Source organism: Apteryx mantelli, unplaced genomic scaffold, assembly GCF_036417845.1.
Source record: "Apteryx mantelli isolate bAptMan1 unplaced genomic scaffold, bAptMan1.hap1 HAP1_SCAFFOLD_20, whole genome shotgun sequence".
Classification (NCBI taxonomy): Eukaryota; Metazoa; Chordata; class Aves; order Apterygiformes; family Apterygidae; genus Apteryx; species Apteryx mantelli.
In genome coordinates this window covers 299,518-442,469 of record NW_027118553.1, presented here as the reverse complement: position 1 = coordinate 442,469, position 142,952 = coordinate 299,518, and the positions used below count along the sequence as shown (strand labels likewise).

The 142,952-nt window shown below is 51.8% G+C and overlaps 1 protein-coding gene across 1 annotated transcript; it reads right to left on the bottom strand.

Annotated features, from left to right (window-relative positions):
• Positions 1 to 22,054: 22,054 nt before the first annotated feature.
• LOC136995957 (olfactory receptor 14A16-like) lies at positions 22,055 to 22,966 on the bottom strand. Its single transcript, XM_067316954.1, has one exon. The coding sequence runs from the start codon at positions 22,964 to 22,966 to the stop codon at positions 22,055 to 22,057; it is 912 nt and encodes a 303-aa protein (XP_067173055.1).
• Between the last annotated feature and the right edge of the window lie 119,986 nt (positions 22,967 to 142,952).

Genomic DNA, 142,952 nt, shown 5'->3' with positions numbered 1-142,952 from the left:
AGGAGCTGTTGGAGCTTAGCTCCTCACCCCTGCTGCCCCCAGCTCTGCCCAGAGGCTCTTCCCTGGGTCATGTTATGTCTCCATACGCTCTCCTCTGAGACCATGTAGGGACCCACAGTGCATAGTTCTGCTTGGAGCTGGCCACCACGGCCTGCCTGTGTGTTCCCAGGAGATCTCAGTACGGCTGTGCTTGGAGGTGAGGCTGTGATTGTCCTCGGTCAAAGTAGACGGGATGGTCAGGCTGGGGGCCAAGGGGAGGAAATGACAAGAGACAACAAGGAGAAGATGCAGTAAGGGAAATTTCAAAGGAGTTTAAGGAAAAAAAAAAACAAATAAATAACCATGGTGGATGAGCAGCACTGGGGCAGGGGCCAGGAGATATTTAAAAACACACCTGGAGAAAGCACTTACCAACCTGATCTGACTGTAAAGTTAGCCCAGCTCAGAGCTGATCGTGGTCCTGCAGGTCTCCAGCAGTCCCTCACAACCCAAATCCTCTAGGAGGAAGGGACTGGAAAGTGGAGTCCTGGGCAGGGAACACTGCTGTGGGGTTGAGGCCTTGCTGGCATTTGTACTGCCTGGTCAAGCCTGTCCTCAGAGTTACACAGTGAGTTCATCCTCCAAAGGAGTCTCTGCTCCATGGGCAACAGGAGTCAAACCAGTGATTTACCCTGGGTAAATCCATGCAAACTGTTCGCAAGCACCTTCTTCTCCTTCATGTGCCCAGAAAAATGATCTGAGATTATTTGCTCCATGACTCACTCCTCAGCATAGTGAGGCTGAACTGCCTGCAGCTCCCCAGGTTGCCCTCTGGGCCTTTTTTGAAGATGCATGTAACAATTGCCTTTCTGCAGTCATTAGGACTGCACCCCATCTCCACAACCTTTCAAAGATGATAGCGAGTGACCTTGCAGTGACAGGAGTCAGCTCTCACAGCATCCTTGTATGCAGCCCATCCAACCACACTGACTTGAATAGTTTGAGTCTCACAAGTAATCCCTCATGAACCTCGTCCACTGTTGGCTGTTTCTCTCCTCTGCAGTCCTGACTCAAGGCACAGCCCAGGAGACCTTGCTTGTGAAAACTCAAGCTAACAAGGGGTTGATTTGCTCAGACCTATCTGCATCTGCTGCTACAAGATTCCCTGTCCCTGTCCTGTATCCTGTGGCCTGGTGAAGCCACATCTGGAGTACTGCATGCAGTTCTGGGCTCCCCAGTACGAGAGGGATGTGGCACTACTGGAGCAAGTCCAGCAAAGAGCTACAAAGAGGGTCAGGGGACTGGAGCATCCCTCTTATGAGGAAAGGCTGAGAGAGCTGGGCCTGTTTAGCCTGGAGAAGAGAAGGCTGAGAGGGGATCTTATCAATGTATACAAATATCTTAAGGGAGGGTGTCAAGAGGATGGAGCCAGACTCTTTTCAGTGGTGCCGAGCGACAGGACATGAGGCAACGGGCACAAACTGAAACACAAGAACTTCCATCTGAACGTGAGAAAAAACTTCTTTCCTGTGAGGGTGACAGCGCACTGGCACAGGTTGCCCAGAGAGGTTGTAGAGTCTCCTTCTCTGGAGACATTCAAAACCCGCCTGGACGCGATCCTGTGCAACGTGCTCTAGGTGACCCTGCTTGAGCAGGGGGGGTGTACTAGATGATCTCCCGAGGTCCCTTCCAACCTCAACCATTCTGTGATTCTGTGATTCTGTGATTCGGTGATTTAGACTAACTTTAGATCTTAGGGTTAGTGTAATATGATTGCCTACTATCAGTCCTTGACCTCATGCTATTACAGATGGTATTTCTCTTGTAACCATAGTTTTAAAGATGGGTTGTGACTGATCTTCAATATCCGAGTTGTCCCATGGGCAGCGTGAAAAGGCAGAACTTGTTAAGAGACACGTTTCAGGTGTTTTTTCCAATTATCAGTGTTCCCACGGTTAGCAGGTAACATCACATTTCCCTGCAAGAGAAGACACCTAGGTCTTGGACATAACCCAAGCCTCACTTATGGTTAACTTACTTACTCCCCTCAGTGTCTACAGCATCCCATACCCCTTTTCCATGATAAAAGAGCAGAGTCACCCATATTGATCCCTGAGCTGGATGTTTAACCACAACCTCATCTCAGGACTTTGATAGGGTTTTATTTCTGTTTTAACAGGAATTCATGCAGCTACTGACCCCAACCCCTTATCTATGGGACTTCCCATGGGAGTTTGTCATTTATTTAGCTGCCTTACAACTTCCCACAAATGGGATCCCCACTTCGAAGTATTCTATGAGAGAAGAGTCACTCTTGTGCAGCTGTTGATTCTGTCATCCACTCCATCTTTCTACTACCCCATTACTTGGAGGTTGATAGCATAGGTGAAAAGTCTGCTGACCTCTGTTTGAAGCACACCATGTTTGCAGTTCTTTATTCTTAAAATGTGTTCCATTATCAGACTGCATTTCTCTGGGAAAGGGGAAAGTAACAAACCAGCAGTTCAAACCAGCAAGGCTTGCTAGCCCAGTTGCAGCTCAGGTGGGGTTCACGTTCCCTCTACCAACAATTATTTCTGCTCCGGCAAGGATTTATTTCCAGCCTTCAGGTGTTTGTGTGAGTCTGGAGGGTGGCCTAAAACAAAGGCCACCTTCTGGTTCCCTTTGTGCTGAGATAAATTCCGCTTCCTTTGCAGCAGCTGGGGTCCATCACAGCCTACGTTCTTCCCTGAACCTTCCTCCATGGTAGGAATTGATTGGTCGGTCACAATACAAGATGCAAGTAGAGTTCAATTTCTCGGAAGATGTTCTAGGATACCAGACTAGAATGCACATAGGTGCCTTTGTCAAAATAAACATCTGTAGGTATGAAAAGAGGCTTCAGTAGGGTCAGGTATGAAATTCAAAGAAAACAAAACTCAAGGGCTTGAAAAAGGAGGATTGCTTTTATCCTAACGAGAAATTCTCTCCAGAGGGAGAGGGAGACAGAGTCCAGGGAAGCTTGCCCTGCTGCTGCTGACAACCCTCATTCTCCAGGCTGCCTCCGAAAAGGCTTGTCCCCCAGCTCTGACCTCCGGCCGAGGTGGGGGACAGTTGTGCCTGGAGAGGGTGAGGCCTCACAATAGCAGACCCTCTTCTCATGCCCACTTCCTGGAGTCGTTGCTGAGGCCTTCCCTCCTCTCCTCCCTCCCCACAGGAAGATGGCCCAGTGTGAGAGCTCTCCATCCTCCTCTGCAAAGACCTGACGGGGATTGTGGTGGGGAAGAACAAACGGTGCACGAAGCAGCACGTGCTGAGGAGCCTGGTCCCATTCTTCCTCCACATGAGTGACCAGATCCTAGGAGTGGCCCAGGTATGGACCAGAAATTTTGGGAAGCATTGGTGACATCCCTTGGGTGGACCTGAGCATCAGGGCAAGGGCTGCTGACAAGTGTCCCTTTGAATGTATGTCAGTGTGAGGTCCAACTTCCTGTGTCCCCAAGGACAAGGCAGGGCTGCCTCTGCCTTTCAGTGAGGGACAGACCCAAGCTGCATCTTCCCATTCCAGGCTGGGAAAGGCTCGGAGCCTTGCCAAGATGAGGGGGACACAGGGTGTCCTGCCCCAGCTGTGGTGGCATCTCCTGGTCTCTGCTGCTCTGCAGGCCTCTCAGGAAACCCACACTCTATCCTCTGCTCCCTCGGAACCTTGGTACCTCATAGCTTCTAGCTGGCAGTCATGAACAGGAAGGAAGAGGAAGCTGGTCCTGTGAGGAGGGACAGGCCTGGCCTTCTGGAGAGGCTTGGTAGCAGCCCCCTGGCCTTGTGCTGTCTCCAGCTGACTGAGAAACAGGAGCAGAGTGGAGCAGTACCTGCAACAGAGCCTGCCACACTTGGAAAACCCTAAGGCATCCTTGCAGGAGGCAGCTGTGAGGTTCTTTGGTGAGCCACAACCCCAGTCGCATCCCTGCGCACACAGATGGACTGACAAGAGGTTCCTCAGTCCCTCACACGATCTCTGGATCCTGCACCCTGGGGACCGTGCTTGGCCTCATAGGCAAGCTCAGGAAGTGCGGGATAGATGAGCAGACAGTGAAGTGGATTGAGACCTGGCGGAATGGCAGAGCTCAGAGGGTTGTGATCAGTGGCGCAGAGTCTAGTTGGAGGCCTGTAGCTAGCGGTGTCCCCCAGGGGTCAGTACTGGGTCCGGTCTTGTTCACTTTCTTCATCAATGACCTGGATGAAGGGACAGAGTGCACCCTCAGCAAGTTTGCTGATGATACAATACTGGGAGGAGTGGCCAATACACGAGAGGCCTGTGCTGCCATTCAGAGAGACCTGGACAGGCTGGAGAGGTGGGCAGAGAGGAACCTCATGAAGTTCAACAAAGGCAAGGGCAGGGTCCTGCACCTGGGGAGGAATAACCCCATGCAGCAGTACAGGTTGGGGGCTGACCTGCTGGAAAGCAGCTCTGCGGAGAAGGACCTGGGAGTGCTGGTGGACACCAAATTAAGCATGAGGCAGCAATGTGCCCTTGTGGCCAAGAAGGCCAATGGTATCCTGGGGTGCATCAGGAAGAGTGTTGCCAGCAGGTCGAGGGAGGTTATTCCTCCCCTCTACTCAGCCCTGGTGAGGCCCCATCTGGAGCACTGTGTCCAGTTCTGGGCTCCCCAGTACAAGAGAGGAATGGAGCCACACTCTTTTCAGTGGTGCCCAGTGATGGGACAAAAGACAACAGGCACAAACTGAAACATAGGAAGTTCCATCTGAACATGAGGAAATACTTCTTCACTGTGAGGGAGACAGAGCACTGGAACAGGTTGCCCAGAGAGGTTGTGGAGTCTCCTTCTCTGGAGATATTCAAAACACGCCTGGATGCGATGCTGTGCAAGGTGCTCTAGGTGACCCTGCTTGAGCAGGGGGGGTTGGACTAGATGATCTCCATTCTGCGATTCTGTGATTTCCAAAGCTACTAGTTGTGTCCAGGCACACCTCTACATCTTGCCCCTCGTATCACATTGACAACATGAATAACTCTCCAGTCTCCCTTCCCCATGACAGATGGGTACCCACTGCCTCTGCTGGGATGGCAGAGTCCTGCTTTGCCCACGGATACCTGGGTTTAGCACTATACCCTTAGTTGACTCCACCTTGGAGGACCTCTTCCTTTGTGAGGCTCCACTCACTGCCCACCCCAGGCACACACTGTCCCAGGAGATTCCCAGAGCTCTCCTGGCACCTCCAGATTCCCCTCCAGAAGGACGGGCATCTGACACTGTGCTTTAACGTGTGGAACGACCCTGGATTTGTACATCATCACTGACAAGTCATCATCTCCACTGCTACTGGACAGCGATGGGCGAGTCCTAAATCCAGCCCTTGGTCTCTAAGATCATGACATGATTATGAGCTTTTTGCTTCTAAACCCATGGACAACTCTGCCCAGCAGACCCTTTGACATGCAATTCCTTAGGCCTATTCTTGATATCAGCTTTGGAAGAAAAGCCCAGCCTTCAGGCACTGCACTGGGTAGAAGCTATTTTATTACAGAGATACTGTGTGGAGTCAGCTCTGACACAGTGTTAGACAAAATTTGATGTGGGTACCAAGTGAGACAGAGCAGTCTCAGTAAAGGTGAAATGAATCCAAGCATTTGTGCAGCAACATGATAACAAATAATAATAATAATAATAATAATAATAGTAATAATAGAAATAAAGTGAACAAACAAAGCTCAGTCTTGGTATGGGACAGAGGCGAAATCATTTCTGGAGAGCAAAGGCAATGTTACCACTGCTGGAAAATGTCCATGAAATCACTTTCCTCAGGGCATCTTTGAGCTCCTTGTTCCTCATGCTGTAGATGAGAGGGTTCACTGCTGGAGGCACCACTGCGTATGGAACAGCCACCACCAGATCCAGAGCTGGGGAGGAGAGGGAGGGGGGCTTCACGTAGGCAAACAGGACAGTGCTGACAAACAGGGAGACCATGGGCCAGGTGAGACAGGCACATGGAAAAGGCTTTGTGTTGTCCCTGCTCAGAGGGCATCCTCAGCACAGCAGTGAAGATCTGCATGTAGGACAGCACAATGAAAACAAAACACCCAATGAATAAACAGGCACTAACCACAAGAAGGCCAACTTCCCTGAGGTAGGAGTCTGAGCAGGAAAGCTTGAGGATCTGGGGGGTTTCACAGGAGAACTGCTCCACGACATTGCCTTTGCAGAGTGGAATTGAAAATGTGTTCCCTGTATGCAGCAAAGAATACAGATAAGCAGTGGCCCAGGCAGCTGCTGCCATTTTGTCACAAGCTCTGCCACCCAAGATGATCCCGTAGTGCAGGGGTCTACAGATAGCAGTAAAACGATCATAGGCCATGACTTTGAGAACAGAAAACTCTCCTGTAAACAAGAAGGCAACCAGGAAGACCTGGGCAGCACCTCCTGAGTAGGAAATGGCCCTGCTGTTGCTCAGGGAATTGATCATGGATTTGGGAACAGTTGTGGAGATGACGCCAAGGTCAAGGAGGGAGAGGTTGAGAGGAAGAAGTACATGGGGGAGTGGAGGTGGTGGTCGCAGGTTACAGCTGTGATGATGAGGCCGTTGCCCAGTAGGGCAGCCAGGTAGATGCCCAGGAAGAGTGCGAAGTGCAAGAGCTGCAGCTCCCATGTTTCTGCAAAAGCCAGGAGGAAGAACTCATTGAGGGAGCTGCTGTTGGACATTTTGCTATCTCTGGGCATGAGGGACTGTCCAAAGAAGAAAAGACATTGAGAAGTTAGGAGAGACTTTTCAAGTAAAAAATCCCCCAAATGTTCCAGTTCTCATGCAACCCCCAACTTTGCCTCTCTCTTTATGGAGAGGATCTTTGTGCAGACCCCTTGCTTGAGGTACACTTTGCACTGGCAGAGTGTTTTACGAGGAGCAGGGACTTCTGCCCTTAAGCTCCAGAGGAGTCAGTCTGGCTGTATAGTGGTGGGATACATGAGAATGGGGGTCACTAGCTCTGATATTCACAGTTCCTGTCAGGTGAAATCCACTGGGCATGTGGAAGGGCTTTTCAGCATCTGCACCACCACTTCTAAAGAACGAGGGTTGAGGAACAGAGTTTGGGGGATTTTTTAATAGCATTTATTTTCTTCGAGATGCCCCTGTCACCCCTGGGGAGTGATCCTCAAAGGCAGCAATTCTCAGCATTTCTACTGTGAGTCCTGAGAAAAATGGACTCCCTGTCACTTGGTGCAGAGTGAGGACAGCTTGTCTGTCTATTAGCCTTGTTCCCAGCTGTCCTTTGCTCACACCTCTTGGAGCTGGGGGGTGATCACTCTCATATGTTGCCCTAAAAAGAAACCAGCCCCTACTGAGAGCAGACGAGTCCAGTTTCAAAACCACAGATCTCCAACCATCTCTCCCTTTCTCAGGGCATCAGAGGGAGGTCTCCACACTCCCCTTCTGGGCAAGGACACACAGGGCTCTTTTCAGATACGCATATACAGTTCCCCAACACCATTTCCATACTCTCAGCATCTCTGCAGATTCCTCACGGGTCTCTTGGACACAACAGAGATGCTTATGAGGCAGCGGTGCCCTTCTGGAGGGCAGCTCAAAGTCTGGCAGGACATGACAGAGAAATGGTCAAAGAATGTTTGATAACTGCTGAAGATCTCCAGCAAATACTCTCCCCCCCCCCCCAAAAAAAAAAAAAAAAAAAAAACAGGAGGTGGGATTCTCCTTGCTCAAGCCAACATGTACACAACAGAGATGTCTGTGTGTGAGATCCTTGTGTAAGCCCCCATTGTAATCCCTGGGGGTGGAGGGTGGGAGTCAGTTGCTCACACACAAACACCTGGGGACAGTTGAGCAGACAGAGGTGGTCCAAGGCACGTGCCAGTGTCTGCTTGCTCTGATGGAGTGTCTAGAAGACCTACATCCTCCTTGAGCATCAGGTGGGGCCCAGCTGGGGAATTTCCTTGGCCATCTCAAATGACACCAGATGCCTAATACTGCTAGAGCACCACTCACTAGGAAGCTGTGATACAAGCAGATCCCTACAGTGCAAAATCATAATGTAATCCAGTGCACACACTGCATGTAATGACATAAAAACAGACTGGCAGGGTCATGTCAGATGTCTGGGGTGTCCAGCACAACTGCATGTTTCTAGCACATACAGTATGGCCCCTACAGGAAAGCCATGCCCTTTTGGAGTGGGTGCTGGGCAAACATGCCGGGGAATATCAGTTTTCCTATCTGTGCCCAGATAATTGAATCCCACCTCTGCCTTTCGGGGAAGTCCATTCCATCTGCATCCAAGCATGCTGCATTGATGGGAGACACATCACAGCAAGGTCTCCACTCATGTCCCTGTGCTCTTAAAACCTTCTAGTTCTCTTCTCCCTGACCCTCTTTTTGCCCCCAGATCACATAAACAGGGACTGTGCTAAGGAGGTCCACAGGGTCACTGGATCGCAGGCTGTCCAGGCCAGCGACTTCTTCAGTGGCACCTTATCCTGCCTGCACATTGCTTCACCTCTGTCACAGGCCCCAAGGTGCTGCAGAGTCAGCTCAGGCAGCAAACTCCTCTCCTGCCATTCCTGCACAGCCCAGCTCTCTTTCTGCCTGGCCTTGGGCACTGCAGGCTTTGCTCTCCTAGTGGGAACTTCCATTCACCATTACATTGCCACCTGCCTTGTATACCAGCATGGTTCTCCTCTGCTCTGAAGTGGGGCCATCGCACACACAGTGTGCTTGGCTCCTGGTAACAGGTTGCACCATGACCAATCTGACTGAAACATTGCTAGAGTGCTGAGATGTGGTGGGATCACTTGCTCGATAGGAGAGCTCTCATGGTAGGGTACAAACTCTTCAGGAGAGACCAACGGGGAAGATGAGGAAAGGGGATGTCCTTTGTGTGAAGGGACAGCTCAGACGTGTGGAGCTCTTCCATGGGAGAGGCAAAGGTATGAGTGAGAGCTTGTGGGTGACATCGTAAAGGGAGTTACAGACCATGCAATCAGGGTGAGGAGGTGGACGCAGTCTCCTTTAAGCAATGTGAGAAAGTCTGTGGATAACAGACCCTGGTTCTTATTGGGGGGACTTTAATCCCCCTGTCATGAACTGGAAGAGCAAACAGCAGAGTGCAAGCAGGCCAGGAGGTTTCTGGAGGGCATCAGGGACAGCTCCTAAGCACAAATGCACGATTTGTGAGGCTTCTTGTATCTGAAAATTTCAAACCGGGAGGAACTGGTCAGGGATGGTACAGTCAGTACCTGCCTTGCCTCCAGTGACAAAGAAAAAGTAGAGTTCCAGATCCTGAGTGGAGTGAGGAAGGATAGCAGAGGAGCACAGACCCTGGACTTCAGAGGGGCAGACTCGGGCCTGTTGAGGGGACTGGTGGGGGATCCCATGGGAGGCAGTCCTGAAGGGCCCAGCAGCTCAGGAAAGCCAGCAGGTCTTTAAGGACAGCACCCAGCAAGCACAAAAAGAGTCCATCGTGGTACTCAGTAAAACTAGTAGACATCTTGGGAGATCGGCGTGGCTACACTGGGACCTCAGGACTGAGCTCCAGGGCAATAAGGAAGCAGAAGGAAGGAGAGGCTGCAAAGATGGTATCTAGAAATATTGTCCAGTGAGAAGGGATGGTGTTAGGGAAGCCGAAGCTCCCCTAGGATTGCCCATTGCAGGGAGCATCAAGAGCAGGAAGAAGAGCTGCTACAGCTTCAGTTATAGTAAAAGAGTAAAAAGGAAAATGTTGGCTCACTGCTGGATTAGGCAAGGAATCTAGTAACAGCAGATGCAAACATGTCTGAGGAGCTCAATGCCTTCTTGGCTTCAGTCTTCACCAAGAAGGTCTCCTAGGCTGTTGTGCCTAGTCAGGAGTCCAGAGGGGGGGAAAAAGAAGCAACCAATGACGGGGGATGACTGAGCGAGGGATGACTTGCAAGAACTCAACCCATACAAGTCTCTGAGACTGGATGGGCTGCACTCGAGGACATTGAGAGGGCTGGCCGCTGTCACAGCAGGATTAGTCTCTATCATCTTTGAAAGGTTGTGGAGATCAGGGGAGGCCCCAATGACCAGGAGAAGGAGTATGTTGTGCCCACAAGGAGAAACCAGGGAGCTGCAGGCCCTTCAGCCTCACTTTGGTGAGGAATGTTTCATGGAGTGAATCATCTTGCATCACATTTCTGGGCACCTGAAGGAGAAGAAGGTGCCTGGGAACTGTCAGCATGGATTTCCTGCAGAGAAATGATTCCTGACCAACCTGATTGCCTTCTGTGATAAAAGATCTGTACTTGGTGAGGAGAGGAGAGTAGTGGGTGTCATTTATGATGATTTCAGCAAGGAGTTTGACCCTGTCTCCAAGAATATTCTTGTATACAAATAAGGCATTATGATAGGCTGGGCAGATAACCAGATGGGTTAAAAGCTGGTTGGATGATCGAGCTCAGAGGGCTTTTGTGACTGAGTGGTGCTTTACCCGGAAGCCAGTGACAAGTGGAGTACGCAGGGGTCTATACTGGGACCTGTCCTGTCTAACACGTTCATCAGTGACCTGCAGAACACAACTCTCATCACATTTGCAGATGGCACCTCATCAGGAAAACAGTCATAAACTCAAGGGCTGCCATCCAGATGGACCTCAGCAGGCAGGAGGAATGGGTGTCCAGTACCTTTGTGAAATTCAAAACTAAACAAACACCAGGTCCTGGCCCTGGGGCAGACCAACACCCTGCCTTGATACAGGCTGGGCAGTGCCTGGCTGGACAGCATCTCTGCAGAAAAGGATGCAGGATAAACACATCCAGTTAAGATTTGTGTTTCTGTATTCAGGAAAACATCATCACCAGAAGAGTAACCTGCTTCATCTTTTAAAAACCTTCCTTCAGCAGCAACTCCCAGAAGTCTAGAAAGTGGAGAACGTACTCCAGTGAAGTCTGCTGGTGGAAATCGGTGTAGTGGTCCTCCCAAATTTACCAAAACACAAGATGGAATTTAGCTTCCGAATTTGTAGAGTTCTGGCCCTTATGAAGAAAGAATTGATATTGCAGTTAAGGCACTCAAATGCTAAAACCATTCCTATTACAAACACTGTGTCACCTATCTTTGCAATGGCAGACATGCTGTTGGTCAACAGATCTTGATTGCCTTGTACATGGCAAACATTGCATACATTTGGCTCAGGATACAAATAACTGTCTTGAAATCGCCAGAATTATTCTCCCAGGAAAATTATTCATCTGTCTATTAAGCCTGTGGGGTGGGGGGGGGGAATGGGGGTAGACTGGGTCTGACTGAATCACTTGACTCAGAAAATACTCTGCACAAGTGTTTTCAGTGCTGTTTGCTGCTGCAGCAAATTCTAGAAGATTCAGATAGGGTGCCCTCCTGATGACAGCATCCATTTGCTTGGGAAAGCACAGCACTGAGGTGCTTCAGGGATACCTAACTGAACAGGAAACTGAAGAAGGAAAGCTACTGATAGGAAGAGCTCTTTGGGGAGATTTGCACGGCATCCATCTGGTGTTGCAAGCTACAAAACTGCTGCCTACGCTGGACTGTTCTGTCACAGTGTAGTAAATGTAGCTTTCAATGAGAGTCCAAGAGCCTCCCACTGTACACGGACATGTGGAATATAAATGATAGCTGGTGCTGTCCTTTGGGCTTCCCGGATGCTGGTGTCCAGTCAGTGTTGAGCACAAGCAGCATGACACAGGCAGGAAAGCTGAGGGCAGGCACTGTCAAAGGAGCCTGGCTATGAGTCATAATTTCCAAGTTCATTTTGTAAGAGGTGACAACCTTCCGCCTGTCTGAAGAGCTCCCCAGCTCACAGCCTGCTGTCTCATTTCCAGAGGCTCCTTCTGACCAGGTTCCTTGCTGGGGAAGATCAAGGGCCATTGCCTGCAGGTGGTACCTCAAGCACACAAGCAGGCAAGCCTCTACCCCATGACCAAAGCAGCAAGCATCCTTTCCCAGGATGCATTTCACTCGGCATCTGATCAGATGAGCAACACTCAGGCAGTTCTGGTCCCCAGGGGGAAAGTGCTAGCAGTAGATGCGGGCACTGACTAGATATTGCTGGTAGATGACCACAGAGGCAGCCATCACATAACCGAAAGGGAGATAATCCTCTTATGTGGCAGATGAGCATCCAACCACGTAACATGTCTGTTCATAGTTTAATGGCTCTCAGGTGCTTCTCCTAAAGGTCCAGATGCTGTAATAGAGGGATGCCAAACACCAGAACAGTTTTCTGGCCTAAAAGTAAAGAGGAACAGAACAGCACCAAGTCTGTTTATGCTTTAACTTTCTCCTTAAGAAAAAGGCACAGATGTACAAATAGAAGTGTTGAAATGCTTTTAGTGCCTGCAGTGCGGCACTACAGGCTGCAGCATTGTTTATATTTAGTAACTGTACCCAACTAAAGGAAATGTTTATATGAATCAACAAGTGCACAATAACTGTTCCTCTTAAGTACAATGAAAGAAAGGAAACACATTTCTTCCTCCCACCCCCCCCCCAAAAAAAAAAAAGCAGCGTTACCAAAAAGTAGGCTAGGAGAAGGGCATGAGCTGCAGGCAGGCTGATGCAGAACCACCTCCTGGGAGCTACAGAGTCTTAGGAGGAGACAAAAATCACTGTCTGAATGAGACCAGCAGGAGCTCTTGCCATGGAGAGAGGTTTATGAGCAGCATCTTCCAGCTCCCTGAGCTGCCAACAACCTGCTGAGTGTTGAATCGGGAATGGAAAGAATGGTCATGCACAACATCTTCATTAGATGTCATTCAATCTAAAAGAAATGTGGATTTTCAGGCAGAAATAACAGGAGACACATTAAAACCAGGCCACCTCCTTGCCCTGAGTTCCAAGCATCCTTTCCCAGGATGCATTTCTCTGTGTGTCTGATCAGATGAGCAACACTCAAGCAGTTCTGGTCTCCCTCCACTCACACACTTGATTCAATGAATCCTATGCAATTAAAGAAGTGAAAAGGTGCCGGTGTGCATCCTTCTTCTGGGGAGGTGGTGCTAGCAAACAGAGCAGACAGGCCCAGGGTAGGAGCTGCCAACTTCTCCAGAGTACCTTTGCCTGTAGCCTGGCTCTCCTGCTGTTTAGAGCCCTGGCCTGTATCGTGCTGGGTGGCAATTGGCATTTCTAGAACAATAATCAGAAAACAAGATGTTTAAAAATAAAGTTACCAAGGAAGACAAAGATATTAGCAATTTATTCTTTTCTTTCCCCCTTACCACCTCCCCTCTCTTTTTCTTTTCTTTTTATTGGTTAATACTCTCCATCCTCCAGCAAGTAGTAAGCTGTTCTGTGATCAGGACAACTACCAAAGCCTGTTTCCTGCTGAGTCATACCGTATCTCCCCTGAGCAATCCTGCCGATCCCCACCATGGCTGCTGGTCTCCACTATGCTGGCGAGGCAAGTGGTGCTTCTCACAGCACACAGGGGCATTGGCCAGCCAAATGCATGCAGGGCAAGGGGTCAGGTAGACAATATGGGGGAGAATTACAGCCTTCTCCCTCAGCACCCACCTGTCGGGATCTCTTCCTCACCCAGACACTCATTTTCATGATGCCTAGGCTTCAAAAACATGGAGATCTCTACATTTGCCATGTTCAGCTGAAATTGGTCAACAGTTAGCAAAGAGGTGGGAAGGGAGGAAGGAGCAGAACAGCATTTTTAGGCAAAAACTTAACATGGGCATTGAAACGCAGGAGCTGTATGCAACAAACTGCAAATTGGATAGGTAAAGTTACAGCATTATCACCAGTACATATATGATACTTCTTTTTGTTATTTCACTCATTCCAGTGGTTTCATCTTTCCTTGTGTGCTGTCTTCTAACCCAGACTGCAAATAAACTCTCTAGTGATCTCGCTGTCGTGTTATGAAACACAGTTGTGGGCAGCATTTCTTTTTGCCACCACAGCGCTGCAGCACCTTTGCTGGCTCAAGCTAAAGGTCCTGGAGACATAACTGAGTTCAGCAGGTCAGAAGATTTTGTGGCAAGCACAGTAAGAGCAATGGAGAAAAATAATTGGGACAACGTAACCTCACTTTTCAGCTGTGGGTTTGAATGACTTCCACACTGAAATATCAAAAGATTAACATAAGCTTAGCGGCCTAGAGAGAAACAAATGCAGACATTGGTTCAAGTTTTCTCTTATGCTGCTTTAACAAACTCTTTGTCACTTTTGTTCCCACTACATAATTCACTACTGTTTTAACAATCCTGGAAGCCTGAAAGGCAAAGAGGCTACACAAATCCATGCAGATCTTTTACCTAAAAGGATAGCCAACACATTTCCTTGGTCTTGAGTCACTTAAGGAATAGCATGGACTAAATCAGTGCACATTAATCTTTTGTGGATCTTTTTGGTGGAGGAAGAGGAGGCTGAGTCCTTCAGTTTGATCAGCAATAACAACATACTTTATTGGAACTCTAGTACTGAGTTTCACCTTCATGCTTACTTCTTCTGTGTATTGATATAACCCTCCGTCCCTGACAAACTTTCCTTTACTTTCTCTTCTCCCACCCCTCACTCTTACAACAGCCAAGGCTGTTTACAAGGACCTGTGGTGGAGTGCAACTACCCCCACCCCCATCTCGGGCCCAAAGTGTAGTGGAGCACAACTACCCCCTCCCTGACCTTATCGCAGGCCCCAGCTGACCGCAAATAACTGACAGTGCCCAGGGCTGACCAGGAGGAACTAGGCCATACTGGTTGCAACTGGTGAGGCCAGAAATGGGCATGAGATCAGCAAAAAGGGGGGATATTTTCCCCAACACAGCATGAGGTCAACAAAAAAAGGTACATCTCCACACCAAGTATTGTATGACCGTGAGTCAAACTCCGTGCCCATAAATAGCGCTGCAGCCTAGAGCCTGTTGAGCTCTCCTGCACGGCAGCAGGCTGCACAGCGGTGAATCTCCCCTTGAGTTGGGACGCCTCTCAAGATTACTCTCCGGGAGTTAAGGGAACCTCTGACAAGAAACCGTTGGAGTGGTAAGAAACCGAGACTCGGGCAATAACAAATGTGCAGTAAGATTCGCTTGCTATGACTACACTGTATCTCCATCTTCAATAAATCTCTTTGCCATAAACCTAGAGATAATAATAATAATAATAATAATAATAATAACCAATAACCACCCCCCCAGCCCCTCTGACAGAGTCACATTGCTGGGAAAGTCGCTATGAGGTCACTTGTCTCTGCAAGGCTAGCACTTGGCTAATGGCTTGGGCATTTGCTTGTGAGGTCACTTCTGCCTGAGTCCCTGGTAGGCCAGCAGCAGGCAGATGGGTGTGGAAACAGATTGTGAGGTCTCCTTGGTCGGAGTACCTGGTAGGGCAGCAGCACGTTCATGGCAAGGGACATTATTTCAAGGAAACTTGTGTCTCTGAAGCCCATCGGCCATCAGCAGGCACCTGGTGGGGGTCTGGACTGGTGAGGTCACTTCTATCTGAGCAGCTGCTAGGCCAGGAGAAGGCACATGGCTTGGACGTTGGTGGTGAGGTCACTTCTGGGGTTGGTGAGTGTGCTGGGAGGAGGGATTGAAACCTGCAGAACTCTACAGCAACATAGAGATGCAACTAACAAGTCAAGCAGAAGTAGTTAATACTATTGCACACCACCTGACACTAAACGAGATGCTCATTGCCAGCTGGGCTTTAGCGTGCTGGCAGCTCTTTGGAGGAGTGAAGGCCTTGTGGAGAGGTGGTCTTTGGAGATGGGCAGGTGTGTTCTTGGGAGATGACCATCAAGGGACTGATGCCTTTGTGTGCCGGATCCCTTTAGAGAAGCAGTCGCTTTGAGTAGGCAAGCCAAGGGAAGAGTGCCCTGCAAGGCCTGCGCAACCCTTGTCTCCCTTCCCGTTGGAGTCTCTGCAAGTTCCTGCACCATCCTGCTGTAGTGTGAGCTTTGTGTGCTGCAGCAAGGAAACGAGAGAGCACCCTCCGTGTAGGCATCAGTGTGCTAGGTGTGGTGTGGTTAGGTGCTGCCACTGGTAAGGCGCTGTTTATCGCTGAGCTTTGGGTGGGTGTGAGGAGCCCCATTTTAGCCTAGATGCATTGCTCAGAGTACCTGGAGTCAAGGGAGAGGTGGTGAGCACAGCCATCCTCTAGACGACCTCCCAGCTTTCGGGCAGGCATTGAGGACTCTGTATGCTCAAAGCATATATATCCTGGTGCTGTCACTTACTCCATAGCACCTGATAGGCCAGAGCCAGGTTCATGACTGCACTGTTGATTCTGAGATTGGTTCTTCCTGAGTAGCTTGTAGGCCAGCAGCAGGCACAGGTTCATTAAAGTGGCTGTGAGGCCACTTCCATCCAAGCAGCTGATAGGCCATCAGGAAGAACATGGTGTGAAGATGAATGCAAAGTCATTCTGTCTCTGAAGATGGTAGGCCAGGAACAAGCTCATAGTTTGTATTTTGCTTGCCAGGTGTCTTCTGCCTCAGCCCCTGGTACTCCAGCAGCAGAGACAACTCGGCTTTGTGCTTGTGAGATTGTGGAGGAATGGTTAAGGTAGTGGTTAAGTGAGAGAGGGCATGCTCTGATTGGGATGAGCAATCCCGTCTTCGGGGTAGAGGAAGGAATCTAGGCCAAGGCAAGCGAGCCTGCTGAAAGCGGTCTTATCTAGGTCAAGGCAAGCGAGCCTGCTGAAGCCTGCTGAAAGTGGCCGTATAGCGGCCTTGAGCACTACAAAAGAAGGTATTCACAAAACTGGTAAACAAGTCTGGACGGAACTAGGTTCCATAAATGTCGACGGAGCGTGGACAGCAACCTTGCACCAATCATATATCCGCTTTACGCGTGTGGACAGAAACTGTAACCAATCATGTAACTATTGCTAGCGCATGCGTATTGCTTTATTGCTTGTCGATATATATACTTTGTGTAAGCTCTAATAAAGGGAGAACGACCATACTCATATTGAGACTCCGTCGTTACTCCGGGCCCGTTCCCCCCACTCCGACATGAGATCACTTTTGCCAGAGTACCTGATGGGCCAGCAGCAGGCACATGGCTGGGATGCTGATTTTGAGGACACTGCTCCCCAAACACCTCTCAACATCATTGACACCTGCATGTGGACGGTGAAGCAGGACACTCTCAGGCCTTTCCTTTTGGGGGCGATGTTTGTCATAGCCCACTTTCACCCAGAGGCCATGATCAACAGCCTCCTGCAGAAAAGTCTGCCTATGGACAGGTATGTGCTGTCCTGCACCTACTTCCAGAGGTCCTCCCAGTGCTCCTGCAGCAGATCAGCTCCCCACTGGGGAAGCAGATGCCTTTTTCTCCAGTGAGCACCCGGGGAAGGCTGTTCCTCAAGGGGCACAGGACTGACGACAACTCTTGCAAGTAAGGAGCAGAAGGGGCAAAAGAAGGGGTTGGCTTTAGTTCACAAACCAAAGCTGTGTTTGTTCACGGCAGTGTTGGACCACTTTGGCCTCTTCCCCATGGAAGAAGATTGTAATGGTTGTTTGAACATCTGTTTTTCCATGGAGAAACACGGCATAATCGAGCTCCCTTGGCTCGTGCTGAGTGGTGCCATTTCATTCCCTTGGAGGGAGCAGCAGATCATTTCTGGGAGCAAACTTCCTCCCAGCCTGATGGCCTTGCTGGGAGCCGGGCTCTCGATCGTGGTGGAGCCTGTGCTGACAGGAGAGGAGCTCTGGGCTGGCCTGCATGGGAACTGCTGCAGATCCTGGCAGATCTTGGGGTGCTGCATTTTAATGCCCTAAAGACTTTGCTTGTTTAATTGGTGGCCTTGCAAGGTGTGACTGACTGTCCCGCTTGTGCTGTGCTGCCTCTGTGGGCAGTAGCGCTTGGTCTGCTGAGGGTACCCACAGCTACGGATTAGGCCATGGCGTGGTCCTTCCTCCCCTGAAAACCTCCACCCCCAACCTGGGGGCCCTCCCCAGGTGCCTTCCTCATAGAGCTGCGGTACGTTGCTCATGTTTTTGCTCTTAAAGCATAGGAGAAAATCAACGCTGCCTATCATCTGCAAGTTATACTTTGTAAAATGCTCTTTAGAAGAGCCTTTAGCTATTCCCTTTTTTTTTTAACGTTGAGTGCATTAGGGACTGGGATTTTCTCATGCTGTAAATTGCTTTGGAACATCAGAAAGGAAGAAAAGGCCAGTATTCTCTTAGCTTTGCACACTGCTGGTCTATAAACTTTCATTTCCAGGTACTTAGCAGTTTTCTTAAAAAAAAGATTTCTTAGGAGTGCTCAAGACACACATTCCTAAAATCTTCTCTTGCTTGAGATATATCTTTTCCTTCTTTTTCCTCTCTCCTCTTTCCTCTCTCCTCTCTCCTCCCTTCCCCTCCCCTCTCCTCTCCCCCCATTCCACTGCATTCTATTCTATTGCTTTGCATCCCTTTCCTTCCCTTCCCTTCCCTTCCCTTCCCATTAAATTCCATTCAATCCATTCCATTCCATTCTGTTTCATTCTATTCCATTCCATACCAGACCATTTTGTTCCATTCCATTCCTTCCTTTCATTTCCATTCCATTCCCTTCAGTTCCATTCCATTCTTTTCCTCTCCATTCCATCCCATTTGCTTCCTTTCTATTATATTCCATTCCATAACAATCAGTGGCCCTGTGTCTAGGAACTGGCCTCTCAGGGCCTGGGGCAGAAGTGACCTCAAAAGCGCAAGCAGCAGCCACAGTGAAGGGTCTGCTCTGCAGCACTGAATTCATTAAATGTGAGTTGGCAGCACATGGGTCCCAGGGGCCTGGTGCTTCTGGCTCTGGGGTGCAGCGCTCTCCATTGAATAATAGCTGATCACTCCTGGCCTTTGAGATCTTACAGTGAAGAAAACCTAAGGGACAGCCATGGGGAGCAGGGCTAGTAGAGAAAAGAAATCACCAAACTGAGAGATCAATCTGGGTGACTGCTGTTGTACAAAGGAAAAGGAGTATGGGATGCTGTAGGCACTAACAGGAGTAAGTTAACCAGAAATGAGGCTTGGGTTATGTCCCAGACCTAGGTGTCTTCTCTTGCAGAGAAACATGGTGTTGCCTTCTCACCATGGGAGCACAGATAACTGGAACAGACATGTAATAACATGAGGTCAAGGACTGATAGTAGGCAATAGTATTACACTAAGCCTAAGATCTAAAGTTAGTCTAAATGTAACCCTATGTAATAACACTGGATGGGAAGCGGCACATGGTTTTACAGTAGAGTGACATGGGTACTACAGACATGGAAGGCAACAAAAGCCGTTGTAAGGTGACATATGTTCTTGCCCAAATCAAGAAGCAGACCTACTAGTTAACTTCTCATATGACTGAAGAAATGATGTGTTATTTTTGCACCATTTAACACATCAGTAAAATTCGGAATAACCTTCCATCAACTAGACAACTTTCTCAAACAAAACACCAGGGTTACTCAACACCTGTTGGAAATTGGAAAATGCTTAGAAGAAGGAGAAGGAACGGTGATATATGATAATAATGAAGGGATTCAGTTGGCAAAAGTGAAAACCAGCCTTACTGAGCATCATGGGTATGACGTTGTTAAAGATTGGTCACCCTAAGCTACCAGTGTATTGCGATTGATGTTACGTCCTCTGCTCATACTGTTAATGATCCCTGTATTGATCCCACCTCTCCCCACACTGGGGATTCATTCCCAGCCAGACAGCAGAACCCTGGCCTCCCCCCAGCCCCCCAGCCCACTCCTCCCATGCCCCTTCCCCCTCTTGGGGGGCTGGAGCTGCACTGGCCCAGGGAAGCTGGCCAGCACCAGGGCTGGAATGGGCAACAGGGATATGGGGTGCACAGGAGGCAGTGGAGCAGGGTGAGCAGCCCCACTTGGGGCCCTGCAGCTGGGTTGGGGAAGGCTGAGGCTGCTGGGGCCAGCCAGGCTCCAGATGCTGCTTCGATGTCAGCTCCATGCTGGGAACATCAGGGTTTCCTCCCTTTGCAGAGGAGCAGCCTGCGGTGGTGGCCCCTCCGTCCAGCACTTGTGAGTGCATGTGGAGTGCTATGTCCAGTTGTGGCTCCCCCAGGCCAGAAAGACAGTGACAGATGGGAGTGAGAGCAGCAGAGGCCAAAACGACAGTTTGGGCCTGGAGCCTACCAGGCAAAAGGAGATGCTGACAGACCTGGCTGTGTGCAGCCTGGAGAAGGGAAGGCTCAGGGGAGACCTTATTGCTCTTTACAGTGACCAAATGGGAGGGTGTAGAGAAATCGGAGCCACACTCTAGTAAAAGATGCACAGTGGAAGGACAAGAGGCAAGGGGCACAAGCGGGAACATGGGACATCCCACTTGAAAGAAGGAAAAACATTTTCTCCTGAAGAGATCAAACAGTGGACCAGCATCCTGGAGAGGTTGTGGGGATCTCCATCCTTGGAGCTTTTTCAAAATTAGTCTGGACAAGCCCATGAGAAATCTGATCTACCTGAAGCTGTTTTGAGAAGGAGCTAGGAGCAGAGACCTACTAGAGACTAAAGCTCCCTCCCAGCCAAAATTATTCTGCAATACAATGGTTTTACATGGAACTGAGGAGAATCACAGTGTAAGGGCGTCCCACCGTGCAAAGTGTGAGGCACCCTTCTCCAGGGGTTTGTTCCCTGGCCTGTGATCTACATCTGCTTTGGCCTGAGGAGAACAGTTTTGGCTTGCCTTCCAAGCATGGTCTTACTGGGCAGGCAGGCCGTGGTCAACAGCTCCAAGAAGAGGTGTGCACTGCGGGCCCTACGTGGGCCCTTCACACCTTGGTGCCTTTCCCCAGAGGCCTGACTCTGCTCCACAAACACAGCGGTGTGTACCCTACACTGCCTAGTCTTAGCCCTGAGGTGCTCCTCTCCCGGGCCCTTTCCAGCCCAGCCCAGCCCCACCGCAGCTCTCCCCGCCTCCCCTGCCCTCTCCCCAGTCCAGCCCAGTCTCCCGGGCCCTTTCCAGCCCAGCCCAGCCCCACCCCAGCTCTCCCCACCTCCCCTGCCCTCTCCCCAGTCCAGCCCAGCAGAGCAGCCCAGGCTGGCGGTGTCCCTGCAGCAGTGCCTGCCGCAGGGTGCTGCAGAGCTCTGGGCACTCACACCACAGCCCCAGCCCTCTGAAGGGCAGAGCAGCTCCAGGGGCAGAGAGGGGTGTCAGCCTCCCCATCAGACCCTGGGCTGGGGGCCAGCAATGGCATGAGGAAACTGAGGCCAGTCGATCCCTCTCCACTGCTCTTGTGTCCAGGCAATCCTTAACTCGGACTACCTGCAGGTGCTTCATGCCAGCCCTTCTCCCCAGGACAGCACATGAATCCTTGTCCCAGGGCTCCTAAAGCAGCTCCAGCTGCTCCAGCGACAGAGCAGCCTGCCCTGAGTTGACACAGGTAGAAAGAGGTTTTCATTTATTCCTCCCCGCAACACAAATTGCTCCTTTGCTCTTTGCCCAGGACATTCCTGCTTCCCAAAGAGTCTTTCCCCAGGTAAGTGTGCCCATGCTGGCCTGGCTGGCCATTCCTGCACCCCTCCCCTGTACTCCCCTCAGGGTCCCAGGCTGGTGGTGCTGCTCTGCAGCGTGAGTGGGCTGTGGGGCCACAGGGTGACTCCACACTGGATGAGCATCTGTCACCAACCCTCTAATATATGAGACAGTCTCCAGCAGATACCTCTGGACCACTGACCCTCTCCACTGGCACTGGACACCAACAAGTGAGAGTTGAATCCAGCCTGAATCCCCTCACACATCACCCTCTGAGCTCATGTTCCTTAGCCCATGAAAAAGTCAAGCACGGCAACAGCGCCTTTAGGGTGCAATTTCCTGAGCACATTCTGGGCTCCAGCTTTGGAAGAAGACCCCATTGTTCAGGCACTGTATTGAGCAAGTCCTCTTTTATTACGGAGATGCTACTTGGGAGGCCAGCTCTCACACAGTGATAGGCAGATTTACAGAAGGCCTCCGGGTCAGACAGGCAGGGTTTGTGCTTCTGGAGAAGTGCGAGGAATTCAAATAGTTGTGTACAAACGTAATTATCACAAACAGAATGCACAAATCACAAGTTACGTGAGACAAATTGGAAATCAGTTGTGAGGAGAGATGGGCAGCTCATCACTGCTGAAATAGTACCAGCTAAATTAGTTTCTTCAGTGCATCCTTGAGCTCCTTGTTCCTCATGCTGTAGATGAGAGGGTTCACTGCTGGAGGCACAACCGAGTAAAGAATAGTCACCACCAGATTCAGAGCTGGGGAGGACAAGGAGGGGGGCTTCAGGTAGGCAAACAGGACAGTGCTGACAAGCAAGGACACCACAGCCAGGTGAGGCAGGCACATGGAAAAGGCCTTGTGCCGGCCCTGCTCAGAGGGAATCCTCAGCACAACTGTGAAGATCTGCACGTAGGACACAACAATGAAAACAAAACACCCAAAGCCTAAACAAAGACTAATGACAATAAGCCCAACTTCCCTGAGGTAGGAGTCTGAGCAGGAGAGCTTGAGGATCTGCGGAACTTCACAGAAAAACTGCTCCACCACATTGCCTTGGCAGAATGGTATTGAAAATGTGTTAGCAGTGTGCATCACAGCTTTGAGAAAACCACTGGCCCAGGCAGCTGCTGCCATTTTGACACAAGTTCTGGTGCCCATGATGGTCCCGTAGTGCAGGGGCTTGCAGATGGCCACAAAGCGGTCGTAGGCCATGACAGTGAGGAGATACAACTCTGCTGAATATAAGAAAAAGAGGAAAAAGACCTGGGCAGCACATCCTGAGTAGGAAATGGCCCTGGTGTCGCTCAGGGAATTGGCCATGGATTTGGGGACAGTGATGGAGATGGAGCCAAGGTCAAGGAGAGAGAGGTTGAAGAGGAAGAAGTACATGGGGGTGTGGAGGCGGTGGTCGCAGGCTACGGCTGTGATGATGAGGCCATTGCCCAGGAGGGCAGCCAGGTAGATGCCCAGGAAGAGCGCGAAGTGCAAGAGCTGCAGCTCCCGTGTGTCTGCAAATGCCAGGAGGAGGAACTCGTTGAGGGAGCTGCTGTTGGACATCATGCTCCCTCTGGACATGGCGGACTGTTCAAAGAAGAAAAAAAGACATTGAGCAGTAAGGAGAGACTTTTCAAGTAGCACCCCCCCACACCCCCCCAAATGTTGCAGTTCTCATACAGCCCCCCACATTGCCTCTCTCTTTACTGGTAGGATCTTTGTGCAGCTATGCACTGGCTGAGTGTGCTGAGATGCAAAGATCTCATAGCAGAGATGCTATGAGGCAGCACTGCCTTTCTGGAGGGCAGCTCAAGGCCTGGCAGGACACCACAGGGAAGCAGTCAAATGTCCTAAAGATGGACTCTCCTTAGAAGGAGAATCAGCTCCATTCCCACCGTACAGACTGCATCTCCTGGAGCCTCACAGGTTAATAAGGAGCTGGGGTAACCTCACTTCCATGCAGACCCTGCTCTTGCACAACTTGTAGCATCAGTGTCTGAACTGCAGCTGAAAAATCTGAACCCCAGGGAGCTCAAGAGAAGAACAGGAGCAGCATTGGCAGGAGGGGAAACAAGGAGTGACACCATCATTCTGCTGTCAAGGGAAGTGAGGAGAGAGAGACAGATGGGCACTTTGGAAAGTCTTCACCTTACCCAGCCTGGCAAACCATCTCGCAGACAGTGTTATCGCAGGGCAGGTGCTCTCAGCCCCAAAATGGGCCTGTGGCAGGAGACATGCCCCTCTCCTCTGCTAGAGGTCTGGCTGCAGAGGAGGTGACTCATGCCCTGGACCCCATGGCTGTCAGGGCAGAGGCTCTGCTGGGTCAGAGAAGAGACATGGGGGGCTTGCTCGGAAGAAGTTGTCTGCACTGGAGGGACTGAGCAAGACTTGCCCAAATCCATCATTCCGTGATTTTTCTGTTAGGAATTCCTTCTCATTCCCTGCCCATTTCTTCTGCCTGGAGCTGTCCCTGCTGGGAACTCTTTCTCTGTCCCAACATTTTTTCCTGCTCACTGCTCCCAGACCCCATCCCACCCTCTGTATGCTCATTTCTGCCCTACAGAAAGGAGAGACTTTTCCGGGGGGTGGGGGGGAATCCAGTCCTCTACAACCCCTCCCAATGCCTCCCTCCTTACTGAGAGGATCTTTGTACAACTCCTTTGCTTGAGCATCACTATTCACTGGCTGAGTGTGCTGTGAGGAGCAGGGGCCTCTGCCCAGGGGCTCCAGAGGAGTCAGTCCTGTTGCACAGTAGTGGGAATGTGGAATGGCAGTGACTTGATGTGACATTCACAATTTCTCTTGAATGAAATCCACTCCTCATGTACAAGGACTTTTCAGCATCTTCACTCCCAATTCTAAAGAATGAGGGTTGCAGAAGTGAGTTTCAGGCATTTTTTTAATATTGTTTATTTTCTTTGAGATGCCCCTGTCACCCCTGGGAAGTGCTCTGTAAAAGCAGAAATCCTCGTCATTTCTACTGTGAATCCTGAGAGGAAAGCATCCACTGTCACTTGGTGCAGAGTGAGGACATCTCATCTGTCTATTAGCCTTGGTTCCCGCTGTCCTGTTTTCACACGTCCTTGAGCTGCAGGATGATGACACTCATATGTTACCCTGAAAAGAAACCAGCCACAGCTGAGAGCAGAGGAGTCCAGTTTCAAAGTGCACATCTCCAAACTTCCCTCCCTTTCTCCGGGCACCTGAGGGAGCTCTCCACACTCCCCTTCCAGCCAAGTACACACAGGGCTCTTTTGAGATACCCATATACAGTTTCCCACCACCATCTCCATACTCTCAGTATCTCAGCACCTTCTTCATTGGTCTCTCAGATATCACAGAGGTGCTATGAGACAGCAGTGCCTTTCTGGAGGGCAGTTCGCAGCCCAGCAGGACACCACAGGGAAACAGTGAAAGGACATTAAGGACTGAAGATGGGCTCTCCTTAAGGGAGAGTCAGCTCATTTCCCAGCCCCACAGACTGCATTTCCTGGACCCGCACAGGTTAGAAGGGGGCTGGGAAAATCTCCTTCCCAAGCAGACCCCTCTGTTCCACAGCTTGCAGCACTGGTGTCTGAACTGCAGCTGAAAACTCTGAACCCCAGGGAGTCTGAGAGAAGAACAGGAGCAGCATGGAGAGGAGGGGAAACAAGGAGCAACCCCATGATCCTGCTGCCAAGGGAGGCAAGGAGAGAGAATAGATGGGCACTCAGGAAAGCCCGCACCTTACCTCACTGTGCATGCCGCCTTGCAGATGGCAACATCGCAGGGCAGTTGCTCTCAGCCCCTTTGTCGGGCAGAACGAAATGGGCCCGTGGCAGGAGAGAGGCCCCACTCCTCTGCCACAGGTCTGACTGCAGAGGAGGTGGCTCATGCCCTGGACCCCATGGCTGTCAGAACAGAGGCTCTGCTGGGTGGGAGAGGAGACACAGGGGGAGCTTGCTCAGAGGAGGGTGTCTTCATTGGATGGACTGACCATGACTTGCCCAAATCCATTATCGCATGATTTTTCTGTTTGCAATTCCCTCTCCTTCCCTGCCCATTTTTGCTGCCTGGAGCTGTCCCTGCTGCCTGGAGCTTTCTCTGTCCCAATATTGTTTCCCTGTCGGTGCTCACAGACCCTTTCTCACAGACCTATTGAACTCTGAGAGTGAAGGTTTGTGAGTCCCAGTCCCTTGACAAAGCAGAAAAACTCTTTCCTTTTTCCTTCCTGCCAAAATTAGGAAACTGAAAGCCCTGGAAGAAAAGCTCCTTCCCTTTCAAGTACCCTTTTTCCCCCTTCCTCTGTGGTGCAAGGACACAGCTCTGAATCACATCCCTGGGCAGACCTGCGTGCACGTCCCAGCTTCACAGCCCTGCAGCTGTCCTTGGGAGAAGGTAGCAGCATGCCCTGTCGCTGTGACAGTGTGGCAGGGAATCCCTGCTCTGAAGCATCTCCTCCTCCCCAACACTGCAGAAGCTGGGAGAGCGATCCGTAGAAAACCTATCAGTGATGGTATGGAACAGGTTGCGAAGAGCCCTCCAGGAACCTCAGTAGCATTGCCCCGCAGCCAGAGACTTACCGTGTTCACGGCTGTGAAGATTTCTTCCACAATGAACTGTCAGCCATCCTCCCACTCCACGCTGCCTTTCACTCCTCCCTGTCGTGTCTCATCTCATGTCAGCAGCAGCAGGCAGTGCCCAGAGCCCTGCTGCTCTTGGCAGAGGAGCTGCCCCTGCACACAGCCGTTTCTCAGCAGTACTGTCAGGTTGCCATGACCTCCTACCAACCCAGCAGCCTGGCCCCGCTCGGCAATAGCGGTCCAGCTGAAGTCCTGACTTTCGCTGTCCTTTGTGCTCCCTCCTCCTGGGAAATGTTCACTGAGGTAAACCAAAATAATCACCTTTGGTCCCTCTCTAAGCAATGCAGAGAGACCAGTTACAGCATTGTCACTTGTTTCATCAGAGGATGGTTATGTACGAGAGGTGGAAACATCCCACCCTGGAAAGCCATATTCCCATGTCTTAACTAGGAGGGCACCTAGAAGAGGACAAGAAGGAAGCTCATTGACACATGGTTCAGGTGTTGATTCAGATGGGTCAATTTGGGCATCTCATGCCCATTTAGAAGGCCCTGGCATGCAGGGGGATGCAGATCCCTCCCATGAACTCCACAAACACACCGGAGGTGGGATTCCCCTTGCCAAAACTGGAGCGAGCACAACACAGGTGTCTGCATGGGAGCTCCTTGTCTAAGCTCCCAGTATAATCCCTGGAGATGGAGGATGGGGAGCTGGTTGCTCACACACAACCACCTGGTGACAGTTGAAGAGACAGAGATGGTCCCAGGCATGTGCCAGTGTCTGCTTGCTCTGATGGAGTGACTGTGAGACCCACATCCTTCTGGAGCATGAGGTGGGGGCCAGGTGGGGAATTTCCTTGGCCGTCTGAAAGGACACTAGATGCCCACTACAAGTAGAGCCCCGCTCATTAGGAAGCTGAGACAGATGAAGATCCCAATGTTACAAACAGCTGTTGTAGTTCAGTGCAGACACTTGATTTAATGACATAGAAATAGAAACTGCTGCTGGCCTATCTGGGACTCAGGCAGAAGTGACCTCACAATCTACACTGAAGCCATAAACATGATTCTGGCCTATCAGCAGCAGAGACAGGGGCGACTTTACATGAACCTACAGGAACTGAGGGCCTGCTGATGACACATAATTTAAAGAGAAGGAAGTGACCTCACAATCAGCGTCAGAGCCTTGTCCCCACTTTTGGCCTATCAGGTACTGAGGCAGCAGGGACCTCACAATGAACATACCAGCCATGTGCCTGTTTCTGGCCTATCACCACCAGAGACTATGGTGGCATTACAAGAACCTACATGAGCCAAGAGCCTCCTGTTGGCCCGTCAGCTGCAGAGGAGTAAGTGACCTCACAACCAGAATCGAAGCCATGTGCCTGCTGCTGGCCTACCAGCACTCAGGCAGAAGGGATCTCAAAAGCACCTACCCACTCATATGCCTGCTGCTGGCCTATCAGGTACTCAGGCAGAAGTGAGCTGACAAGCACAAACCCCAGCCATGGCCCTGCTCCTGGTCATGTTCTCACACAGAAGTGACCCTGTCATTGGCTCCCAGGAACGTGGAGAAGGTCATTCTCTGGGACTGGCTTGCTTCTGCAGTGGCTTCCCAGGAGCTGGCAGAGGGCCTAGGAGGTAGCAGTGCCCTGGCCCCAGGCACCCGTCAGCACCTTCACCTCATGAGCCATGGGACCTGTCCCTCCTCCCCCCAGCCCTCTGAGTGACCAGCTGCTCTCCTGCAGGGTGATAAGAGCCTGAGGTCTTCCTGCCCAGCTGGAGGGCATCCTCCTGATGGACTCCCATAAGCACTGCTGCCTGCTTGTCCCCAAGCGCCTGGCCTAGGAACTGCAGGGCGTTTTCACAGCCCCAGGCAGAGCAGTGCTATGAGGATCCCACCAGGTCTCTTCTTCCAGCGCTTCCTCAAGCAGCATGCTTTGGAGGAACAGGAATGGCCAGGTCCCATCTGTGCCCATCCAGACAGCTGCAGGGAGCACCCTGGGGACTTGGTTTAGTTCAATACAACGAAAATTTGGGTGTAGTGGCAGGGCTGGCAGTCACTGGTCCCTTCCCCAGAACTCCAGGAACTGAGCCTGCTCCCCAGGGCTGAGGAGCTAAAAGGAAAGTTTCAGGTGCAGGGAGAAAAGCAGAGAAATACTGCAGGTCTCGTTGAGGCCAGATGTTATGGGATCTGCTTCTGAGGGTGTTTCAAGGGTGGCTGTGATGTGACTCAGGTCCCTTGTGAGCCACACATTGGAGGCATCTCGCAGTCTTCAGTCACTCAGGACTTTAAGGTCCCAGGCTGAAATCTTTGCCTGAGTGCCCAGCAACTCCCCTTTGGCTGGAAGGGGTCTCTCCAGTCCTGCTGCCCGTCATCCCATGAGGACTGGCAGGAAAAAACCCTCCTTCCCCCAGGTGCTGCTGGTCATGGAAGAAACGGCCTCGCCAGAGAGGGGGTAAATCCACCCGTTTTTGGAGATGTTTACCGGTGAGACTCCTGGCCTGAATTCTCCCTCTTTTCACTCATTTCTACTTTCTTCCTCCACCTCTCTGACTGTGAGGTGTGTCACGAGCCCATGGCATGAGCGATCAGAGGGGGCTGTATCCTGCCCCATGGCTCAGGGCTTGGGATGTTTGGCACCTCGGGAGGGTCACGGTCACTTGGTTTTTCCAGGCCTTTGCTGTGAGGTCTTGCACACACACTTGCTTTTTCAGTGGCCCCTCCAGGCTGCCCAGATTATCAGCGTGGCATTGCCCTGGACTCAGCTCTATCTTCACAGTCCTGATCTATTACGCAAGGGGAAAAAATACAGTCAAGTGTAGACTGCGGTGTGACCACAGGAAGTATTGCTGAAAAGCATAGAAGGCATCAGGTAGTTTATAATCACCCTCAGGACATTCAGTCCTAATCTTTTCTCTTTCAAACCAAACTCAGGCTTCATCCCGCGGCCACTGAAGGCGATGGAAAGGGGTATTTTGGCTTCTTTTCCCCCCATTGGTGTGCTTGAGCGTGAGTCCTAATGCTTTAATCTTGGGTTGTTAGATTAGCAAAGACATGTTCTAAAATCATAATCCTGGATACGCTATTAGAAGTAGAGTCAGTGAGAAGTCCCCCTGGCGCTCTGCCCCGTGAGCAAGCCTGGGCACGTCTGCCTCCAGGCACTTGGCCAATGGCGGAAATGCCTTTTTTGGGGGGGCTGTTTTAAAATGTTTCCAGGACCTGGGCGCTCCGTTGACCATACCACTCTCTCCAAGACTAGCAGTCTTCCAATTCTGCCCTTTATTTTGCTCCTCTTCAGTTGAGACTGCCAGCATATTTAGTCTGTCCCACTGCACTCTCCCTGCTGCCTGCACTCTTGCTAATGCAACCCAGGGTAAGGGTGGCTGTCTTCGCTACCAGAGCACCCTGCTGACATCCTGTCAGCTTGATGCCCACCACAGCCCCCAGGTCCTTCCCCAGACCCTCTTTCTTGTCCTTCTTGAAGATGGATGTCATGCTTGGGGGGAAAGGTGGGGAGGGCCGGGGGCCAGGCAGCGGCTGTGGGGCTGTGTCAGCTCCTGCTGCACCGCTGCTCCCTGTGGTGTGGGGAGAGGGGATGGGAGTCGGGGCAGCATGGGGGTGGCATCAGGCCAGTAGGGCAGGGGCAGGGGGCAGTGGGTGCTGCAGCAAGGGGTCGCGGCCAGTGTTTCTGCAGCGCAGGAGCCGTCGCGTTCATCTCACATGCAAGTGTCCTGCACTGACCCCAGGCAGAAACAGGCCATTTCCCTGGTGCCCTTGCCACCCTTCCGTCAGGACAAGGACTTACGAGGAGGGTGATCTGCCTGTCCCAGTACTCAGGGCAGCTCCCTGAGGCTGGCACAGCTTTGCCTGAGGGACCTCTTGGTCATCAGTCTCTGCTCTGGCATGGCTGGAGCAGGCACAAGAGCTCATGGGGCAGGGCTGGGAGAGCTCTCCTGGGAGTTTCTCTTCTGCAGTGGAGCAGTGAGGAGCATCGTGGCTCCCATCTGTGCCTCATCGCTGCGCCCACACACAGCCCCACCACCCCGCTGTGCAAGCACCACAGAAGGAGAGTGTGTTTAGGGGTGGGGAAATGTCCCCCTGGACGGTCCCCACAACAGCCCTCAGTGATCCATCTCCCCACAGCCCTCCTGCTTTGGCACCCTCCCCCAGTGCCCATCTCCTGCCCAGCCCCAGGCGTGTCCCAGGTTGGGGACAGCACACAGTGATCCTCCGGGGTCTGCTGGGGTCTGGGCTGGGAGAGAGGCCGGGCAGGGCTGGCCGTTCCCCTTGATACAGGCACTGAGCCCAGCAGGAATGAGCTGGCCACGCAGCAAAACGCACCCAGAAATCTGGGGTGCACGGCCAGGGCTGGAAATGGCCATCCCATCAGCCCCCAAGCTGGAACTGGCCCCACTGGCACAAGCACACAGAGGACACTGGCACTCTGTGTACCTTGTTCTGGTGTCCAGGAGACTCCCTACCCCCAGGCTGCCTGCAGCCCCCCATGCCAGCCCCTCTCTCCAGGACAGCACAAGAGTCCCTGCCCATGAGCTCCTCCAGCAGCTCCTGCTGCCCCAGGGACGCAGCAGCCTGCCCTTAGTTGACATACAGAGAAACAGATTTCTCTTTCTCATTTGCTCCTCCTTGCCAGCACACAGTTGCTCCTTTCCTCTTCTCCAGGTGCGTCCTTGCTCCCTCAAGGGCCTTTCCCCAGGTGGGTGTATTGGTGCTGGCCTGCCTGGCAATTCCTGGACCCTCCCCGCACTCACTGCAGAGCCCCGAGCTGGCGGTGCTGCTCTGCAGAGTGAGTGGCTGTGGGGCAACGGGGCCACGGGGTGACTCCACACTGGCCGTGGTGGTCAGGGTGGGAAGCAGACCCAGCCGGATGGGCATCATTGCACGTGACAACCACTATCAAGGGGTCTGTGGCCGTGGACAATGCTCTGAGCAATCGCAGGGCATTTCAAATGCCTCAGGCTGTGTTCAGGGGTGTCACTGAACATAGCCCATGGTTTCTGATTGAAGGTGATATGACCCACTCTCCAGGCTCCCTTCTCTGTGCCTGCAGGGTCCCCACTGCCTCCCATGGGATTGCAGAGCTCTCACTAGCCTGGACATTCATTGGTTTATCCCTTTACCTTTGGGTGACTCCACTTGATCTTGTGAAGCTCCATTCGCTGCCCACCCCTAAGCACATGGTGCCCCTGGAGATGCCCTGTGCTCTCCTGGAGGAACCCATACTCCCTTTGAGAAGGACAGGCATCAGTCTCCAGCCCTGTCATGTGGGAGATACCGCTTGACCATTCACTACCTCCAGGAGCACAAGTGAGAAGTGAATCCAGCCTTCCTTCCCTGACAAATCACCCCTTGAGTTCATCGCCTTGAGCCCAGGAGATCCCCAGAAAAGCAGCAGGCCCTTTCAGGGTGAAAGTCCTTCAGCACGCTCTCGGCTCCAGCTTTGGAAGAAGAGCCCAACCTTCAAGCACTGAACTGAGGAAATCCTCTTTTATTAAAGAGACCACGTCTGCCACAGTGATAGACAAATTCACGGAAGGCCTCTGGCTCAGACAGACTGGGTTTGTGCTCCTAGAGAAGTGTAAGGAATTCAGACCTTTGCGGACTAACATGATTATCACAGGGAGAATGCCCAAAGCACAAGAGTTGTCTGAGAGAAATTAGAAGCCCCTTGTGAAGAGGGATGGGCAGGTTATTTCTACTAAACTAGCAGCAGCTGAATCAGTTTCCTCAGTGCATCTTTGAGCTCCTTGTTCCTCATGCTGTGGATGAGGGGGTTCCCTGTTGGAGGCACCACCTCGTACAGAACAGCCACCACCAGATCCAGAGCTGGGGAGGAGAGGGAGGGGGGCTTCAGGTAGGCAAACATGACAGTGCTGACAAACAGGGAGACCACGGCCAGGTGAGGCAGGCACATGGAAAAGGCTTTGTGCCGGCCCTGCTCAGAGGGGATCCTCAGCACAGCACTGAAGATCTGCACGTAGGACAGCACAATGAAAACAAAACACCCAAAGCCTAAACAGGCACTAATCACAACTGCCCAAACCACCCTGAGGTAGGTGTCAGAGCAGGAGAGCTTGAGGATCTGTGGAATTTCACAGAAGAACTGGTCCACTGTGTTGCCTTGGCAGAGTGGTATTGAAAATGTGTTCCCAGTGTGTAGCACAGCATTAAGAAAACAACTGCCCCAGGCAGCTGCTGCCATCTTGACCCAGGCTCTGTTGCCCATGAGGGTCCAACAGTGCAGGGGTTTGCAGATGGCAACATTGTGGTCATAGGCCATGACAGTGAGAAGAGAACGCTCAGCTCCAACTGAAAAGCAAGACAGGAAGAACCTGTGGAGCACATCCCACGTAGGAAATGGCCCTGGTGTTCCAGAAGGAATTGGCCATGGATTTGGGGACAGTGGTAGAAGTGGATCCAAGGTCGAGGAGGGAGAGGTTGAGGAGGAAGAAGTGCATGGGGGTGTGGAGGCGGTGGTCACAGGCTACGGCTGTGATGATGAGGCCGTTGCCCAGGAGGGCAGCCAGGTAGCTGCCCAGGAAGAGCGCGAAGTGCAAGAGCTGCAGCTCCCGCGTGTCTGCAAATGGCAGGAGGAGGAAATCATTGAAGGAGCTGCTGTTGGACATTTGCTCTGCCTTGGTTCAGGGCACTGTCCAAGGAGGAAAAGGCGTTGACAAGTTAGAACAGGCTTCTCTGAGCAAAAAACATTCCACTCCTCAGAGGACCCACCATATGTCCTCTCCCCTTTGCCTTCATTCAGCTCCCTTTCCTGACCTCTCGTTTGTGCTGAGGGTGCCGTGCAGCACAGGGGCCTCTGCCCGTGGTCTCCACAGGAGTCAGCCCTGCTCTGCTGGGGGGGTGCAAATGGAGATGTCAGACTGCCCTGTGCATTTGGTGGGGATACCCTGGGATGGGCACCATGAGCTGAGTGAAGGGGATTATGTCCTGTGACTCAGTGGCAATATTCTCTTTTTATCCTTGTGAGAGACAAATACAGCACTCATGGCAGCTGACTCCGAAAGAGAAGATCCTTCTGAGGCACGCATATCTCCAAATCTTGCCCTCCTGAGCAGAAGTGTCTGTTTCTGCATCAATCACAGCAGCTCCCACTCTGCCAAGGGAGAGAAGCAGTGCAGTGAAGGCAGGGGCTGACCCGACCCTTCCCAGACATCTCTGTCCCAATGAGATGGACCCTGTCCTCATGTCAGTTTACCATCTTCCCTCTTTCTCCAGGCACTGTAGTGGCACTGGGAAGTGACTAGCTCTGAGGTGCACATCCTGCAGCAGATTACACCCACCTGTCTTGTGGAAAGGCTGTGAACATGTAAACACTGATTTTCTCCAGAAAAGGGGCTGCAGTGGAGGGGTCTGTTTCTGTATTTCTTTAGTTTTCAGATGCCTCCATCACACCCTGGGAGCATTCTTTGACGGGGTAGAAATCTTTGGCATTTCGGTTGCTCTCAGCATGAGCACTCGTGCACCGCAAGAGGAAAAAGGGCTCACGGTGACTCTGTACGGAGTCAGGGGATCTGGTCTGTCCATGAGTCTTGCCCCTCTCTGCCCTGTGCTCGCAACTCTCCCAGCAAAAGGACAATCACACTCACAAATTACTTTAAGAAAGAAGCGGGATGGAACTGAGAGTGCAGGGCTTCCGTTTCAAAGTGAAGCTTTCCAAATTCTTCTCTCTCAGCCCACATATGGAGAGAGTGCCATGGAGAGCTCTTCGGAGCGTGTGACGATGTTTCTGACGCACATGACCAGCACAAGGACTCTCAGCTATCACACATATGTTACGGGAGAGCTGTGGTCTTCTGGAGGGCAGCTTGCAGCCTGTTGGGACACCCTAGAGAGACAGTCAAGAGGGCTAGAGATGGGGCTTCTCCTGAAGGGAGAGTCAGATCATTCCCCTGCCAGATGAAATGTATTGCCTAGAAGGCTGGAAGGGGACTTGGACATGCCACTGCCATGAAGACAGGGTCAGTGCCGTAACTGCAGCTGAACCCCCCTCCTTCAGCCCAGAGGGCACGAGAGCAAAAACCAGACCAGCACAGAGAGGTGAAGAAGCAAGGAGCAATGCTATGATGCTCCTACCACAGGGAAAGCAAGGAGCGAGAGACAATAGGGCAGCCAGGAGAGCCTTCCCCTCACCCAGCTGTGTGCACCACCTCCCAGACCTGGACAGACAAGGACAGTTGCTCTCAGCCCCTTTGTCACACAGTGGGAGATGGGCACGCTGCAGGAGAGATGCCCCTCTCCTCTGCTGGAGCTCAGGCGAGATCATGCAGCTCATGCCCTGGACCCCCTGGCCTTGAGGGCAGAGGCTCTGCTGGGTGGCAGAGGAGACACAGGGGGCTTGCATAGAGGAAGAGGTCTGCACTGAAGGGGATGACAGGGAGGTCTCCAAATTACCCCTCCCACAGCATTTATGGTTCTAGTTTCCTCGCATTCACGGATCATATCTTCACTGCTCGGAGCTTTTCCTCCTGGGAGCTGTTTCTCTCTCCCATGTCTTTTCCCTGCCAGCACTCTGCGAACAGTAGGAAAATGAAAGCACTGACTCAGGAGAGCCCCTTATCTTTAAGCTATCCCCTGTCCCTGCCTTGACTGTCCTCTAGAAAAGACCTGTTGGAAATATCCTAGGGGTACACTGGAGCTGAGAGCAGCCCTGACCCACGCAGCACCCTCTCAGCAGGAGAATGAACCTGCCCTGCCAGGGGTGACTCCTTCCACCCAGAGCTTCTCCCTGCAGTGCTGTGGGGAGCTCCACGGGCAGGCTGAGTGCTGACCCTCTCAGGCGGCAGAGTCACTGCCCCGGGCACACAGCACCCTGGGGTGCAGGGATACTGCTCTGAATTCCAGCCCTGGAGATTCCTGCTGAAGATCTCCAGCACCGTGATCTGCTTTGAGATGGTCCAACTTTACAGTTAGATCAGGCTGGGCAGTGCTTTCTCCAGGAGCGTTTTTAAAGATCTCCTGACCCCTGCCCCACTACTGCTCCACTATCATGGTGACTATTTTTTTTTTTCTTAAACTTGTCTCTTGTGCTTTCCTCCCCTTGGCCCCCAGCCACACCATCCCATCTACGTTGACCAAGGACAATCACAGCCTCACCTCCAAGAACAGCCTTGCTGGGATCTCCTGGGACCATGCAGGTGGGCCGTGGTGGCCAGCTCTAAGCAGACATACATGCTGCAGGTCCCTACATGGTCTCAGAGGAGAGCGTATGGAGACATAGCATGACCCAGGGCAGAGCCTGTGGGCTGACACCAGGGCAGAGCTGGGGTCAGCAGGGCTGAGAAGAGAAGCTCCAGCAGCTCCTTTCCGCACCCAGGCAGGGAGTGATGCAGCCGGCAGTGCTCCTGAGAGAGGATGGTAACACAAGAGACGGGGAGTACCGTAAACTATGCTACTTAGCACTGACCTGGCAGGCGGTGCTGATGGCTGCAGCCCCCCAAGAGACCCCCAGCCCTGCTAACAGCAGTGAGTCCCCTCCACGACTGTTGGGAGCTTCTGGAGTGTCGTGGCTCCCATCTGCACCTCATCCCTGCACTGGCCCAGCCCTTGGTGCCCTGGCCACTATGGCCCTCCTGTTCAGCAGCCTCCCACCAGTCCCCAGCCCTGCCCAGCCCTCATCCTGTCCCCCCTGGGGTTAGCAGAAGGCCATGCTCTGGGGTCTGCTGGTGCCTGGACCCAGGGAGAGAGGCCAGGCAGGATGGCCATCCCCCCCATACCGGTGCTGAGCCCAGCAGGCAGACGGAGCTGGTCACATTCCAAGATCACCCCTCACCAGCAACATGGGGAATGGCCAGTGCTGGAAATGGCTGGTGTGAGGGGTTGCGTCTGGGAGGAGTTTCCTGGGGCAGGTTCTCCTCTCTGTTCATGCAACAAGCTGGGTTGGATCTTTGTTCTGACAGACCCTGTACAAGGCCCCCCATGGAAGGAGGATGGCCTACAGGCCCAGTAGACAGCCTCAGGACCTCCTCTGCATGCTCCCTGCCAGCCCTGCAGAGGACCCAGGAGAGGGCTCATCCTCCCAGGGCTCACAGCTGGATGCCCAGTCCTGCAGCTGTGCACGGAGCCTTGTCTGGGGGTGACTTTTGGGGTATGGACCAGCACACAGGGTGTCTGAAGACACACAGATTGTCTGAAGGACACATGCTGGGGACAGGGCCTGAGGGACAGCAGCAAACTGATAGGACTCCTGGGTCATGCTTCCTTCAACACAAGCTCCCACAAGGACTCCCAGCCTTCTTTTTGGTGCCACCCGTCAGGAGGGATGATGGCACAAGGAGCTGGGAGGGTGGGGAGCATTAATCCTTCTTCAGGCACTTCCCAGGCCATGTGGAGGGCCAGCAGAGCAAGGACTTCTGGCTCTGCACTGGGAGCTCACTTCAGTGTGCCCACACTCGGAACATTGTCTTGCATTAAAGGTTGGCAATTTCAAGCCCAGTTCCACTTCCTTCTCATCTCTCCCAGTCCCTCCTCTGATCTCACTGGCCATTCCCACACCCCCTCCCCTCTTCTGCCGCAGGGCCCTGAGCTAACGGTGCTGCTCTGCAGAGTGAGCGGGCTGTGGGGCCACAGGGCCACAGGGTCACTCTGCACTGGCCATGCTGGTCAGGGTGGGAAGCAGACCCAACCAAATGGGAAACTTACTTTATTACAGAGATACTGTGCGGTGTCAGCTCTGATGCAGCGTTAAACACAATTTTATGTGGGTACCAGGTGAGACAGAGCAATCTCAGAAAAGTGGAATGAATCCAAGCATGTATGTAGCAATATGATAACAAATAATAATTAAAATAATAGTCATAATACTAATAATAGGAAAAATAAAAGCAAAGTGAACAAACAAGGCTCAGGGCTGGTTGTGATAAACTACGATTCAACTGTGGAGAGCAAAGGCAGTTTTACCGCTGCTGAAAAATGTCCATGAAATCACTTTCCTCACAGCATCTTTGAGCTCCTTGTTCCTCATGCTGTAGATGAGCGGGTTCACTGTTGGAGGCACCATCGCGTACAGAACAGCCACCACCAGATCCAGAGCTGGGGAGGAGAGGGAGGGGGGCTTCAAGTAGGCAAAAAATGCTGTGCTGATAAACAGGGAGACCACAGCCAGGTGAGGCAGGCACATGGAAAAGGCTTTGTGCCGGCCCTGCTCAGAGGGGACCCTCAGCACAGCAGTGAAGATCTGCACGTAGGACAGCACAATGAAAATGAAACACCCAGAGAATAAACAGGCACCAGCCACAATAAGCCCAACTTCCCTGAGGTAGGTGTCAGAGCAGGAGAGCTTGAGGATCTGTGGAATTTCACAGAAGAACTGGTCCACGACATTGCCTTGGCAGAGCAGTATTGAAAATGTGTGAGCAGTGTGCACCAAAGAATAGAGAAAAGCACTGCCACAGGCAGCTGCTGTCATTTTGGCAGAAGCTCTGCCGCCCATGATGGTCCCATAGTGCAGGGGTTTACAGATGGCAACATAGCGGTCATAGGCCATGACTGTTAGAAGAGAAAACTCTCCTGTGAAAAAGAAGACAAGCAGGAAGACCTGGGCAGCACATCCTGAGTAGGAAATGGCCCTGGTGTTCCAGAGGGAATTGGCCATGGATTTGGGGACAGTGGTGGAGATGTAGCCAAGGTCGAGGAGGGAGAGGTTGAGAAGGAAGAAGTACATGGGGGTGTGGAGGCGGTGGTCACAGGCTATGGCTGTGATGATGAGGCCGTTGCCCAGGAGGACAGCCAGGTAGATGCCCAGGAAGAGCGAGAAGTGCAAGAGCTGCAGCTCCCATGTTTCTGCAAAAGCCAGGAGGAGGAACTCATTGAAGGAGCTGCCATTGGACATTTTGCTATCTCTGGGCATGAGGGACTGTCCAAAGAAGAAAAGATATCGAGAAATTAGGAGAGACTTTACAAGCAAAAAAAATCCCCCAAATCTTTCAGTTCTCATGCAACCCCCACTTTGCCTTTCTCTTTACTGAGAGCATCTGAGCCCAGCTCCCTTGCTTGAGCTCCACGTTGCACTGGCGGAGTGTTTTACGAGGAGCAGGGACTTCTGCCCTTAAGCTCCAGAGGAGTCAGTCTGGCTGTATAGTGGTGGGATACATGGGAATGGGGGTGAGTAGCTCTGACAGTAACAGTTCCTGTCAGGTGAAATCCACTGGGCATGTGGAGGGGCTTTTCAGCATCTGCACCACCACTTCTAAAGAATGAGGGTTGAGGAATAGAGTTTGGGGGATTTTTTAATAGCATTTATTTTCTTCGAGATGCCCCTGTCACCCCTGGGGAGTGATCCTCAAAGGCAGCAATTCTCAGCATTTCTACTGTGAGTCCTGAGAAAAATGGACTCCCTGTCACTTGGTGCAGAGTGAGGACAGCTTGTCTGTCTATTAGCCTTGTTCCCAGCTGTCCTTTGCTCACACCTCTTGGAGCTGGGGGGTGATCACTCTCATATGTTGCCCTAAAAAGAAACCAGCCCCTACTGAGAGCAGGTGAGTCCACTTTCGAAACCGCAGATCTCCATCCATCTCTCCCTTTCTCAGGACACCTGAGGGAGGTCTCTACACTCCCCTTCTGGGCAAGGACACACAGGGCTCTTTTCAGTCGCCCATATACAGCCTCCTACCACCATCTCCATACTCTCAGCATCTCAGCACCTTCTTCATTAGTCTCTCAGATATCACAGAGGTGCTATGAGACAGCAGTGCCTTTCTGGAGGGCAGTTCGCAGCCCAGCAGGACACCACAGGGAAACAGTGAAAGGACATTAAGGACTGAAGATAGGCTCTCCTTAAGGGAGAGTCAGCTCATTTCCCAACCCCACGGACAGCATTTCCTGGAGCTGCACAGGTTAGAAGGGGGCTGGGAAAATCTCCTTCCCAAGCAGACCCCTCTGTTCCACAGCTTGCAGCACTGGTGTCTGAACTGCAGCTGAAAACCCTGAACCCCGGGGAGCCCGAGAGAAGAACAGGAGCAGCATGGAGAGGAGGGGAAACAAGGAGCAACACCATGATCCTGCTGCCAAGGGAGGCAAGGAGAGAGAGGCAGATGGGCACTCGGGAAAGCCTTCTCCTTACCCAGCTGGGCATGCCAGCTCGCAGCCGGCAACACAGCAGGGCAGTTGCTCTCAGCCCCTTTGTCGGGCAGCAGTAAATGGGCCCACAGCAGGAGAGAGGCCCCTCTCCTCTGCTGGAGGTCTGGCTGCAGAGGAGTGAGTTTATGCCCTGGACCCCATGGCTGTCAGAGCAGAGGCTCTGCTGGGTGGGAGAGGAGACACAGGGGGCTTGCACAGAGGAAGGTGTCTGCATCGGAGGGCCTGACCATGACTTGCCCAAATCCATCATCCCATGATTTTTCTGTTCGCAACTCCCTCTCCTTCCCTGCCCATTTTTCCTACCTGGAGCTGTCCCTGCTGCCTGGAGCTTTCTCTGTCCCAACACCATTTCCCTGTCGGTGCTCACAGACCCTGCCCCACCCTCCATGTGCTCACTTCTGCCCTGCAGAAACCTTCCAGGACTGAGACCTGGGCAGGGGCATTTCTGTGCTTGCAGGTCCTAAGGAGCAGGTCACATAAACCCTGAGGAAGCCATGAAGGTGATGCTGGTGTTGCTGTAGGTGGAGGTGGGGTTGAAGGGGTTTGCTGGGCTTTCTCACAGACTTATTGAACTCTGAGAGTGAAGGTTTGTGAGTCCCAGTCCCTTGACAAACCAGCAAACTCTTTCCTTTTTCCTTCCTGCCAAAATTAGGAAACTGAAAGCCCTGGAAGAAAAGCTCCTTCCCTTTCAAGTACCCTTTTTCCCCCTTCCTCTGTGGTGCAAGGACACAGCTCTGAATCACAGCCCTGGGCAGACCTGCGTGCACGTCCCAGCTTCACAGCCCTGCAGCTGTCCTTGGGAGAAGGTAGCAGCATGCCCTGTCGCTGTGACAGTGTGGCAGGGAATCCCTGCTCTGAAGCATCTCCTCCTCCCCAACACTGCAGAAGCTGGGAGAGCGATCCGTAGAAAACCTATCAGTGATGGTATGGAACAGGTTGCGAAGAGCCCTCCAGGAACCTCAGTAGCATTGCCCCGCAGCCAGAGACTTACCGTGTTCACGGCTGTGAAGATTTCTTCCACAATGAACTGTCAGCCATCCTCCCACTCCACGCTGCCTTTCACTCCTCCCTGTCGTGTCTCATCTCATGTCAGCAGCAGCAGGCAGTGCCCAGAGCCCTGCTGCTCTTGGCAGAGGAGCTGCCCCTGCACACAGCCGTTTCTCAGCAGTACTGTCAGGTTGCCATGACCTCCTACCAACCCAGCAGCCTGGCCCCGCTCGGCAATAGCGGTCCAGCTGAAGTCCTGACTTTCGCTGTCCTTTGTGCTCCCTCCTCCTGGGAAATGTTCACTGAGGTAAACCAAAATAATCACCTTTGGTCCCTCTCTAAGCAATGCAGAGAGACCAGTTACAGCATTGTCACTTGTTTCATCAGAGGATGGTTATGTACGAGAGGTGGAAACATCCCACCCTGGAAAGCCATATTCCCATGTCTTAACTAGGAGGGCACCTAGAAGAGGACAAGAAGGAAGCTCATTGACACATGGTTCAGGTGTTGATTCAGATGGGTCAATTTGGGCATCTCATGCCCATTTAGAAGGCCCTGGCATGCAGGGGGATGCAGATCCCTCCCATGAACTCCACAAACACACCGGAGGTGGGATTCCCCTTGCCAAAACTGGAGCGAGCACAACACAGGTGTCTGCATGGGAGCTCCTTGTCTAAGCTCCCAGTATAATCCCTGGAGATGGAGGATGGGGAGCTGGTTGCTCACACACAACCACCTGGTGACAGTTGAAGAGACAGAGATGGTCCCAGGCATGTGCCAGTGTCTGCTTGCTCTGATGGAGTGACTGTGAGACCCACATCCTTCTGGAGCATGAGGTGGGGGCCAGGTGGGGAATTTCCTTGGCCGTCTGAAAGGACACTAGATGCCCACTACAAGTAGAGCCCCGCTCATTAGGAAGCTGAGACAGATGAAGATCCCAATGTTACAAACAGCTGTTGTAGTTCAGTGCAGACACTTGATTTAATGACATAGAAATAGAAACTGCTGCTGGCCTATCTGGGACTCAGGCAGAAGTGACCTCACAATCCACACTGAAGCCATAAACACGATTCTGGCCTATCAGCAGCAGACACAGAGGCGACTTTACATGAACCTACAGGAACTGAGGGCCTGCTGATGACACATAATTTAAAGAGAAGGAAGTGACCTCACAATCAGCGTCAGAGCCTTGTCCCCACTTTTGGCCTATCAGGTACTGAGGCAGCAGGGACCTCACAATGAACATACCAGCCATGTGCCTGTTTCTGGCCTATCACCACCAGAGACTATGGTGGCATTACAAGAACCTACATGAGCCAAGAGCCTCCTGTTGGCCCGTCAGCTGCAGAGGAGTAAGTGACCTCACAACCAGAATCGAAGCCATGTGCCTGCTGCTGGCCTACCAGCACTCAGGCAGAAGGGATCTCAAAAGCACCTACCCACTCATATGCCTGCTGCTGGCCTATCAGGCCTACACAGTTCTAGTTTCCTCGCATTCACGGATCATATCTTCACTGCTCGGAGCTTTTCCTCCTGGGAGCTGTTTCTCTCTCCCATGTCTTTTCCCTGCCAGCACTCTGCGAACAGTAGGAAAATGAAAGCACTGACTCAGGAGAGCCCCTTATCTTTAAGCTATCCCCTGTCCCTGCCTTGACTGTCCTCTAGAAAAGACCTGTTGGAAATATCCTAGGGGTACACTGGAGCTGAGAGCAGCCCTGACCCACGCAGCACCCTCTCAGCAGGAGAATGAACCTGCCCTGCCAGGGGTGACTCCTTCCACCCAGAGCTTCTCCCTGCAGTGCTGTGGGGAGCTCCACGGGCAGGCTGAGTGCTGACCCTCTCAGGCGGCAGAGTCACTGCCCCGGGCACACAGCACCCTGGGGTGCAGGGATACTGCTCTGAATTCCAGCCCTGGAGATTCCTGCTGAAGATCTCCAGCACCGTGATCTGCTTTGAGATGGTCCAACTTTACAGTTAGATCAGGCTGGGCAGTGCTTTCTCCAGGAGCGTTTTTAAAGATCTCCTGACCCCTGCCCCACTACTGCTCCACTATCATGGTGACTATTTTTTTTTTTCTTAAACTTGTCTCTTGTGCTTTCCTCCCCTTGGCCCCCAGCCACACCATCCCATCTACGTTGACCAAGGACAATCACAGCCTCACCTCCAAGAACAGCCTTGCTGGGATCTCCTGGGACCATGCAGGTGGGCCGTGGTGGCCAGCTCTAAGCAGACATACATGCTGCAGGTCCCTACATGGTCTCAGAGGAGAGCGTATGGAGACATAGCATGACCCAGGGCAGAGCCTGTGGGCTGACACCAGGGCAGAGCTGGGGTCAGCAGGGCTGAGAAGAGAAGCTCCAGCAGCTCCTTTCCGCACCCAGGCAGGGAGTGATGCAGCCGGCAGTGCTCCTGAGAGAGGATGGTAACACAAGAGACGGGGAGTACCGTAAACTATGCTACTTAGCACTGACCTGGCAGGCGGTGCTGATGGCTGCAGCCCCCCAAGAGACCCCCAGCCCTGCTAACAGCAGTGAGTCCCCTCCACGACTGTTGGGAGCTTCTGGAGTGTCGTGGCTCCCATCTGCACCTCATCCCTGCACTGGCCCAGCCCTTGGTGCCCTGGCCACTATGGCCCTCCTGTTCAGCAGCCTCCCACCAGTCCCCAGCCCTGCCCAGCCCTCATCCTGTCCCCCCTGGGGTTAGCAGAAGGCCATGCTCTGGGGTCTGCTGGTGCCTGGACCCAGGGAGAGAGGCCAGGCAGGATGGCCATCCCCCCCATACCGGTGCTGAGCCCAGCAGGCAGACGGAGCTGGTCACATTCCAAGATCACCCCTCACCAGCAACATGGGGAATGGCCAGTGCTGGAAATGGCTGGTGTGAGGGGTTGCGTCTGGGAGGAGTTTCCTGGGGCAGGTTCTCCTCTCTGTTCATGCAACAAGCTGGGTTGGATCTTTGTTCTGACAGACCCTGTACAAGGCCCCCCATGGAAGGAGGATGGCCTACAGGCCCAGTAGACAGCCTCAGGACCTCCTCTGCATGCTCCCTGCCAGCCCTGCAGAGGACCCAGGAGAGGGCTCATCCTCCCAGGGCTCACAGCTGGATGCCCAGTCCTGCAGCTGTGCACGGAGCCTTGTCTGGGGGTGACTTTTGGGGTATGGACCAGCACACAGGGTGTCTGAAGACACACAGATTGTCTGAAGGACACATGCTGGGGACAGGGCCTGAGGGACAGCAGCAAACTGATAGGACTCCTGGGTCATGCTTCCTTCAACACAAGCTCCCACAAGGACTCCCAGCCTTCTTTTTGGTGCCACCCGTCAGGAGGGATGATGGCACAAGGAGCTGGGAGGGTGGGGAGCATTAATCCTTCTTCAGGCACTTCCCAGGCCATGTGGAGGGCCAGCAGAGCAAGGACTTCTGGCTCTGCACTGGGAGCTCACTTCAGTGTGCCCACACTCGGAACATTGTCTTGCATTAAAGGTTGGCAATTTCAAGCCCAGTTCCACTTCCTTCTCATCTCTCCCAGTCCCTCCTCTGATCTCACTGGCCATTCCCACACCCCCTCCCCTCTTCTGCCGCAGGGCCCTGAGCTAACGGTGCTGCTCTGCAGAGTGAGCGGGCTGTGGGGCCACAGGGCCACAGGGTCACTCTGCACTGGCCATGCTGGTCAGGGTGGGAAGCAGACCCAACCAAATGGGAAACTTACTTTATTACAGAGATACTGTGCGGTGTCAGCTCTGATGCAGCGTTAGACACAATTTTATGTGGGTACCAGGTGAGACAGAGCAATCTCAGAAAAGTGGAATGAATCCAAGCATGTATGTAGCAATATGATAACAAATAATAATTAAAATAATAGTCATAATACTAATAATAGGAAAAATAAAAGCAAAGTGAACAAACAAGGCTCAGGGCTGGTTGTGATAAACTACGATTCAACTGTGGAGAGCAAAGGCAGTTTTACCGCTGCTGAAAAATGTCCATGAAATCACTTTCCTCACAGCATCTTTGAGCTCCTTGTTCCTCATGCTGTAGATGAGCGGGTTCACTGTTGGAGGCACCATCGCGTACAGAACAGCCACCACCAGATCCAGAGCTGGGGAGGAGAGGGAGGGGGGCTTCAAGTAGGCAAAAAATGCTGTGCTGATAAACAGGGAGACCACAGCCAGGTGAGGCAGGCACATGGAAAAGGCTTTGTGCCGGCCCTGCTCAGAGGGGACCCTCAGCACAGCAGTGAAGATCTGCACGTAGGACAGCACAATGAAAATGAAACACCCAGAGAATAAACAGGCACCAGCCACAATAAGCCCAACTTCCCTGAGGTAGGTGTCAGAGCAGGAGAGCTTGAGGATCTGTGGAATTTCACAGAAGAACTGGTCCACGACATTGCCTTGGCAGAGCAGTATTGAAAATGTGTGAGCAGTGTGCACCAAAGAATAGAGAAAAGCACTGCCACAGGCAGCTGCTGTCATTTTGGCAGAAGCTCTGCCGCCCATGGTGGTCCCATAGTGCAGGGGTTTACAGATGGCAACATAGCGGTCATAGGCCATGACTGTTAGAAGAGAAAACTCTCCTGTGAAAAAGAAGACAAGCAGGAAGACCTGGGCAGCACATCCTGAGTAGGAAATGGCCCTGGTGTTCCAGAGGGAATTGGCCATGGATTTGGGGACAGTGGTGGAGATGTAGCCAAGGTCGAGGAGGGAGAGGTTGAGAAGGAAGAAGTACATGGGGGTGTGGAGGCGGTGGTCACAGGCTATGGCTGTGATGATGAGGCCGTTGCCCAGGAGGACAGCCAGGTAGATGCCCAGGAAGAGCGAGAAGTGCAAGAGCTGCAGCTCCCATGTTTCTGCAAAAGCCAGGAGGAGGAACTCATTGAAGGAGCTGCCATTGGACATTTTGCTATCTCTGGGCATGAGGGACTGTCCAAAGAAGAAAAGATATCGAGAAATTAGGAGAGACTTTACAAGCAAAAAAAATCCCCCAAATCTTTCAGTTCTCATGCAACCCCCACTTTGCCTTTCTCTTTACTGAGAGCATCTGAGCCCAGCTCCCTTGCTTGAGCTCCACGTTGCACTGGCGGAGTGTTTTACGAGGAGCAGGGACTTCTGCCCTTAAGCTCCAGAGGAGTCAGTCTGGCTGTATAGTGGTGGGATACATGGGAATGGGGGTGAGTAGCTCTGACAGTAACAGTTCCTGTCAGGTGAAATCCACTGGGCATGTGGAGGGGCTTTTCAGCATCTGCACCACCACTTCTAAAGAATGAGGGTTGAGGAATAGAGTTTGGGGGATTTTTTAATAGCATTTATTTTCTTCGAGATGCCCCTGTCACCCCTGGGGAGTGATCCTCAAAGGCAGCAATTCTCAGCATTTCTACTGTGAGTCCTGAGAAAAATGGACTCCCTGTCACTTGGTGCAGAGTGAGGACAGCTTGTCTGTCTATTAGCCTTGTTCCCAGCTGTCCTTTGCTCACACCTCTTGGAGCTGGGGGGTGATCACTCTCATATGTTGCCCTAAAAAGAAACCAGCCCCTACTGAGAGCAGGTGAGTCCACTTTCGAAACCGCAGATCTCCATCCATCTCTCCCTTTCTCAGGACACCTGAGGGAGGTCTCTACACTCCCCTTCTGGGCAAGGACACACAGGGCTCTTTTCAGTCGCCCATATACAGCCTCCTACCACCATCTCCATACTCTCAGCATCTCAGCACCTTCTTCATTAGTCTCTCAGATATCACAGAGGTGCTATGAGACAGCAGTGCCTTTCTGGAGGGCAGTTCGCAGCCCAGCAGGACACCACAGGGAAACAGTGAAAGGACATTAAGGACTGAAGATAGGCTCTCCTTAAGGGAGAGTCAGCTCATTTCCCAACCCCACGGACAGCATTTCCTGGAGCTGCACAGGTTAGAAGGGGGCTGGGAAAATCTCCTTCCCAAGCAGACCCCTCTGTTCCACAGCTTGCAGCACTGGTGTCTGAACTGCAGCTGAAAACCCTGAACCCCGGGGAGCCCGAGAGAAGAACAGGAGCAGCATGGAGAGGAGGGGAAACAAGGAGCAACACCATGATCCTGCTGCCAAGGGAGGCAAGGAGAGAGAGGCAGATGGGCACTCGGGAAAGCCTTCTCCTTACCCAGCTGGGCATGCCAGCTCGCAGCCGGCAACACAGCAGGGCAGTTGCTCTCAGCCCCTTTGTCGGGCAGCAGTAAATGGGCCCACAGCAGGAGAGAGGCCCCTCTCCTCTGCTGGAGGTCTGGCTGCAGAGGAGTGAGTTTATGCCCTGGACCCCATGGCTGTCAGAGCAGAGGCTCTGCTGGGTGGGAGAGGAGACACAGGGGGCTTGCACAGAGGAAGGTGTCTGCATCGGAGGGCCTGACCATGACTTGCCCAAATCCATCATCCCATGATTTTTCTGTTCGCAACTCCCTCTCCTTCCCTGCCCATTTTTCCTACCTGGAGCTGTCCCTGCTGCCTGGAGCTTTCTCTGTCCCAACACCATTTCCCTGTCGGTGCTCACAGACCCTGCCCCACCCTCCATGTGCTCACTTCTGCCCTGCAGAAACCTTCCAGGACTGAGACCTGGGCAGGGGCATTTCTGTGCTTGCAGGTCCTAAGGAGCAGGTCACATAAACCCTGAGGAAGCCATGAAGGTGATGCTGGTGTTGCTGTAGGTGGAGGTGGGGTTGAAGGGGTTTGCTGGGCTTTCTCACAGACTTATTGAACTCTGAGAGTGAAGGTTTGTGAGTCCCAGTCCCTTGACAAACCAGCAAACTCTTTCCTTTTTCCTTCCTGCCAAAATTAGGAAACTGAAAGCCCTGGAAGAAAAGCTCCTTCCCTTTCAAGTACCCTTTTTCCCCCTTCCTCTGTGGTGCAAGGACACAGCTCTGAATCACAGCCCTGGGCAGACCTGCGTGCACGTCCCAGCTTCACAGCCCTGCAGCTGTCCTTGGGAGAAGGTAGCAGCATGCCCTGTCGCTGTGACAGTGTGGCAGGGAATCCCTGCTCTGAAGCATCTCCTCCTCCCCAACACTGCAGAAGCTGGGAGAGCGATCCGTAGAAAACCTATCAGTGATGGTATGGAACAGGTTGCGAAGAGCCCTCCAGGAACCTCAGTAGCATTGCCCCGCAGCCAGAGACTTACCGTGTTCACGGCTGTGAAGATTTCTTCCACAATGAACTGTCAGCCATCCTCCCACTCCACGCTGCCTTTCACTCCTCCCTGTCGTGTCTCATCTCATGTCAGCAGCAGCAGGCAGTGCCCAGAGCCCTGCTGCTCTTGGCAGAGGAGCTGCCCCTGCACACAGCCGTTTCTCAGCAGTACTGTCAGGTTGCCATGACCTCCTACCAACCCAGCAGCCTGGCCCCGCTCGGCAATAGCGGTCCAGCTGAAGTCCTGACTTTCGCTGTCCTTTGTGCTCCCTCCTCCTGGGAAATGTTCACTGAGGTAAACCAAAATAATCACCTTTGGTCCCTCTCTAAGCAATGCAGAGAGACCAGTTACAGCATTGTCACTTGTTTCATCAGAGGATGGTTATGTACGAGAGGTGGAAACATCCCACCCTGGAAAGCCATATTCCCATGTCTTAACTAGGAGGGCACCTAGAAGAGGACAAGAAGGAAGCTCATTGACACATGGTTCAGGTGTTGATTCAGATGGGTCAATTTGGGCATCTCATGCCCATTTAGAAGGCCCTGGCATGCAGGGGGATGCAGATCCCTCCCATGAACTCCACAAACACACCGGAGGTGGGATTCCCCTTGCCAAAACTGGAGCGAGCACAACACAGGTGTCTGCATGGGAGCTCCTTGTCTAAGCTCCCAGTATAATCCCTGGAGATGGAGGATGGGGAGCTGGTTGCTCACACACAAACACCTGGTGACAGTTGAAGAGACAGAGATGGTCCCAGGCATGTGCCAGTGTCTGCTTGCTCTGATGGAGTGACTGTGAGACCCACATCCTTCTGGAGCATGAGGTGGGGGCCAGGTGGGGAATTTCCTTGGCCGTCTGAAAGGACACTAGATGCCCACTACAAGTAGAGCCCCGCTCATTAGGAAGCTGAGACAGATGAAGATCCCAATGTTACAAACAGCTGTTGTAGTTCAGTGCAGACACTTGATTTAATGACATAGAAATAGAAACTGCTGCTGGCCTATCTGGGACTCAGGCAGAAGTGACCTCACAATCCACACTGAAGCCATAAACACGATTCTGGCCTATCAGCAGCAGACACAGAGGCGACTTTACATGAACCTACAGGAACTGAGGGCCTGCTGATGACACATAATTTAAAGAGAAGGAAGTGACCTCACAATCAGCGTCAGAGCCTTGTCCCCACTTTTGGCCTATCAGGTACTGAGGCAGCAGGGACCTCACAATGAACATACCAGCCATGTGCCTGTTTCTGGCCTATCACCACCAGAGACTATGGTGGCATTACAAGAACCTACATGAGCCAAGAGCCTCCTGTTGGCCCGTCAGCTGCAGAGGAGTAAGTGACCTCACAACCAGAATCGAAGCCATGTGCCTGCTGCTGGCCTACCAGCACTCAGGCAGAAGGGATCTCAAAAGCACCTACCCACTCATATGCCTGCTGCTGGCCTATCAGGCCTACACAGTTCTAGTTTCCTCGCATTCACGGATCATATCTTCACTGCTCGGAGCTTTTCCTCCTGGGAGCTGTTTCTCTCTCCCATGTCTTTTCCCTGCCAGCACTCTGCGAACAGTAGGAAAATGAAAGCACTGACTCAGGAGAGCCCCTTATCTTTAAGCTATCCCCTGTCCCTGCCTTGACTGTCCTCTAGAAAAGACCTGTTGGAAATATCCTAGGGGTACACTGGAGCTGAGAGCAGCCCTGACCCACGCAGCACCCTCTCAGCAGGAGAATGAACCTGCCCTGCCAGGGGTGACTCCTTCCACCCAGAGCTTCTCCCTGCAGTGCTGTGGGGAGCTCCATGGGCAGGCTGAGTGCTGACCCTCTCAGGCGGCAGAGTCACTGCCCCGGGCACACAGCACCCTGGGGTGCAGGGATACTGCTCTGAATTCCAGCCCTGGAGATTCCTGCTGAAGATCTCCAGCACCGTGATCTGCTTTGAGATGGTCCAACTTTACAGTTAGATCAGGCTGGGCAGTGCTTTCTCCAGGAGCGTTTTTAAAGATCTCCTGACCCCTGCCCCACTACTGCTCCACTATCATGGTGACTATTTTTTTTTTTCTTAAACTTGTCTCTTGTGCTTTCCTCCCCTTGGCCCCCAGCCACACCATCCCATCTACGTTGACCAAGGACAATCACAGCCTCACCTCCAAGAACAGCCTTGCTGGGATCTCCTGGGACCATGCAGGTGGGCCGTGGTGGCCAGCTCTAAGCAGACATACATGCTGCAGGTCCCTACATGGTCTCAGAGGAGAGCGTATGGAGACATAGCATGACCCAGGGCAGAGCCTGTGGGCTGACACCAGGGCAGAGCTGGGGTCAGCAGGGCTGAGAAGAGAAGCTCCAGCAGCTCCTTTCCGCACCCGGGCAGGGAGTGATGCAGCCGGCAGTGCTCCTGAGAGAGGATGGTAACACAAGAGACGGGGAGTACCGTAAACTATGCTACTTAGCACTGACCTGGCAGGCGGTGCTGATGGCTGCAGCCCCCCAAGAGACCCCCAGCCCTGCTAACAGCAGTGAGTCCCCTCCACGACTGTTGGGAGCTTCTGGAGTGTCGTGGCTCCCATCTGCACCTCATCCCTGCACTGGCCCAGCCCTTGGTGCCCTGGCCACTATGGCCCTCCTGTTCAGCAGCCTCCCACCAGTCCCCAGCCCTGCCCAGCCCTCATCCTGTCCCCCCTGGGGTTAGCAGAAGGCCATGCTCTGGGGTCTGCTGGTGCCTGGACCCAGGGAGAGAGGCCAGGCAGGATGGCCATCCCCCCCATACCGGTGCTGAGCCCAGCAGGCAGACGGAGCTGGTCACATTCCAAGATCACCCCTCACCAGCAACATGGGGAATGGCCAGTGCTGGAAATGGCTGGTGTGAGGGGTTGCGTCTGGGAGGAGTTTCCTGGGGCAGGTTCTCCTCTCTGTTCATGCAACAAGCTGGGTTGGATCTTTGTTCTGACAGACCCTGTACAAGGCCCCCCATGGAAGGAGGATGGCCTACAGGCCCAGTAGACAGCCTCAGGACCTCCTCTGCATGCTCCCTGCCAGCCCTGCAGAGGACCCAGGAGAGGGCTCATCCTCCCAGGGCTCACAGCTGGATGCCCAGTCCTGCAGCTGTGCACGGAGCCTTGTCTGGGGGTGACTTTTGGGGTATGGACCAGCACACAGGGTGTCTGAAGACACACAGATTGTCTGAAGGACACATGCTGGGGACAGGGCCTGAGGGACAGCAGCAAACTGATAGGACTCCTGGGTCATGCTTCCTTCAACACAAGCTCCCACAAGGACTCCCAGCCTTCTTTTTGGTGCCACCCGTCAGGAGGGATGATGGCACAAGGAGCTGGGAGGGTGGGGAGCATTAATCCTTCTTCAGGCACTTCCCAGGCCATGTGGAGGGCCAGCAGAGCAAGGACTTCTGGCTCTGCACTGGGAGCTCACTTCAGTGTGCCCACACTCGGAACATTGTCTTGCATTAAAGGTTGGCAATTTCAAGCCCAGTTCCACTTCCTTCTCATCTCTCCCAGTCCCTCCTCTGATCTCACTGGCCATTCCCACACCCCCTCCCCTCTTCTGCCGCAGGGCCCTGAGCTAACGGTGCTGCTCTGCAGAGTGAGCGGGCTGTGGGGCCACAGGGCCACAGGGTCACTCTGCACTGGCCATGCTGGTCAGGGTGGGAAGCAGACCCAACCAAATGGGAAACTTACTTTATTACAGAGATACTGTGCGGTGTCAGCTCTGATGCAGCGTTAAACACAATTTTATGTGGGTACCAGGTGAGACAGAGCAATCTCAGAAAAGTGGAATGAATCCAAGCATGTATGTAGCAATATGATAACAAATAATAATTAAAATAATAGTCATAATACTAATAATAGGAAAAATAAAAGCAAAGTGAACAAACAAGGCTCAGGGCTGGTTGTGATAAACTACGATTCAACTGTGGAGAGCAAAGGCAGTTTTACCGCTGCTGAAAAATGTCCATGAAATCACTTTCCTCACAGCATCTTTGAGCTCCTTGTTCCTCATGCTGTAGATGAGCGGGTTCACTGTTGGAGGCACCATCGCGTACAGAACAGCCACCACCAGATCCAGAGCTGGGGAGGAGAGGGAGGGGGGCTTCAAGTAGGCAAAAAATGCTGTGCTGATAAACAGGGAGACCACAGCCAGGTGAGGCAGGCACATGGAAAAGGCTTTGTGCCGGCCCTGCTCAGAGGGGACCCTCAGCACAGCAGTGAAGATCTGCACGTAGGACAGCACAATGAAAATGAAACACCCAGAGAATAAACAGGCACCAGCCACAATAAGCCCAACTTCCCTGAGGTAGGTGTCAGAGCAGGAGAGCTTGAGGATCTGTGGAATTTCACAGAAGAACTGGTCCACGACATTGCCTTGGCAGAGCAGTATTGAAAATGTGTGAGCAGTGTGCACCAAAGAATAGAGAAAAGCACTGCCACAGGCAGCTGCTGTCATTTTGGCAGAAGCTCTGCCGCCCATGATGGTCCCATAGTGCAGGGGTTTACAGATGGCAACATAGCGGTCATAGGCCATGACTGTTAGAAGAGAAAACTCTCCTGTGAAAAAGAAGACAAGCAGGAAGACCTGGGCAGCACATCCTGAGTAGGAAATGGCCCTGGTGTTCCAGAGGGAATTGGCCATGGATTTGGGGACAGTGGTGGAGATGTAGCCAAGGTCGAGGAGGGAGAGGTTGAGAAGGAAGAAGTACATGGGGGTGTGGAGGCGGTGGTCACAGGCTATGGCTGTGATGATGAGGCCGTTGCCCAGGAGGACAGCCAGGTAGATGCCCAGGAAGAGCGAGAAGTGCAAGAGCTGCAGCTCCCATGTTTCTGCAAAAGCCAGGAGGAGGAACTCATTGAAGGAGCTGCCATTGGACATTTTGCTATCTCTGGGCATGAGGGACTGTCCAAAGAAGAAAAGATATCGAGAAATTAGGAGAGACTTTACAAGCAAAAAAAATCCCCCAAATCTTTCAGTTCTCATGCAACCCCCACTTTGCCTTTCTCTTTACTGAGAGCATCTGAGCCCAGCTCCCTTGCTTGAGCTCCACGTTGCACTGGCGGAGTGTTTTACGAGGAGCAGGGACTTCTGCCCTTAAGCTCCAGAGGAGTCAGTCTGGCTGTATAGTGGTGGGATACATGGGAATGGGGGTGAGTAGCTCTGACAGTAACAGTTCCTGTCAGGTGAAATCCACTGGGCATGTGGAGGGGCTTTTCAGCATCTGCACCACCACTTCTAAAGAATGAGGGTTGAGGAATAGAGTTTGGGGGATTTTTTAATAGCATTTATTTTCTTCGAGATGCCCCTGTCACCCCTGGGGAGTGATCCTCAAAGGCAGCAATTCTCAGCATTTCTACTGTGAGTCCTGAGAAAAATGGACTCCCTGTCACTTGGTGCAGAGTGAGGACAGCTTGTCTGTCTATTAGCCTTGTTCCCAGCTGTCCTTTGCTCACACCTCTTGGAGCTGGGGGGTGATCACTCTCATATGTTGCCCTAAAAAGAAACCAGCCCCTACTGAGAGCAGGTGAGTCCACTTTCGAAACCGCAGATCTCCATCCATCTCTCCCTTTCTCAGGACACCTGAGGGAGGTCTCTACACTCCCCTTCTGGGCAAGGACACACAGGGCTCTTTTCAGTCGCCCATATACAGCCTCCTACCACCATCTCCATACTCTCAGCATCTCAGCACCTTCTTCATTAGTCTCTCAGATATCACAGAGGTGCTATGAGACAGCAGTGCCTTTCTGGAGGGCAGTTCGCAGCCCAGCAGGACACCACAGGGAAACAGTGAAAGGACATTAAGGACTGAAGATGGGCTCTCCTTAAGGGAGAGTCAGCTCATTTCCCAGCCCCACAGACTGCATTTCCTGGACCCGCACAGGTTAGAAGGGGGCTGGGAAAATCTCCTTCCCAAGCAGACCCCTCTGTTCCACAGCTTGCAGCACTGGTGTCTGAACTGCAGCTGAAAACTCTGAACCCCAGGGAGTCTGAGAGAAGAACAGGAGCAGCATGGAGAGGAGGGGAAACAAGGAGCAACACCATGATCCTGCTGCCAAGGGAGGCAAGGAGAGAGAATAGATGGGCACTCAGGAAAGCCCGCACCTTACCTCACTGTGCATGCCGCCTTGCAGATGGCAACATCGCAGGGCAGTTGCTCTCAGCCCCTTTGTCGGGCAGAACGAAATGGGCCCGTGGCAGGAGAGAGGCCCCACTCCTCTGCCACAGGTCTGACTGCAGAGGAGGTGGCTCATGCCCTGGACCCCATGGCTGTCAGAACAGAGGCTCTGCTGGGTGGGAGAGGAGACACAGGGGGAGCTTGCTCAGAGGAGGGTGTCTTCATTGGATGGACTGACCATGACTTGCCCAAATCCATTATCGCATGATTTTTCTGTTTGCAATTCCCTCTCCTTCCCTGCCCATTTTTGCTGCCTGGAGCTGTCCCTGCTGCCTGGAGCTTTCTCTGTCCCAATATTGTTTCCCTGTCGGTGCTCACAGACCCTTTCTCACAGACCTATTGAACTCTGAGAGTGAAGGTTTGTGAGTCCCAGTCCCTTGACAAAGCAGAAAAACTCTTTCCTTTTTCCTTCCTGCCAAAATTAGGAAACTGAAAGCCCTGGAAGAAAAGCTCCTTCCCTTTCAAGTACCCTTTTTTCCCCTTCCTCTGTGGTGCAAGGACACAGCTCTGAATCACAGCCCTGGGCAGACCTGCGTGCACGTCCCAGCTTCACAGCCCTGCAGCTGTCCTTGGGAGAAGGTAGCAGCATGCCCTGTCGCTGTGACAGTGTGGCAGGGAATCCCTGCTCTGAAGCATCTCCTCCTCCCCAACACTGCAGAAGCTGGGAGAGCGATCCGTAGAAAACCTATCAGTGATGGTATGGAACAGGTTGCGAAGAGCCCTCCAGGAACCTCAGTAGCATTGCCCCGCAGCCAGAGACTTACCGTGTTCACGGCTGTGAAGATTTCTTCCACAATGAACTGTCAGCCATCCTCCCACTCCACGCTGCCTTTCACTCCTCCCTGTCGTGTCTCATCTCATGTCAGCAGCAGCAGGCAGTGCCCAGAGCCCTGCTGCTCTTGGCAGAGGAGCTGCCCCTGCACACAGCCGTTTCTCAGCAGTACTGTCAGGTTGCCATGACCTCCTACCAACCCAGCAGCCTGGCCCCGCTCGGCAATAGCGGTCCAGCTGAAGTCCTGACTTTCGCTGTCCTTTGTGCTCCCTCCTCCTGGGAAATGTTCACTGAGGTAAACCAAAATAATCACCTTTGGTCCCTCTCTAAGCAATGCAGAGAGACCAGTTACAGCATTGTCACTTGTTTCATCAGAGGATGGTTATGTACGAGAGGTGGAAACATCCCACCCTGGAAAGCCATATTCCCATGTCTTAACTAGGAGGGCACCTAGAAGAGGACAAGAAGGAAGCTCATTGACACATGGTTCAGGTGTTGATTCAGATGGGTCAATTTGGGCATCTCATGCCCATTTAGAAGGCCCTGGCATGCAGGGGGATGCAGATCCCTCCCATGAACTCCACAAACACACCGGAGGTGGGATTCCCCTTGCCAAAACTGGAGCGAGCACAACACAGGTGTCTGCATGGGAGCTCCTTGTCTAAGCTCCCAGTATAATCCCTGGAGATGGAGGATGGGGAGCTGGTTGCTCACACACAACCACCTGGTGACAGTTGAAGAGACAGAGATGGTCCCAGGCATGTGCCAGTGTCTGCTTGCTCTGATGGAGTGACTGTGAGACCCACATCCTTCTGGAGCATGAGGTGGGGGCCAGGTGGGGAATTTCCTTGGCCGTCTGAAAGGACACTAGATGCCCACTACAAGTAGAGCCCCACTCATTAGGAAGCTGAGACAGATGAAGATCCCAATGTTACAAACAGCTGTTGTAGTTCAGTGCAGACACTTGATTTAATGACATAGAAATAGAAACTGCTGCTGGCCTATCTGGGACTCAGGCAGAAGTGACCTCACAATCTACACTGAAGCCATAAACATGATTCTGGCCTATCAGCAGCAGAGACAGGGGCGACTTTACATGAACCTACAGGAACTGAGGGCCTGCTGATGACACATAATTTAAAGAGAAGGAAGTGACCTCACAATCAGCGTCAGAGCCTTGTCCCCACTTTTGGCCTATCAGGTACTGAGGCAGCAGGGACCTCACAATGAACATACCAGCCATGTGCCTGTTTCTGGCCTATCACCACCAGAGACTATGGTGGCATTACAAGAACCTACATGAGCCAAGAGCCTCCTGTTGGCCCGTCAGCTGCAGAGGAGTAAGTGACCTCACAACCAGAATCGAAGCCATGTGCCTGCTGCTGGCCTACCAGCACTCAGGCAGAAGGGATCTCAAAAGCACCTACCCACTCATATGCCTGCTGCTGGCCTATCAGGCCTACACAGTTCTAGTTTCCTCGCATTCACAGATCATATTTTCACTGCTCGGAGCTTTTCCTCCTGGGAGCTGTTTCTCTCTCCCATGTCTTTTCCCTGCCAGCACTCTGCGAACAGTAGGAAAATGAAAGCACCGACTCAGGAGAGCCCCTTATCTTTAAGCTATCCCCTGTCCCTGCCTTGACTGTCCTCTAGAAAAGACCTGTTGGAAATATCCTAGGGGTACACCGGAGCTGAGAGCAGCCCTGACCCACGCAGCACCCTCTCAGCAGGAGAATGAACCTGCCCTGCCAGGGGTGACTCCTTCCACCCAGAGCTTCTCCCTGCAGTGCTGTGGGGAGCTCCATGGGCAGGCTGAGTGCTGACCCTTGCAAGTGGCGGAGTCACTGCCCTGGGCACACAGCACCCTGGGGTGCAGGGATACTGCTCTGAATCACAGCCCTCAGCAGACCTGGGTGCACATCCCTGGCTTCACACCCCTGCATCAGCCTGGAATGAAGTAGCCGTGATGCCCTCTCCCTCTGACCGTGTAGCAACAAATCCCTGCTCTAAAGCACTCCCTGCTCCAAACAGGAGAAACTGCCAGAGCTGCCCTGACAAACCCTTTTGGCTGTGGAAGGTGCCAGCTGCAGAAGAACCCTCCGGAAACCATAGCAGCAATGTTGCCCTGCAGCCAGAGACTTACTGTGTTAGGGGCTATGAAGATTTCTCCCTGCAGGGAGCTCTCAGACATCCTCCCATTCCCATCTTTTACTTCTGAGTCACTCATCTCATCCTGACCCCTGCAGGCAGTGCCCTGAGTCTTGCTGCTCTTTTAAGAGGAGCCGCACCTGGACAGAGCTGTCTCTCTGCAGTGTCTGCCAGGTTGCCATGGGCTCCGGCAGTCCCAGGTGCCAGGCCCAGCTCAGGAGCAGATGTCCAGCTGAAGACATGACTGTCTCCGTCCCCTGTGCATCCTCGAGATGTTCCTGGGGCTCCAGGACTGACATCTCCTGAAAGGCAATAGAGTCACCCAAGGGAAATGTCCACTGAAGGAGACTAAATAACCACCGATGGTCCCTCTCTAAACAGTGGGGAGAGACTGAGTCCAACATTGCATTTGTCTCATCACAGGATGGTTATCTAAGAGAGATGGAAACATCCCACTCTAGAAGGCCCTGCTCCCATCTCATAAGAAGAGAGGACACCTGCACAAGGACAAGAAGGGAGTTCATTTACTTGTGCTTCAGGGACTGATTTAGAGGAGTTAATCAATACATCTATTGCCCATTGAGAAGCCCCTGGGATCGAGTGGGATTCAGTTCCCTCCCGTGCATGCCACAAACTCACAGGAGTTGGGATTCCCCTTGGCCAACTTTGGGGGTAAACAAATGGCTGTCTGCATGGGAGCTCCTTGTCTAAGCTCCCACTGTAATCAATGTCGAGGGAGTGTGGGAGTCAGTTGTTCACCCACAAACACCTGGTGACATTGGAAGAGACAGAGGTGGTCGAAGACATGTGCAAGTGTCTGCCTGCTCTGATGGAGCAACTGTGAGACCCGCATTCTTCTGGAGCATCAGGTGGGGGCCAGGTGGAGAATCTCCTTGGCCATCTGAAATGACACTTGCTGCCTGCTACTGCAAGAGCTCCACTCACTCTGAAGCCAAGACACATGCAGATCCCGACGTTGCAAACAGCTCCTGTAATTCTGTGCACACACTTGATTTAATGCAATAACAATAGGTCTGCAGGGTCATGTCAGATGCATGGGGTGTGCAGCACAACCACGTTTTTAGCAGGTACAGCACAGGACCTACAGGAAAATCATGCCCTTTTGGAGTGGTTGCTGGGCAAACACCCCAGGGCATCTCGGATTTCCTACCTGTTCCCAGATAATGGGTTCCCACCACTGCCTTCAGCCAAAGTCCATCCCGTCTACATCCAAGCATCCTGCAAAGATGGAAGGCACATCACACCAAGATCTCCACACATATGCCTATGCTTTCAAACCCCAGTTGTTTTCCTTTCTCCAAACCTTCTCTGATTCCCACTGATATGAACAAGGACTGTGCTAATGATGCAGCTACACCATGGCTGGATTGCAGGCTGTTCAGGCCCAGGGACTTTCTCAGTGACACCTTGTCCTTCTTGGAGATCTGGTCACTTCTGTCACAGGCCCCAAGGTGCTGCAGAGTCAGCTCAGGCACCAAACACCTCTCCTGCCATTCCTGCACAGCCCAGCTCTGTTTCTCCCTGGTCTTGCATACTGCAGGGTTTGCTCTCTTAGTGGGCACTTCATATCACCATTACATTGCCATCTGCTATCTACGCCAGCATGTCTCTGCTCTGAAGTGGGACCTTTGCATACATGGTGTCTTTGGCTTTTGGGACCACATTTCACAGAGGCAAGTCTGCGCTCAGCCCTGGTGCCACAGCTGAGGTTCTGCAGCCCAAATATACACAAATGCACAAAGCCTGGGGCACAAACAGGACAAAGTGGAGATGCACAACCTTTCACAGAACTGCCACATTTTTCAGCAGCCTGAGGAAGTCGGGGGATCACAGAGCCTGATTCTCATGGAGGGGCTTTAATCTCCTGGACTTTCACTGGCACGGCAATGCAGCAGGGTTCAAACAGTCCAGGAGGATTCTGGAGGGTGAGGAGGAGAGAGCTGACACAGAGCTCTCTCACAGAGACTAATACACAGAGCTGACGTCCCAAGAACCTACATGAAACAAGAGCCTGCTGATGGCCTATCAGCTCCAGAGAAAGAAATAACCTCACAGGCAGCATACAAGGCAGGTGCCTTTTGTTGGCCTATCGGTTGCACAGTCAAAAGTGACCTCAAAAGTACAAGTACCATTCTATTCTATTCCTTTCCATTCCATTGGATTCTGTTGCATTTCATGGTATTCTATTCCATTGCATTACATTCCATATGATTCCATTCCATTCCATTTCACTACATTACATTCATTTCTATTCTGTTCCATTCCAGTCCAGTCCAGTACATTGTATTCCATTCCATTCCATTCGATTCTATTCCATTCACATCCATTTCATCCCAGTCCATTCCATTTGACAGGCACCACACAGACAAGCATGGGACTCAGGGTGGTGCAGCCCATAGAAGAAGGGTTTGCTCTGGGGTGCTCCCCAAGAGTTTAGGAATCCTGGGTGCACCACGGCTGGAGTCACCACACTGTGCGGTTGCTGTAGCCTTCTGATGACACCATGAGTGCTGAGCAAACCTAGTCAGCAAAAGGGGAATGACACCGCAGACTAACCCCAGAATGCAACTAACCCAGGAATCCAAAAGAATCCCAGATGCACCTCTACTGGCACGACACACCAGTACATTACATTACATTCTATTCCAATCCATTCCATTCTATTCTGTTCTATTGTTTTGCATTGAATTGCATTGCATCCCATTGCATTGAAATGCATTGCATCCCATTGCATCCCATCCCATTCTGTCCCATCCCATCCCATCCCATTCCATTCCACTCCACTCCAGTCCACTCCACCCTATTGTATTGTATTGCATTCCATTCCATTCCATTCTGTTCCATTCCTTGCTTTCCATTCCATTCCATCCCTGTCCATTCCATTCTGTTCCATTCTGTTCTATTCCATTCTGTACAATTTCATTCCATTCCTTTTCATTCCATTCTATGCCATTGCATTCCAGTCTATTCCATCCCATCCCATCCCATTCCATTCCATTTATTCAACTTTACTGTATTCCATTCCATTCCATTCCACTCCACTCCACTTCATTCCATTCTGTAGCATTGCATTGCATTCCATTCCATACTATTCGGTTCTATTCCATTCTACTCCCTTCAATTCCATTCCATTCCATGCCATTCCATTCCAGTCCATTCCGTTCCATTCCATTCTGTTCCATTCCATTCTATTCCATTCTGTACAATTCCATTCCATTCCATTTAGTTCCATTCCATCCCATCCCATCCCATTCCGTTCCATTCCATTTATTCAACTTTACTGTATTCCATTCCATTCCATTAACTTCCATTCCACTCTACTCCACTTCATTCCATTCCGTAGCATTGCATCGCACTGCACTGCACTGCATTGCACTGCAGTGCATTCCATTCCATTCCATTCCATACTATTCAGTTCTATGCCATTCTATTCCCTTCAATTCCATTCTATCCCATTCCATTCCACTTCATGCTATTGCATTGCATTGCATTCCAGTTCATTCCTTTGCATTCCATTCTAATCTATTGCATTGCATTGCATTGCATTGCACTGCATTCCATTCCATTACTGTCTATTTCATTCCATTCCATTGTTTCTAGGCTGACTTTGAGATCACTTGTGCCTTCGTACAGGATAGGCCAGCAGCAGGTACATTGCTGCCATTTGCGCTTGTGAGGTCATTTGTGATGTGTCCACCTCCAGATGCCTCCCCCGTTGCAGACTCAAGGAATCTGCTGTTCTGAGACTCTATTCCCGAGGGACCAGTGGTTTTGGAGCTGCCACCTCCACAGCTGACCAAAGACAGGTTTCTCAGAGTCACCCATCACCTCGAGAGGCCTGACTTCTTGTGAGGTGACGTCTGCACTGTCTGTAGGGGTCTGGGCAGGCACAAAGTGGAGAAATGGCTCTGACTGCTTCAGTTAACTACCCATCTCTCTGATGGATCTGACAGGGCAGCTGCCAGCAAATGGCTTCAAGGTCCTTTTTGAAGCAATACCTGATAGGCCAGCAGCAAGTATGTTTTTGCTGTTAGTCTTGGTGAGGCCAGTTGGGCCTGAGAACCTAAAAGGCCACAGCATGCACATTGCTTTGATGATGACGGTGAGGGCAATTGTTTCTCAGTATGTGATAGGCCAGGAGGAGGTACATGGCCGCTGTTTGTTCTTGTGTGGTCCATTCTGCCTCAGGACCTCATAAGGAAGGACTAAGGCTTGGATGCAGATTGCGAGGTCCCTTGGCTTCAGTCCCTCTTTGGACAGAACTGGCATCTTGGTGCAGTTTGTATTTGTGAGGCCACTTGTGCCACAGTACCTGACTGGCCAGCAGCGGACACATGGCTTGGATGCAGATTGTGAGGCCTCTTGCGCCTCAGTAGCTGACTGGCCAGCACAAGACAAATTGCTGCTGGTTGTTCTCCTTAGCTCACTTCAGCCTCAGTACATCATAGGCCAACAGTAGGAAAATGGCTTTGGTGCATATTGAAAGGACACTTCCTCCTGAGGAACTTACAGGCCAGCAGCAGGGACACGGCTGCTCTTTGTGCTTCTCAGGTCACTTGTGCTTCAGTAGCTGATTGGCCAGCAGGAGGCCCATGGCCTCAGTGATGATTGTGACATCAATCCTGCCTCAGTACCTGACAGGCCAGAAGCACGGGCGTGGCTTTGGTGCTAATAAGAGGTCACTTCTGCCTCAGGCCCTGACAGGCCAGTAGCACGTACATGGCTTCGATGCTTATTGTGAGGTCACTTGTGTCCTACTACCTGTTAGGGCAGAAGGCACATTGCTGATCCTTGTTCTGCTGTTTGTGCCTTTGAGGTCACTTCTGCCTAAGTAGTGAATAGGGAAGCAGGAGGAGAATGGCTTCAAAGCTAACTGCGAGGTCACTTCTGCCCCAGGACCTGATAGGCCACATAGAGGCACATTGCTGCTGTTTGTGCTTGTGAGGTCACTTTCTCCTCAGTCCTCATAGGCCAACAACAGACACATAGCTTTCAGTAATATTCTGAGGGCACTTTGGCCTCAGTCCCTGATGGGCCATCAGCAGGTACATGGCTCTGGGTGTGCTTAGGAGGTCACTTCTGCCTCAGTACCCTATAGGTCAGCAGAAGGCATCTGGGTTGGATGCTGACTTTGAGGTCACTTCTGCCTCAGTACCCTATAGGTCAGCAGAAGGCAGCTGGGTTGGATGCTGACTTTGAGGTCACTTCTGCCTCAGTACCCTATAGGTCAGCAGAAGGCAGCTGGGTTGGATGCTGACTTTGAGGTCACTTCTGCCTCACTACCAGTACCAGGCAGGCCAGTGGGAGGCCCATGGCTGCTGCTTGTGCTTGTGAGGTCACTTCTGCCTGCGTCCCTGATAGGTCAGTGCCAGGCACAGGGCCGCTGTTTGTCATGGAATGGAATATGATGGAAAGGAAGCGAATGGGATGGAATGGAGAGGAAAAGAATGGAATGGAACTGAAGGGAATGGAATGGAAATGAAAGGAAGGAATGGAATGGAACAAAATGGTCTGGTATGGAATGGAATAGAATGAAACAGAATGGAATGGAATGGATTCAATGGAATTTAATGGGAAGGGAAGGGAAGGGAAGGGAAGGGAAGGGAAGGGAAGGGAAGGAAAGGGATGCAAAGCAATAGAATAGAATGCAGTGGAATGGGGGGAGAGGAGAGGGGAGGGGAAGGGAGGAGAGAGGAGAGAGGAAAGAGGAGAGAGGAAAAAGAAGGAAAAGATATATCTCAAGCAAGAGAAGATTTTAGGAATGTGTGTCTTGAGCACTCCTAAGAAATCTTTTTTTTAAGAAAACTGCTAAGTACCTGGAAATGAAAGTTTATAGACCAGCAGTGTGCAAAGCTAAGAGAATACTGGCCTTTTCTTCCTTTCTGATGTTCCAAAGCAATTTACAGCATGAGAAAATCCCAGTCCCTAATGCACTCAACGTTAAAAAAAAAAGGGAATAGCTAAAGGCTCTTCTAAAGAGCATTTTACAAAGTATAACTTGCAGATGATAGGCAGCGTTGATTTTCTCCTATGCTTTAAGAGCAAAAACATGAGCAACGTACCGCAGCTCTATGAGGAAGGCACCTGGGGAGGGCCCCCAGGTTGGGGGTGGAGGTTTTCAGGGGAGGAAGGACCACGCCATGGCCTAATCCGTAGCTGTGGGTACCCTCAGCAGACCAAGCGCTACTGCCCACAGAGGCAGCACAGCACAAGCGGGACAGTCAGTCACACCTTGCAAGGCCACCAATTAAACAAGCAAAGTCTTTAGGGCATTAAAATGCAGCACCCCAAGATCTGCCAGGATCTACAGCAGTTCCCATGCAGGCCAGCCCAGAGCTCCTCTCCTGTCAGCACAGGCTCCACCACGATCGAGAGCCCGGCTCCCAGCAAGGCCATCAGGCTGGGAGGAAGTTTGCTCCCAGAAATGATCTGCTGCTCCCTCCAAGGGAATGAAATGGCACCACTCAGCACGAGCCAAGGGAGCTCAATTATGCCGTGTTTCTCCATGGAAAAACAGATGTTCAAACAACCATTACAATCTTCTTCCATGGGGAAGAGGCCAAAGTGGTCCAACACTGCCGTGAACAAACACAGCTTTGGTTTGTGAACTAAAGCCAACCCCTTCTTTTGCCCCTTCTGCTCCTTACTTGCAAGAGTTGTCGTCAGTCCTGTGCCCCTTGAGGAACAGCCTTCCCCGGGTGCTCACTGGAGAAAAAGGCATCTGCTTCCCCAGTGGGGAGCTGATCTGCTGCAGGAGCACTGGGAGGACCTCTGGAAGTAGGTGCAGGACAGCACATACCTGTCCATAGGCAGACTTTTCTGCAGGAGGCTGTTGATCATGGCCTCTGGGTGAAAGTGGGCTATGACAAACATCGCCCCCAAAAGGAAAGGCCTGAGAGTGTCCTGCTTCACCGTCCACATGCAGGTGTCAATGATGTTGAGAGGTGTTTGGGGAGCAGTGTCCTCAAAATCAGCATCCCAGCCATGTGCCTGCTGCTGGCCCATCAGGTACTCTGGCAAAAGTGATCTCATGTCGGAGTGGGGGGAACGGGCCCGGAGTAACGACGGAGTCTCAATATGAGTATGGTCGTTCTCCCTTTATTAGAGCTTACACAAAGTATATATATCGACAAGCAATAAAGCAATACGCATGCGCTAGCAATAGTTACATGATTGGTTACAGTTTCTGTCCACACGCATAAAGCGGATATATGATTGGTGCAAGGTTGCTGTCCACGCTCCGTCGACATTTATGGAACCTAGTTCCGTCCAGACTTGTTTACCAGTTTTGTGAATACCTTCTTTTGTAGTGCTCAAGGCCGCTATACGGCCACTTTCAGCAGGCTTCAGCAGGCTCGCTTGCCTTGACCTAGATAAGACCGCTTTCAGCAGGCTCGCTTGCCTTGGCCTAGATTCCTTCCTCTACCCCGAAGACGGGATTGCTCATCCCAATCAGAGCATGCCCTCTCTCACTTAACCACTACCTTAACCATTCCTCCACAATCTCACAAGCACAAAGCCGAGTTGTCTCTGCTGCTGGAGTACCAGGGGCTGAGGCAGAAGACACCTGGCAAGCAAAATACAAACTATGAGCTTGTTCCTGGCCTACCATCTTCAGAGACAGAATGACTTTGCATTCATCTTCACACCATGTTCTTCCTGATGGCCTATCAGCTGCTTAGATGGAAGTGGCCTCACAGCCACTTTAATGAACCTGTGCCTGCTGCTGGCCTACAAGCTACTCAGGAAGAACCAATCTCAGAATCAACAGTGCAGTCATGAACCTGGCTCTGGCCTATCAGGTGCTATGGAGTAAGTGACAGCACCAGGATATATATGCTTTGAGCATACAGAGTCCTCAATGCCTGCCCGAAAGCTGGGAGGTCGTCTAGAGGATGGCTGTGCTCACCACCTCTCCCTTGACTCCAGGTACTCTGAGCAATGCATCTAGGCTAAAATGGGGCTCCTCACACCCACCCAAAGCTCAGCGATAAACAGCGCCTTACCAGTGGCAGCACCTAACCACACCACACCTAGCACACTGATGCCTACACGGAGGGTGCTCTCTCGTTTCCTTGCTGCAGCACACAAAGCTCACACTACAGCAGGATGGTGCAGGAACTTGCAGAGACTCCAACGGGAAGGGAGACAAGGGTTGCGCAGGCCTTGCAGGGCACTCTTCCCTTGGCTTGCCTACTCAAAGCGACTGCTTCTCTAAAGGGATCCGGCACACAAAGGCATCAGCCCCTTGATGGTCATCTCCCAAGAACACACCTGCCCATCTCCAAAGACCACCTCTCCACAAGGCCTTCACTCCTCCAAAGAGCTGCCAGCACGCTAAAGCCCAGCTGGCAATGAGCATCTCGTTTAGTGTCAGGTGGTGTGCAATAGTATTAACTACTTCTGCTTGACTTGTTAGTTGCATCTCTATGTTGCTGTAGAGTTCTGCAGGTTTCAATCCCTCCTCCCAGCACACTCACCAACCCCAGAAGTGACCTCACCACCAACGTCCAAGCCATGTGCCTTCTCCTGGCCTAGCAGCTGCTCAGATAGAAGTGACCTCACCAGTCCAGACCCCCACCAGGTGCCTGCTGATGGCCGATGGGCTTCAGAGACACAAGTTTCCTTGAAATAATGTCCCTTGCCATGAACGTGCTGCTGCCCTACCAGGTACTCCGACCAAGGAGACCTCACAATCTGTTTCCACACCCATCTGCCTGCTGCTGGCCTACCAGGGACTCAGGCAGAAGTGACCTCACAAGCAAATGCCCAAGCCATTAGCCAAGTGCTAGCCTTGCAGAGACAAGTGACCTCATAGCGACTTTCCCAGCAATGTGACTCTGTCAGAGGGGCTGGGGGGGTGGTTATTGGTTATTGGTTATTATTATTATTATTATTATTATTATTATCTCTAGGTTTATGGCAAAGAGATTTTTTGAAGATGGAGATACAGTGTAGTCATAGCAAGCGAATCTTACTGCACATTTGTTATTGCCCGAGTCTCGGTTTCTTACCACTCCAACGGTTTCTTGTCAGAGGTTCCCTTAACTCCCGGAGAGTAATCTTGAGAGGCGTCCCAACTCAAGGGGAGATTCACCGCTGTGCAGCCTGCTGCCGTGCAGGAGAGCTCAACAGGCTCTAGGCTGCAGCGCTATTTATGGGCACGGAGTTTGACTCACGGTCATACAATACTTGGTGTGGAGATGTACCTTTTTTTGTTGACCTCATGCTGTGTTGGGGAAAATATCCCCCCTTTTTGCTGATCTCATGCCCATTTCTGGCCTCACCAGTTGCAACCAGTATGGCCTAGTTCCTCCTGGTCAGCCCTGGGCACTGTCAGTTATTTGCGGTCAGCTGGGGCCTGCGATAAGGTCAGGGAGGGGGTAGTTGTGCTCCACTACACTTTGGGCCCGAGATGGGGGTGGGGGTAGTTGCACTCCACCACAGGTCCTTGTAAACAGCCTTGGCTGTTGTAAGAGTGAGGGGTGGGAGAAGAGAAAGTAAAGGAAAGTTTGTCAGGGACGGAGGGTTATATCAATACACAGAAGAAGTAAGCATGAAGGTGAAACTCAGTACTAGAGTTCCAATAAAGTATGTTGTTATTGCTGATCAAACTGAAGGACTCAGCCTCCTCTTCCTCCACCAAAAAGATCCACAAAAGATTAATGTGCACTGATTTAGTCCATGCTATTCCTTAAGTGACTCAAGACCAAGGAAATGTGTTGGCTATCCTTTTAGGTAAAAGATCTGCATGGATTTGTGTAGCCTCTTTGCCTTTCAGGCTTCCAGGATTGTTAAAACAGTAGTGAATTATGTAGTGGGAACAAAAGTGACAAAGAGTTTGTTAAAGCAGCATAAGAGAAAACTTGAACCAATGTCTGCATTTGTTTCTCTCTAGGCCGCTAAGCTTATGTTAATCTTTTGATATTTCAGTGTGGAAGTCATTCAAACCCACAGCTGAAAAGTGAGGTTACGTTGTCCCAATTATTTTTCTCCATTGCTCTTACTGTGCTTGCCACAAAATCTTCTGACCTGCTGAACTCAGTTATGTCTCCAGGACCTTTAGCTTGAGCCAGCAAAGGTGCTGCAGCGCTGTGGTGGCAAAAAGAAATGCTGCCCACAACTGTGTTTCATAACACGACAGCGAGATCACTAGAGAGTTTATTTGCAGTCTGGGTTAGAAGACAGCACACAAGGAAAGATGAAACCACTGGAATGAGTGAAATAACAAAAAGAAGTATCATATATGTACTGGTGATAATGCTGTAACTTTACCTATCCAATTTGCAGTTTGTTGCATACAGCTCCTGCGTTTCAATGCCCATGTTAAGTTTTTGCCTAAAAATGCTGTTCTGCTCCTTCCTCCCTTCCCACCTCTTTGCTAACTGTTGACCAATTTCAGCTGAACATGGCAAATGTAGAGATCTCCATGTTTTTGAAGCCTAGGCATCATGAAAATGAGTGTCTGGGTGAGGAAGAGATCCCGACAGGAGGGTGCTGAGGGAGAAGGCTGTAATTCTCCCCCATATTGTCTACCTGACCCCTTGCCCTGCATGCATTTGGCTGGCCAATGCCCCTGTGTGCTGTGAGAAGCACCACTTGCCTCGCCAGCATAGTGGAGACCAGCAGCCATGGTGGGGATCGGCAGGATTGCTCAGGGGAGATACGGTATGACTCAGCAGGAAACAGGCTTTGGTAGTTGTCCTGATCACAGAACAGCTTACTACTTGCTGGAGGATGGAGAGTATTAACCAAAAAAAAGAAAATAAAAAGAGGGGGGAGGTGGTAAGGGGGAAAGAAAAGAATAAATTGCTAATATCTTTGTCTTCCTTGGTAACTTTATTTTTAAACATCTTGTTTTCTGATTATTGTTCTAGAAATGCCAATTGCCACCCAGCACGATACAGGCCAGGGCTCTAAACAGCAGGAGAGCCAGGCTACAGGCAAAGGTACTCTGGAGAAGTTGGCAGCTCCTACCCTGGGCCTGTCTGCTCTGTTTGCTAGCACCACCTCCCCAGAAGAAGGATGCACACCGGCACCTTTTCACTTCTTTAATTGCATAGGATTCATTGAATCAAGTGTGTGAGTGGAGGGAGACCAGAACTGCTTGAGTGTTGCTCATCTGATCAGACACACAGAGAAATGCATCCTGGGAAAGGATGCTTGGAACTCAGGGCAAGGAGGTGGCCTGGTTTTAATGTGTCTCCTGTTATTTCTGCCTGAAAATCCACATTTCTTTTAGATTGAATGACATCTAATGAAGATGTTGTGCATGACCATTCTTTCCATTCCCGATTCAACACTCAGCAGGTTGTTGGCAGCTCAGGGAGCTGGAAGATGCTGCTCATAAACCTCTCTCCGTGGCAAGAGCTCCTGCTGGTCTCATTCAGACAGTGATTTTTGTCTCCTCGTAAGACTCTGTAGCTCCCAGGAGGTGGTTCTGCATCAGCCTGCCTGCAGCTCACGCCCTTCTCCTAGCCTACTTTTTGGTAACGCTGCTTTTTTTTTTTTGGGGGGGGGGTGGGAGGAAGAAATGTGTTTCCTTTCTTTCATTGTACTTAAGAGGAACAGTTATTGTGCACTTGTTGATTCATATTTCCTTTAGTTGGGTACAGTTACTAAATATAAACAATGCTGCAGCCTGTAGTGCCGCACTGCAGGCACTAAAAGCATTTCAACACTTCTATTTGTACATCTGTGCCTTTTTCTTAAGGAGAAAGTTAAAGCATAAACAGACTTGGTGCTGTTCTGTTCCTCTTTACTTTTAGGCCAGAAAACTGTTCTGGTGTTTGGCATCCCTCTATTACAGCATCTGGACCTTTAGGAGAAGCACCTGAGAGCCATTAAACTATGAACAGACATGTTACGTGGTTGGATGCTCATCTGCCACATAAGAGGATTATCTCCCTTTCGGTTATGTGATGGCTGCCTCTGTGGTCATCTACCAGTAATGTCTAGTCAGGGCCCACATCTACTGCTAGCATTTTCCCCCTGGGGACCAGAACTGCCTGAGTGTTGCTCATCTGATCAGATGCCGAGTGAAATGCATCCTGGGAAAGGATGCTTGCTGCTTTGGTCATGGGGTAGAGGCTTGTCTGCTTGTGTGCTTGAGGTACCACCTGCAGGCAATGACCCTTGATCTTCCCCAGCAAGGAACCTGGTCAGAAGGAGCCTCTGGAAATGAGACAGCAGGCTGTGAGCTGGGGAGCTCTTCAGACAGGCAGAAGGTTGTCACCTCTTACAAAATGAACTTTGAAATTATGACTCATAGCCAGGCTCCTTTGACAGTGCCTGCCCTCAGCTTTCCTGCCTGTGTCATGCTGCTTGTGCTCAACACTGACTGGGACACCAGCATCCGGGAAGCCCAAAGGACAGCACCAACTATCATTTATATTCCACATGTCCGTGTACAGTGGGAGGCTCTTGGACTCTCATTGAAAGCTACATTTACTACACTGTGACAGAACAGTCCAGCGTAGGCAGCAGTTTTGTAGCTTGCAACACCAGATGGATGCCGTGCAAATCTCCCCAAAGAGCTCTTCCTATCAGTAGCTTTCCTTCTTCAGTTTCCTGTTCAGTTAGGTATCCCTGAAGCACCTCAGTGCTGTGCTTTCCCAAGCAAATGGATGCTGTCATCAGGAGGGCACCCTATCTGAATCTTCTAGAATTTGCTGCAGCAGCAAACAGCACTGAAAACACTTGTGCAGAGTATTTTCTGAGTCAAGTGATTCAGTCAGACCCAGTCTACCCCCATTCCCCCCCCCCACCCCACAGGCTTAATAGACAGATGAATAATTTTCCTGGGAGAATAATTCTGGCGATTTCAAGACAGTTATTTGTATCCTGAGCCAAATGTATGCAATGTTTGCCATGTACAAGGCAATCAAGATCTGTTGACCAACAGCATGTCTGCCATTGCAAAGATAGGTGACACAGTGTTTGTAATAGGAATGGTTTTAGCATTTGAGTGCCTTAACTGCAATATCAATTCTTTCTTCATAAGGGCCAGAACTCTACAAATTCGGAAGCTAAATTCCATCTTGTGTTTTGGTAAATTTGGGAGGACCACTACACCGATTTCCACCAGCAGACTTCACTGGAGTACGTTCTCCACTTTCTAGACTTCTGGGAGTTGCCGCTGAAGGAAGGTTTTTAAAAGATGAAGCAGGTTACTCTTCTGGTGATGATGTTTTCCTGAATACAGAAACACAAATCTTAACTGGATGTGTTCATCCTGCATCCTTTTCTGCAGAGATGCTGCCCAGCTGGGCACTCCACAGCCTGTATCACTGCAGGGTGTTGGTCTGCCCCAGGGCCAGGACCTGGTGTTTCATTTTTGAATTTCATAAAGTTCCTGGCCACCCATTCCTCCTCCCTGCTGAAGTCCATCTGGATGGCAGCCCTTGAGTTTATGACTATTTTCCTGATGACGTGCCATCTGCAAATGTGATGAGAGCTGTGTTCTCCAGGTCACCGATGAACATGTTAGACAGGACAGGTCCCAGTATAGACCCCTGTGTACTCCACTTGTCACTGGCTTCCGGGTAAAGCACCACTCATTCACAAAAGCCCTCTGAGCTCGATCATCCAACCAGCTTTTAACCCATCTGGTTATCTGCCCAGCCTATCATAATGCCTTATTTGTATACAAGAATATTCTTGGAGACAGGGTCAAACTCCTTGCTGAAATCATCATAAATGACACCCACTACTCTCCTCTCCTCACCAAGTACAGATCTTTTATCACAGAAGGCAATCAGGTTGGTCAGGAATCATTTCTCTGCAGGAAATCCATGCTGACAGTTCCCAGGCACCTTCTTCTCCTTCAGGTGCCCAGAAATGTGATGCAAGATGATTCACTCCATGAAACATTCCTCACCAAAGTGAGGCTGAAGGGCCTGCAGCTCCCTGGTTTCTCCTTGTGGGCACAACATACTCCTTCTCCTGGTCATTGGGGCCTCCCCTGATCTCCACAACCTTTCAAAGATGATAGAGACTAATCCTGCTGTGACAGCGGCCAGCCCTCTCAATGTCCTCGAGTGCAGCCCATCCAGTCCCATAGACTTGTATGGGTTGAGTTCTTGCAAGTCATCCCTCGCTCAGTCATCCCCCATCATTGGTTGCTTCTTTTTCCCCCCCTCTGGACTCCTGACTAGGCACAACAGCCTAGGAGACCTTCTTGGTGAAGACTGAAGCCAAGAAGGCATTGAGCTCCTCAGACATGTTTGCATCTGCTGTTACTAGATTCCTTGCCTAATCCAGCAGTGAGCCAACATTTTCCTTTTTACTCTTTTACTATAACTGAAGCTGTAGCAGCTCTTCTTCCTGCTCTTGATGCTCCCTGCAATGGGCAATCCTAGGGGAGCTTTGGCTTCCCTAACACCATCCCTTCTCACTGGACAATATTTCTAGATACCATCTTTGCAGCCTCTCCTTCCTTCTGCTTCCTTATTGCCCTGGAGCTCAGTCCTGAGGTCCCAGTGTAGCCACGCCGATCTCCCAAGATGTCTACTAGTTTTACTGAGTACCACGATGGACTCTTTTTGTGCTTGCTGGGTGCTGTCCTTAAAGACCTGCTGGCTCTCCTGAGCTGCTGGGCCCTTCAGGACTGCCTCCCATGGGATCCCCCACCAGTCCCCTCAACAGGCCCGAGTCTGCCCCTCTGAAGTCCAGGGTCTGTGCTCCTCTACTATCCTTCCTCACTCCACTCAGGATCTGGAACTCTACTTTTTCTTTGTCACTGCAGGCAAGGCAGGTACTGACTGTACCATCCCTGACCAGTTCTTCCCTGTTTGAAATTGTCAGATACAAGAAGCCTCACAAATCGTGCATTTGTGCTAAGAAGCTGTCCCTGATGCCCTCCAGAAACCTCCTGGCCTGCTTGCACTCTGCTGTTTGCCCTTCCAGTTCATGTCAGGGGGATTAAAGTTCCCCCAATAAGAACCAGGGTCTGTTATCCACAGACTTTCTCACATTGCTTAAAGGAGACTGCGTCCACCTCCTCACCCTGATTGCATGGTCTGTAACTCCCTTTACGATGTCACCCACAAGCTCTCACTCATACCTTTGCCTCTCCCATGGAAGAGCTCCACACGTCTGAGCTGTCCCTTCACACAAAGGACATCCCCTTTCCTCATCTTCCCCGTTGGTCTCTCCTGAAGAGTTTGTACCCTACCATGAGAGCTCTCCTATCGAGCAAGTGATCCCACCACATCTCAGCACTCTAGCAATGTTTCAGTCAGATTGGTCATGGTGAAACCTGTTACCAGGAGCCAAGCACACTGTGTGTGCGATGGCCCCACTTCAGAGCAGAGGAGAACCATGCTGGTATACAAGGCAGGTGGCAATGTAATGGTGAATGGAAGTTCCCACTAGGAGAGCAAAGCCTGCAGTGCCCAAGGCCAGGCAGAAAGAGAGCTGGGCTGTGCAGGAATGGCAGGAGAGGAGTTTGCTGCCTGAGCTGACTCTGCAGCACCTTGGGGCCTGTGACAGAGGTGAAGCAATGTGCAGGCAGGATAAGGTGCCACTGAAGAAGTCGCTGGCCTGGACAGCCTGCGATCCAGTGACCCTGTGGACCTCCTTAGCACAGTCCCTGTTTATGTGATCTGGGGGCGAAAAGAGGGTCAGGGAGAAGAGAACTAGAAGGTTTTAAGAGCACAGGGACATGAGTGGAGACCTTGCTGTGATGTGTCTCCCATCAATGCAGCATGCTTGGATGCAGATGGAATGGACTTCCCCGAAAGGCAGAGGTGGGATTCAATTATCTGGGCACAGATAGGAAAACTGATATTCCCCGGCATGTTTGCCCAGCACCCACTCCAAAAGGGCATGGCTTTCCTGTAGGGGCCATACTGTATGTGCTAGAAACATGCAGTTGTGCTGGACACCCCAGACATCTGACATGACCCTGCCAGTCTGTTTTTATGTCATTACATGCAGTGTGTGCACTGGATTACATTATGATTTTGCACTGTAGGGATCTGCTTGTATCACAGCTTCCTAGTGAGTGGTGCTCTAGCAGTATTAGGCATCTGGTGTCATTTGAGATGGCCAAGGAAATTCCCCAGCTGGGCCCCACCTGATGCTCAAGGAGGATGTAGGTCTTCTAGACACTCCATCAGAGCAAGCAGACACTGGCACGTGCCTTGGACCACCTCTGTCTGCTCAACTGTCCCCAGGTGTTTGTGTGTGAGCAACTGACTCCCACCCTCCACCCCCAGGGATTACAGTGGGAGCTTACACAAGGATCTCACACACAGACATCTCTGTTGTGTACATGTTGGCTTGGGCAAGGAGAATCCCACCTCCTTTGTTGTTGTTGTTGTTGTTGTGGAGTTCATGGGAGAGAGCTGAATCCCACCCATCCCAGGGGCTTCTAAATGGGCATGTGATGCCCAGATTGACTCATCTGAATCAAAACCGGAACCATGGGTAAACAACCTCCCTTCTTGTCCTCGAGTAGCTTCCTGCCTAGTTCGGAGTGAGACATTTCCACTTCTTGCAGATAACCATGCTGTGATGAGACAAATTGTAATGCTGGAATCAGTCTTCCTTCAGTGTTGAGAAAGAGACCAATGGTGATTATTTTAGTCTACCTCAGGGAACATTTCCCAGGAGGAGGGAGCACAAGGGACAGAGAAAGTCAGGACTTCAGCTGGGCCCCTGCTCCTGGGCAGGGCCAGGCTCCTGCAATGGAAGGAGCTCACAGCAACCTGGCAGCACTGCTGAGAGACAGCTGTGTGCAGCAGCAGCTCCTCTGCCAAGTGCAGCAGGGCTCCGGGCTCTGACTGCTGCTGCTGACATGAGATGAGACAAGACAGCGAGAAGTGAAAGGCAATGTGGAGTGGGAGGAGAGAGGAGAGCTCATTGTGGCAGGAATTTTCACAGCTCCTTGACACAGTAAGTCTCTGGCTGCAGGGCAATGCTACTGAGGTTCCTGGAGGGATCTTCTAACTCATCCCATCCTATGACTGATAGATTCAGTCATGAATTCAGTGATCTCTGGTCTGTGAGAAACTTCAGGAAACCCCTTCAACCCCACCTCAGCCTACAGACAGCACCGGCAGCACCTTGACTGCTTTATAAGAGTTTTTCTGACCTGCTCCTCAGGACCTGTGAGAACAGAGATAGCTGTGCCCAGTGCCCTGTCCTGTGTGGTTTCTGTAGGGCAGAATGGAGCCCACAGAGGGTGGGATGGGGTCTGTGAGCAGCGGCAAGGAAAAGATGTTGGGACAGAGTAAGAGCTGCCAGCAGGGACAGGGATAGGCAGCAGAGCTGGGCAGGGAATGAGAGGGAACTGCAAACAGAATCGTCATGGGAGAATGGATTTGAGCAAGTCTTGCTCAGTCCCTCCAATGCAGACAGCTTCTTCTGAGCAAGCCCCCCATGTCTCTTCTCTGACCCAGCAGAGCCTCTGCCCTGACAGTCATGGAGTCCAGGGGCTGAGAGTGACTGCCCTGCAATGTCACCGTCTGTGAGGCAGCATACCCAGCTGGGTAAGGTGAGGGCTTTCCCAAGTGCCCATCTGCCCCTCTCTCCTTGCCTCCCTTGGCAGCAGGATCATGGGGTTGCTCCTTGTTTCCCCTCCTCTCCATGCTGCTCCTGTTCTTCTCTCGGGCTCCCTGGGGTTGGTGGGTTTTCAGCTGCAGTTCAGACACCTGCCCTGCGAGTTGTGCAAGAGAGGGGTCTGCTTGGGAGTGAGGTGTCTGCAGCCCCCTTCTAGCCTCTGTGGCTGCAGGAAATGCAGTCTGTGGGGTTGGGAAATGAGCTGACTCTGCCTTAAGGACAGCCCATCTTCAGTCCTAACGGTCCTTTGACCATTTCCCTGTGGTGTCCTGCCAGGCTGCGAGCTGCACTCCAGAAGGGCACTGCTGTCTCATAGCATTTCTGTGATGTCCAAGAGACCCGTGAAGAATCTGCAGAGATGCTGAGAGTATGGAAATGGTGTTGGGGAACTGTATATGGGCATCTGAAAAGAACCCTGTGTGTCCTTGGCTAGAAGGGGAGTGTGGAGACCTCCCTCTGGTGTCCTGAGAAAGGGAGAGATGGTTGGAGAGCTGCGGTTTTGAAACTGGACTCGTCTGCTCTCAGCAGTGGCTGGTTTCTTTTTAGGGCAACATATGGGAGTGATCATCCCCCAGCTCCAAGAGGTGTGAGCAAAGGACAGCTGGGAACAAGGCTAATAGACAGACAAGCTGTCCTCACTCTGCACCAAGCGACAGGGAATCCATTTTTCTCAGGATTCGCAGTAGAAATGCTGAGAATTTCTGCCTTTGAGGAATACTCCCCAGGGGTGACAGGGGCATCTCAAAGAAAATAAACATTATTTAAAATTCCTCAAACTCTGTTCCTCAACCCTCATTCTTTAGAGCAGGTAGTGAAGACACTGAAAAGAACTTGCACATGACGAATAGATTTTATTCAACAGAAATTATGAGAGTCAGAGCAGTTTACCTGCGTTCCCATGTTCCCACCGCTGTGCAGAAGGACTGACTCCTGTGGTGCCCATGGACAGAGGCTTCTGCTCCTCACAGCGCACTCAGCCAGCACAAACCAGGCGGCAAGCAAGGTGCCTGCCCAGTGATCCTCCCAAAAAGGAGAGAGGCAATGTGGTGTTTTTAATGACAATTTTTTTTTTTGCCCCTTGGAAGGTCTCCCCTAACTTGCCAATGTCTTTTCTTCCTTAGACAATCCCCAAAGCCTGGTGGGACCAAATGTCAAACAGCAGCTCCTTCAACAAGTTCCTCCTCCTGGCATTTGCGGAAAAACGGGAGCTGCAGTTCTTGCACTTCTTGCTCTTCCTGGGCATCTACCTGGCTGCCCTCCTGGGCAACAGCCTCATCATCACAGCCGTAGCCTGTGACCACCGCCTCCACACCCCCATGTACTTCTTCCTCCTCAACCTCTCCCTCATTGACCTTGGCTCCATCTCCACCACTGTCCCCAAATCCATGGCCAATTCCCTGTGGGACACCAGGGCCATTTCCTACTCAGGATGTGCTGCTCAGGTCTTCCTGATTCTCTTCTTCTTTCCAACGGAGTATTCTCTCCTCACTGTCATGGCCTATGACCGCTTTATTGCTATCTGCAGACCCCTGCACTACGGGACCCTCATGGGCAGCAGAGCTTGTGTCAAAATGGCAGCAGCTGCCTGGGGCAGTGGTTTTCTCAATGGTCTCCTGCACACTGCTAACACATTTTCAATACCACTCTGCCAAGGCAATGGTGTGGAGCAGTTCTTCTGTGAACTTCCCCAGATCCTCAGGCTCTCCTGCTCAGACTCCTACCTCAGGGAAGTTGGGCTTATTGGGGTTAGTGCCTGTTTAGGCTTTGGGTGTTTTGTTTTCATTGTGCTTTCCTACGTGCAGATCTTCACAGTCGTGATGAGGATTCCCTCTGAGCAGGGCCGACACAAAGCCTTTTCCATGTGCCTGCCTCACCTGGCCGTGGTCTCCCTGTTTGTCAGCACTGGCATGTTTGCCTACCTGAAGCCCCCTTCCTTCTCCTCCCCAGCTCTGGATCTGGTGGTGGCTGTTCTGTACTCAGTGGTGCCTCCAACTCTGAATCCCCTCATCTACAGCATGAGGAACAAGGAGCTCAAGGACGCACTGAACAAATTGATCCGGTGGGTACATGGTCAGCGCCAATAACTGTCCCACTACAGACACTCCCCAGGGTATCTGGCATCAAGGCTGTATATTGTGCATTTCTTTCTTTCTCACTTTTCTCTTTTGCATCCATGTTAAAAGAAAAAATATTGTTCACATCACATCTCCTCAGGGATTTCTCGTTTGAATCTGACCCAGAGACCGTGTTGAAGCAGGAAGGCAGGCTTCCCCCTTCATCAGCAGAGTTGGGGGGACCTCAGATCCTGCTAGTCTGAGATCTTCTGGATGCCCTCAGTGAAATGAGGAAAGTTTGGTTTTGGCAGTGTCTGCTTTGGTACTACCACAGCAGGCATTTTCTCCCTGCAGCCTTCACGTGGGGGCTGCAGCTTTCCTGAAGACACGTCCATCAAAAGCAGCAAGACTTTCTCTTTCCAGGGCTTTTCTCCTCTTTTCCAAACTGTCCTGCTGTGCTCTGATGTGTGTATATGGCCTAAGCGCTCTCCCAGTGTGGTCGTGGTAGGTTTGCGCTTCCTTGTGCATTCCTGCGAACTCCAGCAGGACCAGGCATTGGGTGCATTTAGGCCAGGCCTGGCCTTAAGAATAGAATTTCTGTAGTAAAAGGTGACCTCCTTAGTGATGTGCCTGAAGTCTGGCCTTACTTCAGAAGATGGAGTCAAAAATATGCCCAGGGCATTGCACCACAAAATGGCCTGCTGCTCTGCTTGTGACCTCCATGGGATGCAGGGGACAAGCTCAGAGTCTCCATGTGATCTGTTAGGGACTGAGGGCTGGATCCAGGATTCATCTGTCGGTGACCAGTGCCAGTGGAGCTGGTGAATGGTCTCTGAATTTCCTGCCCAAGGCTGTCCCACAGGTGACAGTGCTGATGACCGATGTCCATCCTTCTGGAGGGGAATCTGAGCCCCCAGAAGAGCTCAGCGGATGTCCAGGGACAGTGTGTGCCTGGTGTGGGCAGTGAGTGGAGCCTCACAAAGGGAGGGATGGTCCACGGTGGAGTCACCAGAAAGTAAAGCACTAAATCCAGGCATGCAAGGGGAAACAAGGGCTCTGCAATGCCCGGAGAGGCAGTGGGGAGCCAGGAGGCGCAGGGAAGGGGCACTGGAGAGTGATTCCTGCACCCTCAGTGAAACACCACAGGCTGGAGCTAGTGCCCACCCAAACACATCTCCTGCCATTTCAAACGCCCTTTAGTCACTCTGAGTACCCACCATGAGCACAGACATGCACCAGCAGTATCAGTGGTGGTGACTCCTGTACAGCTGGGTCTGCTTCCTGCTCCAACCAGCATGGCCAGTGCAGAGTCAGGAGTCGCCCCATGGTCCCAGGACCTCACAGCATGCTGGGGAAAGGCTCTCTAGGGAGCAGGGACGTCCCAGGAGAAAAGCAGGGCAGCATTCAGGGATAGAAAAAGAGAAAGAGAAAGAGGTTTCTCTGTGCACCAGCTCAGGGCAGGTGGCTCTGTCCCTGGGGCAGCAAGAGCTGTAGGAGGGGCTGCAGGGCCAGGGCTCTCGTGCTGTGCTGGGCAGTGGGGTGGGCATGGAAGGGCTGCAGGCAGACAGGGAGGGGGATGTGCTGGGCACAAGAGCAGGGGAGAAGAGAATGACTGGTGTCATTGCAGGGCCTTGTCCCCCTTGCCAGGGAGCTGCTGCCCTTGTCCTCGGGGCGTGCCTGAGTTACACTGTGGACATGCCTGTGCCTGGCCATGCACCTCTTGGGTGCTGACCTGACCCTGTCCCCATCCTGCTGACCTGACTCCCCGTCTCTACCTCGGACCTGCCTCCGCACTACAGTCAAGAAAGCCTTGGCAAGGGAAGCTGGGACTGAGCAGAACCCAGAGAAGCTTGTAGGTACCAAAGGTGGCCAAATATCCACAGCAACACCCCTTGCGTGACAGCCAATTTAAAGGTGTAAGGAGTGCCATAGATTTGGGCCTTCTACCCAGGTAACACTGCACGCGGAGTCCTGGCTGGATGAAACAGCAAGGGCAGCCACTTGGGGTCTGATTTTACGATGTGTGGTATGAGAGCAATTTTCCTGTGTCAGAGCTCAACTGTTTATGCACCATTTGTGACTGGGTTCCTGCTACAAAGAGGAATTTGTTGGGAGCAGCAAGAGTGGGGCTGCTCCGTATGGGAAGGGGAGCAGCGAGACGAGAGTGATGGCAAGGCAGGCAGGGCAGGGACCCACAAACGAGAGGTGCTGTCCCACACTGCCTGGACAAGAGGAGCAGAGCAGGTTTGGGGATGGTAACTGGGGTCAGGCGTGGTCCAGCGATGGCCATACAAGATTGGAGGGCTCCAGCCAGCCATGTTTTGTGCAGGAGGTTGGACTGGAGACCTCCAGAGGTCCCTTCTGACCGAAAATCCTCTGCAACTCCCTGAATTGAAAGACCCTGGGCACAGGGACAGGCTCTGCCTTTCCCATGAGCTGCACTCCCGGCAGGTGAGGGGCAGAGCCTTCGGCCAGCCCCACACTTCTTCATCCTCCTCTGCCTCTGAGCGGGACAGGGCCTGTGTCCAGGCTCATGGCCCCACTGCAGGCTGCTCCCTGCAAAGGCTGAAACCCTGATCTTCCCAGCACAGAGCTGACGTTGAAGCAGCATCCGGAGCCCGGCCGGCCTCAGCAGCCTCTGGTCTCCTTGGTCCAGCCGCATGGCCCTGAGCAGGGCTGCTCACCCTGCCCCACTGCCCCCCCCCATGATCCCCGACCCCCCATGCCTTTCTTACCCCAGCCTTTGCAGTTGCATGTGCCTGGGTCTGCCCACTTGCCTTTGCCACAGTCACGGCTGCATTGAAGCCCATGAAAATCACGGTGCTCCTACCCTCGAGCGGGCATCCACCCAGAACCTGGAGCCTGGCTGGCCACAGAGGCATTGCCCACCCAGTGCCCCGGCTGTGCAGCTGAGGGCAGGGGTCTTTGCCCCAATTTCCCAGCTCCTCCCCCTGCTCCAGGCACCGCTGCTGCTGTGCCCATGTCAAACCCTCCTGCTGCCAGACTGCCCTGGGGCCTGAGGCAGCTCCAGCTCCCTCAAGGGCTGCGCTGGAGCCTTTCAGAAGTGGGCTGAGGTGGAGCTGGCACTGCCAGTGTGGGTCGGGAGAGGGCAGCTCCCCTCTGCCATACTGGGGCTGGGGCTGAGTCTGGGCACAGCTTTTCCCTGGGGAGCTACATGAGGAGCAGCTCCAGGGGATCCTCCACCTCTGCCCTGGCAGCAGCACCAGCGCTCAGGGTGCCAGGTGGGAAGTGCGCAAGGGTGGAAGGAGGATGGGCTGCCCACGGGGAGCATTGAGACCTTGTCTGTGCATGCAGGGATGGAGTCAGGAAAGGCAGAGCTCAGCTGGAGCTGGCACCAGAGACCTCGGACATGAAAAGAGCTGGGGCATTAAATATCTTTTTTGCCTCAGCTTTCCAGGGAAAGCTCTGCCTGAGGCCTCCCAGCTCTGGCAGTGTTAGCAGACAGCCGTGCTCTGGGATCTGCTGGGTCTGGTGCAGAAGACAGGCCGTGCAAGGCTGGCCTTTTCTCCTGTCTCCGGATACAGAGACCTGCAGGAGGACGGAGCTGGTCATTGACCACCCCACAGCTGGGGTGAGCAGCCAGTGCTGGAAAGGGGTGATGTGAGGGGCTGGTCTGGGACGATGCCATGGGAGAACTTCCCCAGTGTGTCCATGCAACACAGGGAACAACCTGCACCCTCCATGTCCTGGTGCCTTTCCCGGGAGACCTGCATTTGCCCTGCAAGCCCACAGCTCTGTGCTCCCACACTGCTTTTCACACACAGGAGCTGCCTGCTGGCATTTTTCCTCTCCTGGGCCCTTTCCAGTCCAGCCCAGACCCTCCCCAGCTCTCCCCACCTCCCCTGCCCTCTCCCCAGACCACCCAGAAGAGCAGCCCAGGCTGGCGGTGGCCCCACGGCAGTGCCCACCACAGGGGGCTGCAGAGCTCTGGGCACTCACCCCACAGCCACAGCCCCTCTGAAGGACACAGCAGGTCCTGGGGGGCAGAGAGGGGTGTCAGCCTCCCCATCAGCCCCTGGGGGGTGGGGGGCCAGCAATGGCACAAAGAAATGCAGGCCACTCACTCCATGTCTCCACTGCTCTCACAACCAGGAGATCCTTAACCCTGGCTGCCTGCAGCCCCTCTGGGCAGCCCCTCTCCCCAGCACAGCACAAGAGTCCTGGCCCCAGGGCTCCTCAGGCAGCTCCAGTGACAGAGCAGCCTGCCCCGAGCTGACACGCACAGAAACAGGTTTTCATTTATTCCCCCCACAAGTACACAATTGCTCCTTTGCTCTTCTCCAGAGACATCCCTGCTCCCCAGAGGGCCTTTCCTCAGGTCAGTGTGTCCATGCTGGCCTGGCTGGCTGCTCCTGCACCCCTCCCCTGTGCTCCCCACAGGGCCCTGGGCTGGCAGTGCTGCTCTGCAGGGCGAGCGGGCTGTTGGGCCCAAGCTGAATCCGCACTGGCCGTGCTGGTCAGGGCAGGTCCAGCTGGACCAGCCACACTGCACCTTACAATGCCCTCCCAGGGTCTGTGGCTGTGGAGGAGGCTTGGAGCAATCACAGGGTATTTCCAATGGCTCAGGGGTGTCACAGACCCAGCCCACTGCCTCTCCTGAGATTGCAGAGCCCTGATTTGGTGCATTCCTTGGGTTAGCCCTTTGTTTTGGGTGACTCCACTTGGTTTCATCAATCTCCACTCACTGCGCATCCCAGGAATGCGCTGTCCCTGGAGATCCCCTGTGCTCTTCTAGTTGCTCCATACTACCTTCCAGAAAGATGGGCATTCATCACCAGACCTCTAATAGGTGGAACAGTCCCCGGCAGAGACCTCTTGACCACTCACCCTCTCCAGGGACACTGGGCACCCACAAGTGACAGCTGGAACCTCATTCCCTCACACATCACTTTACAAGCTGATGCCCCTTAGCGAATGGAAAACCCAGACATGGCAACAGGGCCTCTTTGGGGGCAATTCCCTGAGCGCATTCTTGGCTCCAGCTTGGGAAGAAGAGCCCAAGCTTCAGGCACAGTACTAAGGAGATCCCCTTTTATTACAGTGATGCTACTTGGGAGGTCAGCTCTGACACAGTGATCAGCAGCTTTACAGAAGGCCTCTGAGTCATACGGATGGGCTTTGTGCCTCTGGTGAAGTGGGTTAAATTCAAATATTTGTGTACAAACGTGGCTATCACAGACAGAACACCCAAAGTACAAGAGGTACTGGAGATAAACTGAGATAACATGGGAGTTGCTTGTGAGGAGAGATGGGCAGGTCATTGCTGCTGAACTAGTACCAGCTGAATCAGCTTCCTCACTGCCTCCTGGAGCTCCTTGTTCCTCATGCTATAGATGAGGGGGTTCACTGCTGGAGGCACCACTGCGTACAGAACAGTCACCACCAGCTCCACAGCTGGGGAGGAGATGGAGGGGGTAGGCAAACCCAGCAGTGCTAAAAAACAGGGAGACCACAGCCAGGTAAGGGAGACACATGGAAAAGGCTTTGTGCCGGCCCTGCTCAGAGAGGATCCTCAGCACAGCTATGAAGATCTGCACGTAGGACAGTGCTGTCATGCTATGAAGGTTCAAAAGTAACGAATGAGACGGTAACGTAATAAAAAATATGTTTATTTTCTCACGCAACCTCTTGGATTAGTAACATCCATTAAAATAATGTGATTACAGAGGCAGCGAACAGAGGCAGCAGTTTATGCAGCAGTGTTTGGGCTCTGACTAGAACTTGAGGATCTTGTTGGAAGTTGTGGGCTTTCTGAGGACCCCCGAGGAACTAGAAGGTGATTGCTGTGAGCAGGAAAGGGGAAGCTAGGCAAGGACAACTGCAGGAGGCCTTGACGTCTCCTTGGAAAAGCTCCTGGGAAAAGCTCTAGCTAGGAGTGGCTGCTGCTAACAAGCTCTCTTTGTTGCCCCTGACCAGAGGGAGTTGGGGCCTTTGATCCTGGTGGCCCTTGATTAGGGCGGGTCAAGCACCCTCTTAGCCAGTGCTAGGGAGAGGCCTATATAAGAGCCAGGCCTAGAGCGCAGCTCATAGAGGCAGTGAACAGACACAGCAGTTTGCACAGAAGGGTGCACAAAGGTACCTTCATTTCTGTTCCCTGTGGTGTATGCTTCCTCAAGTATGGTTGTGACACGCTGCAGAGCGCGTTCTCCAGTGGCTGTTGGAGTTGCTGTGTCAGAGGCTGGGACCCAGACAGACCCTCTGACAGTAGATGCAGCTCTACAGATCTCAGGCTACAGGGAGTGCTTGGGGCCTCTCCGGAAGGCCTGGGCCGGCAGTCAGCTCTCCTGCAGGAGGTGTGCTGCTGTTGACAAGTTGTGTCATCAGGTAAGGGAGTTACGGGAGGAGGTCAGTAGGCTGTGCAGCATCCGAGAAGCGGAGCAAGAGATAGGGTATTCTCAGAGACTGTGCAGCTTTGGGAGTCCCAACCCCCCACAGCAGTGGAGTTGCTGGAGGCCTCTGTGCCATGTGAAACGGTACATCATAACACCATAGAAGAAGGCTGGAAACTGGTCACTGCTCGTGGGAGGAGAAAGGCTCCTACTCCTCCCAAAGACTTGCAGCTGAAGAACAGGTTTAGTGCCCTCCAGGATGAGGAGGAGATGGGCATGGCGGCAAGGGAAGTACCTGGGACAACAGACCCTGTGCCTTGCCGGAACGCCCAGAAGAAGTGGCGGGTGATTGTTGTGGGGGACTCCCTGCTGTGGGGGACGGAGGCATCTATCTGCCGACCTGACCTCAGGTCTAGAGAGGTTTGTGGCCTGCCAGGGGCTCGTGTGAGAGCTGTCAGGGAAAGACTGCCAAGGCTTGTCCACGCTTCGGACTATTACCCACTGCTGCTCTTCCATGTGGGCGCTAATGACGCCAAGGACAAACAGGAGACCATCAAGCAGGATTTCAGAGCTCTGGGGATGGTGGTGAAGGATCTGGGAGCCCAGGTCATCTTCTCCTCAATCCTGCCAGTGAAGGGGATGGATGAGAGGAGGAGGAGACAGACTTTCCAAGTTAACAGCTGGCTGCGCCATTGGTGTGGCAACAGGGTTTTGGTTTCTATGACCATGGGACCCTGTTTGAAGATCGACAACTGATGGTGAGAGATGGGATCCACCTCACAAGGCGGGGCATGCGGGTCTTTGCCAACAGGTTGGCCAACCTGGTAAGGAGGGCTTTAAACTAGGAAAGATGGGGGAAGGGGAGAGTTATAGTGCCAGGGTAGTTGGCAAAAGACAGCTCAAGTCGGGATGCCTCCAGCAGGTGAATGCAGCCAGGGAAGTGCGCGTGGGATGTGGCTATGGAGGATCCTTTTACCCCTCCTGGGAAACCTGCATGCTCGATCACCTCTCTGAAATGCCTGTACACCAATGCACGCAGCATGGGGAACAAACAGGAAGAACTAGAGGTCTGTGTGCAGTCACAGGGCCATGATCTCATTGCCATTACAGAGACATGGTGGGATAGCTCGCATGACTGGAGTGCTGTCATGGATGGCTACGTGCTTTTAGGAAAGACAGGCCAGGAAAGCGAGGTGGTGGAGTTGCTTTTTATGTGAGAGAGCAACTGGAATGTATGGAGCTGTGCCTAGGGGTGGATGAAGAGCGAGTTGAGAGCTTATGGGTAAGGCTTAAAGGGCAGGCTAGCATGGGTGACACTGTTGTGGCTGTTTACTACAGGCCAGCTGATCAGGAAGAGGAAGTCGATGAGGCCTTCTACAGACAGCTGGAAGTAGCCTCACGATCCCAGGCCCTGGTTCTCATGGGGGACTTCAACCACCCCGATATCTGCTGGAAAGACAACACAGCTAGGCACAAACAGTCCCGGAGGTTCCTGCAGAGCATTGGTGATAACTTCTTGACACAGGTGGTGGAGGAACCAACAAGGAGAGGTGTGCTGCTGGATCTCATACTAACAAACACAGAAGGACTGGTGGAAGATGTGAAGGTCGGAGGCAGCCTTGGCTGCAGTGACCATGAGATGGTGGAGTTCAGGATCCTGCGAGGAGGCAGCAGGGCATTAAGTAGGATCACAACCCTGCACTTCAGGAGAGCAAACTTTGGCCTCTTCAGGGACCTACTTGGAGGAATCCCATGGATGAGGGCCCTAGAAGGAAGGGGCGTTCAAGAGAGCTGGTTAATATTCAAACATCACCTCCTCCAGGCTCAAGAGTGGTGCATCCCTATGAGTAGGAAGTCAAGCAAAGGAGGCAGGAGACCTGCATGGATGAGCAAGGAGCTCCTGGCAAAACTCAACCAGAAGAAGGAAGTAATACAGAAAGTGGAAAGGAGGACAGGCCACTTGGGAGGAGTATAGGAACGTTGTCAGAGTATGCAGGGATGTGACGAGGAAGGCTAAGGCCCATTTGGAATTAAATCTGGCAAGGGATGTCAAGGACAACAAGAAGGGCTTCTTCAAATACATCAGTAGCAAGAGGAAGAGTAGAGAGAATGTGGGCCCATTGCTGAATGGGGTGGGTGCCCTGGTGACAAAGGATACAGAGAAAGCAGTGTTACTGAATGCCGCCTTTGCTTCAGTCTTTACTGCTCAGGCCAGCCCTCAGGAACCCCAGATCCTGGAGGCAAGAGAGAAAGTCTGGAGAAAGGAAGACTTTCCCTTGGTCGAGGAGGATTGGGTTAGAGATCATTTAGGCAGACTTGACACCCACAAATCCATGGGCCCTGATTGGATGCACCCACGAGTGCTGAGGGAGCTGGCGGACGTTATTGCTAGGCCACTCTCCATCATCTTTGAAAGGTCATGGAGAACAGGAGAGGTACCTGAAGACTGGAAGAAAGCCAATGTCACCCCAGTCTTCCAAAAGGGCAAGAAGGAGGACCCAGGGAACTACAGGCCAGTCAGCCTCACCTGCATCCCTGGAAAGGTGATGGAGCAGCTCATGCTGGAGGCCATCTCCAAGCATGTGGAGGACAAGAAGGTGATCAGGGGTAGTCAGCATGGCTTCACCAAGGGGAAATCATGCCTAACCAATCTGATAGCCTTCTCTGATGGAATGACTGCCTGGGTAGATGAGGGGAGAGCAGTGGATGTTGTCTACCTAGACTTCAGCAAGGCTTTTGACACTGTCTCCAATAACATCCTCATAGACAAGCTCAGGAAGTGTGGGCTAGATGAGTGGACAGTGAGGTGGATTGAGACCTGGCTGAATGGCAGAGCTCAGAGAGTTGTGACCAGTGGTGCAAAGTCTCGTTGGAGGCCTGTAGCTAGCGGTGTCCCCCAGGGGTCAGTACTGGGTCCAGTCTTGTTCAACTTCTTCATCAACGACCTGGGTGAAGGGACAGAGTGCACCCTCAGCAAGTTTGCTGACGATACAAAACTAGGAGGGGTGACTGATACGCCAGAGGGCTGTGCTGCCATTCAGAGAGACCTGGACAGGCTGGAGAGGTGGGCGGAGAGGAACCTCATGAAGTTCAACACAGGCAAGTGCAGGGTCCTGCACCTGGGGAGGAATAACCCCATGCAGCAGTACAGGTTGGGGGCTGACCTGCTGGAAAGCAGCTCTGCGGAGAAGGCCCTGGGAGTGCTGGTGGACACCAAATTAAGCATGAGGCAGCAATATGCCCTTGTGGCCAAGAAGGCCAATGGTATCCTGGGGTGCATCAGGAAGAGTGTTGCCAGCAGGTCGAGGGAGGTGATTCTCCCCCTCTACTCAGCCCTGCTGAGGCCCCATCTGGAGTACTGCATGCAGTTCTGGGCTCCCCAGTACAAGAGGGATGTGGCACTACTGGAGCAAGTCCAGCGAAGGGCTACCAAGATGATTAGGGGACTGGAGCATCTCTCTTATGAGGAAAGGCTGAGAGAGCTGGGCCTGTTTAGCTTGGAGAAGAGAAGGCTGAGAGGAGATCTTATCAGTGTGTACAGGTATCTGAAGGGAGGGTGTCAAGAGGATGGAGCCAGACGCTTTTCAGTGGTGCCGAGTGACAGGATGTGAGGCAACAGGCGCAAACTGAAACACAGACAATTCCATCTTAACATGAGGAAATACTTTTTCACTGTGAGGGTGACAGAGCACTGGAACAGGTTGCCCCGAGAGGTGGTGGAGATATTCAAAACGCGCCTGGATGCAATCCTGTGCAATGTGCTCTAGGTGACCCTGCTGGAGCAGGGGGGTTGGACTAGATGATCTCCAGAGGTCCCTTCCAACCTCAGCGATTCTGTGATTCTGTGCCTGGAGCGGCGAAGAGCTGTTTTCAGCATTTCAAAAATATGAGCGCACTTTCCTCAGCTCAACTGATTGGCTAATTTTAATCTCAATGTTTTCCTGTGATGAAAGAGTGGAAATCTTCAGGAAGGGTATTATTCTCAGCAGAAGAAATATCGATATGCCCTGGACCTTGTGTTTCCGCTGCTCTGTCTGTTATGCTGTGGATGTAGTCTCAGTGATCTCTCACATATTTGCACATGCCCAAATTAAATTGATCATTTCTAAAGTCATCTTTGCATCAGACTCTCTGGGCACATGCACCTTCCATAGTTTTCTAGTCTTTGTCCTCCCCTTACTCTTTAGCATTCAGATGCCTCTCAATGCTCCAGTTGCTGCTTTAAGCTTCAGGGAGACTATAGCTTGCCTCCTCTTTCAGGAGTCTCATTGTCTCTTCAACCAGCTCCTTCACTGTGTGTCTATCCAGCCTTTCCTATCTTTTTGTGAAGAACCTTTCAAGGAAGGTTATTCCTTGTAGACTGTGTACCTCACTGGAGGCGACTTGGACTTGACATACAGTTGAGGAGTGTATTTTACTTCTTATGACACTGGATCATGTTCATTTTTGTTTGATCACAATGAAGACAAAGCCTTCTGTGCCTGTTTGCAGCTAGTTCCCTAAGGAAAGCAGGTGGGAATTGGTGCACATGAGCTGTAACATTCAGCTCCAGCCTTGAGTGGCAAAAGGTTCGATTTGAACAAGAGTGATCGAAGTCCCCAGTGGCTGATGAGGGAACTGTCAGGGCTGGGAAGGTGGGGAGGAATATTTTCCGTGGATATCTGACCTCCAGGATGGTGCTTTTCCTATGCATCCAGACTTCATTAGGAGACACTGTCGGCCAGTATGAATTGGAGAATGTGGTTATCACTTATTCTGAAAACTCAGGTGCTCAGATGCACTCAGGTGCTCATTGAAATCTGCCTAATTTCAATACACTCCTGAAACCTCTCCAATTAGCCACAGCACAAGAATTGAAGAGCTGAAGAAAATTATGGGGAGAGGCAGGGCTCCTTAGGGAGTTTTGCATTTTAATGACCCCTCGGTTGCATTTGGTGCTGAGCCCATGAACCTCAAATGCTGAGAGGAGACTGAAGTTTACGTCAGAAGCAAATCCCCAAGTTTCTTGGAGCATTAACAGGTCCCACTGAGGGCCATTACTGACAAAGCCTCCCAAGGGGCTGATTAGAGCAGAAAGTTAGAGGCACTGATTGAAGGTAGGCAAAGGCAATGTGCAGGTGGCTGTGATGCCAAGTCAACCTGGATGTGTGTTATCAAGCAGAATGGCCAAGCCCCACAGCCAGCCCCTGGGTAGGATGATCCTTTCCCTCACATGTTGCTCAGGGCTCTTCCTGGGGGCAGTATCAGGGTGGGTGGGGGGGGTGCTCAATTCCAAGTTCAGGACAACAATACGGCACCTCCTGGGCTCCCTGGAGGTGAGGAGGCAGCAAGGCCACAGTGCTGTAAGGAAATGTCATCTTCTCGTAGGCCTCAGTGGCAGCAACACTAGCCATAGCCAAGGGGACAAAGACCTCAGTTGTGTTGGAGGCTTTCAGCCTTGGCATTGCCCTCGGTCATCTCCACCACAGATTGTCCTAAGCTGTCCCAAAGCTGCAGCTGTTTCCCTGCAGCCTGTAGACACCCAACTTGCTTCCCCTCCTTGCTCTCACTGCAGGATCTCCCCACCTTTACTGACATCGCGCTGCCCTTGCTGGCTGCTCCTTGAAAGAAAAGGCAAGGGGCTGATCACGGGGTCCCTCTGGGTGACCTGTTGCACCACAGCACTACCCTACGAATGACATTCTTGTTACGTAAAGTGCAGTCTGAACCTCTCAAGATGCACTTTCTCGCTCTTTCCCTTTCTCATGGTGTTTCCCACTACCAAGAAAAGCTCCATCATCTCTGAAACCACCCTGTCACAGGCAGTCACAGGCGACTACTGTTTTGGCCTTAGACTCCACTTCGCCAGGCTAAAGAAGCCCCAGTCCCTCAACCTCTCCATACAGGCCATGTGCTTCAGATCCCCAATGCCATCTGGGCAGAGCTCCTCTGCACCCTCTCCACTTGCTCCCCCATTCCTCCAGCACTGGGCGTACCACACTGGGATACACTCTTCCAGACATGTGGCCACAGCAGTGCTGAGTGGAGGGGGATAAGAAGTGTCCTTGCCTGGGTGGCCACACTCTTCCTGATGCAGTCCTGTATGCAGCTGGCCTCATTTGTGGTGAGCATGCACCACTGGCTCATATGGCACCCCTTGTAATGTCCAGGGCCTTCTCCTTGTGGTCACTCCTCTGCCAGTCAGGTCTCTGCCTGTCCTGATGCACGTGTTGTTCTGCCCCGCTAATGAGCCTTTCAAAGAGGACAGGATGCGGGGTATATCCCTGCATACCCCACCTTTACCTGGCTTCCTGGACAAGCATGACCCATTCATGAAACCCCTCTGAGCTCCATCATCCAACCAGCTTTTTATCCATCTGGATGTCTACTGGACTTCCACTACTCTCTTCTCCTCCACAAGTACAGGGTTTTTTTATCACAGAAGGCAATCAGGTGGGTCAGGAACGATTTATCTTCAGTAAATCCACGCTGATTGTTACCAGGCACATTCTTCACAATGTGCCCAGAAAGGTGATCTGAGAGGACTGGCTCCATGACACTCTCCTCACCAATGTGAGGCTGAAGGGCCTGCAGCTCCACAGGTTGTCCTTGTGGCCTTTTTTGAAGATGGGCACAGCATATTCCTTCTTCTGCTCATTGGGACCTCCCCTGATCTCCACAACCTTTCAAAGATGACAGAGAGCAGCCTTGCTGTCATTACACTCAGCTCTCTGCGTGTCCATGGATGCCAGCCATCCAGTCCCATAGACTTCTAGGGGTTGAGTTCTATAGAGTTGGGGACTGTGGGTTAGTTTTCTCCTCAGGGAGTTTTTTGCTACCATGTGGCACTCCTGTGACAGCTTGTGCATCTCCATTTGCTCCTGCCTACACCCCAGGTTGCATATGTTTGCATACATTTTGATATCAGCACCTCAGCTGTGGCGCCGACCAAAGATTTGTCACAGGGAACCATGTCACCAAGGACCTTATGTATGCAAAGGCTTTGATTACAAGTGGTGACATTCTGGAATGGATAGCAGGTGGCAATGTGATGGTGAAAGGAGGTTCCCACTAAGAGAGCAAACCCTGTAGCGCCCAAGGCCAAGGAGAAACAGAGCTGGGCCATGCAGGAATGCCAGGAGAGGGGTTGGTGGTCCGACCTGACTCCGCAGCACCATTGGGCCTGGGCAGCCCGTGATCCAGCCACCCTGAGGACATTGTTAGCCTAGTCCGTTTTCATGTCATCTGGTGGGGTGAGAAGAGGTTCAGGAGGAGGAGAGCGAGAAGGGTTTGAGAGTGCAGGGACTAGAACAGAGACCTTGGTGTGATGTGCCTCCCATTTATGCAGCACGCTTAGATGTAGGCAGTACAGAGTTTGCCTAAAGGCAGTAGTGGGATTCAGTCGTTTGGGCACAGGCAGAAACCTGAGATGTCCTGGGACAATGCCCAGCACGCACTCCAAAGGGGCATGGCTTTCCTGTAGGTCCCATGGCATCTGAAATGGCCCTGCCAGCCTATTTTATGTCATTAAAACGAGTGTCTGCACTGAACTACGACAGCTGTTTGTAGCATTGGAATCTGCTTGTGTCTCAGCTTCCTAGTGAGTGGGGCTGTAGTTGTAGTGGGCATCTAGTGTCCTTTTAGATGGCCAAAGAAATTTCCCACCTGGGCCCTACCAGATGCTCTGGAAGGATGTGGGTCTCACAGTCGCTCCATCAGAGCATGCAGACACTGGCACATGCCTGGGACCACCTCTGTCTCTTCAACTGTCACCAGGTCTTTGTGTGTGAGCAACCAGCTCCCCATCCTCCATCTCCAGGGATTATACTGGGAGCTTAGACAAGGAGCTCACGTGCAGACACCTCTGTTGTGCTCATTTTGCCTTGGTAATTGGAATCCAACCTCCTGTGTGTTTGTGGGGTTCACAGGAGGGATCTGAATCCCACTCCAGCCCATGGACTTCTAAAACTGCATGAGCTGCGCAGATTGACTCATCTGAATGAACACCTGAACCATGTGTCAATGAGCTCCCTTCTTGTCCCTGCCTAGGTGTCCTGCCTAGTCAAGAGATGGGAATCAGGTCTTCCAGAGTGGGACATTTCCACCTATCATAGATAGTCATGCTCTGATGAAATAAACTGCAATGTTGGAATCAGTCTCTCTGCACTCTTTAGAAAAGGACAATAGCTGGTTATTTTAGTCTACTTCAGTGAGCATTTCCCAGGAGGAGGGAGCTCAAGGGACAGAGAAATTCATGAGCTCAGTTGGGCCTCTGCTCCTGAGTGAGGCCAGGCTTTGGGGACAGAGGGAGCTCCTGGCAAGCTGGTAGCACTGCTGAAGACAGCTGTGCCCAGGAACAGCTCCTCTGCCAAGAGCAGCAGGACTCTGGGCACTGCCTGCTGCTGCTGACATAAGATGAGGCAAGACAGTGAGAAGTGAAAGGCAGTGTGGAGTGGGTAGCCAGAGAAGAGCTCACTGTGGGAGGAATCTTCACAGATCTTTGTACAGTAAGTCTCTGGCTTTAGAGCAAGACCACTGAGCTTCCTAGAAAGGTCTTCTGAATCCAGCTATCCCATGACTGATAGGGTTTTAAAGGATCACTGAGGAGATGCTTCAGAGCAGGGATTCCCTGCTCTATCACACCATCACAGGGTCAGGGCATGCTGCTGCCTTATCGCGGGGATGGCTTCTGGGGTTGTGAAGTCAGGGAGTGCACCCAGGTCTGGGCAGGGCTGTGATTCAGAGAAGTGTCCCTGTGCCCCAGGGTGCTGTGTGCCTGGAGCAGTGACTCTGCCGCCTGCGAGGGCCAGCCCTCAGCCTGCCTGGGGAGCTTTGCACAGCACTGTGGGGAGAAGCTCTGGGTGAGGAGGGGCTACCCCGAGGAGGGCAGGTTCATTCTCCTGCTGAGAGGGTGCTGCATGCGTCAGGGCTGCTCACAGCTCCAGCTCACCAGGAGGACATTTTGAGAGTGGAGTTCTCAAGAGGACTTGTCTCTGCATGGTGGGAATGGAAATGCAGCAGTCAGGTTTAAACAAGGGGCTAAGATCTTCACCATTGCACTGAAGGATGAATAGGTTTGCAAGTGCCTTCACCACTCCTCAGCCTACAGACAGCACCAACATCACCTTGCCAGTCTCATCGGAGATTTTCTGGTCTGCTCTTTAACACCTGCAAAAAGAGAGATGCCGCTGGGTGGTTTCCTGCTGCTTGGAGGTTTCTGTAGGGCAGAGCTGAGATCACAGGGGGTGGAATGGGATCTGTGTGGGCAAAAAGGAAGAGCTCCCAGCAAGGACATCTCCAAGCAGCAGAGAGATGGTCAGAGAGTGAGAGGAAACTGCTACCAGACACCTCATGTGAGGTCGGGGTGCAGGCGGTTCTCTGCCAGCCCCTGCAGTGCAGATGCTTTCCCCTGAGCAAGCCGTCTTCACCTTTCCTCTCTCACCCAGCAGAGGCATGGGGAATGAGCTGAGTGTCCTTCAGGAGCCCCATCTTTCAGACACTTCACCCTCCCTGGGGTGTGCTGCTGAGCTGTGTGCTGCCCTCGAGGAGGGCACAGCTCTTCTCCTGGACATTCATGACAGCAGCATGCCCCATGCAGAAGGCACAGACATGCTAAGGAAATGAAAATGCTGCAGCGGGTGGCTGTATGTGTTTTTGTCTAGAGACTGGGTGTCAAAATCTCCCTCAGTATCAGCACCACGTCACAGAGTCCTTCTTCTGGTCATCGGAGCCATGTGCTATGTCCCACCCTCTCCATCACTCTTGGGACGTCTGAACTGAGCATGAGGTGAGTTTGGAGATCTGCGCTTTGCAGGTGGCCACCACTGTCAGCACAGGCCAGTTTCCTTTAAGAGTAACTTGTGGTTCGGATTGTCCTCTAGCTGAGAGAGGTGCATGCCCAAGGCAGCTGGGAAGGGGACTGATGTGGCGACCAGTGTTCTGGCTCTGTCCTAGGGCACAGGGAGAGTTTTTGCCTCTGGGGACTCACTAGGCTTCACATGGAGAGCAGTGGAAAGAACTGGAGGTGAAGATGTCAAACCACCCTTCTGCATTACAGCAGGACTGACCCCTCTGGAGTCTGTGGGCAGAGGCCCATGCTCCCAATGGCACACTCAACCAGCACAAATTGGAACTCCAGGCATGAGTAAAGCAGTGTGTGTGTGTGTGTGTGTGTGTGTGTGTGAGAGAGAGAGAGAGAGAGAGAGAGAGAGAAAGAAAGAGAGAGAGAGAGAGGGAAAGAGCTTTGAACAGAGAATTCCCTCCTGACTTGTCACTGTCTTTTCCTCCTTGGACAGTCCCCCATATCCAGAGAGAGCAAAATGTCCAATGGCAGCTCCCTCAATGAGTTCCTCCTCCTGCCATTTCCACACACACGGGAGCTGCAGCTCTTGCACTTCTCGCTCTTCCTGGGCATCTACCTGGCTGCCCTCCTGGGCAACGGCCTCATCATCACAGCCATAGCCTGCGACCACTGCCTCCACACCCCCATGTACTTCTTTCTCCTCAACCTCTCCCTCCTTGACATTAGCATGATCTCTACCACTGTCTCCAAATCCATGGCCAACTCCCTGTGGGACACCAGGGCCATTTCCTACTCAGGATGTACTGCCCAGGTCTTTCTGTTTGTCTTCTTGTTAGGAGGAGAGTATTCTCTTCTCACTGTCATGGCCTATGACTGCTATGTTGCCATCTGTAAACCCCTGCACTACGGGACCCTCATGGGCACAAGGGCTTGTGTCAGAATGGCAGCAGCTGCCTGGGCCAGTGGTTTTCTCAGTGCTGTGCTGCACACTGGAAACACATTTTCAATACCTCTCTGCCAAGGCAACACAGTGGACCAGTTCTTCTGTGAAATTCCCCAGATCCTCAAGCTCTCCTGCTCAGACTCCTACCTCACGGAGGCTGGAGTTACTGTGGTTATTGCCTGTTTAATGTTTGGGTGTTTCATTTTCATCATGCTGTCCTACGTGCAGATCTTCACTGCTGTGCTGAGGATGCCCTCTGAGCAGGGCCGGCACAAAGCCTTTTCCATGTGCCTCCCTCACCTGGCCGTGGTCTCCCTGTTCATCAGCACTGTCATCTTTGCCTACCTGAAGCCCCTCTCCCTGTCCTCCCCAGCTCTGGATCTGGTGGTGGCTGTTCTGTACGCAGTGGTGCCTCCAACAGTGAACCCTCTCATCTACAGCATGAGAAACAAGGAACTCAAAGGTACCCTGAGGAACATTATTTCATGGACATTTTTCAGCAGTGGTAAAATTACCTTTGCTGTACACAAATGACTTGCCCTGTGCTCCATACCAGGACTGAGTGTTTTTTCTTCACTTTATTTTTATTATGACTTCTATTATGATTATTAGTATTAGTATTTGTTATCCTGTTGCTACACAAATGGTTGGATTCATTGCACTATTTTTGGGTCTGCTCTCTCTCACCTGGTACCCACATTAAATTGTGTTCAACACTGGGTCGGAGCTGACTCCCTCATAGTATCTCTGCAATAAAGTAGATTCTACCTGGTGCAGAGTCTGAATGCTGGGCTTCCTTCAAATCTGTTGGCAAGAATAGGCCCAAGGAATTGCACCCCAGAAGCACCTGCTGCACAGGGTTCTCCATGCGTTCATGAGCAAAAAGCTCATAATAGTGCAATGATCTCTTAGAGACCAAGGGCTGGGTTTAAGACTCACCCGTCAGTGTCCAGTGACAGTGGAGGAGATGAATGGTCATGGATTTAAACACCCAGAACTATTCCACATGTTAAAGCACAGTGTCAGATGCCCGTCCTTCTGGCAGGGAAGCTGGAGCTGCCAGGAGAGCACTGGGGATCTCCTGGGACAGTATGTGCCTGGCATGGGAAGTGAGTGGAGCCTCATAAAGTGAGAAGTCCTTCAAGGTGGAGTCACCTGAAGGTAAAACCCCAAAACCAGGTCATCTACCAGTAATGTCTAGTCAGGGCCCGCATCTACTGCTAGCACTTTCCCCCTGGGGACCAGAACTGCCTGAGTGCTGTTCATCTGATCAGATGCACAGAGAAATGCATCCTGGGAAAGGATGCTTGCCGCTTTGGTCATGGGGTAGAGGCTTGTCTGCTTGTGTGCTTGAGGTACCACCTGCAGGCAATGGCCTTTGATCTTCCCCAGCAAGGATCCTGCTCCAAAGGAGCTTCTGGAAACGAGGCAGCAGGCTGTGAGCTGGGGAACTCTTCAGACAGGCAGAAGGTTGTCACCTCTTACAAAATGAACTTGGAAATTATGACTCATAGCCAGGCTCCTTTGACAGTGCCTGCCCTCAGCTTTCCTGCCTGTGTCATGCTGCTTGTGCTCAACACTGACTGGGACACCAGCATCCAGGAAGCCCAAAGGACAGCACCAACTATCATTTATATTCCACATGTCCGTGTACAGTGGGAGGCTCTTGGACTCTCATTGAAAGCTACATTTACTACACTGTTACAGAACAGTCCAGCGTAGGCAGCAGTTTTGTAGCTTGCAACACCAGATGGATGCCATGCAAATGTCCCCAAAGAGCTCTTCCTATCAGTAGCTTTCCTTTTTCAGTTTCCTGTTCAGTTATGTATCCTTGAAGCACCTCAATGCTGTGCTTTCCCAAGCAAATGGATACTGTCATCATGAGGGCACCCTACCTGAACCTTCTAGAATTTGCTGCAGCAGCAAACAGCACTTAAAACTTTTGTCCAAAGGGTTTCTGAGTCCAGAGATTCACTCAGGCCCAGCCTTCCCCCATCCCCCCCCCCCCACAGGCTTATTAGACAGATGAATAATTTTGCCTGGGAGAATAATTCTGGCAATTTTGAAATAGTTATTTATATCCTGAGTCTAGTGTATGCAATGTTTGCCATGTACAAGGCAATCAAGATCTGTTGACCAACAGCAGGCCTTCTGACAGTCTGCCATTGCAAAAGACAGGGGTCACGGTGTTTGTAACAGAAATGGATTTAACATTTCAGTTCCTTAACAGCAATATCAGTTCTTTCTTCATAAGGGCCAAATCTTTACAAATTAGGAATCTGAATTCCATCTTGTGTTCCGGTAACTTTGGGAAGACAACTACACCGCTTTCCATCAGCAGACTTCAATAGGAGTACATCCTCCACTGTCTAGACTTCTGGGAGTTGGCATTGAAGGAAGGTGTTTAAAAGATGAAGCAAGTTACTCTTCTGGTGATGATGTTTTCTTGAATACAGAAACAGAAATCTTAGCTGGATATGTTTATCCTCCATCCTCTTCTGCAGAGATGCTGCCCAGCCAGGCACTCCCCAGCCTGCATCACTGCAGAGCACCTGGGGGCAGGACCTGGTGTTTCATTTTTGAATTTCACAAAGGTACTGGCCACCCATTCCTCCTGCCTTTTGAGGTCCATCTGGATGGCAGCCCTTGAGCTTATGATTGTTCTTCTGATGAGGTGCCATCTACAAATGTGATGAGAGTAGTGTCCTCCAGGTCACTGATGAATGTGTTAAATAGGACAGGTCCCTGCATCCTCCATTTGTCACTGGCTTCCAGATAAAGCCTAGCCCATTCAAAAAAACCCTCTGAGCTTGAACATCCAACCAGCTTTTTACCCATCCGGTTGTCTACCTGGCCTATCGTAACGCCTTACTTGCACACAAGAATATAGTGTGAGACAGTGTCAAACTCGTTGCTAAAATCATGGTAAATGACATTCACTCCTCTCCTGAACAGCCTGCAACTCCTTCAGGTGTCCTTGTGGCCTTTTCTGAAGATGGGCATAACATATTCCTTTTTTCTGCTCATTGGGACCTCCCTTGATCTCCACAACCTTTCAAAGAGGATAGAGACTGGCCTTGCTGTGACAGTGGCCAGCCCCTTCAATGTGCTCAGGTGCAGCCCCTCTGGTCCCACAGACTTGTATGGGTTGAGTTCTTGCAAGTCATCCCTCATTCAACCCTCTTCCACCTGTGGTTGTTTTTTCCCTCTGGTTTCTGAATCTTGGCACAACAGCCCAGGAGATTTTGTTGGTGAAGAGTGAAGCCAAGAAGGCACTGAGCTCCTCAGTCCTACCTGCGTCTGCTGTTACTAGATTCCCTGCCTGATCCAGCAATGAGTCAACATTTTCCTTTTTACTCTTTTACTGTAACTGAAGCTGTAGCAGCTCTTCTTCATGCTCTTGACATTCCCTGCAAGGGTCTACCATTGGGGAGCTTTGGCTTCTCTAGCACTATTCCTTCTTCACTGGACACTATTTTTGAATTCCTCCTTTGCAGCCTCTCTCTCCTTCTGCTTCCTGCATGCTGCCTTATTGTCCTGGAGCTGAGATATGAGTAACCGGTGTAGCCAAGCTGATCTTCCAAGATGCCTACCAGTTTTACTGAGTATTGGTACAGACCATTCTTGTCCTTGGCAGGTGCTGTCCTTACAGACTTGCTGGCTTTCCTGGGCTGCTGGTCCCTTCAGAGCTGCCTCCCATGGGATCCCCCACCAGTCCCTTGAACAGGCCCAAGTCTGTTCCTCTGAAGTCCAGGGTCTGTGCTCTGCTGCTATCCTTCCTCACTCTACTCAGGATCTGGGACTCCACTTTTTCATGGTCACCATAGTAAAGTATGACACTGACTATCCCATCTGTGATCACTTCCTCCCTTTTTGAAATTCCAGATACAAGGAAGCCTCAAGACTATTGGCCCATTGTGCAACTGTGCGAAGAAGCTGTCCTTGAGGCCCTCCAGAAACCTCCTAGCCTGTTTTCACCCTGCTGTTCGCCCTTCCAGTGAATATTTGTGAAATTGAAGTCCGTTACCCTCCCTGCCCCATAAGAACTAGGGCCTTTAATCCACAGATTTGCTCACACTGCTTAAAGGAAATTGCATCCACTTCTCCACCCTGATTAGGTGGTCTGTAGCTCCCATCACAATGTCACCCTGACTCTGATGCTCACCCACAAGCTCACACTGAAACCCTTGCCTCTCCCATGGAAGATCTCCACACATCCGAGCTGCCCCTTCGCACAAATGGCATCCCCCTTCCTCATCTTCTCCCTTGATCTTTCCTGAAGTGCTTGTACCCTACAATTGGTTCCTTTCAGTCCCGCAAGTGATCTCACCACATCTTAGTTATTCTAGCAATGTTTCAGTCAGATTGGTCATGGTGAAACCTGTTACCAAGGACACTTTGTGTGCAATGTCCCCATTTCAGAGCAGAGACATACTGGCATGAAAACCAGGTGGCAACCTAACAGTGAAAGGAGGTTTCCACTAAGAGAGCAAAGCCTGCAGTGTCCAAGGCAGGGAGAAACAGAGCTGGGCTGTGCAGGACTGGGTTTGCTGTCTGTGCTGACTCCGCAGCACCTTGGGGCCTGTGACAGAGGTGAATCAAACTTCAGGAAGGACAAGGTGCCACTGAAGAAGTCCCTGGGCCTGGGCAGCCCGTGATGCAGCCACCCTGTGGTCATGACTAGCCCAGTGCCTGTTCATATCATCTGAGAGGGTGAGAAGAGGTTCAGGAAAAGGAGAGCTAGAAGGGTTTGACAGTGCAGAGACTAGAGTGGAGACCTTGGTGTGATGTGCCTCCCATTTATGCAGCACGCTTGGATGTGAACAATACTGACTGTGCCTGAAGGCAGAGGTAGGATTCATTTGCTTGGGCACAGGTAGGAAGCGCAAGATGCCCTGGGGCACTTGCCCAGCACCACTCCAAACAGGCATGGTTTTCCAGTAAGTGCCATGCTGTATGTGCTAGAAACATTCAGCTGTGCTGGACACCCCAGGAATCCGATATGGACCTTCCAGCCTATTTTATGCCATTAAATCAAGTGTCTGCACTGAAATACATTACGATTTTGCATTGTAGGGATTTGCTTGTGTCTCAGCTTCATAGTGAGTGGGACTCTAGCGGTATTAGACATCTAGTGTCATTTGAGATGGCCAAGGAAATTCCCCACCTGGCCCCCACCTCATGCTCCAGAAGGATGTGGGTCTTCTAGACACTCCATCAGAGCAAGCAGACACTGGCACATGCCTTGGACCACCTCTGTCTCTTCAACTGTCACCAGGTGTTTGCATGTGACCAGCTGACTCCCACCTGACTCCCACCCTCCATCTCCAGGGATTATAACAGGATCTTAGACAAGGAGCTCCCACGCAGACACCTCTGTTGTGCTCGCTTTGGCTTGGGCAAGGGGAATCCCACCTCCTGTGTGCTGGTGGAGTTCATGGGAAGGATCTGAATCCCACTCAGGCCCAGGGCCTTCTAAACCAGCATGAAATGCCCAGATTGACTCATCTGAATCAACACCTGAACCATGGGTAAATAAACTCCCTTCTTGTCCCCATCTAGGTGTCCTGTCTAGTTAAGAGATGGGAAAAGGGACTTCCAGAGTGGGACATTTCCACCTTTCATAGAGAGTCAACCTCTGATGAAATAAATTGTAATGTTGGAATCAGTCTCTCTGCACTCTTTAGAAAAGGACAACAGGTGATTATTTTAGTCTGCTTCAGGGAACATTTCCCAGCAGGAGGGAGCACAAGGGACAGAGAAAGTCAGGACTTCAGCTGGGCCCTGCTCCTGAGTGGAGTCAGGCTTTGGGGACAGAAGGAGCTCAAGGCAACCTGGCAGCACTGCCCAGAGACAGCTGTGTGCAGGAGCAGCTCCTCTGCAAAGAGTAGCAGGGCTTTGGGCACTGCCTGCGATTGCTGACATGAGATGAGAAGTGAAAGGTGGTGTGGAGTGGGAGGACAGAGGAGAGCTCAGCGTGGGAGAAATCTTCACAGCCCTTGACTCAGTAAATCTCTGGCTGCAGGGTAATGTTACTTAGATTCCTGGAGAGGTCTTCTGAACCCATCCCATCCCATGGCTGGTAGGGTTTTTTAAGGATCACTCTCCTGGTTCCTCCAGTGCATAGGTGGGGGAGGAGATGCTTCAGAGCAGGGATTCCCAGCAACACTGTCACAGGGACAGGGTATCCTGCTCCTTTCTTCCAGGGATGGTTGCAGGGATATGAAGCCAAGAAGTGAACACAGGTGTGTCCAGGGCTGTACTTCAGAGCAGTGTCACTGCCCTCCAGGGTGCTGTGTGCCTGGGGCAGTGACTCTGCCGCCTGCAAAGTCAGCATTCAACCTGCCTGGGGAGCTCCCCACAGTACTGCAGGGAGAAGCTCTGGGTGGGAGGAGTAACCCCTGGCAGGGCAGGTTCATTCTCCTGCTGAGAGGGTGCTGCATGAGTCAGGGTTTGTCACAGCTCTACCTCACCCTCAGAAAATGTCTGGAGGTGACTTTTCAAGACAACACTCACTGCAGGCTTACCTGAAAGGGAAGGCACTCTCCTGAGGCTCAGATTTTGTTTTGTATCTTTGGCAGGGCACAAATCGAAAAGGATGTTTTAGGCTTAGACGACTGAAGGAGAGTTCTGCAGTGGTACTGGGAGGGATCAATAGGCCCGCAGACTTTGTCCAGACTCTCCTCCTTTCCACTCTCGCTCTGCTTGGAGTGTTGCAACGCTGTGGAGGGAAGGGACGAGCCCACAGTGACAGCTGGCTGCCACCCTCACAGGAGAGGGGTGTAAGATCATACCCTGACTGTGGCCATAGGAGCGGAACTCTCTTAAGGCACACAGGACCCATGGTCTCACCACGCCTGTACTTGTCGGAGCCCGACTCTGTGCTCCTGAGCTACCTTGGTGTCAGCACCAAAAGAGACACTGCAAAGGGAAACTCTCCTCATTGCACTGAAGGCATCCAAGGAGATCAGACTAGTGGGCTCAGAGGTTCTCCCATCTCTGCTGATGAAGATAAAAGCCTGGCTTCCTGCTTCAGCATGGTCTCTCAATCAGATTCAAATGAGAGATTCCTGACGACAAGGGGCACAAAACAAAATATGTTTATTTCTTTTAGGAGAAGGCTACAGAGAAAAGTAAGTGAGAAAGACAGACATGAGCAACACATAGCTATGTTGCCAAATACCCTGGGAATGAGGGGCAGATGCACGTGGGACAGTTATTGGCGCTGACATTGTACCCACTGAAGCAGTTTCCTCAGTGCATCTTTGAGCTCCTTGTTCCTCATGCTGTAGATGAGGGGGTTCACTGCTGGAGGCACCATCGAATGCAGAACAGCCACCACCAGATCCAAAGCTGGGGAGGAGAGGGAGGGGTGCTTCAGGCAGACAAAAATTACAGGGCTGATAAACAGGGAGACCACAGCCAGGTGAGGCAGGCACATGGAAAAGGCTTTGTGCCGGCCCTGCTCAGAGGGCATCCTCAGCACAGCAGTGAAGATCTGCACATAGGACAGCACAATGAGAACAAAACACCCAAAGGATAAACAGGCAATAACCACAGTAACTCCAACTTCCGTGAGGTAGGAGTCTGAGCAGGAGAGCTTGAGGATCTGGGGAACTTCACAGAAGAACTCGTCCACCACATTGCCTTGGCAGAGTGTATTGAAAATGTGTTACCCGTGTGCAGCACAGCATTGAAGAAACCACTGCCTCAGGCAGCTGCTGCCATTTTGACACAGGCTCTGCTGCCCATGAGGGTCCCATAGTGCAGGGGTTTGCAGATGGCAACATAGCAGTCATAGGCCATGACTGTGAGAAGAGAATACTTGGCTGAAATGAAAAAGGCATAACTTAAGACCTGAGCAGCACATCCTGAGTAGGAAATTGCCCTGGTGTTCCTCAGGGAATTGGTCATGGATTTGGGGACTGTGGTGGAGATGGAGCCGAGGTCAAGGAAGGAAAGGTTGAGGAGGAAGAAGTACATGGGGGTGTGGAGGTCGCAGCTTATGGCTGTGATGATGAGGCCGTTTCCCAGGAGGGCAGCCAGGTAGATGCCCAGGAAGAGTGAGAACTGCAAGAGCTGTAGCTCCCGTGTGTCTGCAAATGCCAGGAGGAGGAATTCAGTGAGGGAGCTGCCACTGGACATTTTGCTCCCTCTGGGCATGTGGGGCTGGTAAAGGAGGAAAAGACAGTGACAAGTCAGGAGACACTTCTCTGATCAAAACTCTTTCTTACAGACACCCCCAACACATGCACAGACACACATCCACATACGCACAAACGTTGCTTTTTTTTCCTTGGCAGGACCTTCATTCAGCTCCCTGTCTGGAGCTCCAGTTTGTGCTGGTTGAGTGCGCCATGAGGAGCAGGGACCTCTGCCCACAGGCTCCAGAGGGGTCAGTCCTGCTGTAATGTAGAAAGTCTGCTTAACATCTTCACATCTAATTCCGAGGCATTTTGACCGTGAAAGCAACAGCTTCACTTTGGGGGGGCTTGTTGGTTTGTTTGTCTGCTCTGCAGGGTAGGAATATGCAACCTTTCCATTGCTCTTCGTGTGAAGACTAGTGCATCCTGAGAGGCAAAAGCCCTCCCTGTTCCCTAGGACAGAGCCAGCACACTGGTCTCCACATCAGTCCCCTTCCCAGCTGCCTTGGGCATGTACCTCTCTCCGTTAGAGGAAAATCTCAACTGCAAGTTACCCTTAAAGGAAACTGGCCTCTGCTGACAGTGGTGGCCACTTGCAAAGCGCAGATCTCCAAACTCACCTCTCGCTCAGTTCAGGTGTCCCAAGAGTGATGGAGAGGGTGGCACATAGCGCACGGCTCCGATGATCAGAATAAGGACTCCGATGTGGCTCTGACGCTGAGGCAGCTCTCAACACTCATTTTGTAGCCAAAAACACACAGGGCTTCTTCAGCTGCCCACATACAGCCACCCGCTGCAGCATTTCCATTTCCTTAGCACCTCTGTGGCTTCTGCATGGCACATTCAGCTATCACACATGTCCTACAGAAGAGCTGTGCCCTTCTGGAGGGCAGAGCAAAGCCTGGCAGTACACCCCATGGAGCATCAAGTGTCTTAAAGGTGGTGTCTCCTGAAGGACAGTCATCTTATTCCCCATGCCTCTGCTGGGTGAGAGAGGAAGGATGATGGGGGCTTGCTCAGGGGAAAGCATCTGCACTGCAGGGGCTGGCAGAGAACCGCCTGCATCCCGACCTCACATGAGGTGTCTGGTAGCAGTTTCCTCTCACTCTCTGACCATCTCTCTGCTGCTTGGAGATGTCCTTGCTGGGAGCTCTTCCTTTTTGCCCACACAGATCCCATCCCACCCCCTGTGATCTCAGCTCTGCCCTACAGAAACCTCCAAGCAGCAGGAAACCGCCCAGTGGCATCTCTCTTTTTGCAGGTGTTAAAGAGCAGACCAGAAAATCTCCGATGAGACTGGCAAGGTGATGTTGGTGCTGTCTGTAGGCTGAGGAGTGGTGAAGGCACTTGCAAACCTATTCATCCTTCAGTGCAATGGTTAAGATCTTAGCCCCTTGTTTAGACCTGACTGCTGCATTTCCATTCCCACCATGCAGAGACAAGTCCTCTTGAGAACTCCACTCTCAAAATGTCCTCCTGGTGAGCTGGAGCTGTGAGCAGCCCTGACGCATGCAGCACCCTCTCAGCAGGAGAATGAACCTGCCCTCCTCGGGGTAGCCCCTCCTCACCCAGAGCTTCTCCCCACAGTGCCATGGGGAGCTCCACGGGCAGGCTGAGGGCTGACCCTCGCAGGCAGCAGAGTCACTGCCCCGGGCACACAGCACCCAGGGGTGCAGGGACACTGCTCTGAATAACAGCACTATGCAGAGCTGGATTCACTCCCTAGCTTCATATCCCTGCAGCCATCCCTGGGAGAACGGAGAAGGATGTTCTGTCCCTGTAATGCTGCGGCAGCGAATCCCTGCTCTGAAGCATCTCCACCTCTATGCACTGGAGGAGCCGAGAGAGCGATCCTTAAAAAGCCTATCAGTCATGGGATGGATGGGATTCCGAACACTCCTCCAGGAACCTCAGTAGCATTGCCCTGCAGCCAGAGACTTACTGTGTCAAGGGCTGTGAAGATTTCTCCCACAATGAGCTCTCCTCTCTCCTCCCACTCCACACTGCCTTTCACTTCTCTCTGCCTTCTCTCATCTCATGTCAGCAGCAGCAGGCAGTGCCTGGAGCCCTGCTGCACTTGGCAGAGGAGCTGCTGCTGGACACAGCTGTCTCTCAGCAGTGCTGCTCGGTTGCCATGAGCTTCATCTATCCCAGGAGCCTGGCCCCGCTCAGGAGCAGGGGCTGAGCTAAAGACATGAATTGCTCTGTCCCTTGTGCTGCCTCCTCCTGGGAAAAGTTCGCTGAAAGAGACTAAAATAATCACCTACTGTCCTTTTCTAAAGAGTGCAGAGAAATGGATTCCAGCATTGCAATTTATTTCATCAGAGGATGACTATCTCTGATAGTTTGAAATGTGCCACTCTGGAAGCCCCTTTTCCCATCTCTTAACTAGGCAGGACACCTAGACGGGAACAAGAAGGGAGCTCGTTTACCCATGGTTCAGGTATTGATTCAGATGGGTCATTTCAGGCATCTCATGCCCGTTTAGAAGCCCCTGGGCTGGAGTGGGACACAGACCCCTCCCATGAACCCCACAAACACACCAGAAGTGGGATTCCCTTTGCCAAAACTGAAGTGAGCACAACAGAGTGGGAGCTCCTTGTCTAAGCTCCCGTTATAATCCCTGGAGATGGAGGGTGGGAGTCAGGTGGGAGTCAGCTGGTCACATGCAAACACCTGGTGACAGTTGAAGAGACAGAGGTGGTCCAAGGCATGTGCCAGTGTCTGCTTGCTCTGATGGAGTGTCTAGAAGACCCACATCCTTCTGGAGCATGAGGTGGGGGCCAGGTGGGGAATTTCCTTGGCCATCTGAAATGACACTAGATGCCTACTACAACTAGAGCCCCACTCGCTATGAAGCTGAAACAGATGAAGATCCCAATGTCAAAAACAGCTATTGTAATTCCGTGCAGACCCTTGATTTAATGACATAAAATAGACTGGCAGGGCCATTTCAGATGCCTGGGGTGTCCAGTACAACCACATGTCTCTAGTAGATACAGCATGGGACCTTCAGGAAAGCCATGCCCCTCTGGAGTGTTTGGTGGGCAAGTGTCCCCAGGCATGTCAGGTTTCCTGCCTGTACCCAACAAATGAATCCCACCACTGCCTTTAGGCAAAGTCTGTACTGTCTGCATCCAAGTGTGCTTAATAAATGGGAGAGGTGCATCACACCAACATCTCCACTCTAGTCTCTCCACTGTGAAACCCTTCTAGCTCTCCTCCTCCTGAACCACTTCTCACCCCCCAATATGATAGGAACAGAGACTAAGCTAACGATGTCCACAGGGTGGCTGGATCACAGGCTGCCCAGGCCCAGGGACTTCTTCACTGGCACCTTGTCCTGCCTGGAGATTGGTTCAAGAACTCTGCCACAGGCACAACAGTGCTGCAGAGTCAGCTCGGGCAGCTGGCATTCCTGCATAGCCCAGCTCTGTTTCTCCTTGGCCTTGGGTGCTGCAGGGTTTGCTCTCATAGTGGGAACCTCCTTTCACCATTACATTGCCACCTGCTATCCATGACAGCACATCATCACTTGCAATCAAAACCTTTGCATACATGAGGTCTTTGATAACATGTTTCCCTGTGACAAATCTTCAGTTGGCACCACAGCTGAGATGCTGAAGCCAAAATATATGCAAACATATGCAGCCTGTCACAGGAGTGCCACACGGTTGGAATAACTGAGATGTGGTGGAATCACTCGCATGACTGGAGTCCTTCAATGGCAGGGTGCAAGTTCTTCAGGAGAGACCACCAGGCAAGATGAGGAGGGGCATGCCCTATGTGTGAAGGGGTAGCTTGCATGTATGGAGCTCTTCCATGGCATGGACCAAGGCAGGCAGCTCTGAAGGGCAGAGGAGCTCAGGAAAGCCAGCAGGCCTTTAAGGACAGCACCCGTCAAGCACAAGAATGCTCCATAACGAACAATTTGTAAAATCAGTAGACATCTCTGGAGCCCAGCTTGGCTAAACAGGGAACTCCCATGTGAGCTCCAGGGCAATCAGGCAGCATGTGGAAAGGGGAGGAAGGCCGAGGCTGCAAAGGAGGAATTTAGAAATATTGTCCAGCACAGTCGGGATGGTGTCAAGGAAGCCAAAGCTCCCCTGGGACAGAGACACTGCTTCAGTGACAGTAAAGGAATAATCAAGGAAATCAGGGCTCACTGCTCAATGGGGCAGGGATTCTAGCAAAAGCAGATGTAGATAGGTCTGGGGAAGTCAAGTCCTTCCTGGCTTCAGTGTTCACCCACAAGGTCTGCTCAGCTGTTGTGCCTGGACTCCTGAGGACAAAAGCAACCAGCAGCGCCCAGGTCTCTAGAACTCACCCCACAGAAGCCTATGGGACTGGATGGCTGGCATCCATGGACATGGCGAGAGCTGGCTGCTCTGAAAGCAAGGTTGCTCTGTGTCATCTTTGAAAGGTTGTGGAGATCAGGGGAAGTCCCAATGAGCAGAAGAAGGAATATGCTGTTCCCAATTTCAGAGAAGACCCCAAGGACAAAGCAGGGAGCCGCAGGCCATTCAGCCTCACTTTGGTGAGGTGTGTCATGGAGCCAGTCCTCTCTGATCACCTTTCTGGGCACATGAAGAAGGTGCCTGGGAACAGTCAGCATGGATTTACTGAAGGTAAATCATTCCTGACCCACCTGACTGCCTTCTGTGATAAAAGACCTGCACTTGTGGAGGAACAGAAAGCGATGGATGTCATTTACCCAGATTTTAGCAGGGTGTTGGACACTGTCTTTGTGAATATTCTTGAATACAACTAGGCATTACGGTAAGATGGGTAGACCACTGAGTGAGTAAAAGACTGGTTGGATGATCGAGCTCAGAGGGTTTTTTTGAATGGGTCATGCTTTACGAGGAAGCCAGGGAAAGGAACTTGGTGTGAATTCAGTGTTGATCCCCATGTGAGCATGAGGTTGGACTAGAAACCTCTCAAGGTACCTTCTGAGCCACTGCAATTCTTGCAGGCAGCAATTCCTTTTCTGCATGTGGCTTAGCACCTGATATGGTATTCGCAGAGCCAGGCCCTCCTAGTGGTGGGAGGTTGCCTCTTGGGCCTGAAAGACTTTTAGTTCAAGGGTTAATTATGAGTGACTGCTTGTCCAGAATGGGCCCTCCTTACAGCCTACAACAACTGTACATTACAAGATGATACCAAATGAGTATGACACAAACAAAAGGTCATGGCACGAGGGTGATGGCATTCTAATGTGCCTAAGGTCTTTAGAGGGTGCAAAAAAATCCAGAAGGATTGGAAGAGCTTTAAACCTCCTAGGCACACATAGGTAACGTTGACTTTTTCACTACGGGAGGCTGAGGGAGCTGAGTTTGTTCAGCCTGGAGAAGGGAAGGCTTTGGGCAGACCTAATAACAGCCTCCCCATACCTACCAGGATGTCACCAAGAAGACGGAGTCTGGCTCTTCACCATTGTGCATGATGCGAGGGTGAAGGCCAATGGGTGTCAGCTGAAACAAGAGATGTCAGGCTGGGGATAAGAAAGAACGTTTGACCCATCCAGACAGCCAAGCACTGGGGCAGGTTGCCCGGAGAGGTTGTGCCATCTCCATCCTCAGAGGTTTTCAAGTCCTCAGTGAGTAAAGCCCTGAGAAACCTGGACCTCATAGCTGACCCTGCTGTGGGAAGGAGTTGTAGCTGTTGGTCTAGGGGTATCCTGAGGTCCCTCCCAGCCGGAATGATTCTGCATTTCCTTCCACACTGTGTCTTCTCTTTTTGACCTGTTTTGAAAATATTCAGCTTCCATGAGACCATGGAAGTATGTCAGACACAAGTATGACCAAAACAACTGCATGCTTCTTGTGCTGCTCCATTCAGAGTCATTCAGATTCAGGACTGCTTGGCAGGGACCCCCAAATAGCCTTGATTTTTCTTTTACTTCACTTTTCATGGCATTTTTCCGTCCTTTCCACCTTCCAAGTTCTTCTCTTTTACCATCCTGATCCCCTCCCATGCAGTCAGCCTTTCCCCATTGATCCTTGTTTTCTTGGCATTGTACATTCACTTGGCTTCTCTGAGATGGTTTCCATGGTGTTTCCTACCTTTGCCAGCAGTCCCTTTAAACTACTACCTCCTCTTATTATGTGCAGTGTCCTGCAGGTCCTCCTGCTGTTATCCTGTCAGAGGCACCGCAAGACAGGATGAGCCATCTGCACACACTCATTTACAGCTGATACAAAGGAGCTTCAGTCCAGAGGGGCCTTGAGAAACTTGGGGATTTGGCCAACAGAAACCTCATGCTGTTGTACAAGGAGAAGCGGCAGGTCCTGCATCGGGGGACAGAACAGCCCATGCATCAGGACAGGCTGGCACCTGACCATCAGAGGAGTCATGCTGAGGAGAAGGGCCTGGACATTACAAGGGATGCCATATGAGCCAGTGGTGCACGCTCACTGCAGATGAGGCCAGCTTCATACGAGGCTGCTTCAGGAAGAGTATGGACACCCAGACAAGTGGAATTATTATCCTCCTTGACTCAGCACTGGTGTGGCCACGTCTGGAATAGTGTTTCCCAGTGTGGTCTGCCCAGTGCTGGAGGAATGGTGAGCAACTGGAGAGGGTCCAGAGGAGTCTTCCAAGATGGGATTGGGAGCCTGAAGCACATGGCCTGTATGGAGAGTCTGAGAGACCTGGATTTCTTCAGCCTGGTGAAATGGAAGCGAAGGGCAGTAGCGGAAAACAGCATGAGAAGGGGAAACCAGGCTAAAACGGGAACTCACAACTCAGCTCCAGGGCAATAAGGCAGCATACAAGAAGTGGAAGGAGAGAGATGCTGCAAAGGAGGAATTCAAAAATTGTGTCCACTGAAGCAGGGATGGTGTTAGGGAAGCCAAAGCTCTCAGTGGGTAAACACTTGCAGGGGACAATCCAAGGCATGAAGAAGAGCTGCTACAGCTTCAGTAACAGTAAAGAATAAAAAGGAAAACGTTGGCTCTTTGCTGAACAGGGCAGTAACACCAGAGGTAGATAGATCTGAGGAACTCAGTGCCTTTTTGGCTTCATTCTTCACCAACAAGATCTCCCGGGCTATTGTGCCTAGAGTCAGGACTCCAGAGAAGAAAAGCCACCAATGGTGCATGAGGGTTGAGTGAGGGATGACTTGCCAGAATTCAACCCCTACAAGAACATTGGAACAGCTGCTTCCAAGGACACTGAGAGACCTGGCCACTGTCATGCAAGGCCACCCTCTATCATCTTGAAAGGTCATGGAGATGGGATGAGCTCCCAATAACTGCAGAAAGGCAAATATTACATCCCTCTTCAAAAACGGCCCAGAGGGCAACACAGGGAACTACAGGCCATTCAGCCTCAATTGGTTGAGGAGTGTGTCATGGAGTGAGTCCACTCATTTCTGGGCACATGAGGGAGAAGATGGTGGTAGGGAAGAGGCAGCATGGATTTACACAGGGTAAATTGTGCCTCACCAACCTGATTGCCTTCTAGGATTAAATAGCTCTATTTGCAGTTGGAGAGCAGAAAATGTCTTTCAACTTGATTTGAGCAAGGTGTTTGACACTGTCTCCCACAATATCCTTCTGGAATACAATTTAGAAATGTACCGCCTAGATGGCTGGACAACCAGATGGCTAAAGAACTTGTTGGATGATCAGATTCAGAGGGCAGTGGTGAATGTGTAGTACTCTTCTTGGAGGCCAGGGAGAAGTGGAGCACCACGAGGTCTCTCCAGGAACTTCTCCTGTCCAACAGCTTAATTAGTGACATGGAAGAGGCAATACTCAAGATGCTTGTTGAGGACCCAAAACTGCAGAGGTGCCCGGTCATATGCTTGAGGGCTGCCTTTGAGAGGGATGTAGACAGGCAGGAGGAAAGGGCTGTCAGAAACCTCATGAAATTCAACAAGGACAAATGCCAGGTCTTGCACCTGCGATAAACCAACACCCCGCAGTGTTACAGGCTGGGGCCTGAGTGCCTGGGGAGTGGCTCTGCTGAAAAGGACGTGAGGGTGCTGGGGGACAGGAGGTAAACCATGAGCCAGCAGCGTTCCCTGCCAGCAAAGAAGGCCAGAAGCATTGTGGGCTGTGTGACCAGGAGCACAGCCAGGAGGTCGAAGGAAATAATGATCGCCTTCTAGTCAGTATTCATTAGGCCACATCTAGAACACTGCATCCAGTTTGGGGTTCTCAGGAAAAGAAAGAGATTGATAACTGGGAGTGAATTTGGCCGAGGGCCCTCACAGTAGTTGGGGAGCTGGAGCACTTGCTCTGTGAGGAAATGGGGCTGGTTCAACTTGGAGAAGAGATGGCTTTGGAGGGGTCTCATAGCAGCCTTCTAATGGCTACAAGGAGGTCATCAAGAAGATGGAGCCAGGCTCTTCACCAGGGTGCATGGTGGGAGGACAAGAGACAATGGGCACAAGTTGGAAGAAGAGAGGTTCGTGCAGGATATATAAGGAAAAGCTTTTGCACTATGAGGGTGGTCAAGCACTGGAAGTGGTTGCCCAGAGAGGCCATGCAGTCACCTCCCTTGGGGTTTTCCAGGACCAGACTGGATGAAGCCCAGAGCAATCTGCTCTGACCCCACAGCTGACTCTGCAGTGAGCAAGCAGATTGGGCTAGAGACCTCCTGAGGTCCCTTCCACCCTGAAGGAGTCCATGATTCTTCCCACTCTCAATCTTCTCTTGTTGATGTCAGGGAAAGCATGCAGGTGCCCTGTGACAGTGGAAGCAGGCCAGCTTTCTTGTCCTCCTCCAGCCAGAATTGTTCAGATGCAGGGCTTCTTGGCAGGACCCCCCCAAAAAGCCTTGATCAATCCTTTGTTTTGCTTTTAATTACTTTTTTTTTCCCCTTTCCCCCCCTTGTAAGTCTGTCTCTTTACAACCCTGATCCCTTCTCATACAGCCCACAGCTGCCTATCCTTAACCCATTGGTGCTGTTTTTCTTTAATTGTTTTTGTCTTGTTTTGTTTTGACAGAGAGGAGCTTCAGTCCTGAAGGATCTTGAGAAACTTGGGTGATTCACAGAACAGATACCTTATGAAGATTTACAAGAGAAGTGTCAAATCCTTTGCCTAGGTGAGAATAATCCCATCCATGAGGAGAGGTTGAGGGACATGGGCTTCTTTAGCCTCCTGATGTGGAGGCAAAGGGCAGTAGAGTAGGAGCCTGTGACTGCTTGAAGGGTGGTTTCAGAGATGATGGAGCTTCTCTTGGTAGTGGGAAACAACATGAGAAGGAGAAAATGCCACCAAGAGCAGCTTGTGGGGTTTAGCTGTGACATTAGGAAAAGCAAATGTCACTGGCAGGGTAGTGCTGTGGTGCTAGAGGTCACCGAGAGGGAGTCTGTGATCAGCCCCTGGCTTGGTGTTTCAAGGAAAAGCAAGTGAGGTCAGGAAGATATCAGGAGAGGTGGGGAGATTGTGGGGTGAGAGCAAGGTGGTGAAGCAGGCTGGGTGTCTAGGGTCTGGAGGGAAACAGGCACAGGTGTGGGAAAGCATAGGACAGCCTGTGGTGGAGATGGCCGAGGGCACTGCCAAGGCTGAAAGCTCCCAACACAGCTAGGTCTTTGTCCTCTAAGCTATGGCTGGTGTCTCTGCCACCAAGGCCCATGTGAAGACATTGTTTCCATGAAGCACTGTGGCCTTGCTGCCTCCTTGTGCCCTGGGAGCCCAGGAAGTGCCGTATCATGGTCCTGCACTCAGCCTTGGGCACCCCCACCCACACACTGCTTCCAGGAAGAGCCCTGAGCAATGAGTGATGGAAAGCATCACTCTACCCAGGGGCTGGCTGTCAGTGCCAGGTTGCCCTGCTTGATAACACACAGCAAGGTTGACTTGGCATCACAGCCACCCGCACATTGCCTTTGCCTACCTGCAATCAGGGCCTCCAACTTTCTGCTCTAATCAGCCCCTGGGGAGGCTTTCTAGGTAATGGCCCTCAGTGGGACCTGTTAACGCTCCAAGAAACTTGGGGATTTTCTTCTGACCTTAACTTCTTGAGAGGTTGCTTCAGTTCCTTCTCAGCATCAGAGGTTCATGGGCTCAGCATCAAAGACACCCAAGGGTCATTAAAATGCAACCCCCCCCCAAGGAGCCATGTCTCTCCCCATAATTTTCCTCAGTTTGTCAATTCATGTGTGGCTAATTGGAGAGGTTTCAGGAGTGTATTGACACTAAGTAGATTTCAATGAGCACCTGAAAAGAAAGATGTCTGCTTCTTAAGCTTTCTTGATTCTTGACTTTTCAGAATAAGCGATACCCACATTCTCCAATTCATACTGACCCACAGTGTCTCCTAATGAAGTCAGGGCATGTAGGAAAAGCAGTATTTTTGATAGGAGACATGTATGGACAACCTTCCTCCCCACCTCCCCAGCCCTGACAGCTCCTTCATCAGCCACTGGGGACTTCAGATCACTCTTGCGAAAACTGAACCTTTTTCCACTCAAGGCGGGAGCTGAATGTTACAGATCATGTGCACCAATTCCCACCTGCTTTTCTTAGACAACTAGCTGCAAACAGGCACAGAAGGATTTGTCTTAATTGCAAACAATCAACAACAAAATTTGGAACAGTTGAATAAAAGATACAAGACACTCCTCAACTGTATGTGCACTCCTAGCTGCCTCCAGTGAGCTCTACTGCCCACAACATGTAACCTTCCTTGAAATGTTTTCCACAGATAGATAGGAAAGGATAGACAAGAAACAGAACAAAGAAGCTGGTTGAAGAGACAATTAGACTGCTGAAAGACAAAACAAGCTTCAGACTCCCAGCAGCTCAGAGCAGCAACTGGAGAGCTGAGATGTACCTGAATGATAAAGAGTAAGGGGAGGAGGAAGATGGAAAAACTATGGAAAGAGCAAAGGCCCATAGAGTCTGATGCAAAGATGACTTTAGAAATGATTAATTCAATCAGGATTTGTGGAAACACTTGAAAGATCACTGAGACTACATCCCCAGCCTAATAGACAGAGCAGTGGAAACACAAGGTACAGGGCAGATTGATACTTTTTCTCCCGAGATTAATACCCTTCCTGAAGATTTCCATTATTTCATCATAGGAAAACATTGACATTAAAATTAGCCATTCATTTGAGATGATGAAAGTGGGCTCATAGTTTTCAAATGTTGAAAACAGCTCTTCACCTTTCCAGGCAGAGCTCACGTGTCCAACCGCAAGCACCCAGTGGCACTTGGAGAGGCCCCGGTGTCTCTGAGGCACCTGCCTGGGCCTGGCAGCTCACACAGGGGACCTGTGGAAGACCAAAGCCCCTCCTGGGCAGAGGAGAACCAGGGCACTTGCAATGGCACCAGTCACCCATGACCCTGTGACTGCATCCCACTCCAGTTCTGAAAATCTCTTTCCTTTTCATAGGGGATGCATAATCTCCCCAGAAGACTAGTATATTAAAACAGAACAAATCAAGAAAGACAACTGATGTGGGAACAAGAGAGAATTCAGGGAAAAAGATAAGGGGGCACACGGGAAAAACACTACATGGCAGCCAAAGCACACCACCCTTTTGCAACATGAGTAACGAACTAGCTGGTGAAGGCCAGACAGTTTGTTCCAGCTGCATGGCGGAGGAGGGAGCGATATGGCAATATCACGGTCCGCCCCTGACCAAAAAGGGTTGCATCCCAAAAAATAATTGCTGCTCACAAACTACCTGTTGACCTATAGTACCCCTAGCCTCATTATCCCTGCTTACCATATTAAAAATCATGCCCTTTGCTACATAATGATATGTAAATAAGGGGGGCATACCCCCAAAAACCACGCAAATGGCAATCTAGCCAATGAAGTATGTCTGCCGCACTTCCACATCCCACCTTCAGCAACTATAAAACAGAGGATAGCTCACTAAAGTTTTTTGGAAGGGAAGAAAATTGAACCGCCGACCTGTTCACTGGAGATTGCTGACGAGCGAGCCTCCTTCTCCCCTCCCCCAAACAGGGACACCTCTTTGGTAAGACTTGTGCCTCCGACAAACGTCAGATGTTATCCGGGAAAATATATTATTATTGAAAGCACTTAATTTTTAGTTTGAGCTCATAGAAGGAAAATTTGTAGCAGCAAGTGCATTTATCAACGGCAATTTCGAACCTGTTGTATCTGTCGCTTTAATAAAATCTTATTCGTTTTGCTTTGCGAAACTGACCCAGGGAAAGTCCTCAAACAGGTGTATCTGGCAGGCAAACCTAAATTATAAAGATAAGGAAGGGCCTTCCGTCCCTCCCTTCCATGCGACAGACAATGAGAACAGAACAAAAAAGAAAAAGAAAAGCTGAAAAGTATAACAAAGCATTTATTTGCTTTCAATCTTTTTCTTAATTTCTTTCTTGTTTCAGTTTTAACGTCATTTTATAAACATTTCTGTTATATTGAGGCCTACACCACTAAACAGGATATTTTCTGTCTCACACAGAGCCCGGTGCTCAGAAGGTCACCCTCTGCCCACAGCTGTCCGTGCCACTCCTCACTCTTTGCACAGAGCACATCACACTCTGAGGTGCCAGGGTCTCGACTGGTGAGGAAAGCCGGCTGACCAGCTTCATCTATTTTTGGGTGCCCAAATTTGCACAAATCTCAACACACCTATGTTTCCATGACATTTTAAAGGAGTCCCTAAAACATCTAGCTGCACTCCCTTTTCCTTCCCTCCACAGTCAATGAAGTGTAACTTCATTTTGGGGGACAACAGGGAGGAGGCTGATCTCACCCAATGCCAGACCCCATCAGTGCAGGTGTCTCTGTCCTACCCAGTTGTCTGGGCTTCCCTTTCTAGTCAATGGAGGGAAACAAGTTCCTTCAACTGAGTTGTTTTGAGACACATTTCCTAATGACAAGCTAAGGTCCCATACGAGCCACCTCCAAAATTTCCAGCACCACATGGGAACACAGCTACCCCAGGGCATCTCAGGCAGCAATAGGCTCTCTATGTGGTCCACTGAATCACACCCCAAAAGTAGATTCTAGTCCTAAGTTGAAATAAAAAAAAAAATGCAATAATTGACAAAAATCCTCTTTTTCAAAACTTCACACAGTTTTTACCTTTGCCAAATATGTTTTCATTCTTAATAACTGGCAGCACCATCTTCGTGCACTATAGTAACCATGGCTATGTCGCATGGCAGGGACTAGGGTCCCAGACAAAGCCCTCCAGATGATGTGTGTTAAAGGCACATTCGCTCTTCTCTGGCCTACCATCTCTATCTTAAGCACCACAGACCAAGAAACCTTGCTGAGGACTTTTTGCCTCAAGGAGGAAGGCTGTGTCCTCTTCCATATGATCCTAAATCCTGCTTCTACAAAAAGAGCAACCCACAGGAGGAACCAGTTTTGAGGCTCACCAAAGCATCTCAACCTGTGGCCATGCTTTGTGCTGATTCATCCCATGTGACTTCGATCCTGTTTTTAAAAAAATGCCAAATCCCAAGCCAACCCCAAAGGCCTAGATTCTCACACAGGTCTGCCCAGTGCAGACATCTGACAGTGCAGGGTCACAGAAGTGACAGATCCAGGGTCCCCTTTTAGATATTTCACAGCCTTTGACACCATCTGGGGATGTTCCTGAAGGATTAGTCAGCAAGATTTGGTAAATAACTGGGGTGACAGGAAGGTGCTGCTTTCCAGAACATGAGGGGAAATCTCTCAGCTCTCTCCCTGGTTGTGCCATCTCCATGGTGGTGACCTACTGAGCCCTCAGATGACATCAGCTGAGGTCACAGTGGGATGTGCCGCATCACAAGGAGGTCTCCCTGGTGCCGTGGCAGTTCCCTCACTTCCCTGCAAGGCCCAGGAGCTGCTGAGCATTGCTCATGAGCTCCCCACTGCTACTCTTCAGAGTCGTTCCATGGCAAGGATGGGGGAGGGGGGGAAGCGGGGCCATGATAGGGCCCCTTGCTGATAGGCCGAGGACACATTGGAGAGGAGTTTGGGTGATGAGACGGGAAGACCGTCCCTCATACTCGGCTGGAGAGGCAATCCGAGGCCAAGGGGGTAAGAGAGATGGAGAACTGCTGGATCAAGACCATCAGTCTGCACCACGGTTTCTTGTTTCCAACACTCCTGTGGCTCTCCACCAAGGGTAAAAGCTTTTAGAGTTTCTTCCTGTGGTATCACAAAGAAACAGTTAACTGAAAAAACTACTGTGGTTCCTGAGCTGCAAGGATGACTGGACAGGGCTGGGGGCTGCCACAAGAGCCCTGCCTGAGGGTCCCATCTGGCTCAGGGGGACAATGTGGGAGCCAAGACTGCTGGGTCCTGGCAATGAGGCTGCCCTGAGCCCCAAGGATCCTGTGGGGCTGACTCCATCCCCTTGTGGAGGGTGAGAGTGTGGGAGGGTGGTGGCAATCCACAGACAGGCTTTCCTGGGAGTGGGTCCCCCTTTGGAATCTGGCTCTGGCACAAAGGTGTCCTGCATCCTGAAGCTGGGGTGTCCTGCAGCTCCTGTGGGGCTCTCAAGAGCCTGCTGGAAATGCTCATACGGGAAATGAAACCTTCACCTTGTGATAATCCCAAGGTGTCTGCTTCTTTCGGAGAACCTCTGCTCCTTCCCTGTGGATCCTTTTATCCTTCCAACTTGGCAGGGCATGTTTTGGGCTCAGAGATCTTGTCCAGGCTACAGCTCCTGTCCTCCTGCAAATGGGGGTCAGACCTCTGCACCCAAAAGACAGCCTGTTGGGGAGAGCAGCTTGGAAACAGGTGGGGGTGCCATGGCCACCCCACAAGTCCCTGCTGACCCCAAGCATTTTTATCTGAGCCGTGGGGGGCAGCGCTGGGGGGAGTCCAGCAGGGTCATCTCCCACAGCCCCCTCCCAGACACACACCTCCGCTGCCCAGCACCGGCAGGCCCAGAGCTGCTCTGCCTCTGGCTGCCTCGTGACCCCGGGGCTCCTTGGCCCTCCGAAGTGACGCGCTGGGGCCCAGCCCGGCCCCCCACACAGCAGCCCCTGCCTGGCCTCTGCCCAGCCCTGCCAGGCGCAGCGCGAGGGCTGCCGAGCCCCAGGGCTGCCGTGGCCAGGGGGCCAGGGCCCCAGGGGCTACAGGGCCCTGCCCTGTCCTATCCTGCCAAGGGGGCAGCAGGATGCTGGAGATTAGTGCAGTTTGTGCTTCTGGGGATCTTGTGCCTCAGTCCATGACAGGCCAGCAGCAGGCACATGGCTTCAATGCAGACTGTGAGGTTGCTTTTCTTTGAGTATTGAGAGGCCAGTGGTAGGCACATGGCTGCTGTTTTTGTTTGTGAGGTCACTACTGCCTTACTATGTGACAGGCCAGCAGATGGCACATGGCTTTGATGAAGCATGTGAAGACACTGCTGCCTCAGAACCAAATGGGCAAGCAGCAAGCAAATTCCTTTGATGCACATTGTTAGGCCACTTGTGCATCTGTAAATGACAGGCAAGAAGGAGAACATTATTGCTCTTTGCGCTTGTGAGGTCCCATCTGCCTTAGTGCCTGATAGGTGTGTGCCAGGCCCATGGCTGCTTTTTGTGGTTGTGAGGTCACTTGTGCCTCAGTGCCTGCTAGGCCAGCGCTAGGCCCATGGCTGCTGTTTGTGGTTGTGAGCTCAGTGGTACCTCAGTGCCTGACAGATGAGTGCAAGGCCCATGGCTCATGTTTGTGCTTGTGAGGTCTCTTGTGCCTCAGTGCCTGACAGGCCAGTGCTAGGCCCATGGCTGCTCTTTGTGGTTGTGAGGTCAGTGGTGCCTCAGTGCCTGATGGGCCAGTGCTGGGCCCATGGCTGCTATTTTCAATTTTGGGGTCACTTAAGGTCACACCCACTCTCGCCCGCTCCCTCGCTCCAGATTTGCTCCTGCTCTGCTTTCACGACTTTTTTTTTCTATATGGTGGACTCTGATTGGCTGAAAGAGCTGTCAGTCAAATCCAGCCCCAGCTTCCTCTTTCCAGCCAATAGGAGGGCAGCAATGGGGGTGTTGCTGTTATAGGTAAACGTGACAAATTGTCAACCACTCGGGCCGGGTTGCATAAATTCCAATTTAATAATTGAGCAAGTCACAAGTAAGCAAAACAGCGCTGGGCGGCCGGGGGGGAGTCTCCTGCTCCACCAACGGCACGCACAACCCCCCCTCACAGTCTCCTTATATGAGATTCCAGTTCCGGGTATACGGGGCACCTCCTGTAACTTCTGCGGTTGCGCCAGCTGTTGCTAGGGGGTCTTCTTCAGCCCTCTGGTGGTCGTGGGGATGAAGACTGGAGTCTTCCTCTGCATTGTGTGCCATATTAGGCTATCTAAACTAACATTGCCGCTTCGCTAGCTCAACTCAATTTTCTCAGGCGGAGTACATGCCCCCCACCACAGGCTGTAGGATGTTCCCACAGATGTTCCCAAGGCTGTTTCTCACTGATGTAACAAATTAGTACATACCACAATACAAGATGTTCCCAAGGCTGTTTCTCAATTTGATGCAACAAATTAGCACATATCACATTGCCATGGAAACAGTGCAGCCTCCTGCCCTGGCGGCCAGCTCTGCCCCCTCCCTTCCCCCCGCAGTGGGCGCCATGTTGTGCGCGGCACCGCGGGGCGCCGCAGGGCCTGGGGGCAGCGCGGCCCCATGTGCCTGGGCAGTGCGGGGCCCTGGAGTGCGGCCACTGCCCCACCAGGGCTGGGCTCTGCCACAGGGGCCCCGCCGGGTCTCCTGGCTGCCCTGCACCTGGGGACCATGGGGGATGTGGGGGAGCAGCCCCGGGGCCTGTGCTGGTGCTAGCCCTGGCGCTGGCGCGGGGGCCCTGGGTGTTATAGGTAAACGCGACAAATTGACAACCACTCGGGCCGGGTTGCATAAATTCCAATTTAATAAAATAATTGAGCAAGTCACAAGTAAGCAAAACAGCGCTGGGCGGCCGGGGAGTCTCCTGCTCCACCAACGGCGCGCGCAATCCCCCCCTCACAGTCCCTTTATATGCCTGTAACTTCTGTGGTTGCGCCGGCTGTTGCTGTGGGGGTCGGGATGAAAACTGGGGTCTTCCTCTGCATTGTGCGTGGTGCCCTTCAGGTCGCGCGCATACATTTCACAATACAATATCGCTCTGCTGGCTCAGTACAATCATTGTGGTGATAGCCCGTACTTAGCGCCTAGTTTCATGGTAAAATCACTTCACGAGTTGATAGCCCGTACTTAGCGCCTAGTTTCATCGTAAAATCACTTCCCGAGTTGATGTAACAAATTATCACCTATCACACTGGGTATGGCGAGGGCACCGGAGCCCACAGGCAGCATCCTGCTGCCCCCAGGGCAGGGCAGGGCAGGGCAGGGCAGGGCCCTGTTGCCCCTGGGGCCCTGGCCCCCTGGCCACGGCAGCCCCGGGGCTCGGCAGCCCTTGTGCTGTGCCCGGCAGGACTGGGCAGCGGCCAGGCAGGGGCTGCTCTGTGCAGGGCCAGGCTGGGCCCCAGCGCATCACTTCGGAGGGCTGAGGAGCCCTGGGGTCATGGGGCAGCCAGAGGCAGAGCAGCTCTGGGCCTGCCGGTGCTGGGCAGCGGAGGTGTGTGTCTGGGAGGGGGCTGTGGGAGATGACCCTGCTGGACTCCCCCCAGCGCTGCCCCCCACGGCTCAGATAAAAATGCTTGGGGTCAGCAGGGACTTGTGGGGTGGCCATGGCACCCCCACCTGTTTCCAAGCTGCTCTCCCCAACAGGCTGTCTTTTGGGTGCAGAGGTCTGACCCCCATTTGCAGGAGGACAGGGGCTGAGGCCATCTGAGGACAACATCTCTGAGCCCAAAGCATGCTCTGTCAATTTGGAAGCATAAAGGGATCCAGGGGGAAGGAACAGAGGTTCTCCCAAAGAAGCAGACACGTTGGGGTTATTGCAAGGTGAAGGATCCATTTCCTGTATGGGCATTTCCAGCAGGCTCTTGAGAGCCCCACAGGAGCTGCAGGACACCCCAGCTTCAGGATGCAGGACACCTTTCATGCCAGAGCCAGATGCCAAAGGGGGACCCACTCCCAGGGAAGCCTGGCCATGGATTGCCCCCTGTCCTCCACAAGGGGACGGGGCCATCCTGACGGGAGCCTTGGGGCTCAGGGCAGCCTCACTGCCAGGACCCAGGAGTCCTGGCTGCCACCCTGGCCCCCGAGCTAGACGGGACCCTCAGGCCGAGCTCTCATGGGAGAGCCCAGTCCTTTCCAGCCACCTTCACAGCCCACGTTTCACAGCTATTTTTGCAGTTAACAGTCACTGTGTGACACCTCAGCAAGGAGCTCCTAAAGCCCTTACCTCAGGAGAGAGCTGCAGGAGTTCTGGGAACAAGGCACTGTGGCCTGGGCTGATGGTCTTGGTCCAACAGTTCTCGCTTGCCCCTTTGCCATCGGATTGCCTCTCCAGCAGGGGAGGAGGGATGGTCTTCCCTCTCTTCACCCAAAACACCTTTCCAGCTTGCCCCTTCCTCTCTGCCTGTCAGTGAGGGGCCCCAGTGTGGCCCTGCTGCCCCCTCTCCCCCATCCTTGCCATGGAACGACTCTGAAGAGCAGCAGTGGGGAGCTCATGAGCAATGCTCAGCAGCTCCTGGGCCTTGCAGGGAAGTGAGGGAACTGCCACAGCACCAGGGAGACCTCCCTGTGATGTGGCACATCCCACTGTGACCTCAGCTCGTGTCATCTGAGGGCTCAGTAGGTCACCACCATGGAGATGGCACAACCAGGGAGAGAGCTGAGAGATTTCCCCTCATGTTCTGGAAAGCAGCACCTTCCTGTCACCCCAGTTATTTACCAAATCTTACTGACTAATCCTTCAGGAACATCCCCAGATGGTGTCAAAGGCTGTGAAATATCTAAAAGGGGACCCTGGATCTGTCACTTCTGTGACCCTGCACTGTCAGGTGTCTGCACTGGGCAGACCTGTGTGGCAATCTAGGCCTTTGGGGCTGGCTTGGGATTTGGCATTTTTTAAAGACAGGATCAAAGTCATGTGACATGAAACAGCACAAAGTGCGGCCACAAGCTGAGATCCAAAACTGGATCCTCCTGTGGGTTTCTCTTTTTGTAAAAGCAGGACGTGGGACAATCTGGGACAGGACGCAGCCTTCCTCCTTGAGGCATCAAAGCAGGCTCTTTGGTTTTAAAAGTCCTCAGTGAGATTTCTTGGTCTGTGGTGCTCTAAGATTGAGCTGATACGCCAGAAAAGAGCCAATGTGCCCTTAACACACATCATCCTGAGAACTTTATCTGGGACCCTGGTCCCTGCCATGCTACATTGCCATGGTTACTGTAGTGCACGAACACTGTGCTGCTGATTAATAAGAAAGAAAAAATATATGGAAATGGTAAAACTGTGTGAAGCTTTGGAAATGAGCATTTCTTGTCAATTATTGCATTGAGTTATTTTTTGAGAAGATTTCAACTTAGGACTAGAATCTCCTTTTTGGGCTCGCTTCATGTGACCACATAGAGAGGCTGTTGCTGCCTGAGATGCCCTGGGGTAGCTGTGTTCCCCTGTGGGGCTGGAAAATTTTTATCTGTCTCCTGGGGGACCTTAGCTTGTCATTAGGAAATGTATCTGAAAACAACTAAGTTGAGGGAACCTATTTCCTTCCATTGACTAGAAAGGGGAGTCCAGACAAGTGGGTCTGCCATGGGGTGAGATCAATCGCCTCCCTGTTGTCCCCCAAATGAAGTTACACTTCATTGACCATGCAGGGAATGAAAAGGGAGTGCAGCTAGATGTTTTAGGGACTCCTTTAAAATGTCATGGTAACATAGGTATGTTGTGATTTGTGCAAATTTGGGCACCCAAAATTAGATGAAGCTGGTCAGCCTGCTTTCCTCACCAGTCGAGAAAGCCTGACACTTCAGAGTGTGATGTGCTCTGTGCAAAGAGTGAGGAGTGGCACGGACAGCCGTGGGCAGGGGGTGGTTTTCTGAGTGCTGGGCTCTCTGTGAGACAAAAAAATATCTTGTTTAATGGTGCAGGCCTGATTATAAAAGAAATGTTTAGAAATAGCATTAAAACTGAAACAAGAAAGAAATTAAGACAAGGATTTAAAACAAATAAATGTTTTGTTAAATTTCCAGTTTTTTGTGCTCTTATTGTTTTTCTTGATTTGTTCTGTTTTAGTCTACTAGTCTTCTGGGGTCATTTCGCATTATCTTTTTGTCTGAAATTGAAAGTGATTATCAGAACTGGGGTGGGATGCAGTCACAGGGTCATGGGTGGCTGGTGCCATTGCAGGTGCCCTAGTCCCCTCTGCCCAGTCTCCATCTGCAGCTCCGAGGGCTCTGGTCTCCCACAGGTCCCCTGTGCGAGCTGCCAGGCCCAGGCAGGTCCCTCAGAGATACTGGGGTCTCTCCAAGTGCCACTGGGTGCTTGCGGTTGGACACCTGAGCTCTGCCTGGAAAGGTGAAGAACTGTTTCCAACATTTCAAAAATATGAGCACGCTTTCCTCAGCTCCAATTACTGGCTCATTTTAATGTCAATGTTTTGCTATGATGAAATAGTGGGAATCTTCAGGAAGGATATTATTCTCAGCAGAAGAAATATCGATATGCCCTGGACCTTGTGTTTCCGCTGCTCTGTCTGTTATGCTGTGGATGTAGTCTCAGTGAACTCTCACATATTTGCACATGCCAGATTAAATCGATCATTTCTAAAGTCATCTTTGCATCAGACGATCTGGGCATATGCACTTTCCATAGTTTTCCAGTCCGCCTCCTCCCCTTACTCTTTGTCAGTCAGATACCTCTCAACTCTCCAGATGCTGCTTTAAGCTTCAGGGAGTCTATAGCTTGCCTCCTCTTTCAGGAGTCTCATTATCTCTTCAACCAACTCCTTCACTGTGTGTCTATCCAGCCTTTCCTATCTATTTGTGAAGAACATGTCAAGGAAGTTTATTCCTTGTAGACTATGGACCTCACTTGAGGCAACTCAGACTTCACATAGAGTTGAGGAGTGTATTTTACTTCTTATGACACTGGATCATGTTCATTTTTGTTTGATCACAATGAAGACAAAGCCTTCTGTGCCTGTTTGCAGCTAGTTCCCTAAGGAAAGCAGGTGGGAATTGGTGCACATGAGCTGTAACATTCAGCTCCAGCCTTGAGTGGCAAAAGGTTCGATTTGAACAAGAGTGATCGAAGTCCCCAGTGGCTGATGAGAGAAGTGGCAGGGCTGTGGAGGTGGGGAGGAATATTTTCCATGGATGTCTGACCTCCAGGATGGTGCTTTTCCCACGTGTCCAGACCTCATTAGGAGACACTCTGGATCAATATCAGTTGGAGAAGGTGGATATCACTCTAGGTTGTAAGCTGAAAGATAAGGAAACCTTTAAATGCAGAAATCCTTTTTTTTTTTTTTTTTTGATGGTCATTGAAATCTTCCTCTTGTAAATACACTGCTGAAACCTCTCCAATTAGCCACAGCACAAGAATTGAAGAGCTGAAGAAAATTATGGGGAGAGGCATGGCTCCTTGGGGGGTTTTGCATTTTAATGACCCCCTCGGGTGTCTTTGGTGCTGAGCCCATGAACCTCTGATGCTGAGAGGACACTGAAGAAACCTCTCGAGAAGTTTACATCAGAAGCAAATCCCCAAGTTTCTTGGAGCGTTAATAGGTCCCACTGAGGTCCATTACACAGAAAGGCTCCCAAGGGGCTGATTAGAGCCGAAAGTTGGAGGCCCTGATTGCAAGTAGGCAAAGGCAATGTGAGAGTGGCTCTGATGCCAAGTCAACCTTGCTATGTGTTATCAAGCAGAATGGCCAAGCCCCACAGCCAGCCCCTGGGTGGGGAGATCCTTTCCCTCACATGTTGCTCAGGACTGTTCCTGGGGGCAGTGTCAGGGTGGGGGGGGAGTGCAATGCCTAGTGCAGGACAACGATACGGCACCTCCTGGGCTCTGTGGAGCTGAGGAGGCAGCAAGGCCACATGGCTGTTAGGAAACGTCATCTTCTCGTATGCCTTGGTGACAGACACACCAGCCATAGCAGTTGGGACAAAGACCCCAGTTCTTTTGGAGGCTTTCAGCCTTGGCATTGCCCTCTGTCATCTCCACCACGGGCTGTCCTACGCTGACCCAAAGCTGCACCTGTTTCCCTGCATCCTCTAGACATGCAACCTGCTTCCCCACCTTTCTCTCACTGCATGATCTCCCCGCCTTTACTGACGTCCCTCTCCTTGCTGGCTGCTCCTTGAAACACAAAGCCAGGGGCTGATCACAGAGTCCCTCTGGGTGTCCTGTTGCACCACAGCACTAGCCTATGAGTGACATTCTTGTTACCTAAAGTCCAGTCTGAACCTCTCAAAATGCACTTTGTGGCTCTTTCCCCGTCTCATGCTGCTTTCCACTACGAAGAAAAGCTCCATCATCTCTGAAAACACCCCATCACAGACAGTCACAGGTCACTACTGTTTTGGCCTTAGCCTCCACTTCAGGAGGCTAAAGCAGCCCAGGTCCCTCAGGCTCTCCATAGAGGCCATGTGCTTCAGGCCCCCAACCCCATCTTGGCAGACCTCCTCTGAACCCTCTCCAGTTGCTCCCCATTCCTCCAGTGCTGGGCGTACCAAACTGGGACACACTGTTCCAGAAATGTGAGAGTCAAGGGGGATAAGACCTGCCCTTGCCTGGGTGGCCATGCTCTTCCTAATACAGTCCTGCATGCAGCTGGCCTCATTTGTGGTGAACATGCACCACTGGCTCATATGGCATCCCTCATAACATCCAGGGCCTTCTCCTTGGGGTCACTGCTTTGCCAGTCAGGTCTCTGCCTGTCCTGATGCACGTGTTGTTCTGCTCCGCTGATGAGCCTTTCAAAGAGGACAGGATGAAGGGTAGACCCCTGCATACCCCACCTTTACCTGGCTTCCCAGTAAAGCATGACCCTTTCATGAAAGCCCTCTCAACTCAATCATCCAACCAGCTTTTCCCCATCTGGATGTCTAAAGGACATCCATTACTCTCTTCTCCTCCTCAAGTGCACATCTTTTATCACAGAAGGCAATCAGGTGGGTCAGGAATGATTTACCTTCAGTAAATCCATGCTGACTGTTCCCAGGTACCTTCTTCATGTGCTCAGAAAGGTGATCGGAGAGGACTGGCTCCATGACATAGTCCTCAGCAACATGAGGCTGTATGGCCTGCAGCTCCCTGCTTTGACCTTGTGGCCTTATTGAAGATGAGCACAACATATTCTTTCTTCTAGTATTTGGGACCTCCCCTAATCTCCACAACTTTTCAAAGATGACACAGAGCAACCTTGCTGTCAGAGCAGCCAGCTCTCTGCATGTCCATGGATGCCAGCCATCCAGTCCCATAGACTTCTGTGGGGTGAGTTCTAGAGACTTAGGCACTGCTGGTTGTCTTTCTCTTCAGGAGTCCTGACTCTAGGCACAACAGCTGAGGAGACCTTGTGGGTGAAGACTGAAGCCAGGAAGGACTTGACTTCCCCAGACCTATCTGCATCTGCTTTTGCTAGAATCCCTGCCCCATTCAGCTGTGAGCCCACATTTCCTTGTTTATTCTTTTACTGTCACTGAAGCAGTAGCAGCGGTTCTTCCTGTCCTTCACATCCCCTGCAAGTGTCTCTGTCCCAGGGGAGCTTTGGCTTCCTTGACACCATCCCCACTTTGCTGGACAACATTTCTAAATTCCTCCTTTGCAGCCTTGGCCTTCTTCCCCTTTCCACATGCTGCCTGATTGCCCTGGAGCTCACATGGGAGTTCCCTGTTTAGCCAAGCTGGGCTCCAGAGATGTCTACTAATTTTACAAACTGTTCGTTATGGAGCATTCTTGTGCTTGACAGATGCTGTCCTTAAAGGCCTGCTGGCTTTCCTGAGCTCCTCTGCCCTTCAGAGCTGCCTGCCTTGGTCCATGCCATGGAAGAGCTCCATACATGCAAGCTACCCCTTCACACATAGGGCATGCCCCTCCTCATCTTGCCTGGTGGTCTCTCCTGAAGAACTTGCACCCTGCCGTTGAAGGACTCAAGTCATGCGAGTGATCCTACCACACCTCAGTTATTCCAATCATGTGGCAGTCCTGTGACAGCTTGTTCATCCCCATTTGCTCCTGCCTGCACCCCAGGTTGCATATGTTTGCACACATTTTGATATGAGCACCTCAGCTGTGGCGCCGACCAAAGATTTGTCACAGGGAAACCTGTTGCCAAGGACCCAACGTATGCAAAGGCTTTAATTACAAGTGGTGACATGCTGGCATGGACAGCAGGTGGCAATGTAATGGCAAAAGGAGGTTCCTACTAAGAGAGCAAAGCCTGCAGTGCCCAAGGCCAAGGAGAAAAAGTGCTGGGCCGTGCAGGAAAGCCAGGAGAGGAGTTGGTGGCCTGTGCTGACTCTGCAGCACCACTGGACCTGTGGCAGACTTCCTCAACCAATCTCCAGGAAGAACAAGGTGCCAGTGAAGAAGTCCCTGGGCCTGTGCAGCCTGTGATCCAGCCACCCTGAGGACGTTGTTAGTCTAGTCCCTGTTCATATTGGGGGGTGAGAAGAGGTACAGGAGGAGGAGAGCTACAACCGTTTGAGAGTACAGAAACTAGAGCAGAGACCTTGCTGTGATGTGCATCCCAGTTGTGCAGCACATTTGGATGCAGACAGTACAGATTTTGCCTAAAGGCAGTGGTGGGATTCATTTGTTTAGGCACAGGCAGGAACCTGAGATGCCCGGGGACACTTGCCCAGCATGCAGTCCAAAGGGGCTTGGCTTTTCTGTAGGTCCCATGTTGTATCTACTAGAGACATGTGGTTGTGCTGGACACCCCAGGCATCTGAAATGGCCCTGCCAGCCTATTTCTATGTCATTAAATCGAGTATCTGCACTGAATTACGTTACCTGTTTTTAATATTGGGATCTGCCTGTGTCTCAACTTCCTAGTGAGATGAGCTTTACTTGTAGTGGGCATCTAGTGTCATTTGAGATGACCAAGAAGATTCCCCATCTGGCCCCCAGCTCATGCTCCAGAAGGATGTGGGTCTCATAGTGGCTCCATTAGAGCAAGCAGACACTGGCACATGCCAGGGACCACCTCTGTCCCCAGGTGTTTGTGTGTGAGCAACTGACTCCCACCCTCCATCTCCAGTGATAACAATGGGAGCTTAGACAAGGCTTGGGCAAGGGGAATTCCACCTCCTGTGTGTTTCTGAGTTTCACAGGAGGGAACTGTATCCCATTACAGTCCAGGGGCTTTTAAGCTGGCATGAGATGCCCAGATTGACTCATCTGAATCAACACATGAACCATGTGTCCATGAGCTCCCCTCTTGTCCCCTCTAGGTATCTTGCCTAGTTAAGAGATGGGAATAGGGACTTCCAGAGTAGGACATTTACACCTTTCATAGATAGCCATCCTGTGATGAAATAAACTGCAATGCTGGAACCAGTTTTTCTGCACTCTTTAGAAAAGAAAAATAGCTCATTATTTTAGTGTACTTCAGTGAACATTTCCCAGGAGGAGGGAGCTCAAGGGACAGAGAAATTCATGCTTTCAGCTGGGCCTCTGCTCCTGAGTGGGGCCAGGCTTTGGGGACAGAGGGAGCTGATGGCAACCTGGCAGCACAGCTGAGAGACAGGTGTGTGCAGGAGCAGCTCCTCTTCCAAGAGCAACAGGGCTTTGGGCACTGAATGCTGCTGCTGACATGAGATGAGGCAAGACAGAGAGAAGTGAAAGGCAGTGTGGAGTGGGAGGCCAGAGGAGATCTCACTGTGGGAGGAATCTTCACAGATCTTTGTACAGTAAGTCTCTGGCTGTAGAGCAAGACTACTGAGCTTCCTGGAAAGGTCTTCTGAATCCAGGCCATCCCATGACTGATAGTGTTTTAAAGGATCACTCTGCTGGCTTCTCCTTTGCAGAGGAGGAGGAGATGCTTCAGAGAAGGCATCTCCTGCACACCATCACAGGGACGACAGATCTTGCTCCCTTCTCTCACGGATGGCCGCAGGGATGTGAAACCAGGGAGTGCACCCGGCTCAGACCAGTGCTATGATTCAGAGCAGTGTTGCTGTGCCCCAGGGTGCTGTGAGCCCAGGGCAGTGACTCTGCCGCCTGTGAGGGTCAGCCCTCAGCCTGCCCGTGGAGCTCCCCATGGCACTGTGGGGAGAAGCTCTGGGTGAGGAGGGGCGGCCCCCAGGAGGGCAGGTTCATTCTCCTGCTGAGAGGGTGCTGCATGCGTCAGGGCTGCTCACAGCTCCAGCTCACCAGGAGGACATTTTGAGAGTGGAGTTCTCAAGAGGACTTGTCTCTGCATGGTGGGAATGGAAATGCAGCAGTCAGGTTTAAACAAGGGGCTAAGATCTTAACCATCACACTGAAGGATGAATAGCTTTGCAAGTGCCTTCACCACTCCTCAGCCTACAGACAGCACCAACATCACCTTGCCAGTCTCATCGGAGATTTTCTGGTCTGCTCTTTAACACCTGCAAAAAGAGAGATGCCGCTGGGCGGTTTCCTGCTGCTTGGAGGTTTCTGTAGGGCAGAGCTGAGATCACAGGGGGTGGGATGGGATCTGTGTGGGCAAAAAGGAAGAGCTCCCAGCAAGGACATCTCCAAGCAGCAGAGAGATGGTCAGAGAGTGAGAGGAAACTGCTACCAGACACCTCATGTGAGGTCGGGATGCAGGCGGTTCTCTGCCAGCCCCTGCAGTGCAGATGCTTTCCCCTGAGCAAGCCCCCATCATCCTTCCTCTCTCACCCAGCAGAGGCATGGGGAATAAGATGACTGTCCTTCAGGAGACACCACCTTTAAGACACTTGATGCTCCATGGGGTGTGCTGCCAGGCTTTGCTCTGCCCTCCAGAAGGGCACAGCTCTTCTGTAGGACATGTGTGATAGCTGAATGTGCCATGCAGAAGCCACAGAGGTGCTAAGGAAATGGAAATGCTGCAGCGGGTGGCTGTATGTGGGCAGCTGAAGAAGCCCTGTGTGTTTTTGGCTACAAAATGAGTGTTGAGAGCTGCCTCAGCGTCAGAGCCACATCGGAGTCCTTATTCTGATCATCGGAGCCGTGCGCTATGTGCCACCCTCTCCATCACTCTTGGGACACCTGAACTGAGCGAGAGGTGAGTTTGGAGATCTGCGCTTTGCAAGTGGCCACCACTGTCAGCAGAGGCCAGTTTCCTTTAAGGGTAACTTGCAGTTGAGATTTTCCTCTAACGGAGAGAGGTACATGCCCAAGGCAGCTGGGAAGGGGACTGATGTGGAGACCAGTGTGCTGGCTCTGTCCTAGGGAACAGGGAGGGCTTTTGCCTCTCAGGATGCACTAGTCTTCACACGAAGAGCAATGGAAAGGTTGCATATTCCTACCCTGCAGAGCAGACAAACAAACCAACAAGCCCCCCCAAAGTGAAGCTGTTGCTTTCACGGTCAAAATGCCTCGGAATTAGATGTGAAGATGTTAAGCAGACTTTCTACATTACAGCAGGACTGACCCCTCTGGAGCCTGTGGGCAGAGGTCCCTGCTCCTCATGGCGCACTCAACCAGCACAAACTGGAGCTCCAGACATGAGTAAAGCAGTGTGTGTTTGTGTGTGTGTGTGTGTGTGTGTGTGTGAGAGAGAGAGAGAGAGAGAAAGAAAGAGAGAGAGAGAGAGAGGGAAAGAGCTTTGAACAGAGAATTCCCTCCTGACTTGTCACTGTCTTTTCCTTCTTGGACAGTCCCCCATATCCATACAGAGCAAAATGTCCAGTGGCAGCTCCCTCACTGAATTCCTCCTCCTGGCATTTGCAGAAACACAGGAGCTGCAGCTCTTGCACTTCTTGCTCTTCCTAGGGATCTACCTGGCTGCACTCTTGGGCAACTGCATCATCATCACAGCCATAGCCTGCGACCACCACCTCCACACCCCCATGTACTTCTTCCTCCTCAAACTCTCCTTCCTCGACCTTGGCACCATCTCTACCACTGTCCCCAAATCCATGGCCAATTCCCTGTGGAACACCAGGGCCATTTCCTACTCGGTATGTGCTGCACAGGTCTTCCTGGTTATCTTCTTGTTAGGAGGAGAATATTCTCTTCTCACAGTCATGGCCTATGACTGCTATGTTGCCATCTGCAAACCACTGCACTATGGGACCCTCATGGGCAGCAGAGCTTGTGTCAAAATGGCAGCAGCTGCGTGGGCCAGTGGTTTCCTCAATGCTCTCCTGCACACTGGAAACACATTTTCAATACCACTCTGCCAAGGCAACACAGTGGAGCAGTTCTTTTGTGAAATTCCCCAGATCCTGAAGCTCTCCTGTGCAGACTCCTATGTCGCGGTCCGCGGGAGTGACGGGAATGAATCATACGCATTCACAGAATGCAGGTTCAATTCCATCTTTAGTCAGCAATTTGCCCATTTTATAAGTACAGGTATTCGGTGCTCTGGCCCTTGATTTGTGGTTCATACAGATTATGTCACAGGTAGCCAATCATTGCACCGATCACGCACGCAGCGGTCATGCCTTGTACCTTGCTGCTTGTTTAGCAAAGCTGTCTAGCCCTTAACCTTGGTTCCCACTGGCTTCTGCTAGCTTATCTGTACTTTCTCAGGATGTATCATTCCCAGCTGCACCAGTGTCCTTGGTAAAACTACTTCAAAGCACATAGCAGCGGCTACAGCCTGAGGCCTAAGGCTTCAGCAAATTTAGCTACTCATGCTAAGCAAGTTATGCTAAGCAACTAATCCTAAACAGTGTAGTTCCAACAATCTATATTTCATATAGATTGTTGTTCTGAAGTACCGCAAGGGCCCCAACACTCCTACCTCAGGGAAGTTGAGGTTACTGTTTTTGGTGGTTGTTTAGGCTTTGGGTGTTTTATTTTCATTGTGCTGTCCTACATGCAGATCTTCAGTGCTGTGCTGAGGATGCCCTCTGAGCAGGGACAACACAAAGCCTTTTCCATGTGCCTCTGTCACCTGTCTGTGGTCTCCCTGTTCATCAGCACTAGCCTCTTTGTCTACCTGAAGCCCTCCTCCCTGTCCTCCCCAGCTCTGGATCTGGTGGTGGCTGTTCTGTACGCAGTGGTGCCTCCAGCAGTGAACCCCCTCATCTACAGCATGAGGAACAAGGAGCTCAAAGATGCCCTGAGGAAAGTGATTTCGTGGACATTTTTCAGCAGTGGTAACGTTGCCTTTGCTCTCCACAAATGACTCCCCCTGTGTCCCATACCAGGACTGAGCTTGGTTTGTTCACTTTATTTTTATTATGACTATTATTACTATTAGTAGTAATGTTTGTTATCATGTTGCTGCAAAAATGCTTGGATTTATTCCACTTTTACTGGTTCTGCTCTGTCTCACCTGGTACCCACGTAAAGTTGTGTCCAACACGAGGTCAGAGCTGACTCCCTCACAGTATCTCTGCAATAAAGTCAGTTCTTCCTGGTGCAGTGCCTGAATGCTGAGCTTCCTCCAAAGCTGCTGTCAAGAATAGGCCCAGGGATTTTCAATCCAGGAGGGCCTGTTGCACAGGGCTGTCCATGGGTTCGGGAGCAAAAAGCTCATAATCATGTAATGATCTTTTAGAGACCAAGGGCTGGATTTAGGACTCACCCATTGGTGTCCAGTGACAGTGGAGGGGATGAATGGTCATGGATTTACATACCCACAGCTGTCTGACATGTTAAGGCCCAGTGTCAGATGTCCATCCATCTGGAGGGGAACCTGGAGGTGCCAGGAGAGCACAGGGGATCTCCCGGGGCAGCGTGTGCCTGGGGTGGGCAGTGAGTGGAACCTTACAAAGTGAGAAATCCTCCAGGGCGGAGTCACTTAAAGTTAAAGCACTTAACCTAGGGATCTGCAGGCAAAAGAGGACTCTGGAATCCCAGCAGAGGCAGTGGGACCCATTTCTCATGGGGAAGGGAGACTGGAGAGTGATTCATGTCATTGTCAATGAAATACCAGGGGCAGGATCTAGAGATGCACCTGGACACAACTAGTAGCTTTGGAAATACTCCATAGTCCCTCCAAGTACCTGCCACATCCACAGTCCCCTGGAGGGGTTAGAAGCCCTGATCCCCATTTGGTTGGATCTGCCTCCCACCCTGACCATCACAGCAGTGCAGAGTCACCCTGTGGCCCTGTGTTCCTGCAGCCTGCTCGCTCTGCAGGGAACAGGGGAGGGGTTGTGGGAATGGCCAATGAGATCAGAGGAGGGACTGGGAGAGATGAGAAGGAAGTGGAACTGGGCTTGCAAATGTCTTGGAGAGAAAAATGCCAACTTTTAATCCAAGACAATGTTCAGAGTGTGGGTACACTAAAGCAAGATCGCTGTGCAGGGCCGGAAGTCCTTGCTGTCCTAGCTCTCCACATGGCCTGGGAAGTGGCTGAAGAAGGATCAATGCTCCCCACCCTCCCAGCTCATAGTGTCATCCTCCCTCCTGATGGGTGGCACCTGAAAAGAAGTCTGGGAGCCCTTGTGGCAGCTTGCGTTGAAGGAAGCATGACCCAGGAGCCATATGGGTTTGCTGCTGTCCCTCAGGCCCTGTCCCCAGCACATGCCCTTCAGACAATCTCCCCCTCCCTCTATGCTGGTCCTTACCCCAAATGTCACCCCCAGACAAGACTCCATGCCCAGATGGGGGATTGGACGTCCAGCTGTGAGCCCTGGGAGGACGAGCCCTCTCCTGGGTCCTCTGCAGGGCTGGCAGAGAGCATGCAGAGGAGGTCCTGGGGCCATCTATTGGGCCTGTAAACCATCCTCTTCCCATGGTGTCCCTCAAACAGCATCTGTCAGAACACAGATCCAGCCTTGCTTGTTGTTGCATGAACAGAGAGGAGAAACTGCCCCTGGAAACTCCTCCCAGAACCGGCCCCTCTTACCAGCCATTTCCAGCACTGGCCATTCCCCATGGTGCTGGTGAGGGGTGATCTTTGAATGTGACCATCTCCGTCTGCCTGCTGGCCTCAGCACCTGTATGGGGGAATGTCCATCCTGCCTGGCCTGTCTCCCTGGGCCCAGACCCAAGCAGACCCCAGAGCATGGCCTTCTGCTAACCCTAGCCCCAGGGCTAGGCCTGGGCAGGGGCTGGGGACTGGTGGAAAGCTTCCAGGGAGGAGGGCCATGGGGGACGGGACACTGAGGACTGTCATGGTGACCATCCTGGGGGGGGGGGGGGGTTCCCCACCCCTGAAGGCACCCTGTCCTGTGCAGTGCCTGCACAGTGGGACCGTGGGGCCACATGCAGGGCAGCAGGGCTGGGTCAGTGCAGGGATGCAGTGCAGACGGGAGTCTCGACGCTCCAGAAGCTCCTGAGGGCTGTGGAGGGGACTCTCTGCTGCTAGTGGGGTCCAGGGTCTCTCGGGGCCTGCAGCCAGCGGCACTGCCTGCCAGGACTCCCAGACCCAGCACAGATGGTCAGTGTCAAGCACTGCAGCCCACGGTACTCACCATCCTGTGTCACCGTCTTCTCTCAGGAGCACCGTTGGGTGTGTCACTCCCTGCCTTGGTGTGGTGAGGAGCTGTTGGAGCTTAGCTCCTCACCCCTGCTGCCCCCAGCTCTGCCCAGAGGCTCTTCCCTGGGTCATGTTATGTCTCCATACGCTCTCCTCTGAGACCATGTAGGGACCCACAGTGCATAGTTCTGCTTGGAGCTGGCCACCACGGCCTGCCTGTGTGTTCCCAGGAGATCTCAGTACGGCTGTGCTTGGAGGTGAGGCTGTGATTGTCCTCGGTCAAAGTAGACGGGATGGTCAGGCTGGGGGCCAAGGGGAGGAAATGACAAGAGACAACAAGGAGAAGATGCAGTAAGGGAAATTTCAAAGGAGTTTAAGGAAAAAAAAAAACAAATAAATAACCATGGTGGATGAGCAGCACTGGGGCAGGGGCCAGGAGATATTTAAAAACACACCTGGAGAAAGCACTTACCAACCTGATCTGACTGTAAAGTTAGCCCAGCTCAGAGCTGATCGTGGTCCTGCAGGTCTCCAGCAGTCCCTCACAACCCAAATCCTCTAGGAGGAAGGGACTGGAAAGTGGAGTCCTGGGCAGGGAACACTGCTGTGGGGTTGAGGCCTTGCTGGCATTTGTACTGCCTGGTCAAGCCTGTCCTCAGAGTTACACAGTGAGTTCATCCTCCAAAGGAGTCTCTGCTCCATGGGCAACAGGAGTCAAACCAGTGATTTACCCTGGGTAAATCCATGCAAACTGTTCGCAAGCACCTTCTTCTCCTTCATGTGCCCAGAAAAATGATCTGAGATTATTTGCTCCATGACTCACTCCTCAGCATAGTGAGGCTGAACTGCCTGCAGCTCCCCAGGTTGCCCTCTGGGCCTTTTTTGAAGATGCATGTAACAATTGCCTTTCTGCAGTCATTAGGACTGCACCCCATCTCCACAACCTTTCAAAGATGATAGCGAGTGACCTTGCAGTGACAGGAGTCAGCTCTCACAGCATCCTTGTATGCAGCCCATCCAACCACACTGACTTGAATAGTTTGAGTCTCACAAGTAATCCCTCATGAACCTCGTCCACTGTTGGCTGTTTCTCTCCTCTGCAGTCCTGACTCAAGGCACAGCCCAGGAGACCTTGCTTGTGAAAACTCAAGCTAACAAGGGGTTGACTTGCTCAGACCTATCTGCATCTGCTGCTACAAGATTCCCTGTCCCTGTCCTGTATCCTGTGGCCTGCTGAGGCCCCATCTGGAGTACTGCATGCAGTTCTGGGCTCCCCAGTACAAGAGGGATGTGGCACTACTGGAGCAAGTCCAGCAAAGAGCTACAAAGAGGGTCAGGGGACTGGAGCATCCCTCTTATGAGGAAAGGCTGAGAGAGCTGGGCCTGTTTAGCCGGGAGAAGAGAAGGCTGAGAGGGGATCTTATCAATGTATACAAATATCTTAAGGGAGGGTGTCAAGAGGATGGAGCCAGACTCTTTTCAGTGGTGCCGAGCGACAGGACATGAGGCAATGGGCACAAACTGAAACACAGGAACTTCCATCTGAACGTGAGAAAAAACTTCTTTCCTGTGAGGGTGACAGCGCACTGGCACAGGTTGCCCAGAGAGGTTGTAGAGTCTCCTTCTCTGGAGACATTCAAAACCCGCCTGGACGCGATCCTGTGCAACGTGCTCTAGGTGACCCTGCTTGAGCAGGGGGGGGTGTACTAGATGATCTCCCGAGGTCCCTTCCAACCTCAACCATTCTGTGATTCTGTGATTCTGTGATTCGGTGATTTAGACTAACTTTAGATCTTAGGGTTAGTGTAATATGATTGCCTACTATCAGTCCTTGACCTCATGCTATTACAGATGGTATTTCTCTTGTAACTATAGTTTTAAAGATGGGTTGTGACTGATCTTCAATATCCGAGTTGTCCCATGGGCAGCGTGAAAAGGCAGAACTTGTTAAGAGACACGTTTCAGGTGTTTTTTCCAATTATCAGTGTTCCCACGGTTAGCAGGTAACATCACATTTCCCTGCAAGAGAAGACACCTAGGTCTTGGACATAACCCAAGCCTCACTTATGGTTAACTTACTTACTCCCCTCAGTGTCTACAGCATCCCATACCCCTTTTCCATGATAAAAGAGCAGAGTCACCCATATTGATCCCTGAGCTGGATGTTTAACCACAACCTCATCTCAGGACTTTGATAGGGTTTTATTTCTGTTTTAACAGGAATTCATGCAGCTACTGACCCCAACCCCTTATCTATGGGACTTCCCATGGGAGTTTGTCGTTTATTTAGCTGCCTTACAACTTCCCACAAATGGGATCCCCACTTCGAAGTATTCTATGAGAGAAGAGTCACTCTTGTGCAGCTGTTGATTCTGTCATCCACTCCATCTTTCTACTACCCCATTACTTGGAGGTTGATAGCATAGGTGAAAAGTCTGCTGACCTCTGTTTGAAGCACACCATGTTTGCAGTTCTTTATTCTTAAAATGTGTTCCATTATCAGACTGCATTTCTCTGGGAAAGGGGAAAGTAACAAACCCACAGTTCAAACCAGCAAGGCTTGCTAGCCCAGTTGCAGCTCAGGTGGGGTTCACGTTCCCTCTACCAACAATTATTTCTGCTCCGGCAAGGATTTATTTCCAGCCTTCAGGTGTTTGTGTGAGTCTGGAGGGTGGCCTAAAACAAAGGCCACCTTCTGGTTCCCTTTGTGCTGAGATAAATTCCGCTTCCTTTGCAGCAGCTGGGGTCCATCACAGCCTACGTTCTTCCCTGAACCTTCCTCCATGGTAGGAATTGATTGGTCGGTCATAATACAAGATGCAAGTAGAGTTCAATTTCTCGGAAGATGTTCTAGGATACCAGACTAGAATGCACATAGGTGCCTTTGTCAAAATAAACATCTGTAGGTATGAAAAGAGGCTTCAGTAGGGTCAGGTATGAAATTCAAAGAAAACAAAACTCAAGGGCTTGAAAAAGGAGGATTGCTTTTATCCTAACGAGAAATTCTCTCCAGAGGGAGAGGGAGACAGAGTCCAGGGAAGCTTGCCCTGCTGCTGCTGACAACCCTCATTCTCCAGGCTGCCTCCGAAAAGGCTTGTCCCCCAGCTCTGACCTCCGGCCGAGGTGGGGGACAGTTGTGCCTGGAGAGGGTGAGGCCTCACAATAGCAGACCCTCTTCTCATGCCCACTTCCTGGAGTCGTTGCTGAGGCCTTCCCTCCTCTCCTCCCTCCCCACAGGAAGATAGCCCAGTGTGAGAGCTCTCCATCCTCCTCTGCAAAGACCTGACGGGGATTGTGGTGGGGAAGAACAAACGGTGCACGAAGCAGCACGTGCTGAGGAGCCTGGTCCCATTCTTCCTCCACATGAGTGACCAGATCCTAGGAGTGGCCCAGGTATGGACCAGAAATTTCGGGAAGCATTGGTGACATCCCTTGGGTGGACCTGAGCATCAGGGCAAGGGCTGCTGACAAGTGTCCCTTTGAATGTATGTCAGTGTGAGGTCCAACTTCCTGTGTCCCCAAGGACAAGGCAGGGCTGCCTCTGCCTTTCAGTGAGGGACAGACCCAAGCTGCATCTTCCCATTCCAGGCTGGGAAAGGCTCGGAGCCTTGCCAAGATGAGGGGGACACAGGGTGTCCTGCCCCAGCTGTGGTGGCATCTCCTGGTCTCTGCTGCTCTGCAGGCCTCTCAGGAAACCCACACTCTATCCTCTGCTCCCTCGGAACCTTGGTACCTCATAGCTTCTAGCTGGCAGTCATGAACAGGAAGGAAGAGGAAGCTGGTCCTGTGAGGAGGGACAGGCCTGGCCTTCTGGAGAGGCTTGGTAGCAGCCCCCTGGCCTTGTGCTGTCTCCAGCTGACTGAGAAACAGGAGCAGAGTGGAGCAGTACCTGCAACAGAGCCTGCCACACTTGGAAAACCCTAAGGCATCCTTGCAGGAGGCAGCTGTGAGGTTCTTTGGTGAGCCACAACCCCAGTCGCATCCCTGCGCACACAGATGGACTGACAGGAGGTTCCGCAGTCCCTCACACGATCTCTGGATCCTGCACCCTGGGGACCGTGCTTGGCCTCATAGGCAAGCTCAGGAAGTGCGGGATAGATGAGCAGACAGTGAAGTGGATTGAGACCTGGCGGAATGGCAGAGCTCAGAGGGTTGTGATCAGTGGCGCAGAGTCTAGTTGGAGGCCTGTAGCTAGTGGTGTCCCCCAGGGGTCAGTACTGGGTCCGGTCTTGTTCACTTTCTTCATCAATGACCTGGATGAAGGCACAGAGTGCACCCTCAGCAAGTTTGCTGATGATACAATACTGGCAGGAGTGGCCAATACACAAGAGGCCTGTGCTGCCATTCAGAGAGACCTGGACAGGCTGGAGAGGTGGGCAGAGAGGAACCTCATGAAGTTCAACAAAGGCAAGGGCAGGGTCCTGCACCTGGGGAGGAATAACCCCATGCAGCAGTACAGGTTGAGGGCTGACCTGCTGGAAAGCAGCTCTGCGGAGAAGGACCTGGGAGTGCTGGTGGACACCAGGTTAAGCATGAGGCAGCAATGTGCCCTTGTGGCCAAGAAGGCCAATGGTATCCTGGGGTGCATCAGGAAGAGTGTTGCCAGCAGGTCGAGGGAGGTTATTCCTCCCCTCTACTCAGCCCTGCTGAGGCCCCATCTGGAGCACTGTGTCCAGTTCTGGGCTCCCCAGTACAAGAGAGGAATGGAGCCACACTCTTTTCAGTGGTGCCCAGTGATGGGACAAGAGACAACAGGCACAAACTGAAACATAGGAAGTTCCATCTGAACATGAGGAAATACTTCTTCACTGTGAGGGAGACAGAGCACTGGAACAGGTTGCCCAGAGAGGTTGTGGAGTCTCCTTCTCTGGAGATATTCAACACCTGCCTGGACACAATCCTGTGCAACGTGCTCTAGGTGACCCTGCTTGAGCAGGGGGGGGTTGGACTAGATGATCTCCATTCTGCGATTCTGTGATTTCCAAAGCTACTAGTTGTGTCCAGGCACACCTCTACATCTTGCCCCTCGTATCACATTGACAACATGAATCGCTCCCAGTCTCCCTTCCCCATGACAGATGGGTCCCCACTGCCTCTGCTGGGATGGCAGAGTCTAGCTTTGCCCACGGATACCTGGGTTTAGCAGTATACCCTTAGTTGACTCCACCTTGGAGGACCTCTTCCTTTGTGAGGCTCCACTCACTGCCCACCCCAGGCACACACTGTCCCAGGAGATTCCCAGAGCTCTCCTGGCACCTCCAGATTCCCCTCCAGAAGGAAGGGCATCTGACACTGTGCTTTAACGTGTGGAACGACCCTGGATTTGTACATCATCATTGACAAGTCATCATCTCCACTGCTACTGGACAGCGATGGGCGAGTCCTAAATCCAGCCCTTGGTCTCTAAGATCATAACATGATTATGAGCTTTTTGCTTCTAAACCCATGGACAACTCTGCCCAGCAGACCCTTTGACATGCAATTCCTTAGGCCTATTCTTGATATCAGCTTTGGAAGAAAAGCCCAGCCTTCAGGCACTGCACTGGGTAGAAGCTATTTTATTACAGAGATACTGTGTGGAGTCAGCTCTGACACAGTGTTAGACAAAATTTGATGTGGGTACCAAGTGAGACAGAGCAGTCTCAGTAAAGGTGAAATGAATCCAAGCATTTGTGCAGCAACATGATAACAAATAATAATAATAATAATAATAATAATAGTAAATAATAGAAATAAAGTGAACAAACAAAGCTCAGTCTTGGTATGGGACAGAGGCGAAATCATTTCTGGAGAGCAAAGGCAATGTTACCACTGCTGGAAAATGTCCATGAAATCACTTTCCTCAGGGCATCTTTGAGCTCCTTGTTCCTCATGCTGTAGATGAGAGGGTTCACTGCTGGAGGCACCACTGCATACGGAACAGCCACCACCAGATCCAGAGCTGGGGAGGAGAGGGAGGGGGGCTTCACGTAGGCAAACAGGACAGTGCTGACAAACAGGGAGACCACGGCCAGGTGAGGCAGGCACATGGAAAAGGCTTTGTGTTGTCCCTGCTCAGAGGGCATCCTCAGCACAGCAGTGAAGATCTGCATGTAGGACAGCACAATGAAAACAAAACACCCAATGAATAAACAGAGACTAACCACAAGAAGGCCAACTTCCCTGAGGTAGGAGTCTGAGCAGGAAAGCTTGAGGATCTGGGGGGTTTCACAGGAGAACTGCTCCACGACATTGCCTTTGCAGAGTGGAATTGAAAATGTGTTCCCTGTATGCAGCAAAGAATACAGATAAGCAGTGGCCCAGGCAGCTGCTGCCATTTTGTCACAAGCTCTGCCACCCAAGATGATCCCGTAGTGCAGGGGTCTACAGATAGCAGTAAAACGATCATAGGCCATGACTTTGAGAACAGAAAACTCTCCTGTAAACAAGAAGGCAACCAGGAAGACCTGGGCAGCACCTCCTGAGTAGGAAATGGCCCTGCTGTTGCTCAGGGAATTGATCATGGATTTGGGAACAGTTGTGGAGATGACGCCAAGGTCAAGGAGGGAGAGGTTGAGAGGAAGAAGTACATGGGGGTGTGGAGGTGGTGGTCGCAGGTTACAGCTGTGATGATGAGGCCGTTGCCCAGTAGGGCAGCCAGGTAGATGCCCAGGAAGAGTGCGAAGTGCAAGAGCTGCAGCTCCCATGTTTCTGCAAAAGCCAGGAGGAAGAACTCATTGAGGGAGCTGCTGTTGGACATTTTGCTATCTCTGGGCATGAGGGACTGTCCAAAGAAGAAAAGACATTGAGAAGTTAGGAGAGACTTTTCAAGTAAAAAATCCCCCAAATGTTTCAGTTCTCATGCAACCCCCAACTTTGCCTCTCTCTTTATGGAGAGGATCTTTGTGCAGACCCCTTGCTTGAGGTACACTTTGCACTGGCAGAGTGTTTTACGAGGAGCAGGGACTTCTGCCCTTAAGCTCCAGAGGAGTCAGTCTGGCTGTATAGTGGTGGGATACATGGGAATGGGGGTCACTAGCTCTGATATTCACAGTTCCTGTCAGGTGAAATCCACTGGGCATGTGGAAGGGCTTTTCAGCATCTGCACCACCACTTCTAAAGAACGAGGGTTGAGGAACAGAGTTTGGGGGATTTTTTAATAGTGTTTATTTTCTTCGAGATGCCCCTGTCACCCCTGGGGAGTGATCCTCAAAGGCAGCAATTCTCAGCATTTCTACTGTGAGTCCTGAGAAAAATGGACTCCCTGTCACTTGGTGCAGAGTGAGGACAGCTTGTCTGTCTATTAGCCTTGTTCCCAGCTGTCCTTTGCTCACACCTCTTGGAGCTGGGGGGTGATCACTCTCATATGTTGCCCTAAAAAGAAACCAGCCCCTACTGAGAGCAGACGAGTCCAGTTTCAAAACCACAGATCTCCAACCATCTCTCCCTTTCTCAGGGCATCAGAGGGAGGTCTCCACACTCCCTTTCTAGCCAAGGACACACAGGGCTCTTTTCAGATACGCATATACAGTTCCCCAACACAATTTCCATACTCTCAGCATCTCTGCAGATTCCTCACGGGTCTCTTGGACACAACAGAGATGCTTATGAGGCAGCGGTGCCCTTCTGGAGGGCAGCTCAAAGTCTGGCAGGACATGACAGAGAAATGGTCAAAGAATGTTTGATAACTGCTGAAGATCTCCAGCAAATACTCTCCCCCCCCCCCAAAAAAAAAAAAAAAAAAAAAAAACAGGAGGTGGGATTCTCCTTGCTCAAGCCAACATGTACACAACAGAGATGTCTGTGTGTGAGATCCTTGTGTAAGCTCCCACTGTAATCCCTGGGGGTGGAGGGTGGGAGTCAGTTGCTCACACACAAACACCTGGGGACAGTTGAGCAGACAGAGGTGGTCCAAGGCACGTGCCAGTGTCTGCTTGCTCTGATGGAGTGTCTAGAAGACCTACATCCTCCTTGAGCATCAGGTGGGGCCCAGCTGGGGAATTTCCTTGGCCATCTCAAATGACACCAGATGCCTAATACTGCTAGAGCACCACTCACTAGGAAGCTGTGATACAAGCAGATCCCTACAGTGCAAAATCATAATGTAATCCAGTGCACACACTGCATGTAATGACATAAAAACAGACTGGCAGGGTCATGTCAGATGTCTGGGGTGTCCAGCACAACTGCATGTTTCTAGCACATACAGTATGGCCCCTACAGGAAAGCCATGCCCTTTTGGAGTGGGTGCTGGGCAAACATGCCGGGGAATATCAGTTTTCCTATCTGTGCCCAGATAATTGAATCCCACCTCTGCCTTTCGGGGAAGTCCATTCCATCTGCATCCAAGCATGCTGCATTGATGGGAGACACATCACAGCAAGGTCTCCACTCATGTCCCTGTGCTCTTAAAACCTTCTAGTTCTCTTCTCCCTGACCCTCTTTTCGCCCCCAGATCACATAAACAGGGACTGTGCTAAGGAGGTCCACAGGGTCACTGGATCGCAGGCTGTCCAGGCCAGCGACTTCTTCAGTGGCACCTTATCCTGCCTGCACATTGCTTCACCTCTGTCACAGGCCCCAAGGTGCTGCAGAGTCAGCTCAGGCAGCAAACTCCTCTCCTGCCATTCCTGCACAGCCCAGCTCTCTTTCTGCCTGGCCTTGGGCACTGCAGGCTTTGCTCTCCTAGTGGGAACTTCCATTCACCATTACATTGCCACCTGCCTTGTATACCAGCATGGTTCTCCTCTGCTCTGAAGTGGGGCCATCGCACACACAGTGTGCTTGGCTCCTGGTAACAGGTTTCACCATGACCAATCTGACTGAAACATTGCTAGAGTGCTGAGATGTGGTGGGATCACTTGCTCGATAGGAGAGCTCTCATGGTAGGGTACAAACTCTTCAGGAGAGACCAACGGGGAAGATGAGGAAAGGGGATGTCCTTTGTGTGAAGGGACAGCTCAGACGTGTGGAGCTCTTCCATGGGAGAGGCAAAGGTATGAGTGAGAGCTTGTGGGTGACATCGTAAAGGGAGTTACAGACCATGCAATCAGGGTGAGGAGGTGGATGCAGTCTCCTTTAAGCAATGTGAGAAAGTCTGTGGATAACAGACCCTGGTTCTTATTGGGGGGACTTTAATCCCCCTGTCATGAACTGGAAGAGCAAACAGCAGAGTGCAAGCAGGCCAGGAGGTTTCTGGAGGGCATCAGGGACAGCTCCTAAGCACAAATGCACGATTTGTGAGGCTTCTTGTATCTGAAAATTTCAAACCGGGAGGAACTGGTCAGGGATGGTACAGTCAGTACCTGCCTTGCCTCCAGTGACAAAGAAAAAGTAGAGTTCCAGATCCTGAGTGGAGTGAGGAAGGATAGCAGAGGAGCACAGACCCTGGACTTCAGAGGGGCAGACTCGGGCCTGTTGAGGGGACTGGTGGGGGATCCCATGGGAGGCAGTCCTGAAGGGCCCAGCAGCTCAGGAAAGCCAGCAGGTCTTTAAGGACAGCACCCAGCAAGCACAAAAAGAGTCCATCGTGGTACTCAGTAAAACTAGTAGACATCTTGGGAGATCGGCGTGGCTACACTGGGACCTCAGGACTGAGCTCCAGGGCAATAAGGAAGCAGAAGGAAGGAGAGGCTGCAAAGATGGTATGTAGAAATATTGTCCAGTGAGAAGGGATGGTGTTAGGGAAGCCAAAGCTCCCCTAGGATTGCCCATTGCAGGGAGCATCAAGAGCAGGAAGAAGAGCTGCTACAGCTTCAGTTATAGTAAAAGAGTAAAAAGGAAAATGTTGGCTCACTGCTGGATTAGGCAAGGAATCTAGTAACAGCAGATGCAAACATGTCTGAGGAGCTCAATGCTTTCTTGGCTTCAGTCTTCACCAAGAAGGTCTCCTAGGCTGTTGTGCCTAGTCAGGAGTCCAGAGGGGGGAAAAAAGAAGCAACCAATGATGGGGGATGACTGAGCGAGGGATGACTTGCAAGAACTCAACCCATACAAGTCTCTGAGACTGGATGGGCTGCACTCGAGGACATTGAGAGGGCTGGCCGCTGTCACAGCAGGATTAGTCTCTATCATCTTTGAAAGGTTGTGGAGATCAGGGGAGGCCCCAATGACCAGGAGAAGGAGTATGTTGTGCCCACAAGGAGAAACCAGGGAGCTGCAGGCCCTTCAGCCTCACTTTGGTGAGGAATGTTTCATGGAGTGAATCATCTTGCATCACATTTCTGGGCACCTGAAGGAGAAGAAGGTGCCTGGGAACTGTCAGCATGGATTTCCTGCAGAGAAATGATTCCTGACCAACCTGATTGCCTTCTGTGATAAAAGATCTGTACTTGGTGAGGAGAGGAGAGTAGTGGGTGTCATTTATGATGATTTCAGCAAGGAGTTTGACACTGTCTCCAAGAATATTCTTGTATACAAATAAGGCATTATGATAGGCTGGGCAGATAACCAGATGGGTTAAAAGCTGGTTGGATGATCGAGCTCA

Bases quoted from the DNA above. Each gene is read 5' to 3' on its own strand.
- LOC136995957 (XM_067316954.1), bottom strand. From the start codon at position 22,966: ATGTCCAACAGCAGCTCCCTCAACGAGTTCCTCCTCCTGGCATTTGCA.